The sequence below is a fragment of the Trematomus bernacchii genome, unplaced genomic scaffold (genome assembly GCF_902827165.1).
Source record: "Trematomus bernacchii unplaced genomic scaffold, fTreBer1.1, whole genome shotgun sequence".
In the NCBI taxonomy this organism is placed as follows: domain Eukaryota; kingdom Metazoa; phylum Chordata; class Actinopteri; order Perciformes; family Nototheniidae; genus Trematomus; species Trematomus bernacchii.
This window is the reverse complement of record NW_022987608.1, coordinates 3,779,609-3,923,787: the sequence shown is the minus strand read 5'-3', so window position 1 is coordinate 3,923,787 and position 144,179 is coordinate 3,779,609. Positions and strand designations below refer to the sequence as shown.

Below are 144,179 nucleotides of genomic sequence, written 5' to 3'. Positions count from 1 at the left end.
ACTTTTTTTTTTTCAAAATACCAAACAGATCATGCATTTTAGCCATGCCTAATTTTGCTCAATTTGACATTTTTTAGCTCTGTTTTTGCAAGGGCAGATTATGTGAGAACAGCACCATCTACTGGCCTGGCATATGTACTACAGCGTCTCCAGCGCTTTCGAACGGCAATGGCCGTGGCTGTCTCCTCCTGATTGGTGGAGTTGGCCCAATAGCCGTAGCGCCACTGTCCTGACGTCAGGACAGTGTTCAAATCTGGATCAGTTTTTATCAGATCCGTTGCAGCCCCTTTTTTAGAGATTTGGGTATGGAGGAAAATAGAGAGGGTTGTGTTTTCTGACACTTGGTGAGTTCCCTGGAACACCGGGGACACATATTCATGTATAAAAGACGTACAAAAGTGCATTTTGCATGATAGGTCCCCTTTAAGGACATTTCTAGGATACATTGTTGTATAGTATTATAACCCAGTTTGCGGCGTAGGAAACACCCAATGTTTTTTTTTAAAGAAATACCTAAGCACACTGTCTTTAACAGACTTATAGAGAGGACATATATCCTATTATTAATTTAGGCTTTGTCATCTTCCTGGCATCATCAACCTCTGCACAGGTGTTATTCTAAGACATTCCCATTGGCTGTTTAAAAAACACTTCCTGACAGACAGATGAATCATACTGACAACATAATGTGTTCATTGAGGATTGACCTGTGTAAATCAGTCCAGTTTTGTATGTGTTTCCGTGTAAAAGTAGAAAAGTAGCAAAAACAAGAACAATCTCCTTAACTACAACATATTTACTTTTGACTATCATAGCATTTAACCGCCATTAGTCAGTGCCACCTGTATGTTTCAGAAAATGCCCCAGAGTGTAGTCAATCCTCTTCGTTACTAATCACCATTCTTCCCAGGGGTGTCATACCAAGTCTCATACCAACACCTCACAGTGTGTTTCCCGGAGGTCCCTCCATGTCTCTGGATGCTGTGAATAGCTATCTTGGTGGCCTTGAAACCCCCCGCTGCCCCACCTTGAGGGATTATGATATGTTTTATCCAGAAATGCCCTGTGTTTTTGTTCTGCGTGTCAATTATCTGGACAGTCTTACGGCCTGATCTCTGCCTTTTTGTAAGAACAATCAACATAAGAGGAGGTCAAGGGGTGAGCTGGAGTGGTGGCAGTGTGTGTTGTTAGGATGGAGTTATGACCAGTGTGAGACACTCGAGAACCGAACATGGAACATTTAAAGGGCCATTCTGTCTAATCCGATTAGTGTCTTAGATAACCCTGCAACAGCTAAAAGGGTCAGGGGGAAAATCTCTCCAAAAGACAGCATTTCATCACAATCCTGTCATAAAAAAGATAGAAAATCTAGCTTTGCCAACATGAGAAAGTTGTTCTAACGGTTATTTTTTTGAGCAAACGAGTGATATATTCATTGCCGCTGAACTAAAATAAGATATCTAAGTATGTATTAGGCCAGGCTCCATATTTAGACTGGATAATGACATAGCAACCTGTACATCTGCTAACTGAAGAAACAAGTGAGACTGTTGTCCCTTAATGGATCATTTTCTCAGGTCACACAATTAAAGTCTGAGGCTCCATTTGATTAGCTAATTTAATTCACAGTATGACGTGTGAATAAAGCTTCCAATTGAGAAAGCAGAGAGGGTCAAATCACAGGTTAAGTGCAGTCAGTCTGGAAAAAACGTTTCAAAAACTTTTAATTATAATAAGCAAATCAGTTTAACTTCTCACAATGTCTTGCGGCAATTATTGGAAATGGACTGTAACAATAAAAATAATATTGCTTACGCTTTTTCACTTTGTATGTTAGTGAATTACATTTTTATTCAAGATTTCCAATTTATTATCTAATTCATTTACGAGTTATAAAGTTAAATATACAAATATGAGGGCACTCCAACTGCCAAGGCCAAATGCCATTACTTAGGAACGGAAGTGAAACAGAATTAGTTGAGTTATGACAAATGGAGATGTTTCGTTGTGGCCAATGCTTCACCTTTCCACAAAGTCATTTGAAAATCGAGCCAGTAGTCTTTCTGTAATCCTTCTAAGAAACCAACCAAACTGAAATCAACTCTAACCACCTGTGTATCTGCATCCCTGAGTTAAAGAATGGTAAATATGCCAGAGCCCTAATCATTGCAAAACAAACTATCCTCATGAATTGGAAATCACGACACAAAAGCAATATCACAATTTGGAAAAACCTGCTTATGGAATGCATTTCAATGGAAAAATTATCCATTATTATTATAAATGTAATTCATAATCCTCAATCCGATTTCAGCCACCACCCCTTTCAACTTCTTTAAGGTCATGCTACTATTTACATATTATTTAGGCATATTGTAAATATGCCTAAATGTTAAGTGACATGGACAACACATAAATAATAATAATAATAATACATTACATTTATAAAGCGCTTTTCCTGGTGCTCAAAGCGCTTAAAATAAATAAAGATAAATATAATATATACTATAAAGATGAACTTAACCTCACTGAACTAATTTACTGAATGCAACAAAACTGTTATTTCGTGCTGGTGATAGTCTGTGTATTTTCCACTGACTTATTCAATGTTTCCAGCACATTGCTCCGTCTTCCTGAATCATTACACGGGACTTCTGTCCGTCTCTATCCCAAAACGCACTCATCCGTGCCTGCAGTCCGGCGGGCAGACAGCAGTCCAGATGGGTGGTCCAAACCAATCCCATGCTCTGCTAGTGTCCCTGATTCCGTCTCGTGCATTCCTCTAATTCAGGGGTGTCCAAACTACGGCCCGGGGGCCAATTGGGCCCGCGGTGACGGTGGCTGAGAAGTGCAATCGACAATTACAAAGTGTGAAACACTTTAACAAAGCTTGAGACAAATTTACATTTTCTAAAACAAATGTACATGTTATAAAACAAAATTACATTAGCAAAACACTTTTACCAAAGAAAAAACTATTTAACATTAACAAAAACAAATTAACAAGATGCGAAACACAAATTTACATTTTATAAAAACAAAATTACATTTTATAAAAACAAAATTATATTTTATAAAAACAAAATTACATCAGCGAAACACATTTACCAAAACTGAGACAAATTTACAAGTGTCGAAACACTTTAACATTTCCCGAAACAACTAGAGAATCAAACCGGAAAGGGAATGCCCATCATACCAGAAGTGACGTGCAAGTGATTGACACAAACTTAAGTTTGTTTTGGCTGATAGACCGCCAGTACGAGTGTGTTTATGGTCGTTAAACATGTTTTGTCCGTTCTGTGGAAACCACCTGGGCCAAGTGACATGGTTTTGCTCATCACGAAATACGTTCTCGTGCGCACGAGAAAGTTACAGGTTCGCCAAGTAGGAAGTGGAGCTGTGCCTTTTACACACAGTGTTTACCTTCATTAGACAGCTAAAGAGCACCTGGAGGCTGCTTCATGTTAAGCACACACACCTCTACACACATCGAACTGCCCGATTATTCCCCCTATTACTCGTTTTATGAAAGAGATGTCCGGTCCACAAGGCGCATGACGTGTGTGTTTCTGCTCTGCTCAGCTCTGTGTGTGTGTTCGGTGTGTTTGTGAATGTCCGACACCGGCATTTGTTTTCAAATGACCATGAACAGTCATTTACACACATCTGGCCAACTCCATAGGTATATGTGTGTGTTCCCAAATGAAATAAATGTGTTAAATCTTAATCTCGATGTAGTGCTCAGTTCTGTCGGAGTGCAGGGGAACACTGGGGTCAACTCAGCCGTCTCTCGCGTTTGCTTGGTCATCAGAAATCAGCAGCTCTTCATTTTTGAGTGCACGATTAATCGCGTCTTTACGGTAATCGGCCGAGAAGCGGCACTGACGCTATTACAAGAGTACAATAATGCATGTGTTTGTGCTATATTTGCGATAAAAATATGTTTTACGCTAAGTTCTTCATAAAACTGACACTGTTGGACTCAGTACTTGTTTGACTGCTACCAACAATCAAATTAAGTACTTTTACTGTGTACTTTTTCAGTTATTCTCTGTCAAACTCCCCTCCTGAGAATAAATTCAAGCCACTGCTGCTATATTTGATGAGGGATAAAATGAATTTTAGCCATAAGTTCTTAATAAAATTGGTACTCTTGGACTCAGCAGGCCTACTACTTGGACTACTAGCACAAGTACAATCAAGTATTTTTACTCTGTACTTTTTGAGTAATACTCCTGAGTACAATAATTCATAGTTCATATACAATACAGGAATTATTGTACTCAGGACGGGAGTTTGACCGAGTGTGCGTGCGTGCTTGTGGTTAAAACGAAGCAGCCTGCAGTCGCTCTTTAGCTGTCTAATGAAGGTAAACACAGTGTGTAAAAGGTACAGCTCCACTTCCTACTTGGCGAACCTGTACTCGTGCGCACGAGAAAGTATATCGTGATGAGCAAAACCATGTCACTTGGCCCAGGTGGTTTCCACAGAACGGACAAAACATGTTTAACGACCATGAACACACTCGTACCGTCCATAGGTACCGGCGGTCTATCAGCCTAAACAAACTGTGTCAATCACTTGCACGTCACTTCTGGTATGATGGGCATTCCCTTTCCGGTTTGATTCTCTAGTTTGTTAAAGTGTTTCGGCAAATGTTAAAGTGTTTCGGAAGTGTTTCGGGAAATGTTAAAGTGTTTCGACACTTGTAAATTTGTTTTATAAAATTTAATTTTGTTTTTATAAAATGTAAATTTCTCTCAAGCTTTGCTAAGGTGTTTCACACTTTGTAATTGTCGATTGCCCTTCTCAGCCACCGTACACGGACCATTTTGAATTTGAAAAGTATAATGAAATATGGCCCACAAATTAAACATCTGCTTTTGTACTTCTTAAATATATATGTTCAAATATATAACACAGTTTTCATGTGTTAATAAGCCCAATTTTCAAATAAATTCAGTCAATTAAAGTTGAAAACATTTTCTAACCAATCTTAGTTGATAAGAAAAAAGCTCAATATCACATCAACAGAACAACCTTGAAATATATCCTTCATATTTCCTCTTATTATAAGCAATAAGCCTCCTGTTTTTAAGGAATGAGCTGCCAACACAATAAATGAAACCCTACGGAGAGCTGTGTGTTCTTTTCATCAATATCAACCATCATTTACCTACATTTGATTGATGAGTGAATTACCTACCCCACCTTTAAGTACCTCAAAATGAGTACAGTACTTGAGTAAATCTACTTAGTTACTACCACCAATGCAGGTATGTTATGTGTGCAGCCCATAATCCACACTATACATAAAATAAATCAATGTTAATTCTGTTTCCAATTTGTTTCGTTTTCCCTTAAAAAATAACAACAAGAACCTACTGTATAAAAATACTGTTAAAGTACCGGAACGATAAACAGTACTTGTAATTGTTTCAATTAGGCCTCATTATTTCACAGTGGCACAGGATCATCTGCCAATACAAGCACTTTTGTTCATGTTCAATCCATAATAAAATATAAAATTATAGTTAGATCTTTTTGTCTTGTTATTATTAGCAGAGAAAATGTAATGTTTGTACAACTATTAATTCTATCAATCTCGGTGGGAACCGGACTAGTAGTACAGCGGATAAGCTCTCATATTATAACAATTGTGCATTTTATGAGAAAAGCATGACATTTCTAACATAGTTAGAGCATACCATAAGGTTTATTTTCAGATGTGGAGGGAAGTCAGATTTGACCCGTGAGGACCGTGAGAGGTCAAATCCAAGATGGCCACCAGTCTCTCGGGTCAAATGTTCAAACACGCTTAATTTTGGAACCAAACATTGTAGAAAAACATTTAAGGTGTCATATCCAACTAAATTAGGGATGCCCAATCATTTGGTGATACTTTTGAGATCGCCAGAATTCAAGAAAATGAATTTAGTTGAAGATAAAGGTAGAAATTGACCAAAAATAAGGTGTGTGTGTGTGTGTGTGTGTGTGTGTGTGTGTGTGTGTGTGTGTGTGTGTGTGTGTGTGTGTGTGTGTGTGTGTGTGTGTAGGTGGATCCAACTAAATTAGGGATGCCCAATCATTTGATGATACTTTCGAGATCGCCAGACTTCAAGAAAATGCATTTAGGTGAAGATAAAGGTAGAAATTTACCAAAAATAAGCTGTCAATCAGTTGAAATTTGCAAAATGTGTGTGTGTGGTATATTCCAGTGGATTTATGGTCACCCAGCGCTAGCATTACTACAGAGACTGGAGGAATATGGCTTTACTTGGCACAGTCTGCATGCTGATGAAAACATTTGTTTTTGTCTTCAAATACATACTAACATGATTGTGACGAGCATCATATTTGTTCCCCGCCCAACTCTCTAAGTCTAAGTGCTTGAACTCCGTGACAGGAGGATGAAGTATGTATAAATGGATGGAACTATCAACAAAACAGCGTTTTATTCCCCAATGTCATATTTAATAGAAAAATAATAATAATGTAAACCAAAGAGGGAGATGGAAAACAGTTCCATGTAGAGCACAAACAGCTCTCTTAACCTTCGCTGTTAACAAAGGGCTGCACTCAACTATAAGGTTCACCGCTGTCCCTTTCCACTTATAGAGGGTTGGGGTTCAATTCCCTGCCTGTCCACCTATAAAGCCAAGGTAGCGCAGCTTTTTTTCTGTTCTTTAGTGGCTCACATGGACACTTAGAGGTCATGCAAAGAAAGGGTTATGTATGTTGTGTGTGTGACAGAGAGAACATTGGCAAAGGGGATTTGTTTGAAAATTGAAAGATTGATGGATTTTTGCCCACATGCGGTAAACATCTTAATTGAATTTTCTATGTGCAACATGAGGACAATAACCACAAGTGTACTCGCAGTACCTTTTTTCTCTGGCACTGAAGTTGCAAGGTTTCAGCATGTTGTCCCTCTCTAAACCTTTCTGTTCCCCATTCTTCTTTCTCCAATAAGTGGTGCATCATTATTTTTCTATTAAATATGACATTGGGGAATAAAACGCTGTTGTTTTGTTGATAGTTCCATCCATTTATACATACTTCATCCTCCTGTCACGGAGTTCAAGCACTTAGAGAGTTGGGCGGGGAGCAAATATTATGCTCGTCACAATCATGTAAGTATGTATTTGAAGACAAAAACAAATGTTTGCTTCAGCATGCAGACTGTGCCAAGTAAAGCCATATTCCTCCAGTCTCTGTATTAATGCTAGCGCTGGGTGACCACACACACACACACACACACACACACACACACCAAATTTCAACTGATTGACAGCTTATTTTTGGTCAATTTCTACCTTTATCTTCACCTAAATGCATTTTCTTGAATTCTGGCGATCTCAAAAGTATCACCAAATGATTGGGCATCCCTAATTTAGTTGGATATGACACCTTAAATGTTTTTCTACAATGTTTGGTTCCAAAATTAAACGTGTTTGAACATTTGACCCGAGAGACTGGCGGCCATCTTGGATTTGACCTCTCACGGTCCTCACAGGTCAAATCTGACTTCCCTCCACATCTGAAAATAAACCTTATGGTATGCACTAACTATGTTAGAAATGTCATGCTTTTCTCATAAAATGCACAATTGTTGTGCTTATCCGCTGTACTATAGGGGGGGCTCTAACATATTTCCAATCACCCAAGGGGGGCCTGACTGAAAAAGGTTGGGAACCGCCGGTATAGACCAAGTAGTGCCATCAGGCCTCTTTGGAAATTGCATCATGTTATAAAAATAGTATAGTTTTTCACACAGGACAAACGGTGTTCCATGATAGGACATACTGTTAGTAGTTTAATTTATATTGCTTGGGAGATTGTGGTATTTCAATTTTTTCAGTCTAAATGTGAAAATAATTTCCCCCTCAATCACTTTTTGGTGATTTAAGGCACTACTTTTCCTTCACAGCAACATGTAAGTAGGCCTCTTTAAGCATCATGGAGCCAATTCTGTTACTTTTATTTGGAGAATAAATATTCTACCTGCATCTACCTGACCTTTCCTCTCAGCTTTCGAAGGGGGGGCAGCACGTACCTTGGGTCCGGTATGGACTCACAAACACACACATCACACACCAGAGCAACTTTAGCACATGAAAGGCCTCCTACGGCAGGGAGAAAACATACTGCAACAATGCTTTGAAGTGTATCACTCATCCATCTAATGTAGGGATGTTTTCTATTCCTCCTCCTCTGATAGTCTGATTCATATCTCCCTTCCAGGAATTCCCTCCCTAAAGCCTTGGAGACGACTCCAGTCGATCTGGGAGTCATTTGGCTGCTTTTCACAATAGCTCAAGCGCATCCCAAGCATCCAAAATTCAGTGTTACTTTTGCATCAAAGCAGGAAAATAGATAACGTCCCAAACGGGGTCTGCAATCTTCTTGCGATCTAGAAGAAATGCCCACATATGCAAGAGTGGATGATGAATACACAGAGAATGCATGCATTGAATGGCATACAGTAATTGCTGGAGCTAGTTATGGCTCAGTGATCTGTCAGCCCATTGTGTGGAGTTTTTTTCCTGGACAATGGTGCGTCAATCCCCAGAGAAATTCCAAAGAAATGCCCCCTAAAACACACATTCATTCAAATATTCCCATGTGGACAACAGCAATATAGTCACAATCAGGTTGGTGTGTATCAGCGGCAAATTTAAATTTAAAAAACCTACTTGTTCTCCCGTGCTTTTGCAGACCACGTACTGTATAAGACGTACAGTACCAGTCTGTGTTTTCTGAATTGGGGTTCTCTATTTTGTTGTGTTTTAAAATGTTTTTACATCGTGTATGAGGGTTTTCAGTCTGTGGCGATAAGTATGGTTTTATTGTCTCGTGCTTTTACATTAGTTTCTTTTTGTCCTATCGGTTTTGTCTAAATGTATTTATGCTGCTTTTTTATATATGAATTGATGTACAGCACTTTGGTCAACTCTGTTGTTTTTTAATGTGCTATATAAATCAAGTTGGATTGGATTGGAAATGGCTACACTGAAAAAACTGAAACATTGAACATAATACACAGTCAACGTTTCAGTCTTTTCAGTCTACACACACACTGTTAACACACAATAGCAGCAATGGAGGCAACTAATACCAATAAAATAAAATAGGTAGCCTTTCTGAAGCTGTGATCTTTACTGTAATAGCCCTGTTCCATTAACCTTTATATGCTAAAGCCTCTAAACGGCTGCGATGAGTAGACAACAATGTGTCATTGATGTTGTTTCCATGCAGCAGGCAGGAGGAGGTTCACCAGAGGAGGCCCGCTGTGTTTACAACCTGGCTGGGTTTCATGTTTATGACAGCTCATGCATCTGATGAAGCTCCGCAATTAAACATGTGACGTTTTTTTCACCTGTCGGTTCACTAATGATATACCTGTGGTTATATATGGGTCATTAAGGCTGGCGTGGATGAGAACAACTCACATTGATGGCGGATCTTTTAAACTCAATTAGTTGTTTACATTGTGATCACAGTTCTTTGTCTGGACACCATATAAAGCAACGTGATGTCAAGAGATTGGGACGAGCAAAGGAAGAGTAATGCACATTATAGAAGATACATTACTGATTACTGGAGACTGATGGTTATAATGGTGGAATAGGATAACTAACTTTTACAAAGCTTGTATTTTAACACATTAAAGGTGGGCTAGGTAAGTTTGAGAAACCGGCTCGAGATACACTTTTTGTTATATTCCATGGAATGCTCTTAACATCCCGATAGCAATGAATATCTTAAGTGCTTTGACTAAAAATCCATAATTTTTTTTTGGAGAAACCAGCTCGAGTGCGCTAGAATTTGAAAATACACAGCCGGAAAAAATCTGCCACTTCCTTACAGAGCCCCTCCTCCAACACACACGAACACGCACATGACCAATGAGGGCACGAGATAAGTTTGTGCACAGATGGAAGGCTGACAGGCAGGTAGGCCATCCAGTTATTTTAGCCGGGCCGGCTAAAATGATTGGTCGTGCTTTTTACAGTACTACGGCTTCCACAGATGACATTTTTTTATGGATTTTTTTAAGATATTCATTGCTATCGGGATGTTAAGAGCATTCCATGGAATATAACAAAAAGTGTATCTCGAGCCGGTTTCTCAAACTTACCTACCCCACCTTTAATGTAAATATTAGGGCTGTCAAGTTAACGCGTTAATAACGCGTTAACGCAAAAAAAAATTAACGCCACTAATTATTTTAACGCGATTAACGCATGTGTATTTTTTGTCCTCGGCCGCCGTAGTTTCAGAGCGCATCGAGTTTAAAATACCATCTACAAGCTGATGCTGACAGCCCCGCTCCTGCTGCCCGCTTGTAGCAGACCACACTTCCACGCTCACCGGCAGGCCCGGACTGGCCATCGGGAGGACCGGGAGGGTGTGTGTATGTGTGGCGCGAGCGAAGCACACCTTACGTGTTGTTGTTAGCATCTGGTGCTAGCTAGCTGAGCTAACGGATATAAGGAGCTGTTTCAATGAAAACAGAGGAGCGACATTTCGCCGACAACTGCGCCGAGCACTTGACTTTATGCAGGTAGCCAGACAGCACACTCAGCACGGATAGTGCCGCAACACAGCTCATACACACAGGCATATATGCCTTGAGCTGCACATAGCTCCAACGATCCTCCACATTCACACACACACACACACACACACACACACACACACACACAAACACACACACACACACACACACACACACACACACACACACACACACACACACACACACACACACACACACACAGTATTGTATTATTGTATGAGAGAGGTCCTAGGTTGAATTGAGGCGAATATTTGTAATGTTCAGAGGTTGTTGTGTTTAATATTCATGAGAATATTTGTCATTGTTCAAATGATAATAAACAAACATATAAAGCATAGTTGTCCACTCATATGTTGATAAGAGTATTAAAAACTTGAAAAATATCCCTCTAAGGTACATTTAGAACAGATAAAAAATGTGCGATTAATTTGCGATTAATCGCGATTAACTATGGACAATCATGCGATTAATCGCGATTAAATATTTTAATCGACTGACAGCCCTAGTAAATATATAATAATATGTTAAATAAATACAAATGTGTTTTGTATATTATATCTTCAAATATACTTATATTAATTAGTAAGTCTCTGAAAAGGAAAAAGTCTCTGCGTTTTTTAACTTTGTCTTTTTAACAAAATGTGTGCTCTGCTCGTTTGAATATGAAATAATCATGATCTATGGATAGTAATTGTGTCCAGCACTGTGATCCACACTGAAATGCTGTATCTTGGACATCCTTTTGATTGATGACCCTGCAATTTGCATGTCTCTCTCAATTTATCCTGATATTTTCTAAGCTTTTCCTCCTAACTTTTCCTAAGTTTTTGGTGTTATCTTCGGTTTGGTTGGTTTGTGACCAAGTATGACTACCTTGTCAGTAAATGAAAAATGATGTAATGAAATTGTTTTATTATCCTTATTAAATCTAGATTTAGTCTTCTGTGAATATCGTGTTAAGGAATAAGAGAGAAGGCACAAAACTGTTTAGTGCCTATAAGAAAACTGGAAGGTAAAAACTTTTATTTAGCTAATAAGAAAAGTGGTACGCTGATTCAGAGATGTCTTTTTCGCAACATTGGTCAATGGGAAAAATATTTTGGGCAAAATGATGCACAGACTGACACAGAAGCCACTACAAACATTTTCTTCAACCTTAAGAACTCTTCCTGGGGGTTCGGGACAACCGCACTAAGTGTAGTTGATACATAACTGAAGTGCTTTTATTCTCATTTATACAGTGTTAGCATAACGTTGAGTTGTGGCTACCTACCTTCCATGTGTCTTGGTACCAAGGGATGTGAGATCTGCTGTAGGCTCCACCGTAGGGTAGCTGAGAGTGGGAATATTGAGCGGTGCTGCTGGGCTGAGGCGGGCAGATCTGAGGCCAGCTATGTGGATGTGGTTCAGACTCATAAAAACCATGCAGGTCATCTCTCTGACTCGGCACCCACTGGTTGTCTGAGCCCGATTGGAACATTTCTGATATCCGGAAACTGTATCTAAGCAACAAAAAAAAGGAAATAACATGACATTTAGTCAGTAAATGAACGATTATGTAATGAAATTGTTTTATTACCCTTATTAAATCTAGATGTTTGTCTTCTGTGAATATCGTGTTAAGGAATAGGAAACGATAGGGATACAAGAGACGCGTTCATTAGCGCTGATTACAATCCATCCCATGGTTTGTAAAAACTACACATTTCCTTTCAAAGAATACTGATATATACAAGTGGAGCCATTTATAGAAGATTCACCTTAAACTGAACATCCAATGTTGGTGGAAAAACGCCACAGAAATATGTTCGTTTTGACAGTAACAAATATAACGTATTGTTTATAGGATTTCAGTACAATTTTGACACGCTTTGCAGCCTGAAATCAAGTGTTTGATGTATTATAATGTGCATTAATCCACACCGTCCAACTTCCGCCAGTGAACCGAAATACGATGGCTAACATTTCATGACGTGCTGCCGTGGAGCCATGTCTTCTATTAGATTTGAGAACTTTATTTTGATATCTTAATTTCCCTTTCAGCTATTTCAGTGTTCTAGAAATTATCCACTTAACCTTTCTCTTGAATCTGTTTAGTCCACTGACGATAGTATTATACTGGCTTTTAATTCGAAAATGAATTAATGACCCATCAATTGATTTCATTCTCTAAAATGTTAGTATTTCCATTATGGAGTGAATAGATGGAAAAAGCTGATTGTTCGTAACAACAAGCAGCATGTCCCTGATCAAAGCATCATGGAGGCTGTGACGTACCCGGAATCAGTTGATATAATATATAATCAAAAGCAAATTAGATTGAAAAAGCATTGCTGCCAACCGTATTTGTATATGAATTTTTGATAAAGTAACCCATTCAGCTAAATATGGGTATTAGGTATGTTCTTTTCCAACACAATCATGGGCAATGGAGGCTGAAGTCTGAGAAATGGAGGAATAAAAATGGAAAATGTATTGTGCAAATATAACATTTTTATTGCGTGCATCACATGCAGTCTTTTCTTGGTACTTTTAAATAACTGGAGAAATTCAGACTTCCTTAACCATATTTTACCAGCCCAGGGAAAATGCCTTAAAATGTCCAGCATTGAGCATCACCGGTGCCATTATACAAATTAAAACATACCACTTAATTTATTTTTTGACAGCAGAAACAAAGGTAATGGGCCACAGCTGGGATCCACGAGAGAAACTTGGCCAGAAGTGGGGAGTCGTCATCAGCCGATGGTCCCGGGGGGGGAGTCAAGGGCGGAAGTAAGAAAGTAAGTCAGTACTTCATATCTAAATTACAATATTTGAGTGCAAATGAGCTGTCACTGGCACTGGAGTACTAATGGAGAATACATAATAAAAGAGAGTCGAACATTTGCTACAATGCGGAACTGATTGAACACAAAGAAAATGTGTGTGATTATAATCTCAGAGTCTACATTCTCTTCTCTCTCCTTATGTGGGAGGTTAATTGGCAAGCCACGCGGCTGCCTGGCTGTCCAAGCACGGCACAAACTGTTTTTAATTGCCTTTATTCTGTCGCTAACATTGCAGAAAACGTTTGCCACTACTTGCCAGGCAGTGTTATCGTGTGGATTTCTTGGGAGAACAGGTTTTTGTCCACCTAGCTGCATTCCTCCAAGAATGGTCATTTGGAACAAGTTGTTTGTTTGTGTGAGTCTTTGTCTGTGGTTTGTGAGCTTCTCTGTTAGCCCGTGAGCAAGGCATCTTTCTCACATAACAATTGACTGGCCACTCAACTATGCTTTTGTCACCCAGTTACTGCTGCTCCATTGCTAAGCCCATACAGCATTGTTTTATTAAATGGGTCAATTTAGGAGAATATCGTCTGATAGCCTAAAGTAAAATGACATTAATGCTGGATACATTTTTCTTGTAATTTTAATGCCAGTTTCCCAAATTCTGTGATATTTTCTCATTTTCCAGAGAGCATCTTTTAGTACTTTAATAGGAGTAAAACCTACTCACTGAAATATGGTTTATCACTTTACTAATACACTGTAAAAAAAAGTTTCCCAAACTAAGTTTAAGAATAAGTTTAAACAGTCATCAATCGTCATTTCCAGTGAAGAACCTACATAAGTATTTAGCTTAATCCAGCAGTCTGGTATGAACAGTTGAGTATCCACATAAGTATTTAGCTTAATCCAGCAGTCTGGTATGAACAGTTGAGTATCCACATAAGTATTTAGCTTAATCCAGCAGTCTGCTATGAACAGTTGAGTATCCACATAAGTATTTAGCTTAATCCAGCAGTCTGGTATGAACAGTTTAATGCAGATCTCACATTCAACCATCTTAATTATCTCACATCATACACGTGGTTTGTGTGTGAAAGTGTTACAATAGAGGAATGCTAATCCACTGTTGGCAGCCCTGGTAGAGGCAGCTGCTTTACAATTGTCCTTTGGCAACCATTCTTTGGGACTTTGGAAAAGTTGTCTTGTCGTAGGTTATATTATTTAAGCTTAAAATGCTCTTTTTAGGACACAATTAACTATTTTAGATTAGGATAACCAGGAAGCAGAGTAACAGGCATCACATTAGCTTAACTCAGCTAATGTGGCTAACTTGATAGTCTGTTCAACGCTATAAACACTGTGACTGTGGTGCTGTTTACACGAGAACGCAAACGGTTGTATCCTCTACTTTTCTCTTTCTTATAGCCCGTTCGTTCACACGAGGCCGTAACGGAAAGCAGAAACGTGGACCCCGCAAACGTCCCAAGGTGGATAGATCTGCAAACGGAACACGCTGGGGGGCCAAACGGCTCACTGTGTACGCCCTATACGATCATTTCCTGATAACGATGAAGCCATAGCCCCACCTCTCCCCACCTCTGCTGCTCACTGCTGTAGCATGGTCAGTAGCTACTGTCAGTAGCTACTGCTACTGCTACTGACCATGCTACAGATGTTAGTGCAAAATCTATAGCTCCTCTACCACAACCATCAGCAACAAGTGGACATGGAGAATTACATGAACTACATGTTGCTAAATCCACCACGGAGAATAAACAGAAGGGCAACCGTATTATCTTATTAATACTATCTTATTAATCCATTCATCATCAACACATTTTCTTACAAAAAACGATAACCTACCAATTACATCAGTCTAATCCAAAACAGTCTCACGGCATTTCGTGTTATAGTCACAAAATGAATCTATCTATTCGTGTTCACCAACACGATTTCCCCATTTTTTTCGTGTCACACAGAACGATTTTAAAAGCAATGTAAATAATAACAAATTAGAAGGAAAAAGATATTTAAAAAAATACAGATTTCAGTATTCTGACACAGAACGATTTTAGAAGCAATGTATTTCTATTGGTAGTATGTTTCGTGCCTGCACCAAATAATAACAAATTAGAAGGAAAAAAAGATTTTAAAAAATACAGATTTCAGTATTCTGAGGCTCTGAGCCATTTATTTTCCTCGCGGACGGCAAAAAAACTCCGACATTATACTATTTAAAATAAAAGGGTTAGGCTTAGGGTAAGATATTGAGTAAGAACATTTTTTTATGAACCACACAGCTTCCGGTCTTCCAAGACCCGACTGGACAAAAAGACGTGGTGCAGGCACGAAACATACTACCAATAGAAATACATTGCTTCGTGACTATAACACGAAATGCCGTGAGACTGGGTTGTCTAATCATATAGGTAGCAAAAGCTTTATTAGCTTTAATATATGTAATATGTTTCGAACTTGTCTGGCAATATGCTCATTAGCGACACGTTGTAGTTCACATGAATATTTTATTTGCGTTGGATTTTTGCAGGAATCATGGTGGTGCTATTAGGGAAAAACGTCCACTTTGGGTTGAGTGTTTTATTTTAACATTTCACCTGGTATTGCTTTCTAACAAGTCCAACACTATTTGAAGGAAGTTCCTTGAAGTATGTCTGTTGCACACAAATCCTCACCCACCCACATGGAGGCAGGAAGTTTGGAGTATCATTGCTGAGGATTTTCTGAGTGTCTGTGTCACAGATGAGAAAACACACACACCCACACACACATGGACGTCTGCCTCATTAAAACCTCTCCCATAGATATACTACTTTGTACAGCTCTCCACTCATCATCACCTCCAATCCGCTCAAGCCTTTGCCTCTTTGAGCTCCACTATTTATTTTCATCAAGGCCTCTCTCCCCTCTCTCTCTTCCCTCTCTCTCTCTCTCTCTCTCTCTCTCTCTCTCTCTCTGTCTCGCTCTTCCTCTCATCCACAGTGGGCTTTGTTGCTGGGCTGTCATGTATTGAAGCACCTATTTATTTGCTTTTTTCACTGCTAATTCTCTCTTATTGTCCCTCCCGGCTCCCCATTGCGCCGGGAACAAGGCCGCCGCGAGAGTTTGGTTCTCTTTGCTCAAGACATGAGTCAGCGAGCCAAGATAATGATGAAGAGCTCAGACACACAGGAGATCCAGCCTCTATCAATGATCACACTGGTAAAGTCTTTTTAACATGCACCCCTCACGAAAGGTTTATACAGAGTGTATTCGATTTGATTTCATGATTCAAATCCCTGAAATACTTGTGAGATAAGCTATGCAAACTATGTCTGTGAAAAAAGTTATTTAATATTCTATTATGTCTCTAGTTTTGCAAATTGTTTAAGTATGATAAAACCGTTTTCCAGGAATCACAGATCGCAGGTATGTTGAACTTTCATCACCATATGGGATAACATTGACTAGTGTATTCAGACACTTCACATTCAAGTTTACTTCTATACTGTCACCTCTGTGCAACTGTAACCGCATTACACTTGCTATTTTGAGAATTAACGGAATTAAAACCGATGCTAACATTGCCTCTCTTTCCATCTAGGCGTGTTGTAATGATATTACGGCATCTAATCTCATATTGGATTATGTTTGAGGCCAAAACTGAATTTTGATCAGGACGGCCAACTGCTTGTGAGACACTGGAAATAAGACGGACACGCAAAGTGTGGGAAGAAGCACAACACGAGCATGTGACTAGAGGGAATTTAAAACACAGAATAACAATAAACAGATGAATGAATAGCTTTAACATGACAATATTGACAGATATTCTCTGAGCTATCAATACAAATTTCCATTTTCAATCATTTTATTGCAATACAAATACGGAGATGTCCCACCTCTACTGTAAAATACAAGTCTGCATGATCTCGCCTTCAAAAATCGCTAGCATGACCAAAAGCATACTCTCAGTCCCATTGCATTATGGGCAACCAGTCTGTGGAAGAAACAAAGGCAGCATGTGCACGTGCATTGCCAAATACTATTCCATATATGTGCCTACTTCACAGGTCAATCAGATCTATTTTGTGACTTCAAAGAGTGGTCTCAGGAAGGGGCTGTAGACCGTGGATGAACATTCACTTTCGCTTTTCATCCATCAGGGGTGTGCGCCACCGCTGAGAGGAGGTTACCGCTGTCTCACTTTGAAGTCAGGCTCAGAGCAGACATGTTTACGTTCTTCCAGCACATTACTCCCTGCAGCCCACCTCCACTTGTTCTTCTTGTTCTTCTACACATCTCTCCATCACACTGAATGTCAAGTTAAGCTCACCTAAAATACTACTACGACTAATAATAGCTGTCGTGGGTGACACTGATTTTTTTTTTTTTTTTTTTTTGTTACTTACATTTTTTTAATTTATACATTTTTAATTAATTTTTTTATTTTTTATTTATTTAATTTTTGCATGATTATTGTATTGTTTTACAGAAAAGCAAAAAAATTACAGACAAGGCCTGAATAAATGCAATGCACATCCAAGCTGTAATTTCCACACTGACCACATGATGGTGCTGTAGGCATCCTTTCAACATCTTTTTTTTAAATAAGAATAATAACATTGTTCATACTTGTATTTCCCTCTTGAAACTGCAACTAACGCCCTTTCAAACCATGAAAAAAATCCTCAAACATTTGAGTAGGCTTGTGTCGTAAACAGTGCGATGTGACATTACTGTCAACAATGACTCAGACTAGAGTCACTTCTTGCAAAACTCCTGGAGTGTCCTGTGCATAAATGTCAAAGTATGAGTAAACACTTCCATTCTGTTGCACACTACTCTGAGTTTGCACCCCATCCTCTGAACAAACACCACATCTCTGCACACATCTGTAATCTGTGCACACCACACTGACACAAGTTCTTTCAATTGGGCTCGTCTTTGATATACAAAAAAGGCACAGAAGTCTTTGCTAAACCTTTAAACACCGTAATCCTTAAATGTATCTGATCTACTTTATCTAATACTTCCAGGATTAATTGTGACAGATGTTCTTTTAGAAGAAATTCTACTAAATTATCTCGGTTGTGACTCATCGTGCCTTTACACACGTCCACCGTGTTTGTCTCGTGGCTTATTCCCTCCACACGTTTTCTCTCGGTGCCTACCCACAACTCTGAAGACAACATTCCCGTGATGCAAGATTAGAGAAGTTCACAGGGTTTTTTCTTTACATTTTGTAAATAATATCAGGTGACGAGGGGAAACAAAGAGGAAGTAACCCCATGAGGAACTTTAAAGATTTTTCCCGCTGTGTCATTCTGACGACACAAAGGATGCAGAGACTTTAACAAAGGCATTTTATGAAATAATATAAGTAAAGGCAGGAACAAATGTGAGAATTAGCTTTTGATGGTAGAAAGTTATAAAGAACATCGACTGAAATACTGAATTTAAGTATAATTTCTGCATTATTTAAACTTTATTTGAATTGTTCTATTTTCTGCTTCTTTATTATTCCACTGTAATACATTTCAAAGACATATATTAAACTGTTTCTCCATTAACCCTTAGATGCATAAGTGGGTCTTTTTTGACCCGGTGAGGTGGTATCTTTGTAATTACATTTTTTTATCATTTCATATTCCAGCTATTCCTCAAAAAACATGTTTTGGATATCATGCCATTCAAATTTTAAATTTACATTTTAAGAAATTGTAGTTTTTGTATTTCTACCCCAAGCTTCCATAAGTGGGTCTTTGTTGACCCGCATGCATTTTCTATGGGATCCTATGGGAACCTTTGATTCTTATCACCTGTGGCTGTCAGGAATACATTCACTGTGGAACACACAGACGACATCACAAGTGACACCTCTCAGGAAGATTATTTTACACAGCAAGATCTGAAACCTGTCAGTATAATAATAATAATAATAATAATACATTATATTTTAATAGGGCTTTTCAAGGACTCAGCATCGCTTTACAATATAAGGGAAGGTTAGGGTGGGGGGTATAGGACTATCAAACTTGATCAACCAGCATGGATTGATGGGGGGTGGGCTATGAGTAGACAAGAGGAGAAGAGATGAGTTTTGAAAAGGGACTGGAATACTGTGAGGGTCTCAGAATAGCGGAGATCTTTGCATCAATATGTTCAAAACGTTTTTTTTTTCAAATGTAAACATTTTTTCTAAAATTATAAATAGTGAAAAATTAAATATAAAATAATTCTAGTGTGAACCAAAATATAATACTAAATATTACACAAGTGATTTTTCTTAACCAAAATGACAAAAATGGCATAAAAACACATATTATTCTAATACGGGTCCTTTTTGACCCACTTATGGAAGAGTGTAGGGTCCAGTCACTCGGGCATCTAAGGGTTATATGATTTGATACCTTAAGTTACTACTGTATACAGATTGAGATTAATAATACAAAATATAAACAACAAATAAATAATTTATACTGGATAAAGATAAGACTTTAGGGGTAATATAAAAGCTATATAATAACAAACGTATACATGCAAAATTATATATTGTTTATGAATATATGCATAGCATGCACTACATTATGCATTATAAACTACTTTTTGTTTATTTTGAATGTTTGTAAGTGTTTCTTTATTTTTTTCACATTTGATTATATCACATGGCATTGATTTTTAAAACTACTTGATGTTTGAAAAGAATTAAAAACGTATAAAAGACAGATCTTCATTTTGTTATAACTTTAGTCAGGGGACAGGTTTGAATAATAAACATTTACTGTTAACTCCAATAACACATCTGCTAGTTTGTGTCCCATAATATGGGTTTGCATAAGTACATAGATTTAAAGATAACTGTTAAAACCACTCTGTCTTACTATAACACCTATAATTTAATTATTATATATATTTTGTATTTGCCACAAATGACTCACTATTCATTATAAGATATATCAGATTGTATACATTCTTTAATTTGATGTAACAGTAAATATATAAGGATTTAAGAGAAATTCATTTATTTTTCAGATAACATTCCTGCCTGACAGAAACTAACTTCCTGTTAAACAGTAATGTTGCTCGTGGAAAAATAATGTCAACACGTTTTTCCCCTATCACTTACACATCAAGTCATGTTACATTACATTTAAAATTGCAGGATAATATGATTTGCATGTCATAAAGAATGTAATTGAAAATGAATTACCTTTTGATTTGAAGAGCGATCTCTCTGAGTGTCTGCTTGTCTAAATCAGTCCAACTTGAAATGAGCTAAAACAACTTGCTTGTGTTTCTACTACCTCCTGATGTTTAATCATTCCTGGAAGCATGGACCAGTGAAAGGCCCCAGATTTTAACCAAATTGTGTTTCCTCTTTTCTTGCACCCTGGAGCGGGGTGCAAAGGGAAGCTTTACAGTGGGCTAACATATGAGACATAAATAATCACAGAATGTGGCAAGTCATCGTGTTACATAACCACAGTTGCTCATATATGAGTAAAAGAAAACTAAAAATAAGCTACAAGAAAAGGCTTACGATGCTATATCACTCTGTTCTGAAAACTCATCTCTTTCGACTCCACTTCGAGCGATAGAATTTCTAACAAAGCACTTATATACTAACAAAGGACTGGCTTATCTAAAGCCAGTTGAGTAGCACTTGAAATGTTTTGGTTCTATGAAACCTGATGTACTTATATGATTCTGTTTTCTTCAAGTTTGTATCTTCATGGTCGAATGCACTTATTGTAAGTCGCTTTGGATAAAAGCGTCAGCTAAATGCAATGTAATGTAATGTTCTTGTGACTGCTGGAAATTCTCAACTAAATGATGGTACTTACCTGGTAAAAAAGAAAAAATCTTAAGCGTGCACACTGATATTGTTGTCAAGGTCGAAACTAAAGATAAAGCCTTGACTTTGAAGTGACGACTGAATGCTGTTAATTTGATATTCTTGAGACAGTTTGTCCATAACTGATCAGCGCTGCTCGACTCGTAAGAACCAAACACACAAGTGTTTTTGGTCAGCTTTATGAAACGGTGACATTTCAAAAGGGAAAGGGCTCCGATATTGCTTCACGGTCACACTGTAATCTGCATAATGACGGCGGTGAACAACCCATCAGGGACCATTTGAGAGAAAAAGCCTCCAAATTCCCCTTCAGATGCATGTTGATTGTGTTTATTCATGGCAGTTAGGTTGATGAGGGAGCAATATGGAGGAGGTTGGATGGACACTTGTTACGCGTTACCGTTAAAATAGCAGACATCTCTTGACGGAGAACAAACAGCAGAGGCAGACTGAAATCAAGGCGCCTGTGAAAGCTCTCAGGAATGCAAATTCAAAAGCACTTCATTACTTGCTTTTTCCCTGCAATCTTGTGTCTGAGAGACTGAACTAAGTGGTTAATCAAGACCAAAAACCAGAGCGTGTCTGAGGGGCCAGAGAGGACACACCTCTGCTCACTGACAAGGCCACGGCTGCCTGTCCACAGTATGTCTAGAAGGGCATGTGAAAATACACTGTGTGAGGATCCATACCAGACCAGAAGATAGTATTCTGAAATCATTTCTGGACAATACAAAGTTTTATAATAGTATGGATTAACAAGAACAGGAATTAAAAGATGCTTGTGAGCGTGTTTGCGTTCAAAAAAGGCAAAAGAAGAAGGCTTTGTGCTAAATGAAACAAGTTTAATGTCCATAATAACAACTCAAAAATTCAACGAAATTGAATTGCGTAGCCCTTATAAATCAAGGAAAGATATGTGGCTTTTTTGTCTACCTGTCTTTCTGTCTTTGTCTTACAAAGTTACCTAAGTTACTTTCAGTTTACCCTGTTTGTAGTTTAGAAAAAATACTTTATGAGAGTTTCTGATATGTAAATTCATTCTTATTTGCCATGAGCAAGATACAAGTGTCTAACCATGCTAACAGCTAAATGCTAACATATTTTTTTTCCATTTTAGTTAACATTTTCTCACTACAAGGGCACTCTTCCAGGACATTTAAGACATTGGAAAAAGTGTGTGTCTCGGCCATGTGATTGAATTCACTACACTTTTTCCGACTAGTTACTAATTAGGTTAATTCTGTGTGTCGCATACTTGAGACAAACTAAAACCAGACACTTAGGCCTAGGCTCCACGGGAACGAAAACGGGTTGAATCCGCATATTTCTCATGCGTATAGCCCTTTAAGCTCGACGACGCCGTAACGGAAACTTAGAAACAGACCCTGCAAACGACAACGGGTCCAAAGGTGGATAGATCTGGGAACGGAGCGCTCTGGGGCGTCCAACGGGGCCGTGTGGTCGCCTATACGGTCATCCGTTTCTGATAATGACGACGCAATAGCCCCGCCTCTCCCCGCCTCTGCTGCTCACCCCCGCAAAAGTACACTGCACACTGAATTCAGATTATTTATCTTTATCTCGATATGGACATAAACGCGAGTGAAGTCTAATCTGACAGGACGGAGACACGCAGCTCCTGCCGCTGTGATGCAGCGGGAGCAAAACACACACTTCAAGTCAGATCATCACCCTTAGCTATTTTAATTACCTCTCAAACTACCTAAACTAGTTATAAATATGTTTATTTTTACTGTCGGGTCACTCATTACAGGATCAGCTGCTGCATGAGACAGACACTGACGCTGTCAGAAGAGAGGAAAAAGAGACAGGCTCCGTGTATTTGATGATTATATATCATTATGTCGTCGTTATTCATTTGTTTTAAAGCTCAATAAATAACAATGAAGACCTTTGACCGGCACTTTTATAATTTTGTCCGGAAGATTTAAACTTTAACACACGCTGACCGGCGAAAAACTCTGCCCGGTTCCGTCGGCCCCCACCAAGGAGAATAAACAGAAGTGCAGCCATGACAACCATTCTTCTTCGCTGCTTTTGTGGAGGAAGTTGCTGCTTTTGTGGAGGAAGTTACAGCGCCACGTACAGGTTCGGCATATGTACTGCAGCTTTTCCAGCGGTTGGATGTAAACTGAGCTGTCTCGTGTAGCTTGACACAATCCGGTGTATATTGCGTGTGGGCGGAAGGTTTTTTGCGGTTGCGTTTGCGTTACTCCGATGCGTTTTGCCGTATGCGTTCCCGTGGAGCCGGGGCCTTAGAATATAACATTAAGCATAATTGTATGCAGCTGTCATTTCTATATGCAGGGTTTATATTGTAGTGCAAAAAGTACAGTTGGGAAAAAGTAATCCAAAGTGTTGAAAGCATTAAGGGAATCAGCAGAAACTCACAACATGCTGGAGATAGTATAGAGGCTCTTTCACACATACATTCCTTAACATTAGCAGAATAAATTGCCTGCACTATTCCTGTAGAGGCAGCAGCTTCTTTGGGTAACATAACCAAGGCCTCTAACACGATTTTAGCGCTATGTGACCGTTCACACACCAACACCAACCGCACTAAAGTCCTCTGCTGTTGGACAGTGTTTTATGTTGCACAGTGCTGGTGCTGTGCATGCTGTAAGGCCAGTAGGAACGTTAGCAGTGACCTTACATTGTTCAAATTGACTTAACTGATTTTCACACATATTTATGCAAAATAGCATAAAATTACCAGAATGACACCAATTGTCTTTCTCATGAGTGTTTTCTTCCATTGTAATTGCAATTTGTAACACATATGCAACTATGTATATGGTAATACAACACTGTGATGTCACAAAAAACAGGAACACTTTGGCCATAGAAACAGTACTCATATGCTACTTATACCAATTTCACACAGAAATCTAATAGGATGAAATGATAAATAATGACATTTTGAACAGACATGGATGTGAACTGCAGCTTCCCTGTTTGGTGGAGACGCACAGCTTTTAGGCGCTAATTCTAGTTTGGTATTTAAAATGATACAAAATAGAGAGAGACATATTCTCAGAACCCAAAGTCACATATTCAAATTGCTTTTTTAGTTTGTCCAACAGACCAATATCCCGAAAATATCTCCTAGAAGACAGAGACAAGCAGAAAATATCCAAATGTTTTGGTCATAATTATGCAAAAGATATATCTAAACAATGTATTGATTATCAAAAGGGCAGCTGACTGATTAATCACATTAACTCAGCTCTATATTAATTATATCCGTATACCTAATACAGTGGAATAATGGTGCTTTTTAAATAATTATTTTCTTCTTCTAATTCTCTGCATGTCTCAGATCAGGCTCAATCACCTCCAGTGTATCCGAGAACATTTAACGCACTTGACAAATGACCGTGATTTACCGATGACGTAGGGATTTCTCTCCCTGATCCTGTTATTGTTCGATAGACGGAATGTGCGGTATGCGAGTGTGTGAGTGAACTCAGCAGGAGCTGACACTCGACATTAGATTCACGGGAGGAGATTATGACCCTGGGCACTCTGGCAGAAACAGAGAAGAAAAAGCAAAGCCAAGGCCAATGGGAGACAGCAGAGGTGGAGAGAATGGAGCAAAGGCCATGAAATGAAATGAGGTGTTTGATCTCCCCGGGACAGGTCAGGTCTCACCGCTGGAGTGTCTGATCTGATGGAGAGCCTATTATAGGACGGACACCAGCAGCTGCACTGAGCATCCAAAATGGGAAAGAAAGACAGATCTATGTATTAAATTGTCACACTTTTCTCTGTCAATTCCATTAGTGTGTGAATGTTCCCTTTCCTCTTGGAAATCTTTGAGCAACACACTCTGAAATGTCACCTAAGTCTACACTCTTTGTCCAAAAGTTTCCTTGAGAGGTCCCTTGGTTTTTTGCTCCGGGCTTCTGTAGTTTCTTCAAATGCCTGTTTTCCTTTATTCTAATCGCAGCACTCAGAACAGTGGAAAGGTATCCGCCTGCAGACGCAAAATAAGAGCCTCTGAAATGAAAACTTTCCCCCCTCTTTCACTGTATGTAGCTGTGTCTTCGTCTGGTTTACCTGTGCTCCTTTGATCATGACAGCATGCGACTGTGTTTGATTCCTGGGGTACTTTGACGGTTTGCAGGCTGGCAAAAGGCCCTCCAGTGTCTGAAGTCAGATCAGAGGAGACGGGGCCCCTGAAAAGCAGGCGTCCAGCTGGGAGAAGATCAGAAGAGACACAAACTTTAGCGAGAGCCATTGTGAGGTACACAGCGGCTGCTGGCTCCATAACTTTTCCCTTTGTGTGTTTTTTATATCCGCTCCTGCTCTTATCTTCTGCTCAGAGTGTTGAATGGCTCAGTTAAAGGTCTGTGAGGTTTTATCTGATTCTGAACAAAAAAGACACCTTGTATTTGTTCCCTCTTTCAGCTGCCTCATGGGGTTTAAAGGCTGGCTGTGTGTGTGTGTGTGTGTGTGTGTGTGTGTGTGTGTGTGTGTGTGTGTGTGTGTGTGTGTGTGTGTGTGTGTGTGTGTGTGTGTGTGTGTGTGTGTGTGTGTGTGTGTGTGTGTGTGTGTGTGTGTGTGTGTGTGTGTGTGTGTGTGTGTGTGTTGACAATGGTGCACATCTCCTTTACTCTGTAAGCATGAGGACGTTGTTGTCAATATAATGAAGACTATTAATAAAGAGTATTATTTTCTACATTTCATGATTTCTAGATATTAAACATGTCTAAGGCTTATTCCAAGAGCATTTCCCCTTTAGTTAAATCAAGTATTAGATGTGTGCATGAGGTTTTTGAGATGCTTACGTGAAATGACCAGTATTGATCAACGATTTCACTCACTGTAATTACTGGCCATATTAGCTAATGTATGAAAGGATGTGATTATTTTTACTGAGGAGCCTCGGTAAGGTGATTTGAGGAGACAGTCTCACGTGTTTGGTAATGGTGCCCTCTAGTGGTGTAATCAGAGCACTAACAAACACTCTTTTCTTTTTGTCTTTGTTTGTTTTGGGGAAGGTGTTATTTGGCCACGAGGTGTGGTTAAGTGTGGTTAGTCTGGGAACTTTTATGGGTCCACAATACAATAAATGCCCCTTCCAAGACCTATAGAACGGTTTCCATAAATAATAATAAAAGTGAAATCATGCGTTTTGTGGGTGTGTATAAACATTATTTGATGATCATGTACTATATTATATGTGATTGTTACACATTATAGAGATACCTAGCCATACTGGAAACATATATACATGCCCTATATTGCTGTGGAAAGGGCTTTTACATTTTCTTATTGTGTGATCCATGGCAATCATCCTCCTTAATACCAGTGTTACGTGGAAAGTAATTATGTTTACCCAAGTATTACACGTAAGTACCATGTGTGTGGTAATTATAGACCTACTTTGTTTAAATATCTCCATTTAATTCTACCTTATAGCCTGCACTATGTTTATGTATTTATCTGACCGATCTATGTAGAAAGTAGGAATTAAGTGGGACTAAGATTTTACACACAGACAAAGAAATCAAATTAACAGACATAACTGTAAATAAGGTCATTACAATTATTTCATCCTTGATTAGTCATTTCGCTGAATTACATTTTTGAATGTGGGACTTGTAGCTGAATATTTTTAAATTATTAAGTAAAATATATATATATATTACTTTTTAGTTTTGTTTTATTTTCTACTTTTAGATGTTTCTATTTTCTACTCTTTTTTATTTTTGAAATGGTAATGCCTTTGTTTTAACATGCTCCTGTAACAAAAACAATATCCAATTTGGGATGATTAAAGTATATCTTATCTTTTTAAAGTCTAGTAGTTTTACTTATTACCTATCTTTTACCACTGTTGATACCCAAAGTATGATTATGTTTAGGATTGGAGCTGGCTAATAAAACAGATTAGCAGGAGTTCGGTTGGTTGTTTCACACTGTGGCCTCGCGCATGTGGATTGAAAGGCATTACTAATCAATCGACGACGCCACCGTTCTGCTGCTCTTGTCTGAACCGTCTTCATTAGCTTTTCTCTACTTGACCGTTACAGCTGCATTCAGGCCCAGCTCGTCCTTTTGGAGAAATGGCAACAACCGTAAAACTGAACACCGGTGCCCAAATGCCCATTATGGGACTTGGAACATGGAAGGTGAGTTTATTTTTAAAAACTACATTGTCCTATCCAGCGTTAGGTAATAGTTTACCTGTTACGTAAGCTAGGTGCCAACAGAAAGCATGAATGAACACACTGTACATGTTGCTTAATGGTTCGGTAAAACTCACTTTTCTTTGCATCCTTACCAATTGAAGGTCGACAGTAATTGTATTGCATTTTAAGACTGTGGCTGCTCTTTTTATGCACTTTGTAGAATATTAGTGATACAAACCGTGGCTAATGGGCTAATGTACTACAGCTGCAGGTTTCTAGAAATATCACCATGTGCATATCATGTTGGTCAAATAACATATCCTGTTTCAAAAAATAAATCAGAGCAGTTTTTCACTTTGAAACTACACATGTAGTTTGTACACTAGCTAATGGGCTGATGTACTACAACTGCAGGTTTCTAGAAATTATGTGCAATTCCTGTTTGGTTAAGTTACTCCAGACTGAACTGTTTGCATTGCAAGCATGCTTTACTTTTTAAGTGTTACCAACATAAATGTCAATACAAGTGCTGTTGCAGACACTGATATTCATGTAACTAAATCCTTAAAGTGCTTGGTTTACTTTTAAAACAACCAATTTCCTTTTGATTTAATGACTGTTAGGCGACGTTTTGTTAAAAATTACCTTCAGATATTTGAGATGGTTTCTGCTTCACAGCATTTGGGATTTTCATCCGTGAAATATGAAACAATAGGTGCAGTTATCATTCAAAAATAAAAAAATAAAATATGACATGGGTTTTCTCCTACTACATGTTGTGTATTATGAATGTTCCAAAAATATGAATTGGATTTGGTCCCAGTCAGCTGTCACTGTCAATGCAGAGTTCATGTTACCGTGAGGTCACTATTATAGTCTTTCTCATGTAATCTTATCCAAATCATAATAACGAAAAGGGAGGCAAGACAAGGAGCTTAAACTCCATTTTAGATGAGAAACAATGTCACCTTAAACATTAGTATGTACCCTGGATCTTTTATAGCACCGTATGTGTTAATGGGCAGTAGTTACACTTTTTATACCACAAACAAACCATCTCTGTGTTGTCCAGTCTCCCCCCGGCAAGGTGTCCGAGGCGGTGAAAGCAGCCATCTCGGCAGGCTACAGGCACATTGACGGGGCGTTCGTGTACCAGAACGAGTCGGAAGTGGGAGAGGGTGTCAACACCTCGATCAAAGATGGCGTTGTCAAGCGAGAGGACCTTTTCATTGTTAGCAAGGTGAGGTGTGGCGGAATAATGTACAAACAAATGTCCTTTTTATTATTTCCTGCACAAATAGGCATTGGAATTGACTTTTCTTTATTATTGACTGTTTGTGATTTTAATGGATTTCCTTGACTTTCACAGCTGTGGTGCACTTTCCACGAGAAGTCCATGGTCAGAAAAGGCTGCGAGAAGACTCTGAGTGATCTGAAACTGGACTACCTTGATCTCTATCTGATACACTGGCCCATGGGTTTCAAGGTATTGTCAGATGTGTTCGTAAATATAAGTGTGCTCGAGATTCAGGTGTAATCTTTCAATATAGCTATGATAAAGCCACCATATTCTCGATGTAATGCTTATGTTGTGTGATGTTACAGGCTGGCGAGGATCTTTTTCCATTGGACAGCGCCGGAGAGACAATCAATGACGACACTAACTTCCTGGAGACATGGGAGGTACGGTAAACCAAATAAATAAAATCACTCCCTTGTTTCGGTCTAAACTAACTGATAAAAAAACCTGTTTGGGATAAGCATAACAAAGCTATCTGATTCATGATGTGGAACCACGGTCATTGCATTTGTTTAAAGACCAATTTGTTAATGTCAAGATGTTATTGTTCATGTGGGAGTCATAAAGAAAGGGGAGTGTTAGAATATATTAAAGTCGGGTTTTGACAAGTTAAGACTAGTGCAGGTCTACAATGAGACAAAAGAACTGAGATATACAGTATGAGGGAGTGGAGACGAAGTATAGCTATGGCTTATACTTATGGCTATCAGTCTCTAGACCAAAAGTCATCAAAGGGCGTCTCTTTTGTTTAATTCTCTCAGGCGATGGAGAAGCTGGTGGATGCCGGTTTGGTGAAAGCTATCGGCGTGTCCAACTTCAACAAGGAGCAGATTCAAGCCATTCTCAACAAGCCGGGCCTCAAATACAAGCCGGCCAACAGCCAGGTACACTAAGACAGCTGTTCAACCAATCATATTCAGGAGAAAAACTCTCAAATTCACCCAAAGCTCTGTCCCCTTTCTTAACCCTTTTGAAGTGACATAAAAAGAGAAAAAACTCAAACAAATCAATTAAGCCAACTAGTATAATGCGGGATTTTTCTGATGATACAGTATAAACATATAATAGAAAAGAAAAATATGTGAGACTTCTATTTCAAATTGCCATGTCGTGTCTATAACTGCATACAGTACAAGTATTGTAGGATTATTGACACCAGACATATATTTAATAAATATATATACATATACCTATTGGACATGCTGTTAATATAGAGTATGTACAGAGTAAAGAGTAAACCTCAATTAATTTTTATGGGGATTATGATGTGTTTACCTTCAAAAAGAAGCTATAAAACAAACATCCTAATCACTTCAGTGTCTCTTAAATAGCCAGCGAGATGGTAAAAGAAAAAAGGATCCAATCCGTGACTCAAAACAGTAATAGGATCTGAACCGTGCATTTTGTGATCTGCTGCACCCCTGCTGAAAGGGCAAGGGGCCCTAATGGCATCATCCGTCTCCTCCAATCGGATTTGAGGAATAAATGTCCTGTTAACTCCTAACGGGCCACAGCAGCTTCCCTCAGGCTGGAACATTAGCTGAGCTGACCTTAGAGTTCTTCTGCTTATCACAGCTACCATCACTGTCTTGTTTTATACTCGATTACAGCCCCATTCTCCTTCTGCCCTCCAGAAAAAGGACTCTCATATACTGATTAAGAAAGTGATGCCTTATGGGTACAGTAGGCAGTTTGACGCCACTGTAAACCATATGTATGTAGAGAGGCAGAGAGTGATGCCTTATGGGTACAGTAGGCAGTTTGACGCCACTGTAAACCATATGTATGTAGAGAGGCAGAGAGTGATGCCTTATGGGTACAGTAGGCAGTTTGACGCCACTGTAAACCATATGTATGTAGAGAGGCAGAGAGTGATGCCTTATGGGTACAGTAGGCAGTTTGACGCCACTGCAAACCATATGGATGTAGAGAGGCAGAGAGTGTCCAAACTTTTAAAAGTGCATTGAAGACCTACATTTTTAACAAAGCCTTCGGTTAGAGCTCACATTTTATGGTATTCATTTGATTTGATTTTGATGGTACTTAATTTGAATGTTTTATGTATTTTTATTGTCTTTTGTTGTTATCTTAATTTATTTTGTATTTCTATTTGTATTACTTACACTATCTTGTATTTTCATGTTGCTGTAACTCCATCTTTTACAATGTTGTTATTTGGTTTAATCTGTAAAGCCCACGTACAAATGTGTTGTGTTTGTATTGGGCTATACAAATAAAGTTTGATTTGATTTGATGTATGAAACCTTTACACAGCAGTGCATGCTAAGAGTTGTGTGTTTGTCCCACTAGGTGGAGTGCCACCCGTACCTAACCCAGGACCAGCTGATCGCCTTCTGCCACTCTCAGGGCATCTCAGTGACCGCCTACAGTCCCCTGGGCTCCCCCGACAGACCCTGGTCAGTTGAGTATCAAAATAACACAAACCCCCTCCTCAGCTGAATCAGTATTATGTCATGTCCCTTGGGTTAGCTTCAACTTGTGACTGACTGCAGTTCCTCTTTGTTGGGGCACATTATGTCCAGATTTATGAAATCCCCTTTTTTTCTGCCTGGTTTAGACATTTTTATTTGTAATAGATGATTTGGTGTCTTAAAAACTCTATTATTCCTCTGGTTTTGTTTTGAAAAAACACCCATAAAGGTGTTGAAGGGGCCCTATTATGCTGTTTGGAGTTGTCCATTTCCTTTGATATGTTATATAGGGTTTTGTGGATGTAAATGGTCGGAATCGCCTCCATTGGAGTCCTTTGTTTACTTCAGTAACAAATGACACAATTCTGCAGCACAGGCCGTATGAGTAAAATAAAACAATTGTTTTAACATTAAAGCATGTAAACATATCACACTAGGGACACAAAATAGTAATATGAAACCTGAAAACAATCACAATAGGGCCCCTTTTAATGGTTTGACCTTTTCCACAATTACCACACCTTTTGTAGTAGTGTTAGAGGAAATGCCACTCTTATTTAAGATTCCATTATGTTATTACAACAACCTAGAAAACTTCAATCAATAATTGTGAACATTAGATCTTTTCTAGTCAGACGTGTGATGTTGGGTTGTAAAGTTGAGTTTGAGCACTCTAGTTTTTGGATGTGGTAAAGAGTTGTCTATGTTTACATATATCTTTGGAGCATCATTAACCATAGAAATTACATGTTGGAATTGTTTTTTTTTTAATGGGGGTTGTTTCTCTTCAAAGTTTGCCAAAGTGTTTCCATTATTCTACCTTTTTAAATTACAGAAAAATAATGCAAAATGTGCCGGTCCTGTGAATTAAACGGTTGTTATATTTCAGGGCTAAACCTGAGGACCCCTCTCTGCTGGAAGACCCCAACATTAAAGCCATCGCTGCGAAGCACAACAAGACTCCTGCTCAGGTACAGCACTGCCTCCAATAAATAAGACATTAAATCACACACGCTAAGGCTTTGAAAAGTGATTTTCCTTGTTCCTCTTTTCCTCGTGATGCACGTGGCCCTCTCTGTTCTGACTCTTGCGGTTCTGACCCCTGATCTGTTCACATGTTTGCGGCAGGTGCTGATCCGCTACCACATCCAGAGGAACGTGATCACAATCCCCAAATCCATCACACCCAGCCGCATTCAGGAGAACTTCCAGGTACTGAGCCGAGAAATAATTCAGATGCTTTCCAGGATTAGCCCTCTTTGTGCCTCACTCTCTTTCCGGCTCGTGTGTGAAGACGCTGTTTTAATCTTTTTGCAGGTGTTTGACTTTGTTCTCACTGAGGAGGAAATGAAGACTATAGTAGGGTTCAACAGGAACTGGAGAGTCTGTTCAATGCAAGGGTGAGATCTTTTATTTATATTGTGGTTTTTACCGTCAAACTGTTGAGGAGATGTCAAATAAAACTCCCATTTCTTTATGTTTTTCCCCAATAGGAGCTTGACGCACAAGGACTATCCATTCCACGCTTAAATCTGGAATGGATGAATTCCACCAGAGCGTCTCCACCCTCTGCGCTGCTTTATTTTTTTGAGCGTTTTGGATATTTAGTACAGCCTTACCTAAACTTTCAAATGTGTTGCTCTTAGGAGAAACTTTCAATTCTTTAGTGATCACTTTTGTCTAACTGAAACACACTCCTAAAACCTCTTAATACAAAATGAGGGCCCTGGTATTTCTCTTAAATGGGCTTTTTCCTAGTTTGCTTTAAAATGATTTTTTATTTGTGTGTCATTTTATGTTACTGAAGAACTGTGTACAAACTACATTTGTATTTTCAAACTGAATAACTGCTCTCATTTATTTTTGAAACAGGAATAACAATTTATAAAATCATGCCCTTTGTATATTTGTAGATTTACCTGATGTAGCACATGTATGAGTAAATGTTCAAAAAAGATAAATTCCTGTTTAAAGTCTAAACACTACTCATGTCACTACGCTAATTTAAAAGCACTGTTATCTGTTTAAAATTCAGAACTTAATACACTCATTTTGGGATGACAAAGTATTTTTTTTGCTTTTACTTGTGAGTCATACATGACACTATTTTTCCTGTTACGAAATCAATGCTTTCACTTCCCACTTGTAAGACGCTGAAATAAAGTCCTGTGGGAGACAATAAAACAAGTTGCTGCAATGTTTTTCTGCACAGCTGAGAAGAAAACACTCAGGGGAAGTGTGTTCCTCTCTGTGACCACTAGAGGTCAGAACCTCACAGTGAGCCAGGTAATAAACACATCCATGCGCACATGCATACATAGCAACGCATGAATTATCATATATATAATGCTACATATTTTTATTTGTCGTAATGGAAATGTCATTAAGCTATTCCCTACTAGTTTTTGTTTAAAGGGGACAGAGTAACATTAGGTCTGTTAACACAAAGAGAGTCTTATCCTTCTGGAATGCAGGAAAGCTGCCAACGAGGAGAAAAGTTCAGCGTTCTCTGGAGAAATGAGCCGAACTCGTGTGTTTGATTCATAGAGGGAAGTTGAGCATTAACTCATAGAAGCGTTGAACCCAAATGTCAATATTGTATCAGGTTTATTAAGGATCCCCATTAGCTTTTGCTCTTGACAAAAGCTACTCTTCCTGGGGTCCGACACTTAAAACAATACAACAATAATACAAAAACATTCAAGACATAACTCCTGACATCATTAACAACATCACCAATATCATCAACAATCTTATCCACTTACAACATCAATCTCAGCCAAGGATGAGTGCACAAGACACCCACCAGTACAAAGCATGAGATCAGATTAAATTAGGGATCACAGCTCACAAGGGTACATGGTCATTAGTAGATGGCCCTTCAATCTCTTCTTGAAAGAGGCTCTATTTCAGCAAGGTAGTTCGGCAATGAGTTCCATTCCTTTATAGCTCTATAAGTCACAGAAGATTTCAGAAGATTGGTCCTGGGTTTAGGTGCCAGTAGATGGCCTGATGTAGCTTGTCTAGTCCTATGGTCATGCTCGTCTCTTGTGTAAACTATTTGATCATAAAAATACAGTGGTTTTTTGCTAAATTGGACATTTTTTTAGAAAAGTGATAACACGAGATTGCAGACGTTTCTCAACCGGAAGCCATGATAGGTTTCTATGCGTAACTCCAATATGAGTGCTCTTCGAACAGTGGAGAGCTAGTCTGGTAGCCTTGTTTTGAGCTATTTGTCATTTCTGTATATGTGTTTTTGCTGCTGATGACCATATGACCGGACAGTACTAAAGATGTGACAAAACCAGAGACTGAATGACTTGTTTCAAAGTGGTTGGTGTTACATACTTTGTACATTTTCTCGTCACAGCTATGCTCCTTCCCATTTTAGTTACGATACTGTCTATTTGCTTTGTCCACTGTAAACCAGAATCAAGAACAATGCCAAGCAACTTAGTCTCGTTTACCTGTTCCACTGGCTGACCAGCCAGTGTCAGGCTTAATTGAGGATTGCTGCTTAACATATGTCTGGATCCGAACACCATTGCCTTTGTTTTTGCAATGTTGAGTACCAGTTTGTTATTGTTGACCCAGTCTGCTATGGCTTTAATCTCTATTTTAAGTAGATTGTTTAACTCACTGCATGTTGATGCTGTACTGTACATTGTGGAATCATCAGCATACATTATTACACTGGACTTATTTAATACGTAAGGAAGGTCATTTGTGAATATAGAATACAACAAAGGCCCAAGCGAACTCCCCTGTGGGACCCCACACTGCAACACCTTACTTTCAGAAAAGCTCCCATTGAAAAAGACTCGCTGCCTTCTCCTAGTCAGGTAGCTCTCCATCCAACACATAGCAACATAACCGAACAGAAGATTACATATCTACTAGTTTCTGTTGTGTGCCATATTCCAAAAGTAGTACTGAATAGAATCTTAATTAGTCCTATTTGATTGCCTACTGATTATGCATGAACTTCTGTGCGCTGGACCTTCAGATGGACATTTTGAACTTCCTACAAAGTGATTTTTTTCAGCTTTATTTATTAAAAGATTCAGATTCAAAATATAATCAACAAACAATCACATTAATTTATTTTTGAGATAATGCTTTATTGATTAGCGAGTTAAACTCACAAGCTACACAGCAATATATATTTATATTTATGAAAATTAGTTTATTTACAAGCTGCAACATTATAGTTGAGTATAATTATACTCCAATAAAACATTATTCTGAGATGGGCCATTGTGCAGAAAATAATACAATGTTGTACTTGAGGAACATTTTAAATGCAGGACTTAAACTGAGTATTTATACACAGGTATATGGCGACCTTTACTCCGAGTACTTATTTCACCTCTGCACAGCATTGATAGTGATCCAGGTATTTAACCCAAAGGTAATGGCATACTTAGTAAAGGGTAGGCCCCACCCATTCATCATATGTCATATTAATCATCAAATCCTAGCAATACAGGATGTGGATGAGTCAGCGTGTAGATTTTAAATCAACAGAAAGCTCAGCACGTTGTCTAGTATTCTGTATTCAGAGGGAAGTCTTTGTGATGTGTGGCCCTGTGGAGAAGAGAGGAGGAACACACGTTACATAAGAAAGAGATAATGGGTCCAGTTACATCATAGTTCAACTCATCTGTTAACATCATACCCTCAGTGGAGGAAGAAGTACTCAGACTTTTTACTAAAGTAGCAATACCAAATGTAAAAAGAAATGTTATACTGTAAGTATTGGCATAAAAATGTAACTGAAAGTAAAAGTACTTATTGTGCGTAAAAAGCCCTTAATATGTTATGCATTAATATGTTCATCACAGCTGAAACACCTGGTGCTATTTCTTTTAAATTAAACTGCTACTGGATGCATTAACCTAGCATAATATATCATAGTGTATTAATATGTGTAATTATATTCTGTATTAACTAATAATATGAATCTGAAGTAACTAGTACAAAAAGAACAATACTGGCTTCCAAAATATAGTGGCGTATAAAGTAGCATTGAAGGAAATACTTAAAGTACAAGTAGCTTAAAATCAATCAGTGTTTGGGTAAACCTCGTTAGATTCTTCTCTGCATATTGTTCTGTTTGATCCCTGTCTACTCACCATTCCAGTTTGAATGCTCTCCTCTCTTTGAAGCTCATCATGGTCTTCATGTCTTCATCACTCAACTTGAAGTCAAACAGCTGGAAGACAAAGAAGAGGATTTATAACGGAAACTCCTCTTACAAAATACATTGCATTGAAAGGGTTTTTCTCTGTGTTGACTCCCCCTTTTAGTCCCAGAGATGAAAACAAACAGCGGATGTAGTGTACCTGGAAGTTCTCCTTGATCCGATGGGGCGTCGCTGACTTGGGGACAACAAGCATGTTCCTGTCGATGCTGAACCGGATGAGAACCTGGGGTAAAAACAGCATTATATAACAATTATTCAGGCATTTTTGCATGGCTCCCAATACTGAATTTCCTATTGATGGAGTAACAAACCTCTTCATGCGACAGCCTTCTCCTGACCGACTTATCTTATAACATCATATTTTACAAAGTATCTGTCTATTTTTTTTATTTTCTGTGTTGACCTGCCAACGGAAACCTACACATATTACTACAATATAAGTTGTACTGTGAACTTCCTTAGCTATAACAGTGTAGAATTTCTGCAACCAATTTCTTATTTCCTCTTGACAGAAATCTGAAAAGCTTGGCTGCAAAAAGTGAGTTTTACTTCTCTATAAATGTTTTGGGTACATAGAAGTACTGTATTCCTTATATTTCATTATATTTTAGCAAATAACAGTAGTCCCACGTGCCTAAGACTGACTATGTTATGGTATGTGTGGCTGTACCTCAGAAAATACGAGCAGAACAATTAAATTAAACAAACAAATTAAAGTCCTGGATATGCACACATAATTGAATTCCACAATTAACAGACCACAAAAATGTTTAATAAGGCCTTGTTTTCTCCAAGGGTAAGATGAACTTTTCCCACCTGTGCTGGAGTCTTGTTGTGCCTTTTCGCGATGTCCTTGATCCGAGGCTCGTCCAGCAGAGAGGGATCATCGGACGAAACCCTTTTGTAAGTAAAAACAGAATGAAGCTTGACATTCTTTCTCTGAGCTCTCTGAGTGTATGTCAGGTGACCCTGCCTCTCACCAGGGTCTGTCGGGGGAGCCCAGGGGACTGTAGGCGGTCACTGGGACGCCCTTTGACTGGCAGTAGTTGATCAGCTTCTCCTGAGGCAGGTACGGGTGACTCTCAATCTGCAGAAACACCAGAATACTTTAGGTTGACTCTCTTCTTCCTTCTACATTATGTTGTGCTGTCACACTCTTGTTGTGTACCTGGTGGTTGGCAGGCTTGTATTTGAGGCCTGGTTTGTTGAGGAGTGCTTCGATCTGGTCTTTGTTGAAGTTGGAGATGCCGATAGCTTTGACCAGCCCAGCGTCCACCAGCTTCTCCATGGCCTTTGAGACACATTACATACTGTTGTTAGTATACTTCCAGTTTTGCATCCTATTTTTGTTTGATTTCAGCTGCCAGAAAGTCAGCTGGACTGTCAGCTTGCCACTTAAGATTCAAGATTCAAGGCTTTTATTGTCATTCGTACACAGTGTAGTTATGTCGATGAAAGTCTTAGGTCACAGGCTCCTCCAACAGCGCAACACAATAAACAGATAACATTGTGCAATTAAATACAATACAATAGAATAGAAGTAGTGTCATAAGAGTCTATATACAAGTGATAAATAAATTACCTCCCAGGTGTCCAAGAACTCGCTGCCATCAGGAATGAGCTGGTTATTGGCATCAACGGGAAAAATATTATCCCCAGGCTGCATTAGAAAGAAAGTCAGAACTTAATGTTGGGTAATATGTGTTTTTTTTTGTTTTTTTTAAGGTATCCTGTTAAAGGTGGAGTCAGTGATTCTTATCCAAAAGACTTTTGGGAATATTCTCCTAAGAGTCCACCGTCCATTTGGCCCTCTACAGAAGCTTCAGATTCAAGGTAATTCATTTGTGTGTGCAAAGTTGTCCAACACCTGAGTTTATCTTCTACTAGTAACTTTTTTAGCCTGAACTGAATTATTTAAAGTCTTGCCTTCATTTCTCAAAAGCCAACTAATTCTTCCTTTCTTCTCTTAAGATTCGGTCTAACTACGCTCTTTTGAAATCCTCTTAATTTCTCTAGTATCAAGCTATCTTAGACATGAGAAATATGCTATGAGGTTGAGCTGGACCAGAACCCCTATCCTGCTCTTGTTTTCTGTATAGCCAGGACAGGACTATAGGCAGCACCATACCTTGGCTCCCATAGGGAAATGCATGAGGTAAAGGTCCAGGTAGTCCAGCTTCAGGTCCGAGAGCGTCTTCTCACAGGCTGTCCTCACCAGAGATGGGAGGTGGGAGGTGCACCACAACTAGGAATACAACATATTGGAGGGGAGTGTAAAACGGGGGGAAACTGGGCCTAATAACACATTGTACATGTTGTCATGGGTTTTCCCAAATTAGGCATGGTGTATTATTATAACTTTGTCATCCTTGTGACCAGCTGAAGAAGAACGGATCCTAATTGTCAAAAGAGTAAAGCTGCCCTAAAGCAAATGGGCCAATTCTCAGTATTACAAAGCCTCTGGTTTTAGCTGTAAGTGCAATATCAATCCTGTATGTTTGTGATACGCTTGTTTTTCCTTGGCTTCTATGGAGGCAGCTATATGATAAGACAATATGACATGTTTCTCTACCAGGACAAATACTGTATTTTGTATTAATACCCTACCTTACTGACGATGAACAGATCCTCCCTCTTTACCACTCCTTTGTCGATCATGGCACAAACTCCATCCCCAACTTCTCCTTCATTCTGGTAGACATAAGCACCATCAATGTGCCTGTATCCCACATCTATTGCCGCCTTTACAGCCTCACAGACCTTCCCTGGGTCTGACTGGAGACAAGAGGGTGATACAGATAATCATTCATATGTGTGGCAGTGGTTTTCCTGTATCAGTTCATGAGTAGAAATGATGAGGAATTCATTTAGGGCATTAGGGCTGGTATCACTATTATGCAGTACAATCTTTATAACCCGTAATAAACCAAGGTTGATCGTTTTGCAATTTCACATCTTGGCATTTTCAGTATAGCACATGTTGATGATGCCATTTGTGGATTTCAAAATAAGAGCATGCAGTCGTATTTGCTTAAATAATCAGATTAAGGTCACATGCATTCAATTATAATGATATATTTACATTTTATTGGGGTCTTTATTTGTTATGTTATGTCACTTTAACACTTCCTTCCATGCGTTGGGATGTATCAAGTGAGCACTGGGACTGCTTACATCTATTACAAAAATAGTTCATATCTTATTAGCAACTAGTTTAGCACAGCATTCTGTAATTACATTTAGCTCTTGAACCTAGTTTGCAGTAGATTCCAGCGACAAGGCAGTAACATGAACAACATGGACAATACAGATCATACAACCCATGAAATGCATTTGTTCAAGTACTGATAAAAACACCAGAGACAAAGTCCAACACCTCTATCTGTCTAAGTATTATATACGTATAAAACAATCAGCCTTACCCTCCATGTTCCCAGACCCACTATAGGCATCTTTGCTCCATTGTTGAGAGTAACGGAGGGGATCATGTTGGCTCTTCTGTTGCAGCTCTGGCAGGATCAGACTGTTCTTGCTACACTGAGGAGGGGGTCTTATGTGTGTACAAGCCAGGGAGAGGGGGGTGGAGTTAATGAGCAGGAAGGAGGTGGTCCTATGTGGTGGATAGGTCTTGTTTTGTGTGTGTGTGTGTGTGTGTGTGTGTGTGTGTGTGTGTGTGTGTGTGTGTGTGTGTGTGTGTGTGTGTGTGTGTGTGTGTGTGTGTGTGTGTGTGTGTGTGTGTGTGTGTGTGTGTGTGTGTGTGTGTGTGTGTGTGTGTGTGTGTGTGTGTGTGTGTGTGTGTGTGTGTGTGTGTGTGTGTGTGTGTGCTGGTGTGATCCCCTCGCCGTTTTCAGTGTAGGAGGATTGCCCAATCACATTTGAGCGGGTGTTGGTTGCATGCAGGTGAACAGTCAGCATGGAGATTAAGCTTTGGCCATAACGTTTTGTAACTTTGACCAAAATATCGCCCCTGTATTCTGGCTCAGATTCAGCAAACGCAGATGATACGATGACTGAGGATATGTCCACTGTTGGGAGTAATGGATTATTCTGTTAGTAGAACAAAAGTTGAGTGCACATATCTTGTTTTGTCTTTCATCGTAATCAAGGAATATCCCGTGGAAATAAATATGCGTCAGAGAGGAGAATGAATCAGCAGAAATGTTGCTATTGCAAGTCATTGATAGTAGTTGATAAGCCAAGAGGACGCAGTCTGTGTTAAAGTGATAAGTGCTTTCATTGCTTTTACAGTAGGACCCTAGAAACCGGTTGATTAAGATATGATCAGGAGAGGACCAAAGTGTTTTTAATGTGTGGTCAGTTCTGCGTTTTACATAATTTTGTAAGCGATTTAATTATTGAAGAAGAAATAACCCATTCTTTCTCTTATGAATGAGTGGACTATGCAATAAAACACACCTTAGGGTAATTTCAGTACACTCATTCATATTTGTTGATACAAGGACTGGGTTGGTAGATTATAGCAAACTTTAAATATTGTTTTTCATTTGACAATATTACACTTGCTCTGTTACATTGCATATTAGAAAGTTATAGATACAGCTAGTGTTTTATTTAATAAAAAATAATGAAATGAACACAACATTTCCACTAAAGGCTAAATCTTACTTAAAACCTCTGATATTGTGGTTTCTATTATTTCTTTACTATTATTAATATAATTTACAAATTCTTTGCATTTCTTTTTATTTAGTATTTAATTGTAATATTTCTCATTAAGAAACAAAGTTGAAGCTCTGGAATAAAACATAGTTATAATCTATTAAGAGTTTGTGCATGAGCAGGTTAACGTCCATGGTGTGTGTGTGTGTGTGTGTGTGCGTGCGTGCGTGCGTGCGTGCGTGCGTGCGTCTGCGTCTGCGTCTGCGTCTGCGTCTGCGTCTGCGTCTGCGTCTGTGTCTGTCTGTGTGTGTCAAAATCAACTTTATTGTCAATCTTTCAGTTTGTGTGTACAGACAGAGAGATCGAAATACCTTTTCCCACAATCCCGAATACAAAAATACAAATATATATTAAAATATGTATATCCTATATATACACAATCAATTGGGCCGCTGGTGTGATCCCCTCACCGTTTTCAGTGTAGGAGGATTGCCCAATCACATTTGAGCGGGTGTTGGTTGCATGCAGGTGAACAGTCAGCATGGAGAGATTAAAATAAAACCTCAGCACCCATCAGGTTTTAGCGACAGTTAAGCTTTTTAGTTAACGTTTTGTAACTTTGACCAAAATATCGCCCCTGTATTCTGGCTCAGATTCAGCAAACGCAGATGATACGATGACTGAGGATATGTCCACTGTTGGGAGTAATGGATTATTCTGTTTTAAAGTAGAACAAAAGTTGAGTGCACATATTGTTGTGATAAGCAGTTTTTACACTGAAGCACAAAAAGTACCATCTTTGGGCAAAGCACATCTTAGCTGACATTACCTCAAATGCTAACAGGCAGGACTATTACTTATGAAACAATCAGGTCTCAACTACCTCATTCTCACAAAGTTGCTAATTGTTATTTAACCCTTGTATGATGTTCATATTTTTGTTACTCAGCCAGTGTTCGTGGGTCCGGCTTCAATTCAACACAATCAAACTATTTTATGTTAAAATACTCAACAGATGTTTACTTCATCTCAATTACAGCATATATGGTTAATATTTGTCCTTTTACATTTGTTAGATCACATTAATGAATTAAAGTGCTACTCTTTTTTTGTGGGTTTTAGCTAAATAATGAAAATGGGTCCCACAGACCTGAATACCATACAAGGGTTAAACAAGGACTGGTGAACCAAAGAAGGAATGTTTGCCCTGATATCGGACAGTTATTACAAATATTTGACCTTTCAAAATATCTTTGAAAAGTGAAAGGTTACAAGCTCAGCAGATACTGTCAGTAAGATCATGAGTTCAAGAGATACAATCATGATTAATATCAGTGACTCGTGAGACGAATCTCCATAAATCAAGTGTTGAAGGGCTTCCTGATGATGCACAACACATTTGCAAAGTGTGGATAGCTAATATCTAAAATAAATGTGGTTATGCTCGACAAAGCCTAACAATACAGTACCCGGTGAGTAGTTATTTTATGTATGAGCATAGTCAAAGTGCACTTCTGACCAGAATACGGCTGAACCTCACATCTGTTGGATAAATGTCACTGCAATGAGGCTTGGAAACGTTGTTAGTAACAGTTTACTTTCATTGGTCATGCTACAGTTGTGGTGATCAGGCTTGAAAGGTTGAAAAGGATTGGCACGCAATTTCTCCAGATTGTCTTTGATTTGTCCGATACCGGATCTCATGAACAAGCTGCTGGAGGCAAAAAGATTCCTCCACTTTATCATGTGCTGGTCCCATTAAAAAAACAAAAAAAACTCCCATGACTGGTGGAACTCGTAAGAAATGAATGGTTAGCATATCAGTGTAAATGTTGTATTTAGCCTTTGAGTTTTTAAACTTCTTTCTATTGTAGATGTCAATATGCTCTTCATCCTGTAATATAACTCTTTTTCAGCTGCCATTCCCCCTCACAGTTGCCTTCCTGTTGTCACAGTACGCTCTCTACTGGAGTCAATCTGAAACAGCAAGTTGGCAAAAAGGACTGAATGGTAACTCACTTTCTGCATGCACAATATTTTACATAGTGTCGTTCCAAAAGCTTGATCAAATGTAATACAAATAGCATCTGCGCAAAAGAAAAATGGAAGGAATGTCATGTAAAATTACCCCAAATGAAAATCTACATATAATTCTACATGAATTACAGGAATGGATTGTAGGGACAAACTATATGAGTCTGACGCCAACTCTTCAGATAAATGTTTATAATGCTTTCCTCAGAGTGACTCCCACATACATTTGCCTTTTGGCACTTTTCTAGATTTAAAAAGACTTGGGGTGGGGATATTAAAAGCTGGATTCCAAGAACTTGCAATTGTAATATATTGCATTGTTCTCCAACAATCTGCCTCTTTCAAAATATTGTGAATTTAGCAAAACTGGAATAACAAAGTGTGTTTGTTGCAAGTATGAGTAGGGGATGCAATATTATGAGATTACAACTGTTTTAATTAATTATTCTTTACATTTTGTGTATGTATTTTTTTTAATGTTATTTGTATTTTTTTGTTTATTTTTTTGTTTGGAAGTAATGACATTTTGAAACATGTTGAAATGCTTAATGTTAGGTATTTAAAACCCTCAGTCAAGCAGTGAAAATAAAATTATACAAAATTGCATTACACAAATGTAAGGCAACAGTATTCAAATGAAAAGGTAAAATTATATTTTTATAGAGATTAATATTTCTGTAGTACAACAGAACTCTGTCTTCCGGGCCATTTTTGTTCCTACGGTCATGAAGGATGGGTCATGACCGAAAAAGAACGAGATTGCGGATACAAGCGGCCGAGATGGGTTTTCTCCGCAGGGTGGCTGGCGTCTCCTTTAGGGATAAGGTGAGAAGTTCAGTCATCCGGGAGGGACTCGGAGTTGAACCGCTCCTCCTTCGCGTCGAAAAGGAGCCAGTTGAGGTGGTTCGGGAACCTAGTAAGGATGCCACCTGGACGCCTCTCTAGGGAGGTGTTCCAGGCACGTCCAGCTGGGAAGAGACCAAGGGGTAGACCTAGGACCAGGTGGAGGGATTATATCTCCTCGCTGGCCTGGGAGCGCCTTGGGATCCCCCAGTCAGAGCTGGTTGATGTGGCCAGGGAAAGGAACGCTTGGGGCTCTCTGCTGGAACTGCTACCTCCGCGACCCGACCACGGATAAGCGGGAGAAGATGGATGGATGGTAATATAACAGAAATAGTTAATCTTTTGTGATTATTCAGACCAATTGTTTACTTCCAACACAGTTCTCCAATTTTTCCCCTCCGATTATAAAACACACATTTTCTTTTTAAACTTTTTTATTCATTCTTCAAACATTATGCAACCAATCAACACTCAGGCCACTCTCGGTGGGCAAACACACACACACACACAAACTCACACATACACTCACGTATACAAAGTGCGGACATAAGACAATGACATGTCTATGACAGATAGGCAACATGAAGAGCAAAGGTGCTAAATATTGCACGTTATGATCAGTTTAGGAAACTTTTCAGACCGTTCAGCTTCACCGGTAAATGAGCCCAGGCGTGTGGAACCATCCCAGCAACACAGCCGAGAGAGGACACACACTTCCTGTTGCTAAGTTACCAGCATTAGTCATGTGACTGATGTTCATTCTCCTACTGAAGGGAAGGTAGATGCATCTCTGTAGGAAGAACCTAAAACGAGGTAACAGTTGATAATGGCACACCACTCAGGATGTGAAGCTCCAGTTTCACAGAAATATTTGATGCAAGTGCCATACATCAAAAATATTATGTTGTTTAAGATAATAAATGGAAACTAAGAGAAAATGTAGTTGAGAGTACACTATGCTGAGTTTACAGCAGTAATAGTATGGCCTGAATAGCTGCAGAATTAATGTTTCTGTGGCGCTTAAATATAACTTATTGCTCATAAAGAGAAAAGCAATAGATTAACATTAGGCCATACCTGAGTCTAATAGATTGTACCACCATAAGTAAACATAATGAACCTGGAAAACTAAATAATGGATTGTGCGAGGAGCAATAATGAGTGAGTTATTGCTTAGAAGCAGCCCTTCATCAGGTCAGCTTGTAATTTGTTCTGAGAGGATATTACATACAAAGCCACACAAACCCATTCTCTATTCAACCAAGTGATAAATTAGCATTCAATTTCAAAACCACAAAGAGAGGCTGTCCTCTGTCGGGGTGGTGGTCTCAGGAGCAGTCGGTGAAGGTGGTCACCATGTTGCCCCGGCGCTGAGTCACTGTCCTGCAGTGCTGCTTCCCCTGGAACCTGCTGTCAGTCCTGGAAGTGTGCGTGTTAAAGGAGAACATCTTCTCCAAGTCCTCAAACATGTCATCAAAGAGTCCCCCCCCGAAGCCCCCCTGTCTCTTCTGTCTGCTGGCAGCCTCCCGGTGGGCCTGGAAGTGGCTGTCAAAGTGTCTCTTTTGGTGGGCTTGGTTTTGGGAGTGGAAGTGGTGTTGGTGTCGCTGACCAAAAGTGTCAAAGTCTTTGAAGATGTCGTCAAAGTTGAAGGATTGGTAGTGCTGGTTGAAGTTGTAGGCGCCTCCTCCTTCTTGATGCCCCCCCCCTGTTGACGGGCCGTGGCCAAACTGGTCGTACTCTCTCCTCTTCTTGTCGTCGGATAGCGTCTCGTATGCTGCGAGAGACAAACACGCATTACTTCACGCATTAATTCGGTTTCAGACCGTTTTAACCCTTTAAGTTCAATTTTGATCAATGTAGAGGTACATTTATTATCTATTTATTAAAAACAAGGACTGCTGCAAAATATAAGTTGATCAAGAGAAAGAAGAAATTACAACTATTTTAATTAATCAATTGTTTTTCATGCATAAAAAGCAACATTTTGAGCCTCTAAATGTACCTTTTTTCATCTGTTTATATATTTAGTTTGTATTATATTTATGTTAAACAGAATACTTGTTGGTTTTGGACTTACAAAACAAGACATTTAAAAGCATGACCTTGAATTCAGGAAACCAGGATGGCCATTTTTTCCTTTTTTCTGATACTATACTATGCCGTTTTTTGCACATTTTCGACATTCTTTTTTTCTGATATTTTAGACATACTAAACGTAATAATGTTATAATATTATTTTATTGAGTTGTTGGTATAGGTATAGGTATATTAATTAGGCTGAACTAATAATTTGGTTCAACTCAATAAAATTGCTGATGTGACATTAATTAACAAATTCTTTATTTATTTATTTTCTCTATATAATGTACTATGTCGTTTTTTTGCATATTTTCGACATGATTTTTTAAAAATATTTGACATACTTTTTGCACATTCTCCTATTCTGACATTTCATCTAAAAAATAATCAGGAGATGAATTCATTATGGAAATAATGAGAGCAATGTTTTCCTTTTGAGGCCACCTAAATAGAATTACTCTAGTTAGCCACCGTTAGTTAGTTAGTTTATTTTCTTTAATAAGGCCCATTAAAGATGAGAGGGTGTGTCATCATGATAGCATATGTCACGTCATGATAATAACAGTAACAGGCTATTATCACTTTTAAGAGTGACTCATGGTTTTCAGAGAAGGTATTCTTTTAGAAAAACCCCTGAAATATGAAAAACGTTGACATTCCTATAATTTTCTCAAAGTTATTGAAGTGACTGTTATTTTGTATATATTGATTGTTGTGCTTTTATTTATGTCTTAATGTGTGCAAATGTAAAAATGTGTCTGTTGATTGTGTATATATATATATATATATATATATATATATATATACATATTTGTATACATATGTTTATATATTTTTTTTTATTGTATTCGGGATTGTGGGAAACGGTATTTTGATCTCTCCGTCTGTACACAAAAACTGAAAGATTGACAATAAAGTTGACTTTGAATTTGACGGTTTTGTAGTTTCCTATAGTCATGTAAGGGCACAGTGGCTTACCCTCTGCTATCTCCCTGAACTTGGCCTCTGCGTTGGGGCCCCTGTTTCTGTCCGGATGGTACTTCAGGGCCAGCTTGTGGAAGGCCTTCTTGATCTGGCGTTCCGTGGCTTCTTTCGGCACCCCCAGTATCTCGTAGTAGTCCCCATTGGCCAGGATGAACTCTGAGATGAGCAGGATGTGCACCGCTAGCAGCAACACACACTGCGCGGTGGCCATACTGCTGCTTCTGGCACCTTTCTGTGAAGAGAGCAGTTTGACAGCTCGGTTAACCACATTTCACACACTGGAAAGACTTTCAGAAACACTTTAAAACGCTAATGTTCGCATACTTGCTTCATATACCAACTTCAATAAAGGTTTTAATAATACTACTAATAATAAGCTTTATTTTGATAGCACTGTTCATACACCAGGTACAGCTCAAAGTGCTTTAACAAGGCACACATCACAATTTAAAACTTTAATTTTACATCAGGCCAGACGTTAAAACCTTTTAGCACACATGCAGCATAACCTACAAAACCATAACCTTTTATGGCGTAATAACATTACTTTGCTAGCTAGTTTCAACAGAAAGGCTAGGGTTCCCAAGAATATTAAACTGTTTTTGTAAAACAACACAGTAATGTCACCCAGTTTTGACATACTTTTAAACACTAATGTTCAGATACTAGCTTCAATTAACAACCTGAATACATGTTTTATGACGTAAAAACATAGCTAGTTTCAACAGAAAGGCGTTGGTTCCCAAGAACATGAAACTGTTTTTGTGGAATAACACAGGAATGTAAACCAGTTTTGACATAAAACCGCTTGTTAATAATACTCCACTGTTATGCTCAGTTGCAGGTAAACTACCCAGGACTAGTAATAGGTCATGTTTACTTGAAAAATAAGGATTACCTGGAGAAGAGGTGACAAACAGCCTGAGGATACTTCGATCAGCCGCGGACAGCTCCAGCTGATGTGCAACAAAAGCTAGCGGTTGTTGACGAGCCGCATTCCAGACCCGTAACACCACGACTCGCAACGCCATTGGTCCATTTCTCAACAAAGTGACTCGGTGCACTGTGATTGGTGGACACAGTGCGCACGTGGAGCATGGGGATAGTCCGAAAGGAAGGAGGAGGGTAATCTGCTCGTACTTCCTGCTTTGCTTTGTGGTGATATTCTGTCATTTTTAATTAAGTAATGACACCCAAACATGTTTTCAGCCCTGGAAATATGTTATTTTGTTAATATGTTTACTTTCTAAATGTTTTGTTGTATGAAATATGTAATGAATGTACCTACACATTCTTGTAACATTTGATTTATTCCACATTTTGTGCAATAAACCTGCGATGTGCAATACAAACACTATCTGCATTTGTACGGCGTAATTATACATGTCCCAACACTTGTTTAAGCTCACAATAATTTAATATGCTATTTATGTCACTACGTTTACTTAAACTGCTGTTACTCGTGTTTTGTGCCATGCTTGTGTACTTTTATTTTTATTTTATTACTAATGTGTGCTTTACTTTTTTATTATGTCATGAATTGTTGTTTTACTTATTCAACTTTTGCTGTAAAACTGTATTTTCCCCGCTGTGGGAGTAATAACGGGTTTCTGATTCTGTTATGCAACCTTTTGTAATCATAGATGGTAACTATCTTGATGAAAGAACGGAATAAACCTCATCTCCGCTGAGTGGTGCTACAACCCGGAAGTGGCTGTTCACGGGCTGGTTTGTGTTTTGAAAAATGTTAGCAACAAACGTGTTTATGTGAATCGTTTTCATGCAGTTTCTCAGCAGATATGCCCCGTTACTGCGCCGTGAAGGTGTGCAGAAACCGCGGGGGAACTACACCCAGACCACACAACAAGAGAATCAGCTTCTACCCGTATGTTGGTTGTTTTCTTTCTATTGTTTCTCTGAGTTTAAATGTTTGTTTGGTTCAGCTGCAAGTGCTTCTTTTCTGCTATCCTTAGCATCTTTGGTCAAAGATAATATGAGTTATTGTCGCAGGGATAAATTACCATGTAATGTCATGTCAATAATATATAATTTGTTTATAACTACCTAGTTCAAAGGTATAAGGGGAGACTGATGTAGTGAATGTGGAGTAATGGATACATTGATAGATGCTTAATTTATCCCAAATTGGGAAATTATGTTGTCACAGCAGCAGTGTTTAGCATTACACGAGTTAAACATATTTAAAATACAAATTAACAATAGCAGCAAGTATAATACAAATTAACATTAGCAGCAAATACAAATTCACAATAGAAAGGACACATATCACTAGAGTATCTCAATAATACAGAATGTGGGGGAAACTTCTGAAGCAATTGGAAACAGGACTGAGAGACACGAGGAGAGCTGGAGCTTTGATGGCAAACACTGGTGGTTTATTTGGAGTTACGGCCTGAGAATTGACAAGACAGGTGGTGTGTCACGAGTTGACACAGCGGTTGCCAAACCAATTCTGAAGAACTCTTCTGCAGCTCGAGGTTTTAACTAGTTCGGAGTGTAATAATCAACATTCTTCATCAGTGAGACTAAACAATTATGGACCCTGAATCTAACTAGAGCTCTCGTCCATAGAAAAGAATGTGCGCCAGGGAACCTTCGTCCCTGAACAGTAAACTACCTCATGGCGGCTTGTGCTCTGTCATAGACTGGCAACAACAATGCGCCCAAGCTGCTCCTCCTGAGAGATAGCAGCAATACCCAAGGCCGTAGACCTATGCCACGGGAAAAGAGACAGTGAAGAGAGAAAACAATGAACTGGGTCGAAGGTTGAATACCTAAGCAAATTATTCCCTAACACAGAATATGATGAAAATATTGAATAAATTAAATACTCTACAATAAACATTCTCACTAAGCTACAGAAATATATAGAAATAAACTACAGACACATATTGAAATTGGATTATATAAACATTACAATTATGCAAAGTTGTGCAAACTGTTGTGGGTTATAGAACAGGAGACACTTTACAAGCTATGTAAGTAATGATAACCTTATAAATGACATTCAAGTGACAACTAATACTGAAACCATGAAAAGTTTCATTTTCAAACAAGCCTTTTAATTGTTTGTTGTTCCTTCCCTCAAAGCTTTCCCTTACAAGACAAGACCAGGCTGCAGAAATGGGTGGACAACATGAAGCGGGAAGAATGGGCCCCGAGTCGCCATCAGTACCTGTGCAGCGAGCATTTTACAGAGGACTGCTTCGATATCCGATGGGGCATCCGCTACCTGAAGAACACAGCCATCCCGACTGAATTTCCCTCCAGTGGGGATGTACGTATCTGTCTTTGTTTCCCTGTCTCAGCATCCTTTACAGTTCACACATGAAGTAATGGCTTGCTGCACATTATAAACCTAGCTTTGAACCAACTTAATGGTATTTATTTCAACATTTTCTGCTCAAATTGGAGCCCAAGTAGAAGTACAAGCGCTTTCACTTTGAGAAATACGTATTTCCCGCAAGTTTCTGGTGGGCAACAAGCCTCTTCTTCATTTTCTATTATTGTGTATTGCCTGTGATTGACCAGACTTATCTTCTTTTATCCCAGGATGCAGACAAAAAGGTTACCACCATTAAAAGAAGCCCTAAGGCCAAACGCAAGACTTTAGATATTGACACTGAAACCAAAGGATTTGACTTTCCTCTCAGCACTAAGCCACTCATTTTGAGTAGAACATGCAAAAAGGTCCAGTCAAATACAACAAACGGCATTGAAGCTGAGCACACTGGGATGATTTTTGAATCGCCTCTGGTGTCGGACACTTTCATCTCCTGTCCTTCAAACGAGACACAAACTGCTGCTGGTGAGTTACCAGGTGACAGTGGCATGCCGAAAGCATCGTGCCTCACACTGTCCCGATGCGATGAGCCTCATCCTGAAGAGCAGGCTCCATCCATTGTGACTGTGTTGTGCTGCGAGTCACTGGGCCCTTTCTCAGAAGGAGAGGAACATGTGGACGCAGCTGCCCTCCAAACCGCTCTGGGCCAGGCTTTTAGCTTCGTCCCTGTGGAAATAGTCATGGACCAAACCAACGCTTGCTTTTCAGAGGAGAGACCCAGCCTTTTCGAGCACATTTCTGTTTACGAGCACTCGTACTGCAGGCCGGACACGGACAAGGATCAGCTGTGGCAAAAGATCTTGAGTTTGCATGCAAAGATCTTGGAATTGGACGAAAGGGAAGTGAGCACCATGGACAAGATCAGTGCTCTGGAGACAGAGGTAGCCCTCCTGAAGAAAGACGGTGGCGTTTTTAAAGAGAAGCAGAACATTTTAGAAGATTATATCTCATCCATGCTGCTCTGATGAGCATGGGTTTCAATTGTTACCATTGAGCGACTTGCTGATATTTAATGTTACACATGCTCCCATACAGGGGTGGATTCAAACTAAGCACACATACTCAAGTTTTGTACTCAAGCACCATTTTTAAGGTACTTGTACTTTGAGTATTTCCATTTTCTGCTACTTTATACTACCATAAAATATAAATAAAAGTAATGCATGATGGGGAATTCTTATAGATTTCCCCATCAACAACTTCAACATTATTCTGCTGACAACAGAATTCATAAATAACTATAATCCATCATTTTACTGTATTGGTAAAATAGATCTATTCCCTAAAACGGACAGTCCTTCATAACGAGTGCTTTTACTTTTGGTACTTTAAGTATACATTGGTGCTAATACTTTTTTACTTAAGTTGGACTTTAAATGCAATACTTGTACTTGCATAAACTATTTATACAGTCATATCACTACTGCTTTTAATACTAATGGTCTCATAACCATATTAGTTATTTTTCACAGCAGACATTTTGGCATGTCACTGTAATTATAAATACTGTAATGTTATTCATAACATCTGTTCTTTTTCCTGCTATGAAAAGTCTAAATGACTGCTGTATAATAGGCTTGTTGTATATTGTATTCAGTTTTTGTCCACATGGTGGCACTGTTTGACCATCTTCACAGGGGGTGTAGATGTAATCTGATTCCGCTGATGCATATCTGAGATCTGTTACATGCTTACAGTTTGTACATGATTGTGTCTCAGTTTTTGATCAATACATAATCCTAATTTATTGACAAACCATGAATCATGTCTGAAACGTTTTTAATACCTTGATACACAAATGGAAAAAATAATTTGCTCTCAAGCTTTGGTATTTACTTATCTGTAAAAGCAACAGTGCTTAAAGTGACTTTTATTTGGGTTCAAAATGAATACAAATATGAAAATGCAAATGTAAACATTGCTTTAAGAATCTTAAAAAAATAGTACCCTAAAAAGATTTATTTGTTACTATATTTTGCAGGACCATTAATAACAATCAATTCAAAAATACATATTCATTTCCAGATTTTAATGCAACAAATAGAAAAATTGCCATGAAAGGGGACTCCTTTCGCAGGAGAGCTTGCTGTCTTAATGGGAACATTTATTTTGACTATGCTTCAAACAACCGAGTCCTTTGTCCTTAAATCACTAACAATCATGTCCCTGAAATCAGACGCTCATTTCATTTCACGGCTGCAAATCATTTCCATTCTCTGCAATCTCCCCAAAAATATACTAAAACGTTCTGATTCAGAAAACAATCTGTTGAAGTGTGCTTGTAAATGTCTTCCTTAAAGCATGTGCGCTGTCCCCTATGCCCCTTGGGATTGTGTTAACCCCCCCCTTGAACCAGTTAGGATTTATCTCCCACCTTCCACCCCCTTGGGTTCTGAAATAGTCATCATAGCATTTTGGCCGAGTGAGATACCTAATCCTATTTGAAGCAGCTTTCCTGAATGAAATGTGCCAAAGGCTGTCTCTGTACTGTAGGCGCTGCTCGCACCATCTGTAAAACACTGTTGAGTGGATAGTGACTATATTTCACCTGTGATGAAAATAGAAAAAATTACTGTGGTCGTGACAAAAGAAAGAAGAAAACACCTATTGTGATTTTAATTGAACAAGCATAACGTCACCGCTCTGCATCATGATTCCGGCTTAAAAGGCTCTCATGATGGAGGCATGGTGATGTTGGCAGGGCTTTATTCTAATACTTACTGTGATGGAGGCAGGTGGGAAGCTTAATTGGTTTGAAACGCCAATGCAAATACACAGGAGAAGGTTAGGAGTCGATGCATTTCCCCGGCCAACAGTGACCCAGGGCCCAGCAAGGATTCCGAATATGGATTCCCATTAATCTGTAATGAAATGAAATTGTTGTAATCATATTGCTCGGAATCCCGGCAGACAAACAACACGTCTTCTTCAATCTTCAATCTTCTTCTATAGAGATAAGTGCAGGTCTTGATCTCAAGTATGGAACTGTAATTATTCACATATTTTTTTGTGGAAATGCACAACATAAACAACTGCCAAACACAGCCAGGGAAATGACAAATATGATCATTGAAAAAGCACTAAGGAATTAAATGTTCATATCATTACAATAGCAAACTGACTGGGCTTTAAAAAAAAAAGACTAGAGCCAGGTCTCATGATAAAAGTCCATTTTAACCCTTAAGAAATTTAAAGGAAAACAATTAAGTGAAGGAAGGATGAAAGGCAAATAACCAAGGTGCGGTTTACACTTTAATTACATTAAAAAACATTTATCGAACATCAAAAGATACATTATTTCTGTCTAATATGTACAGTCATTTTTCTGAAAAGTTTTTTTTACTTTTTATGCAGATTGTTTTTGAAAGTCTTGGCATTGTAGTCTGTTCAAAGTCATTGCTGCTATAAGCACCATGTGTTCCCTTGTTTCACAAAACATTCTACTAACATATAAAACAGGTTATTTTTTCCAACACTGAAACATTCATTGACAAAATGCTGTCAAACAGATATATACGAAACAGCTGAGATCTATAATGCATATACAACAACTACACATATTTAAACCAAGGTGACATATCCTTTGATATCATCCCAATATATTGTTTTCTGTTCTTCATAAGGACATTGACATTTATTTACGAGAGTCATTTAGAGGTGTATGTTGATTTTAAACCTTGATAAATTCACTTTTACATTTTTTGCAGGTGCCAGAGGGACTTGCTTACTAAATGGTATCCTATGTCCCATACTTCAGAAAATAAGCAGTAAAACAGGTTTAAAATGTGTTAAATATTTCTCTCCAATATTGATCAAAAGAGAAAGAATTAAAAAAACGAATATATATTTTTCTTACCAAATTGAATATTGTGATTGACTTCTTGTGGAAGAGGGACTCGTCTTACAACATAAAAAGACACGTAAGTGATCATCTTTGTGATATTCGTCTTACATCCCAATTACGTTTTTGTTTTGTTTTAAACTTCATTGTTTAACCCTTTTTTCCCCCAGATCTCAGTGGGGTATGAACCTCTGTTTCAGTGTGTGTCATGCATTTCTTTATTTTCCCTTTTAGCTGTAGTAAACGTATATCCAGGGGTTGGTGCAGCTGTTGAGGCTGGCCAGCAGCATGATGATGGCAAACACTGGACCTGTGAGAGGAAGAGAGACAGTAAGATGTGTCAAACTGATCTGAGGTGCATTAACCTACATGTATTGCCTTGTTTTTTAAATATAACATGTTGACGTATTACATATAAAGATGCAGACATCTTACATCTTGAAGACTCACCTTGAGTTGGCGCACTGCTGGGGAACCATGCAGACCATAACTGGACAAAAAAGAAAGGGCTCCAACACACTGTGTATGTCATTATAATAACAAAAGTCATTTTCACAGTCTTCAGCATGGCGTTGGACACCCCTCTCGTGCCCGCGCGCCCTGCCTGCAGAGCCTTTCTCTTCATGTTGAAGTAGATGGTGGTGCATATTCTTATTTGGCAATAGAGCACAATGGCTGCAGGCAGGGCGAACACTGCCCCAGTTATCCAGGTGATGTAGATCATGTTCCCCCACGGTTCTATAAATGTAGCCCAGCAGTCGAACTGGTTCTCCTCCACCTCCTGGAGAGAGAAAATGGAGATCTGAGGAGAGCTGAGGGCGAGAGAGATGAGCCACGCTGCGCCTATGGAGAGGTATCTCCTAAACGAGCTCTTAATGAAGGAAACCATGGGCTTACAGACCGCGTGGTACCGGTCTATAGTCATGGCCACTATCATGTATGAGGAGGCAAACATCCCGACCACCTGCAGGTATTTAACAGCCCGGCACAGGAAGTCCGTGCCATGGAACCTGTGCGTAATTTCCATGAGAAACTGAGGTAGGACCTGGAAAAAAGCTACCACCAGATCCGCCAAGCACAGGTGTAAAAGGAACAGCTGGGTCCTTGTGTTTCTCTTCCGCTTCTTCCAAAGTGTGCTCAAGAAGAAAAGGTTTCCATAAGTTGCAAGCACAAACACCAAACCCAATACTCCGGCTCTGATGAGCGCAACACGCGTGTACACCTCTCCACCATCAGCGGGGGGCTTTTCTGAGCTGTTGCTGCCCAAACCCATTTCATTTACTGATTTCCTGATGTTTTCCGGTTGTTTGGAATATAGCGGAGTTGGCGCAGAGGCATCTCGACATGTGTCTTCCTTTGCGCGCGTATTGCAAGTGACAGCTGATTGAAGGACCAAGCCAAGGACTTGTAAGGAGTGGAGCAGTGGGGGGGTCAGTGACGGCTGCTTGTATAGGCGTCAGGTTTATACACAAACGAACATATGAAATGAAAGACTAGAATGTACCAAATCAGAATCAGAAACAGGATTAAGTAGAATTACACATACGAGGAATTTCCCCTGGTGCAGTTTAAGAAGATTCAAAGTAAGAAAAACAACCAAGTAAAACACAAACTATTATAAAAAGCTATTATACGTTAAGATATTGAAAAAACATAATAAATCCAACAGAGTTATTTGTGTTGTTTGTGTTGTGTCAGTTGAGCAGTTTATTTGTTTTTCTCCTTGGCTTTTGTTATACACTGGAGAAAATATTAAACATAATAATAATAATAATAATAATAATAATAATAATAATAATAATAATAATAATAATAATAATACATTTGATTTCTACGCGCTTTTTCAGGTGCTCAAAGACATTTTACAGTGGTGATAAAAAGGAAATAAAATAAAATATAAAAATGAACATCAATAAAATATGAAACTATAAAAACAGTAGGAAAAAGGTTGTATATAAGTGGTTGGGAATCACTCCTCGAAAGCTTTTTTATGTATACTTGTCATATAAAGTGTTCATCACAGTATGTGTTAGCAGTTACCATGGATACTTTCTTAGTCTTGATAATAAGGTGTTCATGTGCATGAATCAGAAAACAATTTTTGTATTTCAGTATCCATTATCCAGCCTCCATCATGTCCTTTATTTTCTGCTGCCTGTGGACCCCAGCTGTTTGTCCTTTACAAGAGCTCTTAATGTATACCTTGAGCTGTATGTATTGTGTAAAAATGCTACTCACGATGCTTTTGAAAAGGCATCTCCACATGATGCTTGTTAACCTTTACCATGGCAGGCATTTTTCTGCTTTCCGGTCAGATTGTATATCATTATCATTATCAGCAGGAACATTGGCTTGAGTCATAAAGCACTACATCAGCTTTTGAATTATTTTGACCTGAAGGCCATTATGAACAAAAGGAGTTGATTCATGTGCATACATGTTATTTGAGAAAGAGCCAGTTAATATACATTAGTTATTAATAAAACGTTGGATTTTTATAACTCAAATACAGGTCTTCAAAGATGCATTTCGAACAAGAGATGTTGCTCTTCTATAAACCACACACCTAAGGGATTGCGGCTGTATGGAGTGAGCCGCCTGATCAGAGAGAGCATCATTAGATACAGACTTACAAGCAGATGAGGGTAATAGGAGGAAGATTAGGAGCTAGGACTTCCATCAGTTCAAAGAGTTTGTGTGCCTGAGTGCATATTAAACCTTGAAGCTATCATTGGTTTCAGCCTCCACATGCTGAACCCAAAAGTTACATCTTAATGCAGTACAGCAAACATGAGCACTTTAATTCTAAGCTTCCTTCTTGTCCATGGCAAATGTATCTATGTTTTGTGGGTTTTTTGTGATGTTTTCCTGCATAAAGAAACAAAACAACAGACAGTAGCAATTTGCCCAATACAAATGTCTCCTTGAGAACAATAAAGTTTACTCCGCAAGTACAACTCTGTCTTAATCTTTAAATTTTAAACGTTGCTGTTGATTCTTTCTATCGTAAAATTGCAATCACTTGTGTTGCAGTGAAATAGTTTTTATTCCATGGAGGCTTTGTCGACACCGAGTGGCATAAACAAGGCATTGCACTGAAAACGTCTAGGGAACTGCGTCACTTCCTCTCTTCTTCCTGTTTATCTTTTCCATTTAACGTAAACACAACTACATACCAGCATCTAACTGAAAGAAATACGTTGGCCATATATTTAACGGCATCTGTTTCTTATGGTAAGACAAACTCTGTTTAATTGTGTGACATTGCCTTACAATTCGACACAATAACAATATATTCTCTATTAAAAGGCTAACGTTAGGCTAACGTTAGGCTAACGGTTTCATGTGTGTGCTAGGCAAGCTAACACTAGCTTTGAAGTTTAAACATGACGTGTTTTTCCTTTGAAAATGTCGGGCTTGCTGTCAAACACAAACAGTTTCGTTCTTTGCTTTAACGTTATCTAAAGCTAGCGTTATCTTACCGGTAGCTAACGTTACAGTCACAGTTGAAGTCCAACAAAACGTGCACGTAAGAGATAAATTAGAGGAAAAACTGGTAGGTAACTAGGCTAGTTAGCTAACAGTTGGTGTGTATTGTCTCTCCTTACTTTCATTCAGTTTTTAGATAAGAGGATTAGAAAGAGTATTGAAGTGTTTTCAATGAATTCACATCAATTGTTTTCAATGAATTCACATCAATTGTATAATGTATACATATCTTTGTATAAGGTGCATATTTAGAAGCATATAAGGTGCATTGTTTGGGCATATATAGGTAAATACAGATGTAATAAACAGTAAATAAAGACATCGTAAATGATAATAATATCGAAGTGGGTTTATAACGTTTCTCATTTCGGGCGAATAAGAGTTCAAAGCAATATCTTGCAAGTGAAATGCTAGCAGTTAGCCCGTTGGATATACCGTTCGCTTTGGGAATGACCCACACATTGTCAATTTCTCGGCTGTTCGGCTGTTGGTTCAAAGGTTGACCGCTTTTCGGAGCAGGGTCTTGCTATCAATGACATCCACCAGCCACCCCTCTCTGAACCTGGTCCTCCCGGGGGTGTGCATCAGCCGGTTTGACTCCACCGCAAAGTGCACCTCCACGGGCAGAGTTTGGGGTCTAACTTTAGGGATGTACACCACGAAATACACGCTAGCTGTCCCCTGAATGGGCTTCCTCCAGGTCGTGGTACTGAAGCGGGCCCGGTAGTGGTAGAAGGTGTTATGTTCCTTCTCGGTGGAGCAGAGGAAGTCCAGGCTGTGGAGCCAGCAGGGCAGCAGCTCCCAGGTCTGAATGTACTCTTCAATCTGCCTTTTCCCCTCTTCCACTGTAAAGTCTCTGATAGCAACCCAGGTTATAGTCTTCATCTCACTGGGAGGAGAGTCAGGAGAGACTGGGTGGCGCTGTTTGTCCAGCAAAGTCTTCACAAGTTGAGCTGACTCTGTTGTTAAATTCATCTTCAGTGTTGGATGTTGTCCCGCTTCCATTTTCTCTTTGCTACAGTGAAAACCTATCTGGGATCTAGAGGATTTGAGTTGTTAGTTTGTTTAGCTGTTTACAGTATCTGTTTTGGTTGCTGTAACAACAGTTTCCTTGGTTACCAGGTTGGGTAGGGTGGCAAATGGGTTAGTGCTAGATCCTGGGTTTCAGGCGGAAGTGACGTAACCTGCCACCCAGGACAAGAGATGAACATGACTACATAGTTTTTCCACAAAAATATCATAAATATAATATTTTGAGAATTCATAACTTTGGAAGACAGCAGGCTATTACCAATATTTAAAAAATGACATCTCACAAGAAGAAAAGCACAGATGGGATTTTGGATTACAGTGACACACACAGTACGAGGTTTATTATTTATTTATTTTTAAAGAAAAAGGGGGAGATTTTTTAGGAGTGTGCTCCCTCTCACTCCTGTTCGCTGTCCTCCGGATTCCTGCAGGACTCCAGAGTCACGAAGAGCCCATGCAAAATTACATTAAATGTGTCTACTTTTACTACCAGATGTGCAGTCAGTTGCTGCAAAAGTGGCCGACTTCTCATCCACGATTACGTCACTTCCGCCGCCTAAAACCCAGGAGGTATACGATCTAGCACTAACCATGGCAAATGGAGCCCTCTGTTGGCCTACTTTCCAGTTGTCGTCTAGTTAAGTTTGCTCCTATAAAAACGTGTTTAAAATTGTCCTTTTTTTTTTCTCAGGAGACGGAACAAGCTGTGAAATTACCTATTTCCCTCTACAATGGAATTTCTACTAAACCACTGTAGCTGATGGCAGGAAGTGTGCCAGAATGCAGCATCATTTTAAAACAGAATCATCCAGTTGCCTGATAAAGTCTTAGTTCTCCACTGCTGTTCCCAGTGAGCAAACGCATGTCGCGAATCAGGACCACATTGGACAGTGTCACCAAGGCAGTAGGCAGCACTGACCTCATCTCCAAGTTCTCCCGCTTCAAGCCTGGCAGTGCCTCAGTGGACAGCAGCACCCATGTGGAAAAAGTTCTGACCAAAGCCGAGACCTCGTCCTCTAACAACACAGCAGCGCCACCTGAAACCACCATGAAAGAAGCAGCAGAAGGCGAGAGTAAAACAGCTGAGGAAGAGCCAGACAAGCAGCAGCAGCAAGTTACAGAAAATCCTTTTGTTGCCACAAAGAAGTCCACATCAGGATTAAGCTCTTCCTCTTCTGTGGCAAAACACACATCACAGCTGTTTCACCCAGCAGCTCTGTCTAGTAACATGGATGAGACGTACACAACTCTGGCTCTGCACATCAATAGTTACTTTGGCACCAGTGCACCAGTGGAAGAAGTAGACAACAGGCCACTGCAGCAGAGCAGAGAAGGGGGTGATCCTGTTTCAGAGCCCACTCTCAGCGCTCTTACAACTAAGGACCACATTCCTATTTTGTCTCCAGTGGCTAAAAGTATTGAAGCACCCACTACCTCTCCATCTCCCTCAGACAAGCTCATTCCTCCAGCAGGGACGTCCTCCCCTGCCATCCCTGCGACTGAAAGTGAAGCTCAGTCCATCCCTGTGCCCGCTGCCTCCACTAAAAAAGGCTTCACCCACTATCTCTCCTACCCTCGACCCAGCGTTCAGGCGTTCGTCGGCAGCTACATCACACCCCTGGTCCCAAAGTTCAGAGGTGATTCGAAAAGCATTGCCGCTCCAAAAGACAAGCCTTCAGCAGTCGCTGTTGAAGAGCCAACTGTGGACAAAGCAGCAAAGAAAGCAGACAGTGAAGAGGAGAAAGATAAGCAAAAGCGGTTAATTCAAAGAGAGAAGGTAAGGGGATACGTGCCACTAATGAGCAGTGAATTCTTAATCACAATTATTTCTATGGTTTTCATTGATGTGATATGAATCGCTAGGTTAAAAATGCACAATATAAACAAGTAAGTAAGCATGGTGTGTATTTGTCTTGCAGATAATAGCCAGGGTGAGTGTAGACAGCCAGACCCGGTCTCTGGTGAAAGGCCTGCAGAGAGTGAATGATGTCAAGCTCCTCACCAGCCGAGTGGAGGAGCTCAGCTTTCACATCCTGGAGTTCCCCGAGACAAGAGGTGTTGCCATCAAGGTGAGTGTGTATCACCGTCACAACCATGCAGCTCTGTTACATGTCTGATGTGTTTGCACAGTCATCAAGTGTTGAGAAATGGTGACCTTCTTAGGAGAGCGTGCTGCCCTGCCTGCTGAGACTGAGGCAGGCTAGAGACCTCCCCCTTCAGGCTGCCGTGAGAGAAGCTCTGGCTCTGATTGGCTACGCCGAACCAGTCAAAGGCAGAGGAATACGGGTCCTGACCATAGACGGAGGCGGAACAAGGTAGGGCCATTTAGGAATGAAGCATGCGTGGCATTAAAAAGCCTGACAACCGTGTTTTACTGAAGGGGTTTAGGTATGATGTTTTTATCTCCTAATATCGAAAATCCTATTGCATTATCAGTCGAAATAATTGAAATTAGTTATTTTTTCGAAACCGTGCAGCCCTACAGAAAAGAACTATGGGCAATGTAAAGATATAGTGGATAGATATAAATGTTATTCATCTCGGGTCAAAAGCATGTGTCTCTTGCTACTTTTTTTAGATATTGTTACATACTTGTGTTGTTATAAATGCAGACAGAAGTCACAAATCATGGGAACCAATGTCGCTTCTTTCCACTACAGAGAACCACAAAATGAGCTTGTATTGCATGCCAACGGAACAAGACTACCTCCATATATTACTGTGTAGTAGATCAAATGTTAAAGCTGCATTTTGTTACTCCAGGTGTGTAAATTGTGTGCCTTTTCTTACAGGGGACTGCTGGCCCTGCAGACTCTCTATAAACTGCAGAACATGACCGGCAAGCGCATCCACCAGCTGTTCGACTACATCTGTGGAGTCAGCACCGGTACGCTGTCATGACTGTTTATCGTCTGTATTGTTTTCATATCACTAAAATCTTAAGTCCCTTGCTCACCGGCACATCACACTTGTCTCTCTCTCTCTACTCTAGGTTCTATTCTGGCTTTCATGCTGGGTATCTTTCAGATCCCACTAGAGGAATGCGAGGAGATGTACAGGAAGCTGGGCTCGGATGTCTTCAAACAGAACGTCATCGTTGGAACCGTAAAGATGGGCTGGAGCCACGCTTTCTACGACAGTGAAATATGGGAAAACATCCTCAAGTCAGTCTGCAGGACTCTTTCATCCCTCCTTTTGCTCTCAGTCTTTACATGATTGTACTGCTCACATCTTCATTTCATTTCAATCTTTATTTCGAACAGATTAAAAAATAACAAATAAAAAATAACAAATGTGAAAAAACAGAATACCGTATTGTTAAAATACAGTATTTATCCACATTCACGATAATATTTATATATTCAACAACAAAAAAATCTTCATATTATTAATAATAATAATAATAAAAAAAATAAAAAAATCATATGTGTCCGAAAGGGAGTAGGATGAAGCAAATTCTTATTAATTCCCACCCCTTACTTGATCAATGATTGTCCTTTAAGTCATTGTGCAAGTTATTCCTACTTACATTTACATTAATCCATACATCCATCCTTGATTCCAAATTATTCTATATATAGTACATAGAGATGTGTTTAATTTTAATCCGTTTGCATTTCCTCTAGGGAACGGATGGGTGAGGGGCGTATGATTGAGAGTGCCAGGGACCCTCACTGCCCTAAAGTAAGTCACATGTTTTTTTTCAGCTCTTCACCATATGGACTCAATTTGTACTGTACTCAAGTACAATTTTGAAGTACTTGTACTTTACCTAAGTGCTTTCAATTTATGCTACTTTATTGTTTTTACTCTACTAGATTTTTAAAGACAATATTGTACTTTTTCTTTTAGTTTTGATTTGGCAGCTTTAGTTACTTAACATATTTGGATTATAAGCTATTACAAAATATAGCATAATTACAAATTAAACATTGATATATTATTAGAGGTTAGGATATCCAGCAGCAGTTACATTTTTTCATTTCATATTATATATAGATACTGTTTGCACGACTTTTTACTTGTAGCAGATCATTTTTAACATCTGATATTGCTACTTTTACTTGTGTAAAATATCAGAGTACTGATATTGAAAAAAGGGAATAAAACACTTATTTACCTATTATTTAGTTGTCAATTGAACAGCACAGACCTGAGTGAAACACCAGCTCTTAAAAATATGAATTAAGTCACCAAGAAGTCATACACATTACTTGGTGTTCCCTTCTCAATGTGCCCTTGTTTGTCCACCAGGTGTCAGCAGTGAGCACCATTGTGAACAGGGGTTTACCTCTGAAGGCCTTCACGTTCAGGAACTACAGACTCATGCCAGGAGTGAGATCCCACTACCTTGGAGACTGCAACCACAAAATGTGGCAGGCTATCAGGGCCTCGTCTGCCGCGCCGGGATACTTCCAGGAATTCGTCCTGGGAAAAGACCTCCATCAGGTATGGCACACAACAGAGAGATACTGTTGGTAACACAGGCTGCGAGATAGAAGAAAGTGTAGCACGAAAATACACAGCATCACTAAGGCTCTGTCCTTGGAGAGATGAATACATGTGGTTCACATCTATAGTAGTCACATTTCTCTGAGAGCCCTAGTCCAGTGTGAGAGAGTAATTTCCTTGAAATGTTTCCAATCAATACACTTCCGTTAAGGTGCCAAGGACAAAAGCGATGAGCATTGCACTCTCTCTGTGAATGTACACATCAAGGGGTATGTGTACATTTGTTTCACTCTTGATACCCATAACCTTGAAGGCAGTCATTTCCCTGCTTTTAAGAGTCTGAGAGGAAGTGGAGAGAATGAGATGGAGATGGAGATGGAGATTGAGGTAAAGAAAGAGTCCTTGGACCCTGCATGTTCCCCCTAAACATCAAAGTCCTCGTCCTCTTAGCCTGCTTCTTCGCAGGGAAATGGAGAGCTCTGATTCCCCATGAAAGAAAGTAAATATCAGAGCTGCTGTCTGTCATTCGCACACAGTGAGAAAGCGTGTGCATTAGGTGATGGATGCATCCTTGATCCTTTTTAAGGTTCAAGAGCGGTAGATTAGCTTAAAGTAGGAGGTAATTGAATATAAACCCAGCTGTTCATGCATCTGATAAATTACTTTCTGCTACTGTGATCTTTTCTTGGGCCCATATTACAGAGCGCCTTTTATTTCATAACGTTTGATTATTAGGCCAGATATCTTTAGATGGTCTGTGTGGGCAGCAATTATGCTCAAGGCTTCAGCTTCATTTAACAACCTACTTAGGCAGATTTAGCCTTGTCCCGGCTCCAACAAGCACTTCTCTCCCCTGCTGTTTCCTAATGCCAGGGTCCTGGTAGACGGCCCTTTGCAATGTTTTAGTCAATAAGAGATCCTAATCTCTAACCCCACTCTGCATGTTTACAGACCCAAGCCTTAATAGTTCTAAGCATGTAGAATTAAAACAAATGGCCTACTAGTAATTGGCCCGAGCCCAGGCCTTTAACTCATCTGATGTTTGCTAGTATTCCTACTAATGTATTACCAAGACAGACATTTGATTATATTTGTTATTGGCATGCTATATAACCTGATCTTGTCTGAGATTAATCGATCTCTGGTCATTTTATTATTTTTATTTTATTCTATAGGAGCAAGGAAACGGCATAAGATGTAGTTGCTAGTTTTAAAATGAGCTGTTAGCAAGAATTGCCATTTGCATATATATAATGCTGTTTTTTTGCATTGCTATTCACATTCACAATCTGTGTGTGTGTGTGTGTGTGTGTGTGTGTGTGTGTGTGTGTGTGTGTGTGTGTGTGTGTGTGTGTGTGTGTGTGTGTGTGTGTGTGTGTGTGTGTGTGTGTGTGTGTGTGTGGTGTGTGTGTGTGTGTGTGTGTGTGGTGTGTGTGTGTGTGGTGTGTGTGTGTGTGTGTGTGTGTGTGTGTGTGTGTGTGTGTGTGTGTGTGTGTGTGTGTGGTGTGTGTGTGTGTGTGTTGTGTGTGTGTGTGTGTGTGTGTGGTGTGTGTGGTGTGTGTGTGTGTGTGTGTGTGTGTGTGTGGTGTGTGTGGTGGTGTGTGTGTGTGTGTGTGTGTGTGTGTGTGTGTGTGTGTGTGTGTGTGTGTGTGTGTGTGTGTGTGTGTGTGTGTGTGTGTGTGTGTGTGTGTGTGTGTGTGTGGCCGACAGTTTGAGCTACCGTTGCCACCCACCGGTCTCACTCCTACTCTAGTTTTCAGCACTAGCAGCGGTATTTCTCAGGAGACTTCAGCCAGTGCAGGCAGGGTATCATAAATACATTTACACACACAAACACAGTGGGGAGAAGACACCATCACACACTCAATGTAGAGGTCAAATATCCTTTTATCGTAGCAAACGAGTATCATTAGGCCAGTCATTTGGGATGCAGCGTTTAGTTTGCGTGTTGGTTGGATGTCATTCAGAGGTTGAGGGTCAGAGCTGAGGAGCAGCTGTGTAATTAACCTCTGTTTCAGTAGCTTACACCTGAGGGTACACAGCTGTATAATTAGTTCAATAATAACATGTTTCAGACAATAATACCAGGACAGCACAGTGGACCAAAGACAGACATATGAATTTGAAATAAGTTTCCTGGAACTAATATTTAACCTATTTTATGTAAATGTTTGTACTTTTCAGGGTGAATAAAAAAAGTTTAATTCACAGAAAAGCAATTATATAAATAACTTTCTCTTGTGAGTTCTCTTGTGATTCTTCCGGTATTCACAGTATCAGCACACATATTTATTCGGTCCGTCTGTGTGTTTTTAGATTAGGTTGGATAAAATCGACTTTATTAATTGTTGTGTCCTTGGGCAAGACACTTCACCTGAATTTGCTCCTGTGGGTATTGTCATCAGTACATGAGCGTTACATGTGTGTAATGTGTATTTGTAAAGCGCTTTGAGCATCTGGAAAAGCGCTATAATAAATGTAAGGAATTATTTTTGTAGGCGTGTGGTGCAGTGGTTTGTGCGTTGGTGTTCGGATCAGGGGGTCACAGGTTCAAACCCCACTGCAGTCAGCATGTCGTTGTGTCCCTGGGCAAGACACTTCACCCCAAATTGAGTGCCTAAAGAAGACACAATTTTAAATAAATCAGAACAGATACATCTACTACCAACGCCAGAGCAGTATTTGTGTTTTCTCAGAGAAGAAAAAGGGCATTCAAGCTTTTTGGATATTTCTCTATTGCCCTCCCCATGTAGAGGCGTTAAAGACCTTTACCCCCGCTCCACTGGGGAGGGTCTCAGCTCTTGTGCGCCACACTCTCCATCTCTATAAATCCGATCCAAAAGCCCTTCGGTGTCTGGATGTGGTCCAGAGCTGGACTCGGGGAAAGACTGAGAAAGAGTGTTTAGCACTAAATGGGTCCAGGCATCCATTTAGCTCCATTGTCCTCTTCCTGGCATTGTTGGCACCACTTAGATCAGCTCCAATCCTGTTACATTATTTAGAGCAAATGGCAAGTCATTTGTGATTAGGTCAATTAAATCAGTCTGGATTAGAATACTCAAATGCAACATGCTGTATCAACAATGTTCAATTCAGAGCAGCAACTAGATCTTCTTATTCAATTTAGTTTTGGATCAAATTATTCAAAGAAAGGGTTTATTATAGCCTCGGAAAGCTGCTCTAAAAGACAGACATTCCTACTTGTTTATTTGTGAATAAACAGGGCTGTTTGCACACACAGCACATCTCAGCCCAGCGAGCTTTGTAGCTCTGGGACAGCGTGTCCACTTCACCTCATGTGTCCCCTGCAGGCTGTCACAACACATATATTAAAACCTGAGGCTCCTTCTATGCATGCAAAGTGTCCTTTCGGTGTATTAACCTTGCCTAGTAAGCATATTTGACTGATGAAAAGCTGAAGGTGACTTTGCAGATTTTGAACCCATCAACAACATTGGCTGTTGGTTCGAAAAGCAAATTGTCTACAGTGGAAATAAGACGTAAAACATTCTACAGTGATTGCTTTGGGGCCCTTCTTTTACTTCATGGTGATTCTCCTTCCCCTTTTCATTACCTTTCTTATCCTTCCTCTCCTTTTAGGATGGAGGCCTCCTCATCAACAACCCCACAGCGTTGGCCATCCATGAGTGCAAGTGTCTGTGGCCTAACACCCCGCTGCAGTGTGTGTTGTCTCTGGGCACGGGACGGTACGAGACGGTGGACAAAAACAGCACGACCTACACCAGCCTGAAGACCAAGCTCTCACACGTCATCAGCAGTGCCACGGATACTGAGGGTAAGACCAATGTTTGACGTCACACACATTTATTTATAAACCACAGCTCAGAGGCGCGCAGTCACAGGCAGTGTGACGAGTTACGATTTCCCCGCTCCAGTGCTTCTTGAAATATAAACCAACTTTAAAGGTCACCTATTATGCAAAATCCAATGTTTCATTTCCCCTCTGGGTAAAGAGACTCTGAAAGTTTCAGGGGAAAAAAAGATTCTCTCACTTTTCGTCCTGATCCATTTATATAAAAACCTGTCTGAAAATGAGCTGATCAGATTTTGCCCACTTTATGATGTCATAACGATTTTTTGTCTTGTGTAACCATTAGCCAATCACCAACCAAGGTAACCCCCTCCCACCTTATCACCTGAATCTCCTCCTAGAGCACCATTGAGTTCTTTTTAACCAAATATCTCTCAGAGGGGCGTGGGGAGGGGCTCCTTATTTTCATCTAAAGTAACAGACAGAGAATCAGCACTTTGGAAACAGGGCTGAAACAGAGGGGATTATGGGATGCTGCAATGATCTGTTTGGTGTTTGGAGCCAAACACTTCAGAGACATGTTTTGTATATATCTGAGACCTATAATATATTGATGAAAAACAGTATAATAGATGACCTTTTAAAAGCAATACTCTTCTATCCTTATTCCAGAGGTGCACACCATGCTGGACGCCCTCCTCCCCCCTGGCACTTACTTCCGCTTCAACCCCTACATGAGCGAGGACATCCCGCTGAACGAGAGCCGCCCCGAGAAGCTCAACTTCCTGAAGGGCGAGGCCGAGCGCTACCTGGAGCGCAACGAGGCCAAGCTGAAGAAGGCTGCCAGCGTGCTCTGCCAGGAGAAGAGCACCATCCAGAGGGTGGCCGAGTGGGCCAAGCTCAAGGCCGACATGTACGAGGGGCTGCCCTTCAGCTCCAAGCTCTAGTTATCTGCCTGGCAACAGTGTGGGTTTTTAAGGTAAGAAGAACTCCCAAGACCTGATCGATTCAGGCCAAACTGGACCTTTTATTTTTAAGCATTTTTTTTTGGCCTTTTTTTTTAAATCATCATTTACACTGTATAAGGACTGTTTCATTATGATGATTCATTAAAAAAGACAATACTATACTGTAAATAATAGTGTGAAATTACATATGTGGTGTGTTTTTAGTTGGACGCAATGTGTCTTTGATGGAGACGGAGTATTAACTTTGATAAGAATCAAGCAGGTTTGGACGCTTAATGAAATAATTTACTTGAATAATTACAGAAAGGAATTTTTTCTGTACATAAATGTATGAATTTTAACTGGCTTAAAGTGTTGGTGGACTAAACGCACAAGCACGGTAATGTGGCACAGACTCATGACCACAATATGAAGAATTAATGATCACTGTAGTTATTTAGAAATGATATGGACTGACTTGAATACATTAAGATGTAATTAACACATGGTTGCCCAGTGAAACCATTAAAACGACTGCCTACACTACAGGAGAAAGACCTCATGCACTTTGTAAACTTTTTACTAAGAAAATGTAAATAATATTTGAAGTAATTATGAAATACTTAAATGGGGTTGCTAGAATTTAGGAATACAGCAACAAAAAAAAAAATAGTGCTGATTTTGACTTTACTTGATTGACGCAGACACTGGAATCTGTTTCTGATACTAATGACAATATATCAGAATGCGATTTAATGTTTTCCTCATGGCATGTTCTCCTTTGTGGCCCATTATTTAGTACGAAGCTTTTGCCTTTAATTCCTCTTTGTCCCACATTTCAAGAAAGTGACACAATATTTACATTTGGAGAATTCTAACCCCCCTGATACCTCCCTAATTTATAGCTTGGTTGAATGCGATAAGAAATGTCATGAAAAAATAAAACTTCATAACATTGATATATGATCTTCTGACCTCTGTATGATTTGTTTTAATTGTACTTCTACATTAGTGGATTGGGAATATATGCCAGAGGAATGTTTGCCATCTTATTTTCAGGTTCATATTAGTATGTAGTGTCTCTCCTGGGACATGTCTCCATGCTTTAATGTTCAAAAAGCTCTTTATTTTTCTCATACTACCTGTGCTGCAGCACCTCTTTTCACCCTCTGTCTGAAACCAGAGCCCAGTCTGATTGGTCAACAGATTAGAGATGTCCCGCCCCTTAGTTTATCACATACAATGTGTTATAGCGCTAGCCAATAGAAGCGCAAGTGTTACATAGTGATGTCACAGACCATTTACATGCACACAAATCTATATAACACACTACAGCACAGGGGAAACCCCACAAAGCACAATAGGCCCCCTTTTTAAAGTGTTGATTTTCCTGACACTCGTAACACAAACACATCACCATAGAGTTGTCCCAAAGGAATGCTGAGTGTCTTGCTATGACGAATTGCCTTTGTTTCCCAATCGCACACATTGATTTTCAGCTTTATTGTTTAGATTCCATTGAAGGATCCCCTGAAATTCCACAGCGTCATTCCTCCAGTCAAACTGTTGTTACCCCAATCAACGGGAACAATGCATCGCAGAGAGGCAAACCTACACACCTCCACAACAAAGACACATGTCAGAAAGGTATAACATAATGTGTCAAGCCTTTCACTTGACTGATGCATCAATCCCGGTTTAAAACCATCAAAGTTGTAGCTGTCTTGACTGATTGATTGATGGCCCTTTCTTCCAACGCCAGCTTGAGTTGCACCTAAACGTCAAGCTCTGATTTATGGCTGTGTTGCCTACACTTGGCCTGGCTTTAGAGCTGTTCGGTAGGTATCGGCTTATACTCGGGGGACAGATCCTACAAGAGTAAGCAGAGTGAAAGCGGGCAACATGGCAGAAAATGTGTTTCTGAGCAGATGGCAGTTACATTTTCATTTAGCTGACACTTTTAATACATAATGGCTTACAATAAATTCTATAAACCATGAAGATAGAAACTCAGAACAGCAAGAAACATGCAGGTACTATTGGCTAACATGAGCTAAACCATTGCATGTGCTGGTGTGTTTATTTCGAATGAGCTCAACCATTTTAGTATTATTTTTTGTTTGTGTGTGTGTCACGTTTAATAGGCAGTCAAAACAGGTGAGTTTTTGTGTGAAAATATTTGTAGACTTTCTGCTGTCCTGATATCAATGATACCATTTTGGTGCTATGATAGCTAGCAGGCCTTTTTTTGTTGAGGGGTAACATTCACAGTGAGGGAGTGGCGAGATGATTAGCCGATGCAGAGGGAAGTGCACAAACTTGAGTGTGTGATTTAGTATCCTTGATGTATGAAAGGTTTACAGCATGGTAGGCCAGTAACAGTGTCTGTGGATTTGGGCAGCCAGCGAAGCGAGCGGAGGAGCGGGAACACTTGGGTAGGATGAAGACCAGTGGAGCTGCTGCTGCATTCTGGATGAGCTGCAGAGGTCGGATGTCATTTGCAGGTAAAACCACCAGAAGGGAGTTGCAGTGGTTCAGACGTGAGATGACAAAAGCCTGGACCCGAACTACTTTGCCTTCTGGGTAAATATTGGACCGCCTGATGTAAGTAAATAAGGACTTATTGTGGGTTGATGAGATTTTGTATAGATACAGTATATATTTTAAGTTAAAGTGGACCTATCATGCTATATTTGAATAATATAGTGTAGGACCATACCTATATAAGGCATATTTATACTTGTTTTTTTTCAAAATACCAAACAGATCATGCATTTTAGCCATGCCTCATTTTGCTCAATTTGACAATTTTTAGCTCTGTTTTTGCAAGGGCAGATTCAGTGAGAACAGCACCCTCTACAGGCCTGGCATATGTACTACAGCGTCTCCAGCGCTTTCGAACGGCAATGGCCGTGCCTGTCTCCTCCTGATTGGTGGAGTTGGCCCAATAGCCGTAGCGCCACTGTCCTGACGTCAGGACAGTGTTCAAATCTGGATCAGTTTTTATCAGATCCGTTGCAGCCCCTTTTTTAGAGATTTGGGTATGGAGGAAAATAGAGAGGGTTGTGTTTTCTGACACTTGGTGAGTTCCCTGGAACACCGGGGACACATACTCATGTATAAAAGACGTACAAAAGTGCATTTTGCATGATAGGTCCCCTTTTAAGGTGTATGGAGGCACTTCATGGAACCACTATCTATCTCAAAATCACAAAGCTTCCCTCATCCACCTGATGGCAAATAATTACATTTGTAGAAATGACATAAATAAGGTTTCTTTCACTGGCTTTAAACAAATTGCACTGCTCTTATATTGTTTTGGGACGGCTTCAAAGTAAATGTCGCTGTAGAAATACTCTGTTAAAATTCCTGCATTAAAAGTCTTATTTTTCTAAAAATAATGTATGTATTGGCATCAAAGTAATTTAATGTAAATCCTCATTTTGTCCAATGGCCTATATCCGATTATTAAATTATTACAACATTAAATTGTTTATCATTTTATGTTGCAACTGGTTTACAAGGAGCTTTTTTAATATATATACTGCCGTGTAGCTATGATGTCAAGAAGGGATCAATAAAGTTGTATCAAAACCTTTAATAATACATGATTTGTTCATTGTATTTCTAGTTTTTAAGTTCTAAGATAAATGCATTGGAGTTTAAGCGCTGCATTTGCCTCTGAATTGTAGTGGAGGAAAAGTATAACGTTGCAGGAAATGCAGCACTCAAGTAAAGTACCACAAAATGATACTTAGGTCCAGAACCTGAGTACAATTACCTAGTAACTCTTCACCATTGGTGCTAAGACACCACCTGAAGTGATTTGAGTGAACAGGCCCTGTATACAATATATTTGTTAGTACAGGTTGCTGTTAAATTCCAGTGTCAAACAGCAGGAAATAAATATCCTTTAAGTCCATCTGTGTGGAGACTGAGTGTCTCTGACATGCACAGTCAAGACAGACAAATGAGGTGAACATGAGATTAACACTGTGGTGATGTTCATGCTGTTGGCATCTCCAGCGTGAAAGGCCAAAGTGCCAAGTCCAAGTGAAGTCTGCCAGGCCATGTTTACATGAAGGAGTGGGAAACATATCCATTTCATATATATAGTTCATAGCACTGCACTACTAGTTGCTCTTCGTGGCAGAAGCTATCCGTCTCTCCTCCTCCACAGGCAGAATTGGATTGTCTGGTCTTATGGTGTTCCCTAGCAACCGTTATAGTTCCCTTCTCATTTACAATCTTCTCAATGTATGTGTGCCCACGGTTTCCTAAAATTGTCCCTGATCCGATGGAAATGTGTTACACAATCAACCTCTTTTATTTTGCCGCCGTGTGTTGTTGTTGACAAAAGAGAGTGATCACATTAAAGTTTGCCATCAATATTTTTCCTCCAGCTTTTCCAAGGCTTAGCGTCTTCCAGGAAGTGCCAGTGGAAGCTGTCTTACCTTGTTTCGTCTTGGCTCTGCTTTCACTTTTTGATGCCCTGCAGTAAAACCTCAACCAGTTGGCTGTAGATGCAACAGTATAAAGTTACAAGAGCCTCCTTAAATAGGGGATCTTAACTGATGTGGATAACGTAGCTCGAATGATGCTTAATAAGTCACTTCTCAGCATGTCCTTCCTCTGATATGTCTTATGGCGTCATGTCTTTATGTAAAGTTCAGCTGCTTCACTTGTCAATGATGTAGCTCTCTGACCAAGTTAGGAAGGCTGTTGTGTAGGCGATTAATTTGTAGAAGTTGGTGTCTCGTGGCTGTCAAAGAAACATTTTTGTAATATTATATATCCCTGGCCTGTATAAACTGTTTTAGAGTACACAGTGCCATTAGAGTAGGCCTGGCAAGGATCCTGAAACATCTTCATACAGTATAACGGATCTATTGACACACATAGTTTTAGAAATGGTAATAAAAATATAAAAGCTTCTTTTGAGTATTTCACACTCCACAGCGGTATGTCTGTAATGTCACACCGTAAAACAAAAGCAATCTGTCCGTCGTCACGTCTCCCCATTGACAAGAAACGGCAGAACAGTTTACACAGTGGTGTGGCCCTCAACAGATCTCTGCCAGTCGGTTATGTGGACACACACACACATACACACAGAGACACACAGAGAGACACACACACACAGACTATTTGTATAACAGGCCTGCATGAATGTCAAACAGCACTGTCTGTGCCCACTGTTGCAACTTCTGTACAGTGTAAACTTAAATCTTCTAGCATTTTCTAAGTTTTCAAAGTTACACCCATGAAAAACAATTAAGCATCCAAAGATGTAACTGGTAACAAAACACCTTAAAATGTCTTAATGTCTATATATATATATTTTATTGAGCTGTGTACTGATTTTATTGAGCTGTGCACTGATTATTCTAAAAGTTTCAAACAATTTTCAGACCCAGAGCAAGCCATAATTCATTTAAGGTAACTGTCCATTTCAGATGTTCAACTATAAGTTGCAGTAACTGCATTGTAATTGACTTTTTATCAAGTTTAAATTGTAGTCGTTGGACATCTAAATCAGTTATAAGGGAAAAAGCTGAGAAAATCAGTGAAGCAGAAACCCTGATTTTTAAAACGACACAGTTTACATTGGGTAGATTACTAGTAGTAGATTTGTATTGCAGTACTGCATCACATCATATCATTGTTATGTTTAAAGTCACTAAGGAATAGACTTAATGTGTCAAGTGAATGTTGCAGATCATTTGAATGCCTGCATAAACATCCTGAACAAGTAGTACAAACTGAGCAAACGTTAGCATGTAGCCCCTCCATCCTATGTCAATCCAAACGGAGTAAATAATATTTAACAATAAACTGATTTTTGTGTGTGTTTACAGCAGTTTAACTGAACATGTCTGTTTGTTTTGGAGAGGAAGAGGCCTGTGTGGATAATTTGGCTTACAGTAATAAACGTCTGTATCTTCAATAACCAGAGAAACACGCTGGGCAAACAGTAGCAGCTTGTCTATTATTCTGATTCACTTTTAGTGGCATCAAATTGCATGTTATGCTTTTAAATCAGTGAGCCGGTGCACACCTTTCAGAGGTTAGTGGGATTCATATACAAAAACACATTCACATGTTATTCTCATCCTCTTTGTGTTTGTCCCGGCCTACCCTCAGGACTTGTCACCATTAGTAGCAGCAACAGTATGTGAATGCTAATGCCCCTCGGCCTGGATGAGTGTAACATGCATTTATCATGTGAGGAAACTCTACATGTATACCCTTCTTTTCCCACTTTGTGCTGGTGACCTGAACATGCCTTAAGGTGATCTACACGTGAACACTCCTTGGCAGTAAAAGCCCAGCTCATAGGTTTGATTAACACTTTTCATAAAAAAATGAGGGTGTAAATATGCCTTTTAAACAGATGTCAAGTATAATCCTTTCAGCGTTCATTTGACTGCTAGACAAAGAGAGTGAGACTCTGGTATGATGGCCGTTAATGACAGGGGTCCTAATGTGTTTGAGACATGCTTGGTCTGTCCCGCGGTGGAGCTGAGTGATGTGGGAGGGGTGAGGGGTGTTCACACACACAGCTGCCATGTGAGTTGTGCAGTAAAAAATGTGATGTGAGTAGGTGGGCCAGTAATGATAATGTAATGTGCAGTGGGGCGTTTGACACCATGTCAGTTTCTGAAATGGGCAACCTGTCCCGTGTTGATGGCGCAGGAACACCTGTTTTTCATATTTGACATCCTGGATCAGAACCTTATATTGATTTTTTTTTTTGATTTGCATTTTCATGTCCGTCTTTTAGTCTGCCCTGTTCAAATGGCATTTTAAGACTTTATTTATTGTAGTCTCTTTAGTGCAAGTCTCTCAGTCATGAATAGATGCACACTTCCTTTGGCAGGGTGACACAGTTTGAAGGTATAATATGGTAGAAAGAAAATAGTTCCTACATTATAACAGACAACTGGATTATCTTGAGTTACCAGGTCATCATTTCTACAAGGAAACATTGTTGTTACTTTTCTAAATGTATTTCTTTCATGGCTTTTTGAGTACCACAAGCTGCCATCTACTGCCATCTTTATTCAAGAGAAGCCAGGCATCTCTACGGCTAATAACTCCAACAATCGGCAACTCACAGAAAAACAATCCACATCATTGAATATTGTAGCACTACAGGTAAAAGAAAAGACAAACATTTTGGATTTGGGATGAACTGTCCCTTTTCCCCCCCAATACAGTAAGATACAAATAAAAATAAGATAAAGAAATAAGATACCAGCAATAACATCAATTGATATTAAAAGGAAAAGTATGAAATGAACCTGGCAAATTAGAACAAACAAATCAGGAGAAAAAACAACTTTTAATACATTCCTACTAGAAAACCCAATTTGCTGATTACCACTGATGTAAGAGGCTACGTGTGACTTCATTTCAGGAATATTGAGGCTTTTGTATTTAATACAATAATAGAACTCGGCAGGGTTATTGTTTGTTTCTCCCATATCAGTCTGCAGGTTCCACTCCTGCCACTCAGTACCGCGGGGTCGCTGTAGCTGCCATTTTTCCTCTTTCTTTCTGCACCGAATTGGCACCGACTGACAGATAGTAGAAGATAATGAGAAGGTCTCACTCTGACATATTCTCCCTCTACCATAAGTAACATGTAAAGATTGAAGTTTCACAATTCAACCATGCATGTTAGACAGATATACATTTACATCTGGAGCGAGATTGGCTTTAACTATAAAAAGTAGTATGCGTTTTCAAATGTAATTATTAAGTCACCGCGCCGCTTTATGCCGTATCGGTCTGGAAAGTGGGTTCGATGTTTTGCTCACGAGTGCGTCGTCTTTGCTAAATCAAAGACGATCTTTGTTACTGGTTTCTGAGCTGGTGAGGAGGAGAGCGAGGATCCGTGTGGACCACAGCTTGCTGCTGCAGCGGCTCGGACACACACACACAAACACACACACTGGCCGGGCACACACATACACACGCTCACACATCATCATTTTCTACAGCATTATCACACACTCACTGCCGGGGGAGGAAACGGGAGCCGGTTTGCAGCCGACGGTGAGTTGGAACATCCTTTTTTCTTTCTTTGAAGATGGAGATTTTTGCTCCCCCGTTGTCTGCAATATCAACATATGTCGCTGGAGAATTATGGTGCAGTGGATGTGTCAAAGTCGGTTTTTTGGTGATGCTGCTTCACTGGGATGACCAGGTGCAAATATAATGGATGCCGATTGTCGTGTTTGATTTTTTTTTTTGGGTGCTGGGCATCAAAGCAGCACTGCACTGCATGCATGTTGGAGAGGGAATGTGTTGATCTACTGCTGCTGCATGGATGATGTGTTCAGGGTTGCAGCAGCAGGGCTGGTTAGAGCTCATTGTTGCTGCCGGCCGGTGCAGGCCTGCAGGCTGAGAGGATTATTTGATGTCTGCCAGTGATGCTGCCAGATGTAGCTCAGCTCCTCAAGCTGTCAATCCAACTGTTGTGACTTTAAGACACACAGGCCCTGTTGGCACATATTACATTCAGACATATATGAATAGTCAGCAGGTGTATATTGGTCAGTATGGCGGGTGGGGGCCTCTTTTATTATTATTGATCAACCTTTTTCATTGATTCTGCCATAAAATAAACAAGAGGGCTCCATGAAGGAATATTATTTGTGATGTAGAATTGTCTTAAGCATGATAAAAGACAGAGAGGAGAGGATACCATTAAAGATGTGCTCTGCAGTTGGGAGTTGACATTGGATTGGTCATCAAAGGAGATTCATCTTTTGGATTGGATATCCCCACATGTTAAGGAATTCTTTGGATTCAGTATTGGTACAAAACATGATTATTCAATTAATATTTCAATACATTTCAAGCAAAACTGGACACACTCTGGTTTTAGATTCTTAAATGTGATAATTTGCTGCTTTTCCTTGTCATATTTGACAGTGTGATTAGTTTTAGACTTTGTATGGATAGAATGTGATTTATTTGACCCTCAACCATAGTGTACATTGGTTACAGGCAGTATTGAAATAAATACTCTTACACTTAAGTAAAAAAAGGAATACCTGAGTAGTAAGTCAAGTACAATTTCAAAATGGCACTTAATTAAAAGCACTGAAGAAGTATCATCAAAATGTACTCAAAGGAAGCCAAGTACACATTTTCAATGTGATATTATTCAGTTGAAATCACTTCCCAATGAATGCAAGAGCATACGTTGGGATTAGTGGTAGTAGATGTGTAGTGCAGTACTGCATCATATCACTTTTTTCAGTGTCAAGTCAATGTTGTAAAAAGTACTACATTTTCCTCTAAAAATGTAGAGAAATATATGTATAAAGTAGCATACAATGGAAATATTCAACTAAAATGAATAGTATATCAAAATCGTACTTTAGTACTGCACTTGAGTAAATGCAGTTACATTCCAATAGTGTGAATTGGTGCCTATAATAAGGCTTTAATATAGGCACCAATTTGCATCTCTTGTGTTTACATGCTCAGTTGCAGTGAATGGGAATCCCTCTGTTGCAGCTGCATTAGCCCGCTAACCTACATTCTCAAAGTTCCTGTCAGCAACTCATACTGTATTCTTATATTCAGCAATATAGGAAGATGAGGCTCTCTGCAGTTGTTTTCTAACCTTTTGTTTGTGAAGCATAAAGATACATTAACAGCTTGATTTGAGGTTATTCACCGCAGACAGGGAAATGTCACAGAAGGAAAAAGCACAGGTGTAAACAATCACATTTAACGAGTGGGTGAATTCCATTAAGACACTTGAATAGAGCGCAGCCCTCGTTAATGTTATGAGTAACACCTGTGCTTTTCACACTGTAACCCATCACTTTATATCAATTAAAAAATACCACACATAACATATTTCACATTTTAAGGCGAGATACTTCATGTACTGGTAATTTTGTGAGTTTGGCTTCTTTTTTGCTCCACATAACATGACTTTAACATTAGATGAAAGACCCAGAATTCACATACAGGTAGGGCTGCTCGATTATGGCAAAAATCATAATCTCGATTATTTGGGTCAATAATTGATAATTAAAAACGATTATCCATTTACTTTGAAAACATCAATTTATTGGAGAAAAAAAATGTGAACAGTATGTTTTTAACAGTTGATTACCCTGAACTTAATAATAATACAAAAATAATCGTTTTATTTCGATTACGTTGTTTTCGTAATCGTTGCAAGCCATAATCGTAATTGCGATTAAAATACGATTAATTGAGCAGCCCTACATACAGGTGTATTTGACCAACTTTGTCAATTTGCATCTGTATATTTCTCCTTAATTTAACTATATTTAGCATCAGATTTAAACAAAACATTTCCAAAAACACAGTGGTATCTGTGTAATTTTATGTTTTATTTAAAAAAACTCTAAGAAATTACTTTTTTCATTGATGTTTCTTTTTTAAATAATATTTATTATTTCTAATCATTCTGAAAACTCCACTTAGCACTGACATACGACAAACTCCAGTTTCATTATTTTTGTTACTTTTGACCAAAGCTTTGTTCATACATCATTAATAACCTTATTTTTAGGACATTTTATTTAAAAAAATGTGGCTTTTTGGATCTACGTAGTCATAAAAAGAGATATCCAAAATCCCATATGTGACTCTTTTTGTTTCAAATGTTAAGACCTCTTTTTTAGAAATCCATATCGACACGTGTAAGTGTTAAACCAAAGTCTTGGTTACTAGACTCTGGCCGTTTCTCAATCGCAAGGATATTGGCTTCCAAGCCAATATTTCAAGGATGCTACGTCATCAAGTGGCGCAGCAGGACCGTTCCAATGTCCAGCATACTTGGAATTCCACCGAGGCCGCGTCCTTGGTTTGGGGGAAATTTCGAGGCTGCACATGGGTAGACTTCGTGTCCTTAAAATCCCCACAATGCTTTGCGCACGGACCAATTTCCCCAAATCTGTGGCGGAAAATGTAAGGCGGGGCCTCTCATATGACGCACACCTGCACACTTGCTAGCCTGTTCCACTCTTCGTTTTCCGAATGCCAGGAAGGATTCTTGCCTAGCTTCTGAAGGAAGTGACTCGGAAGACATGTGCTACCAAGCAAGCGTACTCGCGATTGAGAAACACCCACAGTGTCTCCCTTTAGATACTGAACAGCTCCATTTATCTTAATGTATCTGGGCCATCAATCAATTAGTACCAGTGGGAGTACACCTCCATTTGAGAATGAAACTCACGGGATGATGTGGCATGTCATGGCAGGTATCGAGCGTTGGCTGCACCATCACCATTCCTGAGCCCCCCCCCCCCCCCCCCCCCCATCACAAGACATCACCTCAGTCTCCCTTGACAACTCCCCAGCACTGAGCCATTACTCAGGGCAGACGCAGAGTCCTCCTCACTCTCCCTCTCACTCTCCTCCTCACTCTCCTCCTCACTCTCCTCACTCTCCCAGCTCTCCCATTTATCCACGGCCCATTAGACACAAAGTCAGGTGACGGAGCTTATGGTGGGTTTTCATTCTCATTCTGTCTCCTTAAGTGATGACACCATTTTCAGACACGGAGCGATGCGCAAGTTTGCTTGGCAGGCTGTTTGGGGATTATAAGGTCCAGGTTAACTTCTTTAATTTCCCTCAGGTGACATTGAAACTGGAGATTTGACTTGCAGGAAGATTGGACACCAAAGAAAACACTCTGAAACACTTCAATCACAGGGCCAAAGTAGTTTTACTCTCTTAAACCTCTTGTGTACATATTGCAATTCTGATACACTGGCATACTTTTATTAAATATTCTTCATATTCTTGATTCTTTACCATTAAAGTTTGGTCTGTAAAATGAAATAAAAAAGCAAAAACTGCTTGTCACAGTTTCCTAATGCCCATGATATGATATATTTAAAAGGCTTATTTTGTACAAACAGTTGAAAATCCCAAATATGAATTAGAGAATTATATAAAGCAAAGAAAAATAGCTCACACAGCTCTGTCCACAATTATGTTTTACAATAATCATCATCAAGACTTATTATACAAAGTAATGAAAAAGGCCCATAGCATGTTCTAAAATTCACTTAAATTAAAAAATGTTCTAACCCAAAAGTCCAAAACTGAAAGATATTGAATTTTAAGGGATAATAATTAGAGAATAAAACTAAATAAATCTTTATATTTAAAACTTTAACCAGCAAGTTGTGCTGTTCTTCTTGGCTAATTGAATCCTTGATTACCTTATTGACAGAAAGGTCAAAACTCTTTATCAAGCTGCATATTAGCATCATTATCAGCTCACAGGTCAGATTTATTTTTGTTTTTTAGGAGCCCAAACCATCCCTGATATACTGACGCTGACATGATGCTGTGTGAAAATCAGGTTTCACATCTGCATTTTCCAGCTGTAGTATGCTGCTAATGTTGTGTGCGTTTGCAGCACTGCCCTACTTCAGGTACTGCTGCAACTAGGAAACATTTGTTTATAATTAATCCCTAAGGATCGTTAAACTATATTAGCAACCTCCACTGAGGATGTAGATGATGTCATCCTGTCTCAGTGTAGTTTTATGAACCCCTGTGACGTCTACGTGACCACTGTGCAAGGAGGCTGCAGCCAAATGGATATAATGAGCATCATAGAGTCTTCAGTATGCTTTAGGTTAATGGCCTGAGCCCCCTGCAGCGATGATGGTGCATGGGGGGAGGGAGGTAAATAAACTCCCCCGCACCCTTGCTTCTCAGCTGGACATGTTTGGGTTGCTGTTTTCATTAAGTGACCAGGACTAGGGCTGCTTGATTATGGCAAAAATCATAATCTCGATTATTTGGGTCAATAATTGATATCACGATTATTAAAAACGATTATCCATTTACTTTGAAAACATCCATTTATTGAAAAAATAAATATGAACAGTATGTTTGTAACAGTTGATTACCCTGAACTTTAAGTATAATTTAACTGAAAAACCAATAAAAAAATTAATTAAATAAAAAATTATAAAATATAAATAAAAATAAAATAATCGTTTTATTTCGATTATGTTGTTTTCATAATCGTTGCAAGCCAAAATCGTAATTGCGATTAAAATACGATTAATTGAGCAGCCCTAACCAGGACACATTACATTAGCATGACTGGCTGCAGATTGATGAATTGGTAAACTGGGGACAGTTAAAGGGTCTCTGCTGCTGCTGCCGGTGTTTCTGAACGAGCAGATGCTGTTCTCTCTGCCTTCCATCAAAGACAGATGGGTTTTTGTTTGTTGGTTGTTTTTTTGGGAGATGATGTTATTGCTTGGAGATGGGGAAGACCCAGTTTCTGCACAATAAGGCCAATGAGGAGTGTGTTAGTCAGGCTTTGACATGAGGGAGATACTGGTGTTGTTTCACAAATGTGATTTTTTTTGATGATTTTTATTGGCATTTTGAGAATAACCATGTGGTTTGTGAACACTAATCTAAGATGGCACAGTTAATTGATCAATCAATTAGTCAATCAGAAAGAGGGGTTAGGACAGAGGAGGAGAGAAAAGGAAAGGAGATGGGATCAAGAGGAATGGAAAGTTCAAGAAGAGAAGCAATGGAGTGGAGAGAAAAGTAAAGGAGAGAATTAAAAAATAGAAAAGGAATGAGATAGGAGAAGGGAGAAAAAAAAGGAGAGGAGAAAGGGAGAGGAATGGAGAAGGCAAGGTCAGGAAAGGAAATAGGAGAAGGAACAGAATGGATGAGAGGAGAGGAGACAAAACACAAGGAGAGTAGGGAAAGAGGACAAAGAAGAGGTAAGGAATGAAAAGAAAAAGGGTAGGGGATAAAGAAAAAATGAAAGACAAAAGGAGAAAAACAAAAGCCTAGTATACACACACACACACACACACACACACACACACACACACACACACACACACACACACACACACACACACACACACACACACACACACACACACACTTGAAGTCCCACACGTTAGACGTCTTCAAAGGTCAATCATTAATACATGACTTGTCCTATAAATCTCTTTTGAATAGATATTGTTGTCTCTTGTTATAATATGTATCAGGAGGTTTGGGTCTGATGGGAGTGTCGTGGATCAGGTGGACAACAGATGGGACAGTGGGTGAGAGCAGAGGAGCTGCCAGACTGGTAGTAGTCGAGTGTGAAAACATATATCCGTCTGATTTAATTTTATATACTGAGCCATATGCAGGCAAATATTACTTGGCAGACGATTCAAATCCTGTTGCACTCATAAGAAAATAAAATATTTGACAGGAAGTATATAGAAAATCCCAATATGTATAGCTATATCAAAGGCACATGATAGATGATACCAGCTTTAAGGGGAACAAAGGAGGAATGTTTCAATCTCAGTGGTGGGAGCTTAAATCTTTGTACAGTAGGCTTAAAAATAATTTTACCCCCTCATCCACCAGAATCTTTGTCACAGCTCTAAAATGATTAGTGCGGATTTGGGTCAAAGAAGCCATTGAAGAGCCCTTCTTATCACATCACACACACCCAGTTGGTTCAAGGCGTGTGTGTGTGTGTGTGTGTGTGTGTGTGTGTGTGTGTGTGTGTGTGTGTGTGTGTGTGTGGTGTGTGTGTGTGTGTGTGTGTGTGTGTGTGTGTGTGGTGTGTGTGTGTGTGTGTGTGTGTGTGTGTGTGTGTGTGTGTGTGTGTGTGTGTGTGTGTGTGGTGTGTGTGTGTGTGTGTGTGTGTGTGTGTGTGTGTGTGTGTGTGTGTGTGTGTGTGTGTGTGTGTGTGTGTGTGTGTGTGTGTGTGTGTGTGTGTGTGTGTGTGTGTGTGTGTGTGTGTGTGTGTGTGTGTGTGTGTGTGTGTGTGTGTGTGTGTGTGTGTGTGTGTGTGTGTGTGTGTGTGTGTGTGTGTGCGTGCGTCTTCTGTCATGTGCTTCTTTCACATAGGTAGAGATATTTTTACCTCCAGTCATCAGGAGAGTCCTTTCACATGATTTGTAGAGTGTGTATTTATATATTGCTTTTTGAGGTGTTTCATTGGCCCGAAAACTTTTAATTTTCCACATCTTAAAGTGGCTTTATGCTCATTTTCAGTTATATATTTGTAGGGGTGCTCTGATTTGGGGCCGTAATCAGTATCGGCCGATACCGATCGCCGATCCGATCGAGTGGGCGGGGCCTAAATGGAAGATTTAAACATCACTTTAAATCTTCCATTTAAAGTGATGTTTAAAACTCAGTTAATGGGGCTCATTCACTGGAGCTTCCACAAACAACAATCAACTTAATTATTACATTCAAATTATGTATATTATTCAAGTTTACATTCACTTTGGATAATAACACGGGAGAAATTAGCAGAAGCCTCTCTTTTCCTCTCCCTCTCTCTCTCTCCTGATAGCCTGTCAGTATCTCATGCAGCTCACTGATCCAGTAATGAGTGACCCGACAGTGAAGAATAAATATATCTATAACTAGTTTAGCTTGTTCCAGAGGTAGATAAAATAGCTAAGTGTGTTAGGTCTAACTCTTGTGTGTTCTGCTCCGCTCACCGGTCCGTCACAGCGGGTGGAGCTGCAGGATTTCTGCTTCACACACACGTTGCATACCGCTATTTTATTGTCATTTTCGGACACTTAAAATACTGCCAGACCGGTGAAGCCATTTTGGCGAGCTTGTTTTGCCGCGCACAGAGAAAAGGGTCATGTATTTTACGTCATGCGATCGGCTCTCGCGATCGGCATGTTTAGAGAGCACCGATCGATCGGTAGAGAGTGAGTATCGGCCGATCTTGATCGGTGACCGATCGATCGGAGCATCCCTATATATTTGTTCCCATGCTTTAATGTTCAAAAAGGTTCTGAATGTTGGTCTTTGTGGTGGCATTCCTAGTAGTTAAAAATAAAACTCAAATGTTCAGCATCTGTTAATCGTCAATGTGTGTGTGGTGGGAAAAAGCAGGTCCATTTGAATGGATGTGTCCTCGATCCTACTTGTCTGACCCCAGAGAGAAGGCGTTTATGAGGCCAGCCCCCCTTCAGTAAGTGCCCCTCTAGTCTCACTGAAAGAATGTCTTTGTAGAAAAAGATACACTTTCCAGAGAGCAGAAGAAGAGGATGAAGAAGAGAGGCAGTGGAAAAGTCATCCATCAGCTTAAGTTGTGTCTGTTAACGGGTAAGCCAATTAAAGACAGACATATCCTTGTCTTTATGGGCCTTGAAGAGAGACAGAGGGAGTCTTCATCTTACATCTGTCTTGTTAAACACGATTTGTTTATTCCAACTTTGTATAATCCTCATGCTCACCCTGTGTGGTGCAGGGTCAATGGAAACCCCCATATGACACACACACTTGCATCGCATATACATGAGGTATATACAGGGCTTAACCAATGAATTATAATTAAATATTAAATTGGTTGTGATTTTGTATAACACACAACTGCCACGGTGGATTAGAAGCTCATAGAAAATATATAAACTAATGCAATATTCTGTAAAGCACCTTTCAATACAAGAAATGGACTTCAATGTGCTTTACAATAATGAAAATAGACATAAAAAATGGGACAGAGTTTCATAATTAATTGATACAAAGGCAAGGTAACACTTGATGATTTAAAAAAGACATTTAATATAAAACATGAGATCCACTTTATAACAGTGAAATAATATAGTTAAAAATAATACAATTTGACCTAGATTTGTTGTTGAAATGTAGAGTGTTCAAACCCCCACTCACTCAGTAAAAATAGATTTAGTACCTACATGCAGCATGCACATCAATAAATCAAAACCAACTCACTCCCTGTCTTGATTATATTCATCATATATTTAAACAGGAAAGAGCAAATATTAATCTTATCATCAATATCAATATTGTATTTCTTCTGCATCTGCTGTATAAATTATCTAATTATCTAAGAGGATCTATCCTGATGTTATTTTGGGAAAGCGAACACTTGAAACATCCTGTTTGAAAGCCAAAATGTCTGTATAATATCTGAAGAATGACAGGGAATAAGAGGTTTTGGTTTATTGATTTAAAAGCCAGAGCAGGTACACAGTACATAAACCCATATTAATAAACAGTGAGTGCTTGTTTCCTGTCAACAGAGCCGATGCATTGCAGGCTGTGGGTACTATGACTTACCGTTAGAGTAAGTCATTCTCTGTTTGTTCTTACTCAGCATCATTTGATGCCTCTGGATGTTGGCCCATAAAAGTCAATGACGTTTCACATCAGTGATAATGCCCCACCCTGCCACTCTGTCCTCTCCCTCTCTTTCACACTTGAATCTGCTGCGTTGGCGTTTCTTTTGGGCCTGCCCAGATACTCTGCATTGTCCTCTAATGGCGCTTTTCCACTGCAGGACCTAGCACGGCTTAGCACAGCTTAGTTTGGCCTTGGTAGGCCAGGCTCACTTTAAGCTGCGTTTCCATTACAGTTTAGTAACTGGGATAGTTACTATAGTAACGCAGTGTAGGCGGGGCGATCGGCTGTTCGGCGGGCGGAGCGACGCTGCGTAAAACTGCCGTGACGTCATCTTCAATGCGAACCACAAAACATCAGCCGTTAGCTGTTAGCACTCAGAGCTCACAGCTCCTCATATCTGTTCAGAAACTAGACAAAAGTTAAACAAGTACAAACCACAGACTGTCTGTGTCATGGAGAATACAGTCGCTGGTTTATTTATGTCTGTAGCCCGTTGTTGTGAGTGTGGACGGAGCCTATACAACGTTAGCTTAGCCTGCTAACGTCGATCCGATCTCCATTCAGAAAACACGCATTTTAAAAGGTTTTTCGCTTGCCGTCTTGTCTGCAGACCGGTATCAGTATGTTGTTACTTCGGCATCATTTTGAAACGTGTATTACAATTAAATCACGGTGAAATATGTTCATTTTGTTGTAGTTGTAGCCCCCTTGCCAGCGATTCTTTCTGACCATTCAGCAGTCGAGAGTGTTTACGTCACTAGTTTAGCATATTCAGCCCGGTTGTTGGCCCGGTAAGAACCTCGATTTTGGAGTGCCAGAAAAAAGGTGAAAAAGTAGCCCTGAGCCGGAACTACCCCTAGTGGAAAAGCAAGAAAAAGCGGGCCGAGCGTGCTGCAGTGGAAAAGCGCCATTAGAGCCAGGCTGCTTTACTCACCTTCCCTTTTTGCACCCTAATGCACCCACGGCTGCTGTTGTAGCACTTTAGCTTATTGGACGTGAGATAAGAGGCATTTCATTTTTAGATATCGTTTTAGCATTAAACAATCTGTGTGTGATCTTTTCTCTGAAACCCTGTGTGTAGTTGTGATAAAAAAATCAGATTGTAATCAGTGCATTTTCTCGTGAATTAGCTTCTACTTACGGTCTCCTGATGTCTGATCTGTGGGGAAGAGATAACCTTGACCAGACTGCAGATACACAGCGATGATACTCAGATTGAAATCAGACACACTGCAGTAAGGGATTATATACACAGGGATGAAGGGCCTTAAGAGATTTATTTCCAACTTTCACTCGATATGTCACCATCAGGATGTAACAACATGAGTTATTATCTTGTCAACTTTACAATAATGACTATATTTGGGTCAAAGATTAACCAGCATGAACGTCATTTTTCAATTTGTAAAGCCAAATTAACTCTCTCCCCTCTAAAATACAATTCTGCTTAACCTTTCTTTTAAATAATATAACTGTTTCCTCGCAGCTTCTAGGCTACACAGATTATTAACTGATTTAATGACTTGGCTAGAAGCCAGTAGCCATAGTTTTAGCACGATTGCCAAATTACTAATGAACATCTGTGATGTGGCAGGGCATGAAGTGGAGGGTGAAATTGTCTGATGTGGAATTGTCTTTTAACACAGGTCATAAAGAATGGGCTACTGAGTTTATACGTAAAAAAGCAAAGATTTTTAATTGATTGTCCTGGAAACTTGAACAACACGTTGTAAACACAACACTGACATATTGGCACCACATACTGTAGCCTAGCTATAGCCTAGCACACAAGTTAGCCAACATTCAATGCAACATTAGCATTTATGTGGTGTCGTGCTCCTTGAAACGTGACACATTTAAGACTCTTCCCTTTAAGCTCTGTTTTGGTTTTTATTCCACCAACTCCTAAGGAAAATTGTTAGCAATATAGCTGCTAAATGCTCCATGCTATGTGTCTGTTTGCTGTCTGGTACTGGGCAGGTAGCCTAGCATACAGGTCTGTTAAACAGGAAGTTATTGCCTAAAACAAAAGACACAGAAGAGACCTGCATGGGGCATCAAAGCAGTAAAGTTGCTTGGCATTGAAACCAAAAAATTAGATAAAATATTGTAGGAACATTTTTGTTAGCATATTTCCGTACAAAATTTGAGTGTTAGCATACAGTACATGAGTGAGAAAATGATTCACTGTTGGTTTGTCACTCATGTTATGAACTACATTGTACACATATATTTTATTCATTACCATTATAGAAGCATTTATAAGAGCAGCTGATGTTGATGGTTTGCAAGCTATAGACTTTTTCTTACTTAAGCCGATAGCAATATGAGTAGGCAATCTCTATAAAATGGCATAAAACCAATTCTTCAAGTATATTGTTCTCTAATGGAAATGCAATGGACTAGAGACAACCTTGTTGTGCCTTTTAAAATGACCTTATCTAATATGACATTTAAACATATCCAAAGTCTTTAAGTCGTAATGCACTTTCATGCATGGAAGCGCCGCATGGCTCAGCACTACTCATGTTTGCCCAGCTTTTTCCACCCCAGTGTCCTCCCAGAATTTTCCCACCATATGCTACACACTGTCAGTATTGACTCTCAACCCACTCTCTCTCTCCTCCACTCTCTGCTCTGGTCCATGACTCACAAAGCCCATTTAACCTTTACCCAGCGCTCCGTTGCTACCCCAGTTGCCGCAAGCAGCAAATTTAGATTTTTGTAGTGGTTAGTTTTTATGGAATTGTTAGGGAATATAGCTGTCTGTGTGACTGCTGACATTTTGTTCTTTTTCAAATAGAGGCAGCCCATGTTTGTGTCTATGACATACTCAACATAATTTGACCAACGAATATTGACCTGGAGAATATCAACAAAGAGTCTCAAATACTGCATTGTATCAGTGTGTCTTTTCTAAAGCACCTTCACTTTGTCATATATTCATTCAAGCTAGTCATCCATTACAGCTATGTGATATATTACCTGCAAGATATTTACTTGACAAAAGACCCATTAATAAGTGGGAGAGCAGCTATGTTTCTAAAATGGGTATCACATACTTTTCCCACACTGATTTATTCCCTGTAAACACTCACATAACCAGGTAACACACACCAGGGAGTGTCCCATAACTCCTGGATCACATGACATGTCCCTTGTTATGTCAGTGATGATATAGCTGTATGTGTGACTTACTTTAAAGTGGACCTATCATGCTATATTTGAATAATATAGTGTAGGACCATACCTATATAAGGCATATTTATACTTTTTTTTTTTTTAAATACCAAACAGATCATGTATTTTAGCCATGCCTCATTTCGCTCAATTTGAAAAATGTTAGCTCTGTTTTTGCAAGGGTTGATTCTGTGAGCAACAGCACCATCTAGAGGCCTGGCATATGTACTACAGTGTCTCCAGCGCTTTCGAACGGCAATGGCCGTGGCTGTCTCCTCCTGATTGGTGGAGTTGGCCCAATAGCCGTAGCGCCACTGTCCTGACGTCAGGACAGTGTTCAAATCTGGATCAGTTTTTATCAGATCCGTTGCAGCCCCTTTTTTAGAGATTTGGGTATGGAGGAAAATAGAGAGGGTTGTGTTTTCTGACACTTGGTGAGTTCCCTGGAACACCGGGGACACATATTCATGTATAAAAGACGTACAAAAGTGCATTTTGCATAGGTCCCCTTTAAATTGCCCTATTGTTGATTGATTGATTGATTGATTGTTTTGCCACATGACATAATTTTACAGTATTTAAAAAAAGTAAATCGCCTAAAAAACAACTACTATTCATAGTGAATTATATCACAAGGTGTTTTTGATTCACTGCTTCACTGTGAATGTGCTGCTAGCTTCCCAGGAAGACTGGCTAGGGGTTGGCTGTAGGTGAATAATTGATAACCTCTTAAATATGCAAAACTATGCCTCTTATCTTCTTGCTTAGAAGCACTGCCACAGCTTTGGTGTATCAAAGCCAGGCCACAAAATACTATAGTGATGAAATATTGAGTGCTTTGCTGCTTATGTCACTCGCACTCACTGTGGCGGGGTTGAATTTGGGATGATCAGAGATGTAGTGTCCTTGTTCTGTCAGAGAAAAAGGAGAGAGAGAAACAGTCTCAACATCAGGTTTAGTATTTATTTGGGGCTGATATCTTATATCGTCACTTTTGCCTTTTTTATGTTTTGGAATTCAAATTCCCACACGAGAGCAATCACATTACCCACATTGATTAATAGTATATCAGGTATCACAGATCCATAAGTGTCAGCACATGGGGTTGTATTGACAACAAAATAATTTATCCACGGATTAGGAACAGGAACCCGGAGGGCATCAGTAGCTGAGAGGGAAGGCCACTGTTTTCAGAGTGAGGCTGTGTGATCTTTTACAAGCTCATTAACACGGGCTGTAGTGGGTTAACTCGCTTATCTTGGTTAGCCAAATGCTAGAAGTCCTCAGAGAATCAGGTTCATGGTCAGTGCCATTTTAGTGTGCATTGGACAAAGAACTGCTATCCTGCCTAAACGAGTGTTGCTGGAATTACAAACCCAAACATTTGTTGGCATTTTTGTACTTCGGGTACTCTTGTCTCGAAGTCAATGTCTTTTTTTTAAAGGGTTTTGTTTGGATTAAGATATATTCTATTATACATACAGTATGACCATTTTCACAAAGCAAAGCAACAAAATATACCAATTAAGACAATACAAATACACAACGAACGGCTGTGTATTCATTTAGCTAAATCCCAGATCAAATGCACGCTAAAGGGTCATTGAAAATGTTTTCTCTCAGTGATTGTGCTGTTATGTTAAATGTTTGTTGTTTGTTTGTCATGTAATGTGTCTTGATATTTGTCTATGTTGATGTTACACATGGAGCTGCTGTGATGCAAGTCAAATTTCAGACTTGATCTGACCAATAAAGTATTATCGTATCGTATCGTATTTGCACAGATTCAGTTGTGGACCGTCCCGATGTAAACCCTGTGACTCTGCTGCGAGGTGCGCTCATCAGCTCAGACATCATCTGTTTTTAGAGTCCCATAGTGCTGACTGGGGTCTTTGTATAGAGATCGCTACATCCTCTCTTTCACAGCTGGGTGTGTGCTGTCTGGCCCGCCATGAGCTCAGCACCACTAGCCAACAAAGCTGAAGAGCCCTGTGGGCAGCAGTGAATATCCTGTTTGAATGTGTACAACCGGAGATAGTAAGCTGCTAAGGTCTGCTACTTTGTTAGGTTCTTCACAGTCAATAGCTGTAGTCATTTAGATGCTTTTCAGTAAAAAAGTGTAACAGGAATAATCTAACATCGACATTCTATAGTCTACATACAGATATCTTTTTACCAATGTAGGTACGGGGCTGCATTAAAAGGTAAAGGCGCCTCAGATCATCCATGTTGGCTATAAACCTTGTGATATATGTTAGGATAGCTATAGGCATGCGAACCAATTTCATGGTCTCAACATTGAAAGCTGTAGAGGTTGTATTCATTTTAACTTGCTTTAAATCCAACATGTTTAAGATGATCTGGATTATAATTTGAAACATTGTGATTAAGCTCATCTAAGAGACCTGGTGTTCTTGAGTCTACTCTCCAGAGAGGATAAAGAAGCAGTGTTGATTATAGTCATGTAGAAAGTTCAGAGTTTTGCAGGTGTGAATTAAATCCTCTCCTCTGCTCTCAAAGCCATCAGACAGTTATCTCAATTCCAAGGTTTGTGCTAAAAATAATGAGGTTTTTGGGATACATTCAGAGCCTTTTTACCAAAGAGTTGTTAGACATGTTTATCCAAAGGGTTTTCATATAGTGTGGTATAAGCATGTTGCATGAGCCTCAGACCAGACGGGTGTGGTTGAGTCAATACTTTGTTTATTACATTCAATTTGACTGCAGCTCATTGTTTTGTCATTGTACATTTGTTTAAAGAAAAGCAGGACGAATGTGGAAAGCAAATAAAGTAGGTGTGTCCTTGGGTTCATGTGTATGAACTGCAACACCTAGATGCATGTGTGTCCTGATCCTGCTTACCACAGCTAGGAAGCAACGACATTACTGCTTTACTGGACCATGACGGCAACCAAATAAGTCCGACCAAGCCTTTCAATTTGCTGCTCAGGTTGGGGTCATGAATCATGGCTGTCACATGATTTAGGATGAGCCCCAGGAACATTTGCATGTGGCTTCTTTTGCTTTTTAAGTAATCTATTGTTGTTAGTCCACAAAATGTAGGCTCCACAGCTCTCAATTAACAAAAGTCGAGACTACAGTGGAGGAAGCCATGCAATGTAAGTGTTTTTTTTACCTCAAGGGGCATAAACAAATACAGTACTTACATGCAAAAATGCAATACACATTTGCACGTTCCTTCAGCAAACATGAGAGCCCTTGCTAGTGCTTAATGCTGCTGTTGAGTTAGCGCTCTGCTTGCCTGTGAAAGTCCTGTTTCAGAAGTGGACTGTTAATGTCAAGTCTAGCTGGTCTAGTGAAGTGTGTTTTAGAGTTTTCACATTAATCTAGTGGAACTGCTGAGTTGAGTGTAATTTGTCACTTTGGGTTAGTCACACAGAGTGGGCCACCCTTATAGCATTTCACTATTCTCACTAAAATCTCATTGTGCCCAAATGCTGTGCAGTGTGTATAAACTATGATGCTATCGTTGCAATGGATCCAATCTTTCCCTCATAATACTTTCATGTTTTACCATTTCATTTAATTTGTAATGGAAATGAAATTGTTAAACCTAGATTATATTTAACCCCTTTACTAACCCTCTAACAATGTAAATGTTACTGCAGCTCTTAACAAATAATCATCATTAATGGTAGGATGAAGGGCAATAAGGGGCATCAGTTTTCTTAGAATTTAAAGATAAAACAGATATTAGTCTTCGTACATTTTTTGATAAGAGTACTTGCACTTGAGCTCATCCATGTTAAAAGAGTCTGGGACAGAAGGCAGACCCAGTGGTCAATGTCATTGACCGAAAAATCATCCAAAACATGTCCTTTGTCTTTTTCCTCAGCAGTTTTATTGATAACAGATAGAATATGAGTATGGGAAAACACTCAATGCTTTAAAAAGTAAGGGTTCAAGGCTTCAAGTAAGGGTTTCTCGTCCAAAACAAAATTCCTTTAGTAAGGATCGTCCAGTGTACCATGCTAAAGGAGATAAATTGAAACACCTTTGCTTAGCATTGAGAGGAATCGACCAGATATATCCGGGCTGCCATTTAGGTTCGTCCGGGTCATTTCACTCAGTCCTAAGCAATAACTATTCAAGCGCAGCCTATGTGGATGGATTTTCCTTCCACTTGTACATATATGATGTGGGGGTTAGTCCTGATATTTGTCTTGCCCCTCCTCCAATGTTTAGGGATGGCTGCGTAAAATTGACAGGAACAAGCTAAAGTTGGACATTCTTTAACTCTTTGTGACAAGAAAAGTCATCGGGCTGCTTCTCAAAGGTTCAGGAACTTAAAGGTGGGGTAGGTAATTTTGGAGAAACCAGCTCGCGTGCGCTAGAATTTGAAAATACAGAGCCCCTCCTCCAACACACACGAACGCGCACATGACCAATGAGGGCACGAGATAAGTTTGTGCACAGATGGAAGGCTGACAGGCAGGTAGGCCATCCAGTTATTTTAGCCGGCCCGGCTCAAATGATTGGTCGTGCTTTTTACAGTACTACGGCTTCCACAGATGACATTTATTTTATGGATTTTTTGTCAAAGCACTTAAGATATTCATTGCTATCGGGATGTTAAGAGCATTCCATGGAATATAACAAAAAGTGTATCTCGAGCTGGTTTCTCAAACTTACCTACCCCACCTTTAAGTGTCTTAATTCCTCAAACAGAAGAACTCAAGTATTGATATAAAGGCAAGGGGCAGACATTTCTCGAGATAAAGGCTAGTGTCATCATGCTAGTACGCTCACAATGATGGTAACCAGCTAATAGGGAGGTATAATATTAAACATGTTCACCATTTTAGTTTGGTGTGCTTGCAAGCTAACATCAAGATATTCATTGACTTCAAATGGAGGCTCTGGCTTAGAGACCCTCTGAACCCTTAGCCCCTGGGCCTATGTCCAGTATGTCAGTTTGATAAATCATCCTGCTAATCCCAAAATGGCTGGGCTTCACCTTGGGGTAATCTGCATGAAGGTGCTATCGGACCGATGGTCAGAGCATCCCTCTATGCTGCATTCAAATCCAGAGTTAGGACTGACATGAAATATCACGGTTGACGTACTGTCAGCAGTCTGATCCATACCCTGATTTACATATACACAGAAAACCTGGGGGGAGGCATACTTCAAATGTAAACGCAAGATAAAATACCAGTCCCTCCAGCCCCTTGATTTTTTCTAAAATAGCAAATTCAGTAATGTCATCGCCTGCAATCGCTCATCTCTAGTTTTGATCTTTCTTCAAAGAGTATTGCATCGCATGATCGCTGCAAGACCTTCCAATTACACGGCTGTGTGGTGCTTTGTTTGTGTGGTGTGAGACTAGCAGAAGAAGCATTCATAGTCTCAGTATGATATGATAAGCCTACAATCTGGCGTCACTCTCCATGCTTTGGCTTTGTCGAACCATTCAAATAAAAGTGATATCCCATTTACAGCTCATCTCACTTGGTTACGGCTGCACTACCAGACAGAATGTAGCAAGTGTAATATCTACTCTTCACTCATTACAGCTTTAAGCCTGAGAACAAGGTTTTTGTGAGGAATCCTGCATTAATGAGATCACATAGACGGGAGAAATCCCACTCCACTGGTGTTACTAATATTAGGAGGCCTCAACCCTCTGTTTCTTCTTTTCTGTCTGCCTCACTCTGTGTTAGGTGGGATATATGCAGTCAATATTAGACGTCTCCCAGGCATCCTATAGGTCTATACCCTCCGATGTTTGCCCTCCCTTGTCAACTGCCCCTTTGTTCCCTCGCATTCTCATTTCAACGTTCTCATTTCCCATTGCCCTCCACTCATTTTCACTCTACATCTGTCTCCATCTTTGTCTTTCCCTTGCCTCCCCTTTGTGTTAATACTTTAGATAAGATGGTCTCTAGGGTTCTGGCTGCATGGGCATTTTTCAAACGTGTTTTCTGACATGTCAATGAAGGCCGAGATCTGCTCAGTTAAGCACTCTGGGTGTTATTCTGCTTGACTCTCTCCATGGTGATGCTAGTAACATCCTCTCAAATGTCTCATTAACCCTTTATACTCTTGGAATCTTTTGTCAAGCTGTAAATCATGACACAGTGGCTGAATTGCTATTTCTGCTCAAGTATGCTTAGGCAATGTTCCATATTTCTTTAAAGTCTATCTTGTAGCAAACAATCTATGTACAGATGTCCATTTTTACTTTTCACTTGTCACTTTAACTCATTCCGTACTTCATAACTTAGATGACCAAATTTGTATATATGCTGACAGTTATTTTACTCTTATTTTTACTCATCTCCTATTTCATAGTCTTTTATTATTATTATTATTATCATTATTATTTTAATTTTTTTCTTGATTTGATTTTTGATTTTATTAATCTGTGTGAATCTTTGCTGTCCTGTTTTTTCACACTTACCCTGTTGCTGCTTTATACAACTGAATTTCTCCACGGGGATTAATAAAGGTCCATCTTATCTTATCTTCTTTTCCATGCTATATCGTGAAATTGAAATTGAAGATTCACCCATCATGATATACACCTGTGCTTTTATTGGGACGAATCAAAATGTCTGATGATTTATTTGGAAAGCAATACGTGTAACATAAAGTATTTCCATAAGTAAAGCAAAGCCTTGAAAAGCCTCCCTCCTGCACATCCTGCAGAAACACTGCAGAAACATACAAATCAAACTCCATGCCAAGCCACTCTCTTACTTTGACTGATTTAAAGGGGCCGAGGTATTTCATCTGCATCGATGGTGGCCACTTTGCCCGTTTTTTTACAGTCTGCTTACAAATCATGTTTTTTCTACGGCCTGTTGCTCCGTACTTCCCACTCTTCTGTTTGTCATTCTCATGTTTCCTCTCCGCCTCGTTTTCATACACTCCCTCTTGTTGGGGCTGTAAAAGTACTCTGATGATTGGATCCAATCCCCAGAGAGCTACCACACCTGGACACTTTTAAAATATGTTCCCCTTCAGTTGCAGAAAGCATAGCAAAGGATCAGCAGCAGAGGAATGCTACTTCCTGCTGTTCCTTAATCTTGATTTATCTTTCTTGCTCTTACCATCCCTGTGTGTATGTGTGACATTCTTGATGACTACATTGGTGCATTGTGTGGTGTCGAGTGGTAACAGTGGGGATGGGAGAATTGTCCCTTTGACCTCGAGGAGGAAAGAAAAAGACTTTCAGGAGGCCATAAATCTCTTTGATTAAACTCAGCTCTCTCTGACTGCTCTTTTTGTGTAGGACTGGACTGTGTGTGTTGTCTGTCATCTGGAGGATGCTCACAGACTGTTCAAATTAAAAAACCTTCAAATAGCCATGGTAACCAACCCCCCTCTCTCAGACTCTGTGTCCAAAACGCACACATCTACAAACATTACAAACGAATGTGTGGGGGAATGAACTCTTTGGTGGAGAAAGTAGATCCTGGCCATCCTGACACAGGCTTGTGACATTTTTCATTCTAACCTAAAAAATAGCATTTTTCATGCTATTAAGAACCGTTAAACATTTATAAATGTTATACTGCTTTACCTCTTTGCCACTCTAAACTGTGAACAGTGCTCCTCTCCTGTGTGGCGTCCCACAAAGGTCTCTTCTGGGTCCCCTCTTATTTAATATACATGTTTTCCCTGCGGCCAATCATGCATAAACATGACATTGGTTTTCATTACAACTATATGTCTCAATAAAACCTGGAACACATCACACTTTACCAATTTTAATATCCGCGTGCCAGGGGATATTACAAATGGAACATTGTCTCACTGACACGGTGCGCTGAACGCAACCTGAAAACTACCTTAATTAGGTCATTTGTCATTTTTGGTGACGATTAGGTACATGTAGACAGATATATGGGAACAGAACACACACACACACACACACACACACACACACACACACACACACACACACACACACACACACACACACACACACACACACACACACACACACACACACACACACACACACACACATATGCCCAAGGCCTAAACCAAAATCTCATCACAAACAGATGGTATGTCTGATACCTAATGAACACACAACATTTGGTCACCAGACAAACATTCCCTACTTCTGCTTCCATAGCTGACTACAAGGCATAATATACTGTATTTTACATTGCGTGGCTTGGCAATTTCACAAACCTTTGAATGGGAAATTGCAAATGCCTTCAGCTTCTTCCCTTTGTTGCTGTGCTGCTGATACCCTTTATTTGTTTAAAGAAGCAATTGTGTTGCTTTTGTGTTTTCTGCCATTTGCACTGGCCAGCTCCAGGGCAACTGGTGTCTGGAACATGTTCTCAGACTGAGAAAGTCAGACTTCATTCACGGCAGCCTGGGCATTGGGCTTCAAGCAATATAGATTATTTTACGCTTTGTTCCTCCTTTTGTTATATGTGAGGATGGGCAGAGAAATGAGGACCGATCCATTTGGGGTGGCAGCTTAGACTTGCTTTCTTTGGGTAATAACATGGCTCTAACGAGTAAAAGATAAACATGACTGTTTCAGTACACAACAGTTGATCAAATCCTACTTCACAAAAGCTAACCTTGTCTTTTGTACTTCTAGAGAAAATTGAGGCATTCATATTTTAGGGTGACTTTCAAGCACATTTCTCTCTTAATGTGGACACTTGGAATTACATTTTTCATTGACTATAGTGATATCAACCTACATTTAAAGTAATGTCTGCAACTGTATGGGTTTATAAGGATGTGTATTATTAACCCCTTAATGGTGGATCAGATGAAAGTGGAAGAGGGTGCAGAGGCGAAGCAGTCAGGGTGTGTTAAGTGTTTTTCTTTGGGCAGCTGCTACTGTTGTCGCTGATTGCTGAGGCCCCTCAGTCTAGGGGATTACGGCGCACACACACGACATGATTTCTATTCATGCCTCGGGTCAGTTATTTATCACAGTCTGCAAAAAATCCCCCTTCATGTACCCCACACACACACACACACACACACACACACACACACACACACACACACACACACACACACACACACACACACACACACACACACACACACACATTAAACATTCAGACTGTTTCCCATTGGATCCATAAACTCGGACAGCTAATTGAAACAGGGCAGAGATAGTTAATTAGAGTGGATACCATAGTGGTATTGGGACATATGCCTCAAACAAGCAGTCATACAGTGATCTCACTGTAGTTGGCATAAGGACAGTCAGAGAAACACTGGCATTTCTTGTTTAAGTATTCACAGAGCTTACATTTCACATTCACACTTTTATCATAGAGATATTTTAGTTCTGCTCTAAAAATGAGGTGAAGGAACCAGATCTATTTTTGCTTCTTCTGAAGGCTTTTTCACACAGATTTAGAACATTTACTCACTTTGCAATATCATGTGGATTATGTGTCTTGTCAATTCGCTCGTCTCCTGTTCTCGTTGGCAAATAATACCAATAAAGTTGGTTCAAAATAGAATCAGTGTGCTAGATTAACCACCTTTCCTACAGCGTTTGAAATCTAGGCTACGATAGGGAAGATTGATCCCACTCTCATGATTGTCTGTTAAATGTGATGGTACCACCAGCAACCAGTTAGCTTAGCTCTGTTTTGAGAAAACAAAATCCACCGAGTGGCACATTTAAGGCTTGCTAAGTCATCAGGTTTTACGTATATCTTCCTTGACTCTTGTTGTCAACACTAGTTTGCGAGGCAACCGGCGAACAGTCTTTGAAGCTGCTGCTTCCCTCTAGCTTGTAGAGAGGTATCAATCTTAGCATTTAGCCTTTAGCTGCCTATAAGAAAGTGTTAACGCACACTTCTCGAAAAATCCAACTTATCCTTTATAATGAAATAGCATTCTGTGTTGTCATATGGTCTGTCTGTCTGTCTTTTCGTCTCCTTGGCAATGTGCCAGAGCTTATAGTGTCAGGCCTGCTAGCATTTCTTATCTTTCACCGCACATCTCAACCCCGCCTCCATTGCACTCTGATGATGTAGCGCTTTTAGATTTGTCTTTTAATAATTGATGTTTCTGATTCTCTCTCTCTCTCTCTCTCTCTCTCTCTCTCTCTCTCTCTCTCTCTCTCTCTCTCTCTCTCTCTCTCTCTCTCATTCTCTGTCTTTCTCTATCTCACTTTCCCCATTATCCTTGCTTTGCCTCTGCTGCCGGGGTTTTCTGATGTCACGGTGCGTCCCTGTCTCTGTTCATTAACATCCCCCCCCCTCATCTGTCTCTGCCCTTTTTGCTCTCAGTTTTGGCTCATTTACCATTTGTTTCACTTCAGTCCAGGTTGCTAAATTCATTCAATCTAACTTGGTACATCAACACTTTAGCGCTCTATTTAATCAGGTTCAGTTTGAGTCCAATGTCCTAAAATAACTCCTTTTCCTGTTCGCCTCTCTCTTTGTACATCCTTCTGTTTCCATGGTGACAGGTCTTGGTTTGGGGTTGGGTTGGGTCGCTGGCGTCGCTCCAATCCTTTTTTCTCAGTGACAGAAGCTACTCACCCCTGTCATCGCGTGGGAGTTCAAAGACGACTTCCTTATCTCTTATATTACCCGATGAGTTCAAACAGATCGACCCCGGCTTAATAACTACTCACATAATCCACCTGTCTTTCTCCACTGAACTAACCCCCGTTTTAATGGCCTCGCGTCTAAATTGGCCACTGGTCTACGTCTGTCACATTTGTTTTGCTAATGTGAGATGAATGGAAAGTCTCTCTGGAGATTATGATAATGCATTCATGCTCACGAAGGGGAAGCATGTTGGAGGGAGGTGGGGGGCACCGTGTAATTTGTGTGTGTCCCCTGCTGGAGGTAAAAGTAATAAAAAATGACTCGAGACATTTTGGTTATTGATTGCTGGTCCTTGTGTTCAGCAAGACACGGCCATTTACTGGGTATTCCCTGGAGAGCTTGGAGGATGTGCCCGTGTATTCATGAAGCGCTGTGTGTGCATTGATGAATGGATTCAAGTCTGTTAGCTTTGAGATATATGTTCCTTTGGCTCAATTCTGTTTTGTCTTCTACATTTTTCGGGAACCAATAGTGTTCTCTATAGGCTCTATTATGCTGTTTGGGGTTGTCCCTTTCCTGTAGTGTGTTATACAGGTTTTTGTGCATGTAAATGACATCACTATGTAACCCTCGCGCTTCTGTTGGTTAGCGCTCCAAAACATTGTACGTGATAGGCTAAGGGGCGGGACATCTCTAAGCGGTTGACCAATCACAACAGAGCCGGCCAGCTAACCAATCAGAGCAGACTGGGCTCTGGTTTCAGACAGAGGGTGAAAAGAGGTTCTGCAGCACAGACAGTATGAGAAAAATAAAGAGCTTTTTGAACATTAAAGCATGGAGACAATACATACAGTACTAATATGAACCTGGAAATGAGCCCTTTGAGGTTTGAGTACATTTATTTTCTTTTAAGTGCTGTTTTATGTCCTGGTGCTGATTAGGTAATGAGAGGAACCATTACCATATTATTATTTGCACGAATGTAAGCTGCGCAGGACTTCGAAATAAATGTTGTGGCACAGTTTTTATGCATATGATATTGTGCATGGTGGTATTCATGTATACAGTTATAAAACGGATTGGTCCATAAAGAAGGGTGTCTAATGTTCTCCTTCTCATTGTTGCAGGTTTGAACCACCCACTGAAGACAGACTGCGGCTGAGATTAAATCCTCACTGGTAAGTAAAATATAGCTAATTACAACACCCTCCCTGCTTTACTATTATATCCATTATTCGATTCTTGGTAACCCTGGTCTTGTGATGTTGTTTTTCTCTGCTCCTACATGCTGTGTACACACTGATGCTACTGTGTACACACTGATGCTACTATGTGATGTTTTTATGTGTGAATCAGCGTCTCTTAAACACCCAAAAACAACTTTTGCTGATGGCATGTCTGGCCTTGTGAACTAGTGATAAGTGGCTGTGTTCAGTATAAGCCTGAGAGGATCACTGCACTTTTGCTTGGATTCATATTTCTGTATTTCATCTAAATGTAATCAGACAGTCTCATTCAGATTAAAATCTCTTACCCATGAAAGACTTGAGAAAAACAAACATTCAATATGAGTACCCAGCATGCATTGGACGAGGACTGGAAAAATAGAAGCCACATGTCCCTGTGTAACCTGCTGCTCACCTGCTGACACCTGACACACTCACATGCAAATACCGGCCACACCACACACAAAAAGAGACATCGCAGGTGCTTTTCAACACAATTAGGTATTATACTTGAAATAAATTGGCACATTTTTTCAGATTTATCATCAGTTTGTTAAAAAGGAACACCCGTTTTCCAAATATATATTGCCTTTGTGAATGTTGTATAAGGAAAGAACAACACAAATCTCAATACACAATTCATTTTGATGCGTTACAATGAAAAACTCCTCACATAACAGGCGAGTAGTACAAAGCACACTGCATCTGCCTCACGCACAACCCATAAAACATATGCATCAGTAGGGAGCTATCGCAGTATTATATAACACACCACTACAATGTTTCCACCTCCCTTTACTATCAGTACCTGAATAGCCACGTGAGAGCACTCCAGCGTATTGCACTGATCCATAATTTGAACAGTGAGTCATTATCACAGCAGTTTATCTGACTGAAAAGATGTCATGGAAAAGTGGTTTGAGTTCAGTTATTGCAGGTTGTGTTGATGGATCTCCCTCTCTTCTCCCAATCTTTGCCCTCCCACCGCCCGCCCCCCCCCCTCCTCCTCTATATGAGTAATCCTGATGAACAGATGGGCGGAGGAGAAAATAAAAGGGGCATGCCAGCTTGTTGCGCTGCCATACCGTGTCAATCAGGCCCCTCCCCCCTCTCACCTCCCGCCTTGTTCCTATCCCATCATCCACTTCTATCTCCTATCAACATTGCAGCCTGATCCACTTCAATCTAACACCCCCACCCCCTTTTATCATTACATCCTTATATTTGCTCCACTACCCCTGATTACCAGACGATTGATCAGTCTCACCATCTGTTTTACCTTCCACCAGATTGCTATTTACTTCACTTTCTTGCACCCAAGGCAACAATATTTTTATCCCAACAACAGGCCCTAGAACATTATCAGTCTGCATAGTGTCCTGTACATGCTTTCGAAGGACGTGATGAAGCCACTACACATGTTTCTTTAAAGCTTCATCAGTCCTCATAAAATGGAAAAGATGTATATGACGCTCTGCCATAAACAGTCGTCCTCTGAAGGACACATAAACAGTCATACTAATGTAGAGACACACACACACTGTAACTCATGGCCACCCGGAGTCACGTACCAAGGCCACGTGCGTCTATCTGCTCATCAATACCTTTTACCTAGCAATAGCACCCAGGAATACCAATGAGACGTGGCTGGTTTACAAGCCCGGCTGGATTTATGTGGCCACGGTCATACTGACACACTGTGTTAGAATGAGACCTACTATTGATTTCAGGTTCTTTCATCAACTTAATTTCCAATATTTCAGCTATAAGATTTGTATTATTTTATACGTCACTGCTGAATATCAATTACCTTTTCATACGCAGTTTTTTGATTGATTTCTTTGTTATTACAGCCTATGTTTTCTCTTCAACATACTAGGGTTTAGCAATCAAAACCTGTCATTAATACACTCTCACTCACAAGTGATTTTGCAGATGTGTTTTTGCCCTAATTTAGGATCGGGATTTACATTTATTTGAAAGGGAAGTAATGATTATACATGATTGGATAAAATATGTATGGACATAAATGACCAATAGGGAGCAACAAAACATATTTGTTGTTTTGTGTCAGGGGCTGCATTTTAGAACAACTGAAAAATATCTAAGGATTGGGTAAGGAATGTTAGGAAGGTGGTTTATTGCTCATGTTATCGTTATTCATTTACATATACAGTATTTGTATACAAAAACAACACAAAAACAACCCTAACCCTACACACGCACGCACGCACGCACACACACACACACACACACACACACGCACAAACACACAAAACCAAGCCCACACACACAGCCAGCATGACCCTCTGCTCCGGCTGAGCCCTCAGCTTTTGATGTGATGACCTTAGACAGGCGTGACATGCACTCACAAACACGGGCATGAACACACCCACACACAGAGACACACACACGTGGGCACACATACACATTAGGGCACACACCCAACACCCAGCCAACCCCCCCCGGCAAATATCAAACATGTCCATACGCCCGGCAAAATGCCATTTCGCTGTGTGAAAAATGCAATGTGCTATCCTCAAAATATCCCAGTGTTATGATTGGACGTCAGATGAAGTACATTTTAATGGCAGCTGTCAGTAATGGCTTCAGATGGGTTAGGCATGGTTCAGTCCAGTGCTTAGTTTTCGAACAATTATCACCTTTCAAAACCATTCCAGTCCCAGTGTACAGTCATTTGAATGGTTTATTTTTGGTCATCATACTTTAGAGTGAGCTTTTTAATCATTTTGACAGAGCAAAGGGTGGACACAGGTGTGAGATGATTTTTTGAGTATTATACTGTTAAAAGCAAAGCTGTAGGCTGCTATTACTTATTATTATTTGTCTATCAAAAACACCTTACTTGACCTCATTTGATATTTTTGATCTTCCTTTTATGGTTGACCTTCTTTATATTATGACCTTGTTTTATATTGTTGTCATTATTTCATAGGGTTTTTAGTATCAGGGAGGAGCATAGCACTAATGCTGTATTGGTGTTTGCATTGCAATAAAACAACCATTAAGATGTCCTATCGTATCTCCTTGGTATGTTCTTTAAGTTATCTTTGAGATACATATATATTATAGTAGTATGCAGTCAAAAGTGTCCTTGAAAAAAGGCATAAGAACTATATTTTAATCAGGATAAATCAGGTAAGATTCAGACGACACTACCCCTTTCCCTTGAATTCATCTTGTTTTTTGGACACTGGATGGTAGAAGTATATTTCAAAACAATATTGCATGAGTGTTATACCCTATTTTCCCACCAGATATGAGTGCATTTTCCTTACTATCATTCCTATGTGCTCTGTGATACGGTAAAGAAGTATATCCTCTTGAAATATAGCAGCCTTTTTTGATCGCTAAAGGCATCATGTTGTGCCCTAGAACACCCCTGCCGTTTCAGCGTTATCACAGTGGTCAACAACATGAAGGACAAAAGCCCCCGTGGGGTGGTTGTAGAGGTGCGGCTGGAGGGATGGGGGGGGGGGGGCGGCGTGCTGACCATCAGCACTTCACAAAGCCTCAGAGAATAGCAGGCGCTGCTGGGGGATTCTGCGGATGGTGCTAGAAAAACTGATCCTTGAAAAGGGAAAGCCCTCTGTGTATCTATGTGTGTGTGTGTGTTGGTAGTTTGTTTTGATTTTGGTGGCTGTGTGTGATCCGGTTTGGGGGCTTATGGAGACAAAGAGGCTGCCTTTCACCCCAAGGAAGTGGTGTTAGTGTAATGAAGGCTCTTCTTACAATAACTTCCAATGTAGCTTCCTGAAATCAGCAGTCATATCATGACGCTCTCTTAAAGACAGGGTTCTTACGGTCATTAAAAACCAGGAAAAGTCATGGAAATTCAAAATGCTAATTCCAGGCCCTGGAAAAGTTATGGAAAACAATATTTTTCCCCAAGTTTTGGAAAAGTCATGGAAATGTAACTAAAGTTGCATAAAATATAATTTATATTTTATCTAATCGCCGAAATAGTAATACTATAATGATAATAAATACTGTATCGTATAGTAATGAAACGTAAAATGGCATTTAACTGACGAGGTATTTTGCCGGTGAGAGATTGTAGTTGCTTTAGCCTGTAGAAGCTAGTAAGCCTATTTGATTTGTTTTAGATAGGCACAACATGTTTCATATGCAGACCTTATTTTCCTGTTCCATGTTAAAATAAACCATTTTCAGTGGTACCGCTGAGAAAGAGTCATTTTTTTGGTCATGGAAAATTAGGTAAAGGTCATGGAAAAGTCATTGAAAATCATTGGTGAAAAAGTGTATGAACCCTGTAAAGACATTAAGACAACCTATTATGCTCGTTTTCAGGTTCATATTTCTGTTTTGTGTCTCTACTAGGACATGTCTCCATGCTTTAATGTTCAAAAAGCTCTTTATTTTCCTCATACTGCCTGTGCTGCAGCACCTCTTTTCACCCTCTGTCTGAAACCAGAGCCCAGTCTGCTCTGATTGGTGAGCTGGCCGGCTCTGTTGTGATTGGTCAACCGCTTAGAAATGTCCCGCCCCTTAGAACATGTCCATGGAAATAAACCAGTAAGGCAAGTATAACCTGAGCCTCACTGGAAGTTATTGTCTTTTATTACTCCACACCTCACCTCTGGGTTTGTTGAGTGTCAAGTGTTTTTTAAGTGAAAATATACCTTTCATAACACAGTGCAAAGCCTCACTTTAGCTTTAGTGTGAGCGCTTTATTCCCATCCCTCATATAATGTCTCTCCTTACTTTCAAAGAGAAGAAAACGTGTAACATTATCCACCTATTGTCTGTAGCACAAATGAGATTTTGTTCGGTTGCTTGATGGGGGTTTGTCAAGGAAGAAGACAGTAAGAAGTATAAGGGGAAGAAGAGACAGTGTAATCAGCTAATAAAGTTATCAAATTGACAGAAATGGTAACAAGGACTGAGAGCTGTTTTTTGTTTTCTCCTCTCTATGTGTATTCTCTTAAAAAGGAACCATTATGCTATCTACACTAGAAAAAAGAAAATGAAATATTCCCTGCCGGACATCCACAAGGACATATTTTTAACACATGAAAGCAGGATTGGTTTGGAAAAAAGTGTGGTTAGTTGTCACCTCAGGCGTTAGCTGCACAGAGGCGTTGTTCGGTGTAAAAAGCAATGGTCTGTATTGTTTGTGTTTTTTTAGAATAGGACGTCTCTGTCTGCTTTTCCTTACCCACCATCTGTTTAGTTTAAGGGGGTTTAGTTCCCTTTGAATCAACTACGAGTAAAATTACAAGGGTGTTATTTTTGAAAGTGTAGACGTCAGCACTCTCAAATGTCAGTAGTGAAGTGGCAGTTACAGTGGCTTCACATTCAGGCTTTCCCTCCTTCTGTTTGTGGGGACTTATTTAGTTACCTGGATCCTGGTGACACTCACACTTGATGAAATCCATTTAGTTAAGTGTAGTGTGGTTAGTGTGTTATGCTGCATGTGTTCATTTATCTACCCAAAGGAGTGAAATCGCAGCCTGGAAACTAAATAGAGTCTTTTGACTTCATCTGATGTGACTGCAGATGACTGTGTTTTATAATTTGCTCCCTGCCTCCCTTTGCCTCCCCCCTCATCTGTTCAGTCAGGCTGCCATGCCTCAGTGTCTCTCCGTATGACTGAAGGCTGCGTAGTGACCAACTTAGCTCCTAGCTTCAGGGTTTGCAAACTGAGAGGCAGGAAGAATGTTGCATTTGTGTCAGCAGGCTTCACGCCATACTATGTTGTTGAGGATTGTTGCCTCTGGTTATACTTTGAGCATGCAATATATTCAAAGTCCTATCCCATCTCTATTCAAGATATAAGGGCCACTTTTATTTATTAGAAATTTCCTTAAAAGCAAATAAATGTGGAATATCTTATTTTAAGACACTGAACACAACATGGCTTATGAGATATGCTGGTTTAATGTGTTATAAAAGGTTACTCTAAGAAACAATCTGACATTCTGGAATAAATGCATAACCATATTGTTGCCGAAAGATTTAGTTTCAATAGTTTAATACCACTCTCATACCTTTATGCTAACTATGTAGCTACCGCCAGCAGCATGTTAGCTTAGGTTAGCGTAAAGACTTGAAACACTTAGCTTGTTATGGCTACTGTTGACACGACGCACTTTTTTGAACGTTTAAATGTATAAAACAGCTGTGCACATGAGATAGAAACCAACATTGTGGATAAGTCCATTATGTCTGGTAGTTACAGTGAGCTGCTGCCAGATAATGTTTAACAAGATATAGTCCCTAAATACAGCCATTTAGTTTCAATAGTCCATTAAAATCTTCAGTACACATGCACAAAGCAAATGAGGTTATAGATTGAGGTTAGAACGTATATGTCAATATGTGGTGAAATGCGTGGATTAATTCAGAGGTATGGCTGCTGAATGACCTTAACACTGAATTACATTTTCATAAGCACTTATATAATGGCCGTGTGGTGCAGTTTAATAGCTTTCTGTATGGTAGTGGGTAATATTGACTCATCCTTTAATGAAGACTCCAAGGGTATCATTGCAAACTCTCAATGTTAATGTTGATTTGGGAGATTGTGTAAGGATAAGAGTTTGACTGTTTGTGGCCAGATAGTGGTGACTGCCATTATCACCCATTAAAATGTCAGTTTTAAACATCCAATCCAACCAACACCTTCCTAAAAAATAAATAATCCCTTCCAAAATAGGGTCTGTCATAATAATTAAAGGGGACCTATCATGCAAAATGCACTTTGTGATGTCTTTTATACATAAATATGTGTCCCCGGAGCGTCGGAGAACTCACGCAGCGTCAGAAAATAACACCCTTTCTCTTTTCCTCCGTACCCAAATCTTTTAAAAACGGGGGTACAACGAGCGGATACAGATTTGCTGCCGATCTGACGTCAAATCGGCGGCGGACCCACAGAAAATTGCTATCAGAAACAATGCCTGACGTGTTTTGGACGTAATCTCGTCTTTGTTTACATTAGCAAGCCTCGCTAACACTCAGAGCTAACCTGTACTGGAGAGCACATGTGTTTAAAAAGCAGGAAATAAAAAAAGGAACTCACCTTGTGATAAACCTGCAAGAGAAAAAGCATTTGAGCTCCATACTGTTTCAGAAATAATCCTTGATGTGGTTTAGAACAGGATGGCGTTTTATCACAGCAGAATTTAACTTTATCTCCGGTAGAATTCTGATCAGGCATTAGCTCCGCCTCCTCTTTTTTTTTTTTCAAGCTAAGGACCCAAAATCCGCGTTTCTCTAACAGGGCTTCAAAAGAGGGGTATGAGCAGTATGAGGCATGGCTACAATGGGTGATCTGTTTGGTATTTTAAGCAAAAAACTTCATAGACATGTTTTGTATAGGTATGGCCCTACAATATATCTTTCCAATATAGCATAATAGGTCCCCTTTAAAGTAAGTTTTGTTTTTTTCCAAGTTGTCCAGCTGTTCCACGGGGTAAAATGTCCCTGGTTAAGTTGAGGCTTGATTTACGGCACAAAATGAGTGCGTCACCAATTGGAGAGAATAGCACCTTTTTTCCCGCGATAACGGTCAGTAACTATTCCTAACTACCAAAGATTATCATTGTAGGGTCGTTGCAGCAACTATCCCCAGAAGCAAATGATGGTGGGGCGATTGATTAAAATAAGAAAATGTGGAATACATTAATTTTTGACAAAATACAGTGTGTTCTTTGTTGCAAGGCTTGGAACACGGAAACACTAGGGAGGAGTTGTCTGTTTTCACTTTAAGGAGCGATGGGTGATGTAGAGGAAGGAAGACAGGAAGTGAAAAAAACTAAGAGACAACGATAAAGTGATGAAGAGGCAAAGATAAAGCTGGAGGGCGACTCTTTGACCTCTATGTCAGAGAAGAGAGGAAAGGAGGAGGATAAGAAATGACCTGCCCACAAGCCATCACACACACAATAATTATTAACTACTTAAAGATTAACTTAATATGTGTGTTTCTGCCCGTGATCAATATAGCCTCTCTAGAGCAATGTCTTCCACGTTAAGTACGTTCAAACAGGTTCATGTTTATCCTCTTCCTATAAAAAGGTCAAAAGTTCAGTTGTATACTGCATGATCATGCAAATCAAAGACTGAGGAATTCCCAAAGTAAATGTCTAAGCAATTTATGCCAGCTGACACTCTGGCCGTTGAAATATGGAGATGTTGACATTTGCACACTGAGGCTAATTTTATAAATATATGTGTGTTTTCTGTTTGTGGGAGTGTAATCTCTGTTGTCTGATTTTTTTTTCCTAACCCCCGGGCAGTTCATCTCTGTCTCTGGAGATGTGACCGAGGTCAGACATAAAAACAGACGCACGGGGAGAGTTGGTATATTTCATCGTGGAGGATTTTTTTCTCCAGAAATAATTACCTTATATAGCTTAGCTTATTGTGAGGAAGGCTTTCTTGAAGACTGTTTGAAGAGAAGCTATTAGCTGAGTGGGATACAAAGGCTAAACATAATCATAAATCGGCCTACTACAACCAAATTGAACAAATTAATGGTATATTTATTGTTAAATATATACAAAAACCTAAGAGAAATGGTCGCTGCTCTCTGCTACAATGGGAATAGGCGTATTCCTCAAAATATCTTGTTTCTAGGTTGTTGTTTTTGTATTTACTAATCAATGATTTTAACCACACTGCTTAGCCGTCTATAAATAGCGATTGACCCAAAACATATGACTACAATTCTTTTCTCAGATAATTGTAGTTATTGGTCGGACACTCCTTCAAAAGGAGACCAGGAAAGCAACTAATGCAGTCATTCATTTTGTACATGCCTCCTATCAAACTCTTCCCTAAGGCTACAGCATTGTCTTAAATGTCCTCTTCATTTTTACCCTTATGTTCATTCCATTCCTCAATTTCCATCGGCCATCACCCCTTCTCTTTTTGTCACCCATTACCTTTTAGACAAAAAGTCCTATGAATGTGAATGGGCTATCAGGGAGAACATGGCCAGAGGTCCAGCATAGCTTAATGCGCCGCTGTGGGGGAGGTCATTTCGGCTGCAGCAGCATGGAGCATTAGTGTAATTAATCTGAAGATGGGCTATTACATTTGCATGCTATCAAATTGCCTTTTTTCCCACAATGAGATTAGTAGATTTAGCATGCCTGGCCTGCATTTAATGCATTCAGCACACAACATTGTGTTGCTCTCTCTCTCTGTGTGGACTTCCCTCTCGATTAACTAGTGAGAGCGATATCCAATAGGACGTGTCCGCGTAATTAGCCGTGTCCCGGGGATGTATTAGCTCACACTCTGCCTACCTCAGCTAGATAAAGTCTGACACACTACTTCCTGTGTGTGTGTTCATTATAATCTCCCTATGTCATCAGACACGCTACATACCTCTCCAGCAGAGTGGAGACGTCACAGTGACTCCTATAGTTTTACCTTTAAATGAAGACTCCAAGCCCACCGTGTCCTGACTGTGTAACCACACGTGTTTGTGGGTTTATAATAAACGTGCATGGATGCATCTGCTCGTCATGAATAATGGAGACTTCAGGATAGACTGAGCATTTACCTGACAGCAGCACACTGCTCCACCTCCAAATCCAGGAGTTACTGTCTCCCTCCGGCTACTGTGATTCAGCCAGGCCTGCACTCAGTGATCTATCTCTGCATTCAAAGCTTCTGTTGAGTTTTTTTTTAATGAAGCCTAAATGTCTGCTGTCTTATTTTTGCAATGTCATCAACCTCCAAAGATTGGCGATTTTCTTTCTTTTGTTATAGTTATATGCATTTAATTGATGTTGCTGTTGGACATCCACGTTGAAATATGTGCCAACATACTGTATATGGATTGAAATAGAACATTTCGGCAGATTAAAACATATGTAAAAATATTTTTTTGTTTTGTTTATAAAGGCAGTGGCTCAGTCAGTAGAGGCTTGGACTGTGAGCCGTAGGTTTGCCGGTTCAAGTCCCCGACCAGACCTAAATATGGAGTGTGGACTTCTACTTGGAGAGGTCCCATCAGTTCACCTCCTGCCCTGCCGTGGTGCCCTTGAGCAAGGCACCGGACATCCCTCTTCCCCCCTCACTCCCATTGCTCCCCGGGCGCTGTACAATAGCTGCCCACTGCTCCTAGTACTAGACTCCTGGTACTAGGATGGGTTAAAAGCAGAGAACACATTACACTGTGTGTGCTGTGTGCTCTGCATGTGTGACCATTAAAGAGGGTTTTATCCCTCCCAATTCTATTCTTTAGGATTATTTTCTCTTTGAAATGTATCTGACTTTTTTACCGTAGCTACTGTAAGTGTTCTCATATGTTGTGTTGGAGTTACAGGAAAATGGCCTCTGCTTTTTTCACATCATAACCTAACAACCTTCCCTATAACGTCAGCAACCTTTGTTGTTTGCTTCAGGCAATACGAAAAAAAAAAAGCTTTTCAATCCAGTGCCTAGACTTATAATTGCATAATAAGGCTTATTTATTTACTGTAGAAATACTAGGCTTGAACAGAAATAATTGACATGCAAAAATGTTGATTTCGAATTTGAATGTCGTCGTTACGAACATAGCTTTCGAAGCCTCAAACTACTTGGTAGAGTCCAACCAGCTCATGCAATGGTAATAAACGACCTTCAACCATTTATTAATGTACCCTATTGTCTAGAAGACCGAGACATTGATCAAACATAATAAATGCATAGCAGTATCTTGATGCCATTGGTGCAGTGATATATCACCAATTTGCTAATAAATGAATGCCGGCTAATGCACATGTGACAGAGGCTCACTTACTGCAAGACAGAGCACATACAAGGGGAAAACACACACACACACACACACACACACACACACACACACACACACACACACACACACACACACACACACACACACACACACACACACATTCTCCACTCCCTATAGTAACGCTCACAGAATCCCATTAACGCCAACATGGTTCTTTGTGTTTGTGACGGTAGTACGTAGCAATCTGTGTCTCTTTTTAACGAACCACGCAACAGAAGCTCGCGCTGGCGGGCCTGCACTCATGTGTAACTCCATCTGTATGACGCACTGACAAAAGTAGCTTTCACTAATGTGGTGTTTGTGCATGCATGTGCCAAGCTGTGTTCAGCTGTATCTCCGCGGCAGAGTTGTGATTGTTCCGGCCGAGCGCACTCGCATGCCATATGTTTACAGGCAAACACGTGGCCTCTCAGTGATGCTCATGGGATGTTCTAGTAAGAAGTGCAATGCAATGTGGGTGCAGCAATTACTAAAAAACTCCATACAACTGACAAATTGTACGAGTTAGGGTCTTATTTGTAGAATAGAGACTGAAAAGTGCAAGATGGTTTAGACCAGGGGTGTCAAACTCAAGGCCCGGGGGCCAAATCCGGCCCGTGACTTCATTTTCTGTGGCCCCACAAGAGCTTGCAAAGAATATAATATGTTTATTATACAGTCACATGATGATTTACAGAAGCACGTTGCCCATAAACAACATGTCCCGTAATGCATCTCAAATTAGACTTTTTTTCTCAGAATTTGACTCTTTTTTTTAAATGTTACTTTATTTTTAAATGTCACTTCTGTTTTTTTAAATGTCACTTCTGTTATTTGATTTTGACTTTTTTTCCAGCTTTTCTTTTTAAATCATTTTGTGACATTCTCACTGAAGAGACTTGCAATTATTTGCCCCAGACTTCTGCTTTCATACGTAGTTAATCATAAAGTTATTACCCTATCAGATAATAATCCAATGCAGAGACAATAATGTAATATAATACATTATTTTATATATATATTTATATATAAGTTACAACCGGCCCTTTGAGTGCAGCCATAATGCTGATGTGGCCCGTGATTAAATTGAGTTTGACACCCCTGGTTTAGACCTTCCACTTTGGCAGGATGACTTTTGATCCATGACTTACACACCCTGGTTGGTTGTTTAGCTTTAAGAATGTCAATAAGCTTGCAGAAAAGTAACCTTTCCATTATGATTTGGTGATATTCATCGTGCCCTACTCATTTTCAGGTATGTAGTGTCTCTACTGTGACATGTTTCCATTCTTTAATGTTCAACAGTATTTTTCTCATACTGCCTGTGCTGCAGCACCTCTTTTCACCCTCTGTCTGAAACCAAAGCCCAGTCTGCTCTGATTGGTTTGCTGGCCGACTCTGTTGTGATTGGTCAACCGCTTGTGTGTCCGAAATGTCCTGCCCCTTAGCTTACCACGTACAACGAGCTGGAGTGCTAGCCAATAGCAGCGCTAGTATTACATGGTGATGTTATATGTCACAGAAGTGAACAAAGGAAAGGGAAAACATAAAACATAATAGGAGTCTTGTCTACACTTTAATTTATCAATTTAAGTGATCACGTTGCCTAAACTAAATTCAACACTAACATTAAACTGTCCCAGGTGGTAATTGTTATATATATTTGTTCCTCTCTGTAGTGTGGATCCAGACTCTCCGTTGACGGCCTTGATTGAGTCGTTGAATCTGGACAAAAGGTTTTCATCCTGACAGCCAACCATGGACAGGAACAGGAAGTGGGTGCCGGGTTTCGGAGCAGTGCTATTGACACTCTTGAGTCACATGACCTCGGCGCTGGAAGTGCCTCTTGATCGTAAGCATTGTTCTTATGGATATACATTTGACTATGATTACCATAATAGTACATTTTGGAGAAAACGTTTTGAATCAACTATTGCATTATCATTAAAGCTTCGAGCTCTTGAAAACTGTTATTTCAATTCCATCTAACTCTTTGTATTGGGTAACAATGTCATAATGCAGCAGTTTTTTATTGTGTTTCAGCTTTGCATGTTTCGGCATGGACTCAAATTTCCAGCTTTAAATTATGAAATTACATTTTGAAGAATTCTGTTTCCCTATGTCTTCAACTACTTTTCTTGCATTGCTTGTACCTGCCCGATGAAGCCGTAAAAGTATTCACGACAAAAGAGGGAAATCTCTCCCAAGCTTCAGGCAGGCTCAACAAAATGCTTAAAAATACTTGAACGTGCGACTTTGTCACCTGAACCTGTGCTTTACTCCTTTCCAAAACTAACACCTTTCCTCAATATTCTATCACTGTGGTACGGCCTGTCATGGTGGACAAAAAGCTAAAGTACTGGAAGGATGTAAGTTGCCTCGAACACTGCTGTGACTTCCTAGAGTTTTTTTTTTGCACTAAAAACTTGCTTTGGTGTGTTCTAGCAATGTTAGATGTGCATGCAGTTATCTCAACAGTGTTTCAGTGTGAAGTGACTTGCTTGTTTTTGGAGTGATGCTTGTTTTATGTCAGTTCATGGACTGGTAAGTTGCTATCAGAACAGATAGCTGTTTGCAGACGGTGTTAAAATATGATTGTGTGATGCTTGCTGCATGCATTTTTTGGATTCTATAACCCCACCCCCAGTGTCATGCATTTCCATGTATGTGTATGAAGTTTGCTTCCTTTCATGTTCCTCCAGTGCCCCAACCCCCCACTATAACGCTACAGTCCCCGAAGGATTACATCTTTGATCCGCGGGAGAACATTGTCATCCACTGTGAGGCCAAAGGGAAGCCTCATCCCAGGTGAGACAAACCTCTTCACTTCTCAATGTAACAGAGTACATGTATAGACAAATCCAAGTCAATAACATGTATTTCTTTTTGAAATAACGGCATAATTCAGGGACAAAAGCTTGTGAAATGATGTCATGCCAAAGAATCAACCTGAGAGTTTCAGCAATTAAGAGCCATCTGTTTCCATTCAGTTTTATGTGTGAAATTAAAGATTTTTTTGAGCATTGGGGAAATACTGTATGAATCGCCATAGCGACTGTTGTCATGGACACCACTTCAAAAACACCTGGCGGGGTGATTTAGACAATTTCGATTGGCTATCAGCTTTTCAATCCCCCCCAAACTCCCTGCTTCGTAATTTCCTCTCTTTTGTGTTTCCCCGTGGCTTCTAGCCTAGAAAATCAAGTGCTAATTTTCTTCCTTGTTGATCCTAGCTTCTCGTGGACAAGAAATGGGACCCACTTTGATGAAGAGAAAGACCCCAAAGTCCTGATGAAGCCCAGCTCAGGAACTCTGGTCATCGACATCAGCGGGGAGAAGGCCGAGGCCTACGAGGGAACGTACCAGTGCACGGCACACAACGAGCACGGCACCGCGGTGTCCAACAGCATCGTCATCAGGCAGTCCAGTAAGAACTCTGGTTATGTTCAGTTTGTCGGTTTGGTTTGCTTCAGATTTTCGTGAAACTTGGTGAAAGGATTAGGGTTATGGTTGGGTTGTACAACTGTTGAATCGACCAACGAATAACCAATTATCCTGACAGTTTTTGGGTAGTAAGGCTGCTCAATATATTCAGTGTTTATCATCATCGCAATGTCAGCTTTTGCAATAAACATGTTGTTAAAGACAGCAGAATTGCACATTAAGGGATTATTGGTTAGTAGAAAAAGAGTATAACATTTCCTTTATTGGTAGCTTGTGTTTTCACTACAATGTTTTCATTTGTGTGATGAAAGAATGTTGTAAAAAATATCCAATTACATTTTGGAACGGAATAAAAACACGGAGTTAACAAACATACAAGTTCTAGTGCTGGTTTCTGTAAAAAGAAAAATACTCTAAAGGCTTGCGCTCCAACATCATCAATATAATACATTTTTAGAGCTGTTAATCACAAGTTGCTTTTTCCATTTTTCCGAAATGTGTGGAATTAAACTTTGTTCCTTATATATCTAGCTTCCGAGCAAATCGCGCCACTTTTACATTTATGAATTCATGTGATCCACACTGTTTGAGAACCTATGGGAAGCCTCCAGTGCCTTTTGTTTGATGTTTGTGTGACTCGCAGGGTCCCCCTTGTGGTCGAAGGAGAGGAATGAGGCCATCGTGGTGCAGATCGGGGTCTCCCTGGTGCTGCAGTGCCGACCCCCTGCTGGGCTGCCCCCTCCGGTCATCTTCTGGATGGATAACAGTGAGTCATTTGCATTTATACATATATGAACACATGCTACATGGAGGGAGAATTCCCACACCCTATAGAAAACACAAAGGATTGCATTTAGTCACTATAGCATATGGCAAATAAAGCTTTTACTGACCCTATGACATAGCAAATATGTTTTGGTTGTAAAACAACATTTAAAAAAGGTACTTACATATTGTTCTTTATTCCGTGTTTAACCTTTGTCTCCCCGTCCTTCAGACTTCCAGAGGCTCCAGCTGGATAAGCGTGTGTCCCAGGCTCTGAATGGAGACTTGTACTTCTCCAACGTTCTCCCAGAAGACACCAGGAGCGACTACATCTGCTACGCACGCTTCCCTCACACACAAACCATCCAGCAGAAGCAGCCCATCTCCGTCACCGTGCTGGACAGTAAGTCAAGACACTGATTTCACTGCAAAATTAATACACAAATGTAATATTTGCACATTTAAGCTTTCTGACTGTGTATTTTCATTCTTATTTTCTAATTATTGCAATAAATGTCCCCTTGATGGCACATTTATATGCATTTTTTCACATTTTCTGATCAACAGAATTTATAATGACTATTGTTTTAAATCCATGTGTCCCTGCAAAACTGCATTAGCTTCAGTTTTGCTGTTTTCCCCTTTATTCTACCTTTCGTAAGCTTTATAAAGTGCCTCTAGTGGTATAACAATGTTGTTATTGTAGTGCTATACCTGTAATTTGTCAACAATTTCTCATCACTCTTCCCACAATGCACTTTGCACAAGCTAATGCATTAGCTAATGCATTGGTGAATTGTAAAATAACCCATTTCCTGTTTTCTTTCCTAGCTTTGCATGCTTATGCTTTTCTGTTATATTACAGTGGAAACAATGAATGAGACTGTGGCTGCTTTGTACAATGTCACTGATTTCTATAGTGGTGAGTGCTGCTGGTTTATTCCCATTCAGCCCCCTCACGTGACCCCAGCCCTGCTTTTACCTCACCGTACCCAACACACACACGCTCACCTTCAACTCTATTAACAAACTCTTCCTCTCATCTCTCTCATCTCTCTCCTGACAGTTTTTGTGTAGTAAGGCTGCTCAATATATTGAGTGTTTATCATCATCGCAATATCAGCTTTTGCAATAAACACGTTGTTAAAGACAGCAGAATTGCCGATTACGGTATTTCTTAGTTAGTTGAAAGAGAGTATGACGTTTTTTGTATTGGTAGCTTGTGTGTTCACTTCAATGTTTAATTTGTGTGATGAAAGAATGTTGTAAAAAATATCCTTTACTGTATTTTAGCAGTACTAAAAGCAGCAGAGAGGGAGAACTCAGTACACTGTACGAAGACATCCATATAACTAATAGTTACCTGTTCCTTATAAGGGTAAAAAAAGGCTGAGATGTAGTAAGAAAAATACATGATTTAATTTCCTTAGTTCTTGCTGATTACAATTATTAACTCAAATAAAAGCTCTGAAACTGTGGATTTTTACAAATAAAACCAATTTGGCTCTAGCTTATTTGCCGATAATTCTCTTATAATTTCATTATGATAAAAATATAAATGTCCATGGATTTGAATATTTATTGACATATATATATTGCATCCTAACTCAAATCTGTTTATATTTACATGGTACATGGTCATAAACGTGATCACATAATGTCCTCATATAGTGCAGCCTTATTGTGATTATTGCGGGTCTGATGATGAAGATGTTGGTGAATATAAAAAAAACTTGCCTGTAGGGTTAGTATCCGCAATCTCAAAAGCCCAGGATGTTGTAAGCCACATTCAAAGCATGCATAACATTACATATCAACTAACTGCATCTCCCCAGGAATCATAAACACACTCTAGACTGATCTGCATCAAGAAAGCCCTCGATTGTTATCCAAGATGGCGACATGTGAAGCATGATATTTTTATTTTAACATGGCATTGCTCTTTGTCCACATCCTGAAGTGGAAGGGGATCATTATCTGTATTATCTGACCTTTCCAGCTGAGGAAATGTAGATCGTTCCATTAGGAATGTATGTGAGGCTTGGAAGTGGGTTGCTTTTAGCCAAGATAAGGCCCCCATGTTGCCATAGCAACAAACCGACGGCTACCCCTCTCAGGGAGATGCCCCCATGCTTTCTGATTCTGAGGATGCTGCTTATATAGAATATGATAAGGCTTTACTGAAAAAAATGTTGGGTCATCTCATTTATTATCCTATTCACTTTGACATCCACTTTTCCTTATAGAGTATTACAAATGGCCCTCTGAGCCTGTGGTTTCATCCATGGTTACCATTTTTTGTTGTGTATCAGAGTGGTTCTGATGTGGTTGTGTGTCCTCGTGTCTTCAGACAGCCCAGAGGGGGAGCGCCGCCCCGGGTTCATGACGCCTTTTGGTGCCACCAGCACCAAGATGGTTCTGCGAGGAGAGACTCTGGAGCTGGAGTGCATTGCTGACGGCCTGTAAGTAGGAATCTATAAATAACATGGAGACAGAAACAGTTTTACAACAATGACAAAACTAAATGTATTTGACAGCACAGAATGTAGAAATAGCAGAGCAACAAACATCCTGTATGTCCTCTGTGACAGGCCCACTCCAGAGATGTCCTGGCAGAAGGACGGAGGAGAGCTGCCCAGCACCAGGACGTCCTTCTATAACTTTAAGAGAACACTCAAGGTTTCTGAGGTGAATGAAGCTGACGGGGGGGATTACCGCTGCACCGCCACAAACAACCTGGGCACTGCTTACCACATCATTAAAGTCACCGTCAAAGGTAAGCAGCTTCACCTGGTTATTCATTTGTTTCAATCGGTGCATCAAGTAGATATTTTTGTTATCGCTACATAAGAATTTAAAGTAAATTGACAAGCAGTTTGACAAGACAGATATGTATAAACACTTTTGGTATCTTGGATTCTTAGACTTTTACAGTTTTCTTTGACTAAGATAAGATTTAAAAGGCTTAGACTTTGTGTCAAATGAACAAAACAAAAAATAAAGCTGACCTAATATGAAAAATAACTGACAGGACATTTGACACATAACAAACATTTTAATATAATTTTAATAAAAACTGACAAAATGAACGCTAGTTTGTAATCTACCAAGCTTGCAAAACAAAATGCTCAACATTCATCATCAGATTCTATTTTAATAAAAATATCTTATTAGTCAGATTCAAGTTAATGTTACATTATCATACCTAGATGCTAATATCATGCACCCCTAAAGGGTGTATATCATGTGGCTTCATCATGTAGCTTAATCATAAACACAAGGCTCCGAATTAGTTTTTGCCACTCTCAAAAATCTTGCTCCTCGTCCTCCACAGCGGCTCCTTTCTGGGTCAGCGCCCCCAGGAACCTGATCCTCGCCCCGAACGAGACCGGCATCCTGACCTGTCGAGTCAACGGAGAACCCAAACCCAAGATCAGCTGGTTTGTCAACGGAGTCCCCATAGAGAGTGAGTAAAACGACACCATGCTTTCAAAGAGATATTTAAGCAATAGCTCACGACAGGCCGTGGTACAGTATATGGCCATTATATCACAGTTAAGGGGCGTGGTTCGCAAGCAGTTTGCTTTTCAGCCCAACTGTATACTGTTTTTCTCAGACACGGAGGGATACTGACTTGTTGTGAAAAGTAACTTACAATTCTACCCGTGGTATACGCTCAGTATATCACGGCTAAGAACCAATCAGATTGCTTGATTTGACTTGTCCGTTTTATAATCTACATTAACACACAGATATATCCACAGTGCCTGACATGTACCTAAACACACATTACATGTCACTTGTTAGACGCTTTTATCCAAAGCGACTTACATACGTTCAATACTGTGGACAATCCCCACAGGAGCAAATTGGGGTGAAGTGTCTTGCCCAGGGACACGACGACATGCTGACTGCAGTGGGACTCGAACTTACTATCCCCTGATTCAAAGTTCAGCGCACTAAGTTCAGCGCACTACACTACTGAGCCAGAGCTGTAGTGGGACTCCCAATCCCTGCAGTGTTTTTTTCATCCATTTACAGCTTCTTAAAACCTTCCTTTATTTTGTCTTACAATAGACGCACCTGAGGACCACAGTAGGAAGGTGGATGATGACACTGTGATTCTTAGCAACGTGCAATCAGGGTCCAGCGCCGTTTACCAGTGCAACGCATCCAATGACTTTGGTTACCTGATGGCAAACGCTTTTGTCAACGTTCTTGGTGAGTAAAGCCAATACAAGTTGAATGTACATGTTAGATATACAGTCCAGTAGAGATGCTGATTCACTTTATGCTGTGCTTCTTCTCATAGCCGAGCCACCAAGGGTGCTCACTCCACCCAACCGAGTGTACCAGGTCATCACCAACAACCCTGCGTTACTTCACTGCGCCTCCTTTGGCTCGCCAATACCAACCATCACATGGTAAGATTGGTTTGGGATAACTTTCAATTGTCACTAGTATCATTGTCCATGTTTTACTGTATTTATTTTCAGTTTTGCTTTTATTTTACCTTTTAAATTGTCTTTTTAAAATTGTTTTATTTGAACATATTATAATGTAGATGTTTTATCTTGTTCTGTATTCATTATAATATTATTGTAATAGTGTTGTTGTGTTTTCTGTAAAGCACTTTGGGCTGCTTTGTGCATGAAAGGTGCTATACAAATAAAGTTTATTCAGATTCAGATCAGGTTTTCACTTCAAACTGCAAGTTAAATTCAAATTCTTGTTGATTTTGCCCTTTCTTCCCACCAGTTTTCCATTAAATGCTCCCTCCTTCCCTTCCAGGTTTAAAGACAGTCAGACCAGCGTTAAGAATGGCGACCCTTATGTGATCCATGAGAACGGTACGTTGGATATCCATGTGGCCCAGCCATTAAACAGCGGGAAGTACACCTGCATAGCCACCAACATCCTGGGGATCAAAGAGAACCACGTCTTCCTGGAGGTTAAAGGTCAGATATGAAGGGAAACATTATATTTAAGGCCTCTATAACCACATCAAACAATGTTATTTATTAATATTAACTCCTATTTTCTCCGTCTCCTAGAGCCCACCCGTATCCTAATGCAGCCGGAGTACAAGGTAGTGCAGAGAGGAATGAGCGCTGTGTTCGAGTGTAAAGTCAAACACGACCCCTCCCTCATCCCCACCATGACCTGGCTCAAGGACAATACAGAAGTGTCTAAAGATGAGAGGTACAAAGACATTAAAGGTCACCTATTATGCAAAATCCACTTTTTCCATGTCTCTTCTACATCAGCATGTGTCCCCTCTGTGTAAACAGACTCTGAAAGTTTCAGGAAAAAAGATTCGCTCACTTTTTGTCCTGATCCATTTATATAAAAGCCTGTCTGAAAATGAGCTGATCAGATTTCGGCCACATTATGATGTCATAACGATTTTTTGTCTTGTGTAACCATTAGCCAACCAAGGTAACCCCCCCCCCCCCACCTTATCACCTGAATCTCCTCCTAGAGCACCAATAGCCGCGTTCACACCAAGTACTTTGCCGTATTTAGTGCCGGCACTCAGAGCCCCGGCACTTATGACCCCAGGGCACTTAGTACAGATCGCGTTCACACCGGAGTTCTTTTCCCTGAGGGAAGATTACGCAAATGAGCCGCTGACGTCACTTCGTCTTCTTCTGCTTTGGGTTTACTGGCAGGCAGCAAACAACTTCACGGCGTATACTGCCACCCGAAGTCCCCGGCCGGAAGTCCCCGGAGTTGGGGACTGGCTTCAATAGAAGCTGCTGGGACTCCCAGCTTCTACTGAAGCCTTCTGAGTAAATCGCCAGAACGCCGACACCTCCTCATCTCCACCGCTCCCATGTTTTGTTTTGTGTTGCCATAAGTTAGTCTCTCTGCGTTTGTGCGCTGGGCGAATGCTAATGCTAATAATGCTAATGCGAGGATAATAAAATGGCGGCTCTACAAAACATTTCAGAGTTGTACGGGGCGTGGTTTGCAATTCGCCCAGCCAACCAGAACTGGGGCACTTTTTTTCCCAGGAAAGTACGATCTCTCAGCAGGCACTAAAAATGGGGGTAAAAGTTCCCGAGATTAAGTGCTCTTTTTGGTGTGAACGCGACATAAGGGGTACTAACGGAACTAAACGCGAAAAGTACGGTGAAAAGTACTCCGGTGTGAACGCGGCTATTGTGTTCTTTTAACCAAATCTCTCTCAGAGGGGTGTGGGGAGTGGCTCCTTATTTTCATCTAAAGTAACAGACAGAGAATCAGCACTTTTGAACCAGGGCTGAAACAGAGGGGATTATGGGATGCTGCAATAATCTGTTTGGTGTTTGGAGCCAAACACTTCAGAGACATGTTTGTATATATCTGAGACCTATAATATATTGATGAAAAACAGTATAATAGGGGACCTTTAAGACACTTAAATAATCCCATTAAACACAGGATTATAACTCTCCATTCCTGCCATCAGGTTTCAGGTGGACGTGGACAGTCTGACTATCACAGACGTTGAAGATGAAGATGAGGGCACCTACACCTGCATCATGAACACCACTCTGGACCAGGACTCAGCCAGTGCCATGCTGACGGTCGTAGGTACGTTCACGATGCATTCAGGGGTCCTTTACAGGTTACCAGATGTTAATATCAATAATATCAAGTTTAAATAAAACTTTGATTCAACGTAATATTATTGATTTCGCTTTACCTAATACAGTTATGTGAAATTTGTTGACAAAATACATTTAATTAAAGTCAAGGTTTGAGTATTTTCAGTGTACAAGGCTAACAAATTAGCTAGCTGGCAAACAACACAACTCAAGAAATGCAAACACATAAAATGCTCAAATTACAATACATGAACTTATCACAGAGTGAAACATGAACTCTCATGGCCTCCGCATTTCTGACATTAGCAAACACATAACTTTCAGAACATCTCCACTTACAAGGTTGCAAATACCACATGTATCTCATATGGACTCTTCCTACAGGACTTTAAAATGATCCCATTTGATTACAGAGAGTGAAACCACACAATGTAAATCCTGCATATATTTTTTTGAAGGAATTGCAATGTAGTAACCGTGATAAATGATCTCTTTACACAAATATTGTTAGTGGCTTGGACTCAACACAAGAGTAAAGGCACACACTATTCCCTTTCTCTTCTGCCCTGCTCATTTTTTACAATTACTGTACTTCCAAAAATCTTTATTGAAATGCACTCAAACCGCTTTTCACCCCTTCAACTTTACAGCAGCAGCGTCAGTTATGATCTAATTGTCTTCAGTATTTTCCCTGCTTGTCTGCTGTTCTCTAATATCTCTCACTAACATCTTCTTCTTGTACTTTACTCTTGCTTCTCGCTCTCTCAGAGGCTACTCCTACTCCAGCTATTGTCTACGGTAAACAATGTCCTCAAATTTAGGATATATAGCTTTCATTATTCCCACCCAACCATCAAGTTCTGTTTGTAAAAACTCATTGGTTATTTCAGTTACGTTGTATTTATTCCTTTCTTTAATCCATATTGTAGCATTTGATTTTCATTTAGGGAATGCATTTTTCAATTTCACAATCTCATTTTCTCTTATTGTTGTTTTTCTAGTTATTGTAAAAGGGCTCGCCCACTCAGGTGTTTTCACTTAAAGGGGACCTATCATGCAAAATGCACGTCTTTTATACATGAATATGTGTCCCCGGTGTTCCAGGGAACTCACCAAGTGTCAGAAAACACAACCCTCTCTATTTTCCTCCGTACCCAAATCTCTAAAAAAGGGGCTGCAACGGATCTGATAAAAACTGATCCAGATTTGAACACTGTCCTGACGTCAGGACGGTGGCGCTACGGCTATTGGGCCAACTCCACCAATCAGGAGGAGACAGCCACGGCCATTGCCGTTCGAAAGTGCTGGAGACGCTGTAGTACATATGCCAGGCCTGTAGATGGTGCTGTTGCTCACAGAATCAACCCTTGCAAAAACAGAGCTAACATTTTTCAAATTGAGCGAAATGAGGCATGGCTAAAATGCATGATCTGTTTGGTATTTTGAAAAAAAAAAAGTATAAATATGCCTTATATAGGTATGGTCCTACACTATATTATTATAATATAGCATGATAGGTCCACTTTAACCTTCCTGATTAGACCCTTCTCAGGTGTTGAGCATGCGCAGAGGTCTAATCAGTGAGAAGTGGAAACACCTGTGTGAGTGAGCGTGAATCTAAAATGTTTAATTGAACAAAATAATACTGCCCTTTGAAATACATCAGAGGAACCAAGGTGTATTGGTAAAATTATTTAAAAAATACCAATTGCCTCCTGGTTATTATTGAATCCAGGGTCATACATTTCATGTTTATCGTTGTCTAGATTTATTTGATGGCTATTTTTATCTGAATAAATGTGTTTGATTATAGACATTTTTGACCAAAACAAGCTTCAGTGTGCATCAAAGTACATTTCCCTGCATTTTTTAAATTATTTTTATGGTCAAATTGTCAATCAAAACAGTAGCAAGGCCAATTCCTCGTCAAAAACCAGGGAGAGACTTTTCATTTTTCTGTTGTGTGTTGCAGAGAGTCCCGACCCCCCCACCGACCTGGAGCTGACGGACCAGACAGCGAGGAGTGTTCAGCTCACCTGGACGCCCGGAGACGAACACAACAGTCCCACAGAGAGTAAGACTACACTTGTACACTGTTACCATGCCGATAAGACGCAATAGTCACTGAAATCAAAAAACGATTTCCACATTTAAAAAAGTCCTCTGTTATGCAGGAAAGTTCCAATATAGTTTAGATTTCATAAAGCATGCATGTTTGGTTTTGTTGGAATACACAACAAAGGGACTTGGTCTGATGCAGCCTTTCTCCTAAATAATATCCCTATTGAAAGAAAAAGACATGGTCAGTTACATTTTTAGGGTGAAATATTTTCTCCTGGATCGGTTAAAAAATAAGTAAGTGTTGACCAGAGGTGGAAGAAGTAGCCAGAGCTTTTACTTATGTAAAAGTAGTGATGCCACAGTGTAGAAATACTCGAACTGTCCACTGCTCTTTATGTAAAAATATTTGCACATTTGTACTATATCAGGGTGTCCGCGGGGTCTTAAAAAGTATTAAACGGCATTTTCCAAGGTATTACATTTTGTAGCTTGTTTTCAATAAGTATATAAATTGTCCAAAGAGGTTGTATTCTACAGTCTGCCTGAATGTAATCATTGCGTAGGTGTGTAGTGTGATTCTGTGTAGTTTATTTATGGCATCCCGTTGGATTTGACGTCATCTGAACAGGACATCGCACGCTCACTGCTTGATAGCGCGCGAAGGCCCGTTTACGCCGGTTGTTAAACAACATCGTTATGGGGAAATGCAAGTTTGTGTCCAAATAGTTGGAAGATAAGGAGGAAGGACAATCAATACTGTATATAGTAAATGTGAGGTAAAGTGTGTCGCCAATGTAACCGGTTAGAACTCAAAGTGGCGATGAGGTCTTAAAATGTATGGAAAGGGTCTTAAAAAAGGTCTTAAAAGGTATTACATTTGACTTCAGGATTCCTGCATATACCCTGTATATTTATGCTTTTCCGGATATAAACCCAACAGAAAATACTTTTGGTCCATTGATTTTACATAAGTAAAAGCAGTGATGCCACAGTGTAGAAATACTCTACCTGCTCTACTGCTCTTTACGTATTCATTAACTCAATTATTTGAAGTCAGTGTCTTTAATTCAATATTTACTCCACCCACAGAGTTTCTGATCCAGTACGAGGATCTGCTCCACCAGCCGGGGGTGTGGATCAACCTGACGGATGCTTCTGGGACGAGCACCACGGCGCAGTTGAAGCTCTCTCCGTACGTCTACTACTCGTTCAGAGTGCTGGGTATGAACCGCGTGGGCTACAGCCAGCCCAGCCAGCCCTCCAGCCAGTACAGGACCACCCCTGCAGGTGATTAACACAACAAAATGATCTGCTATATTTAAATATTCAAAAATATCCATTAATCAATCTATATTTGTTTTTGTTTTTCTAGCTCCTGATGACAATCCATCAGATGTGAGTGGAGTAGGGACACAGCCTGGGAATTTAGTCATATCCTGGACGGTAAGATTGCTTTTATGACAAAAAACAAACGGTAGAACATGTCACGATTTTTTTTAGGCAAATGACAACATATTTCTCTCCACAGCCGCTGACCGGATTCCAGGCTAACGGGCCCAACTTAGAGTACAGAGTTCAGTGGAGAGCGAAGGACGTGGACGAGGATTGGAGCTCGAAGAACGTGGCCAACGTTTCCCAGTTTGTCGTGACTAGAACTCCCATCTACGTGCCGTACGAGGTCAAGGTTCAAGCGTTGAACGATTATGGCACCGCCTCCGAGCCTGAGGCAGTGTTTGGATACTCTGGAGAAGACTGTGAGTGAACACATACCTATGGAGAGTTTTGTATTGTTCAAATGCCCTTGATTTCTGTGTAAGGCAACACAAAGGTGTTTAACAGTGGGATCTGTAGTACTAATAACTTAACACAGCGAGTCATTGGAGTCAATGGTGATAGGGTTAAATATTTTCCTGAGTCAACATCCTTTATGTTTCTCAGGGTTGTTTTTAAAAGATTACTTTTGAACCAATGAGTTTTGCTTGGACTTTGAGCCTTTTTTTTCAAAACAATGCAATACAGGTTATGGCGTAGATCAAGATGAGATCTAAACATCTTTGTACATTTGTACTATATATATGCTTCTCCGGATATTCTTTTTATTTTTTTTTATTTAAAGGAGAGGTGTCATGGCCATTTCCACTGATCATAATTCCATTGTTGAGGTCTACTAAAATAGATTTATACTGTGCATTTTTCCAAACTCACATTGGTTTCTCATACAGCATCTCTGTAAACTACGTGTATTCACTGAATTTCACTCTCTGCCTTTAACGGCTCGTTGTAGCTCCAAAAGCTCCAGCCCCCACCCTCCCTGTGAGCACAGTGTGCTCTGATTGGTCGGGACGTTGTGAATCGCGCTGAGCTCCGTGGAGGTGTTGTTTCCTTGTTTAGGATACATAGCGAAACACAGCCAAATTCATCCTGAGCACACACAAACTCACATCCGAAGTAAAAACAATAAGTGTGGCTTGATATTGAGTAAGAAAAAGGTTGATAAACGCTGTGAGAATGGGTCTGCAGAGAGAATTTTGCCGCGATCCCAACTGTCTGTTATCAGCCTGCAGCCAGGGAGGAGAAATCAGCTGAGCTGCCTGCTCCCTGCACACAGATGTGTGTGTGAGGAAGTCCGTGGATCGGTCAATTTGGACCAATCAGCGGGGGCTTAACGTAACGGCTCCGCGGACGTAACGTAACGGCTCTTCGGGATTGGTCCATTTCGTTCCGGGTACCGCTTGACATCATGCCGTACCCGGAACGAAATGGAAGACTCAAATGGACAATGACGTATCTCCAACGAGGCGTTTTGGGGAGGTATTTTCTGTGTTAGAGTTTTACTCGCTACAGGGTGTACTTTGAGGGTTTTGACTCTGCACACCGTTTACATGCATAAAAACCTTCATAACACATAAGGGGACGGGTAATAACCGGAAAAGCATGACACCTCTCCTTTAACCTTTATTTAACCAGATAAAAGCATTGAGATAAAATCTCATTTTCATTGCTGACCTGGCCAAGAAGGCAGCAACGTTACACATAACACATAACACAAACATATAAAATACAGAGAACATAACTAAGAAAACAAAAGACGAAAAAGCAGTCACTACATTGTGCACATTAGGACAGTAAGAAAGGTACACTACTTATTACTGCAAGAGCAGCTGGTGGTGAGGACCTCAGACAACTTCAATTTAAAACAGGCTATAGAGACAAATGCCCTCAGTTTAAGGCTTGATTGAAGGTCATTCCAAGACCAAGGACCATAATGAAAAAGACTCCTTTTTCCAGCCTCAGTCCGCACAGCAGGAACCTGGACCCGTATCCAGGCACTGGATCTGAGGTTGTAAGAGTCGCATATACATGTAAACCCAGCCGAAAAGACATTGTGTCCAGTAAAGTCTGCTTGAAATGATCTTCTTTGTTGTACCTCTCACATCTTAATCTCATATTTACTCCTTGAACATTGACTCTGATCCTTTAGCTCAGGGGTCTCAAATTCAAGGCCCGGGGGCCAAATCCGGCCCGCGACTTCATTTTATGTGGCCCTGCAAGAGCTTGCAAAGAATATAATACGTTTATTATACGGTTACAGGCCACTTTACAGAAGCAGGTTGCCCATAAACTACATGTCCCACAATGCATCTCGTTTTGTGACATGTGCACTGAAGAGACTTGCAATGATTTGCCCTAGACTTCTGCTTTCAGACGTAGTTAATTACTAAGTTATTATCCTATCCGATAATAATCCAATTCAGAGGCAATAATGTAATATAATACATTATTTTATATATATATATTTATATAGTTACAACCGGCCCTTTGAGTGCAACCTTTATGCGAATGTGGCCCGCGATGAAATTGAGTTTGACACCCCTGCCTCCATGTTCCATAAACGTCATGCTAATAGTTGATTGACTTTAAACTGCATCTTCGTCCTCTCTGCAGTGCCTCTGTCTGCTCCTGACAGTGTGCAGGTCATGGTACACAACAGCACTCTGGCAGAAGTGCACTGGGAGCCGGTCTCCTCCCCCTCTGTCAGAGGTAAACTGCAGGGATACAAGGTACTGTTTTTACCTTTCATAAATGATTCATTGCCTGTACATTCACTTCACAAAATAGATGACAATTTAAAGATGACCAAAGGAGGCATAAACGCATATTGGTTAGCCTCATAGGATGTTGCACCACAGGAATGGTAACCGTTAATTAGATTCCCATAAAAGAACATATTCATTTATTTTAAAGGGAACCAAATACATTGAAGTGATCTGTGCTTTATTTGTTCCGTGTTTTCAAATTATGAGCATGAAGTAGGGCTGCTCAATTAATCGTATTTTAATCGCAATTACGATTATGGCTTGCAACGATTACGAAAACAACGTAATCGAAATAAAACGATTATTTTTTTATTATTATTATTACTTTTTTTTTTTTTTTCAAATTACTTTTTTATTGGTTTTTCAGTTGAATTAAACTTAAAGTTCAGGGTAATCAACTGTTAAAAACATACTGTTCAATTTTTTTTTCTCCAATAAATTGATGTTTTCAAAGTAAATGGATAATCGTTTTTAATAATCGTGATATCAATTATTGACCCAAATAATCGAGATTATGATTTTTGCCATAATCGAGCAGCCCTAGCATGAAGCCCTTTAGCCAAACTTGAATTAGCAGATAACAGGTCTTGGAAGTTCATAGAGGAGGTTTTAAGACTCTATCAAGACAGTTGTTTTCATTCTAAGACGAATGAACTCCTCATGTGTTTCCTGCAGGTTTACTACCGGCGGGAGCGTGGCTTTCACGACACAGAGGAGGCTGCAGAGCAGAGGGAGCAGGTCCTGACGTTCAGTGGGAATCGAAGCGAGGGACGTCTGCCGGGCCTGCAGCCCTACAGCCTCTACAACCTCACCATCAGGGTCCTCAACAGCAAAGGAGAAGGGCCTCCGAGCCCCAGCAAGAAGTTTGAGACCCCTGAAGGAGGTGTGTAAAACCTCACATAACAACCTAGTAATTGAAAAATCAATCCTGTGTTCAGAAATCAGAATCAGAATCAGAAACGGGTTTATTACCAGGTAGGTTGACACGTACGAGGAATTTGACTTGGTGTCTATTTTAAGAACACTATAATAACATTACAGAAAAATAAGTACAAATATATTAAAATAGAAAATAAAATAAAGCAGTCATTTACATTGAAATAGAATGCAATAAAATATGTGCAGTAAGCAAACCAGATATGATATATATTATATAATAACCAGATAATGCTACACAACCACCATCTTGCCTTCTTGTGTTGAATATAAATGCTACAGAATGGTCAGCATCCAGACCCTGACTGTTGTTTTGTTCATGTTTTCAGTCCCGGGGCCTCCATCTTTTCTGAATGTCGTTAACCCCAGTTTGGACTCTCTCACTCTGGAATGGGGCCCACCGATGAACAACAATGGACGCCTCGCTGGATACACACTGAAATACCAACCAGGTAGGCTCTCCAGCTACCAGACAAAAAAAAAATGATGTGTTTGCCTTGTTTATTCTTTCCATTTATTCCTAACAATATGGCTCCTGTGGCTCTGTGTCTGCAGTCAACACCACGAAGGAGCTGGGGCCGGTGAAGAGCATGTCTTTCCCAGCCAACGAGACCAGTATCACCCTGGGCTACCTGAACTCCAGCATGCTCTACAAGTTCTACCTAAGCGCAAAGACAATCAAAGGCTCTGGCCCCATCATCACAGAGGAGGCCTTCACTGTCATGGACACAAGTGAGTTATTTATAGCTTCATCTGTAGCAGATAACAGGAAGAGGTCAATGTCCTGAATCAGTGGTGTTTAACCCTAGTGCTGTTTTCCTATCAACTTTTGTCCTACATAGTATACAGTGTAAAATATCATTTTAAGCAAACGTTATTCTGCCCTATTACAAGTATTGCTCTTATTTTGGGAAATGTATGGTTAATAGACCTCATTTACACTTGAAAAAGGCACAAATATTGAATTATTTAATAATTTGACCCCAGAAGATCGCATTTTTCATGCATTTGAATGAAACCCAAACCTAATGGAAGTGATCATAATTCTCTTCTCACGAAAAACATAGTCTACAGGCACACAAGTTATTTTTCTGGCACTACAAACCTATAAAAACATTTGGAAACGGGTCAAACTTTACTCGAGGACAACAGGAAGGTTAAGGAAACAAAATATGGAGTGCATGGGTAAACGTCACAGTGCTCTGACTGATATCAAGGCTACCTGTGAGCTTAAACGCACACGCATCCTACTGCTTTTCACACCCTTCTTTCTCTTTTTCTCTCTGAAGCTCGTACTCAGCCCACTGTAGAGACAGGCAAAGGTAACCCGAGTTTACCACTGGAAGCACCTGCATGTTATTCACACCACCGAAAAACAGCATAGCATAGTCTTTAGTTAAATTACCCATGCATGGTACTTATAATAGCATGAATAAATAGGACTAGTGTGACAGACTTCCATGGCATCTGTAAGCAAACCATGCTTGTGTCCGGTTCTGAGATATCATAGGTTAAAATCATAGAATGTATATATAAAATACCCATTTTTTTTAAAGCTAGTTCTAGTTATGCTTGCAGTTGTTACCTCTTCAATCGAACATGTTTTCATCGGAAGCCTCACGCATGACGCTTGTGAATGCCTCAACACAGTACTAACACATTATGTACCTGTTAATGCTACAAACGGAGCATTTTTTTATATAAAATACAAGCATTTGATTAAGAGTATATGCATGCTGCAGTGCGTAACACCCCTCGAAATCTCAAATGTAAGGAGGTTTTGCACCAGGTTTTAACTCGGCATGTCAGTAGCAACTTCTCCCTGAAATCAGTGCCTCTACAGTTCACTCTATGCTGCTTCCTGTTGTTGTCTCACTCTTTTCAATGTTCTTTCAGGCCCTACAGAGCCCCCTCACCCAACCTCCCCCATCACTCAGTCTCCGCCTCCCCTGTTTCACAAGGGTATAAAAGCATATATATATAAGCACTCCCTGTATCCCCTTCTACCTCCCTGAATACCTTCACGTTATTCTGCGAAAAATGGTCGATCTCAGCAAAAGAAAGTCTTTAAAATATTAGTTTGATTAAGAAAATGAAGTGGATCTAAGTGATTTCTGTTGGATCTTTCTCTAACTGATTCTTAATTGACTTGTTTTAGGAGGATTAAAATAAGTCCTCTGTGAGACGGCCATTTTGTGCAGCTATAACACTGAACTGTTTCGATGTAAAACTGCAATCTGTTATTTTATCAATTCACAGACATAGGGTTTGGGCTATATGTGAAAACCCTATGAGATCTGACTCAAAGTGAGCGACAATTTCACTTTCTTTTGATCAGATCTCAAGAAATATTTCACATGTGTCACTAATCCTAGTCCACAGTGTTGTCGTGTATTGTATATTGCAATTTTTTTCTACCACATGACTGTAAATTGTGTCTCTGGTCAGTCATACAGTTTAAAAAACCCTAAACCTAAGAGTATAGATGGAGTTTCTTTGTATTTCTTGATTTGAATTATACTGCTGGTAGGCCTCAGGTTACAGTAGCAGCTTTATGCTAAATACTGGCATATTGGATTTCAATGTTATTTCTACTTGCTCCTTTCTTCAAAAGCAGTTTAATTTCATAGTAAAGGCTTTGTAAAATGGGTACATTTATAATTTAAATTACAACTCTCTCTCTCTCTTGTGTGCTCAGCGCCGCCTGTCGGCCCTGCGTTCGGCAATGTTAACACGTCTATGTCGGAGGACGGTGCGGTGATCAGTTGGGATTACTTTGGACACCATAAGAATGTTTATGTGGAATATATTGTAGAAAACAGTAAGGCTTTCGCTTTGTCTCTCAAAACACGAGTGAATGCGTTAAACGGCTGTATTATAACATAATCAGTCGTTTAAATGCCACCATTAAAATAATTCTTCTTCTTCCTCTTGAATCCGATTCCTCTCCATCCGCTTCACCGACCTCAGGTAAAGACGACTGGAAAAAGGAGTTGGTAAACGGCTCCCACTGGCATATGATAAAGGGGTTAAAGCCGGGGACGTCCTATAAGGTGCGAGTGGTCGCTAGAGACCCCTCCGACCCGACGGTCCACAGCACAGACGAGGTGCTGGTGGCGGTGCCAGGTGAGGCGGCATGCCTCCGATCCACCATCGTTGTGTTTTCATTTCAATTAAATGTTTCCATCCATCTCTCCGTTCTCACCATCCGACATTCCACTCCATCCGTTAGTTTGTTAGTGTACAAGCACGTCCGAAGTCGTACTGATCCATTAAAATCACCACTAAACAACAATTATTTAACTTTTTTTGTCGTTATTAAAGGCCTAATCATTTATATTAACCCATTTTTAATTTTGATTTCTTCCTTCACAGCTTTAAGTGTTGCTCCGCATGAACAAAAACAGGTTCCACCATTTTTAGCAGCCATGATTACAATTTGGACTGACAGCCCTGCTTCCTGTTTGCCTCCATCCCCCCCCCCGTGTGTGTGTGTGTGTGTGTGTGTGTGTGTGTGTGTGTGTGTGTGTGTGTGTGTGTGTGTGTGTGTGTGTGTGTGTGTGTGTGTGTGTGTGTGTGTGTGTGTGTGTGTGTGTGTGTGTGTGTGTGTGTGTGTGTGTGTGTGTGTGTGTGTGTGTGTGTGTGTGTGGTGTGGTGTGTGTGTGTGTGTGGTGTGTGTGTGGTGTGTGTGTGTGTGTGTGTTGTGTGTGTGTGTGTGTGTGTGTGTGTGTGTGTGTGTGCGTGTGCGCGCGCGTGCGTGTGCGTGTGTGTAGCTGTACCCAGTCGGCAGGTAGACATTGCCACCCAGGGCTGGTTTATTGGCCTGATGTGTGCCATCGCCCTCCTCATCTTGGTCCTGCTCATCGTGTGCTTCATCAAGAGGAACAAGGGTGGCAAATATCCAGGTAATGCTCACATTATAAGTATGTACTGTAACGTCAAGCGTATTGATATTGATGATGCAAATTAGGGCCATTTTTGGTTTAAAAAAAGCCCTATCTCGTACAATTACCTATATAAGAAATGGATGTATGCACTTTTGAGATAAAGTCATCAAACGTGCGTGTGATCTGCAGTGAAAGAGAAAGAAGACGCTCACCAAGACCCAGAGATCCAGCCTATGAAGGAGGATGATGGGACATTTGGAGAGTACAGGTGAGGAGTGGAAAAAAAACACTAAAATACAGCGAAGATGTTCATTCATTGAGACCTGACTGTTTGCAGGACATTCACTGACTGTTTGCAGGACATTTCTGAGCACTATTGTGTTCTTTTTTGACCAAAAGAATGTCTGGAAATCATCAACAAAGGCTTTGTACAATGGAAAATATGTCCAATAATTCAACTGCTTAATACAAATTCCATTATTGTGTTCACAGTTTCAGGTTTTTCATCACTTGTTCAAGTTTTTCTAGGAATTCTATGAGTTTTGTGACACAACCCTTGAGCTTTACAGGGACAATTTTGACTTTATTACAACCTCAACTGCTTAAAGTCTATAATAAACTGTGTAGCCAAAACACAACACACTCAGACCATGAGACTCTTTAAAACCAGTATTTTAATCGCATGGTAATTGCAGCCAAAAATCATTCAATGTTATTGAGCCCTAGACTTCTCCAGGATTGTAAAAGCCTAAAATATGACACAAAGTAGTTTCTATGAGTGAAATGTATTTTTCTTTTAAAGGGGCCGTATTCTGCTTTTTGGGCTTTTGTCTTTCCTGTAGTGTGTGATATAGGTTTTAATGCATTTAAATGGTCTACAAAGCCAAAATCCCAAAGTTCGCTTCAGAGGGAGCTTCTCTCCCACTGTCCCCCCCTTCCTGAAACACCTCCAGCAATTGACCAATCAGAGCAGACTGGGCTCTCAGACAGAGGGTGAAAATAGGGACTGCAGCACAGGCAGTATGAGAAAAATAAAGAGCTTTTTGAACATTAAAGCATGGAGACATGTCCCAGTAGAGACACTACATACAAATACGAACCTGAGAATCAGCAGAATATGTCCTCTTGAACTTGTCGTGGTGTCATTGTGCTTTAAATGTTCCCATACGCAAGCTTATGTCCTGTCTGTTCATAAAACAGACGCTCATTGTGGTTTATGAATTGCTTTTCATGTGTCCTTCCATTCTTATCTCTGTTTTGTTGCCGGGTTTAGGTCTATGGAGAGGTAAGGCGAGATGTGGTAAAAACAAGCATGCATAAAACCTCAAGCAATGTGACTAAAAGCAACCGATCAGTTTTACTATGTCATCATACTGACTTATAGTCAACATCATAACCACAGTTATAACATTAACACTCAACATGAACAAATACTGCTTCTACTTCCCTAGTTCCTTCCATTGAATACAAATGCATTGAGCTTTAAAATGAAGTTGATATATATAATAGATTTTAGATTGTAGAGCTTGCCTAGTATTAACTAAAAAGGGATGTTTTTAGATCAAATGAAACCAGGTTTTATCTTTTGGGGGGGGGACTGAAAAATAAGTGCATTTTGGATGATTGCATGTCAACTGAAAGCATATTGGTTGATTTGAAGGTAAAGTATTGCAAGAGACTGAACGGCACGCTTTTGGAAAATTCTCTCTAGCAGTGGTCACCAACTCTAACCCAGACTGAAAGCAGCACTAACACTAGAGTTTAGACAATACCATACTATAGATGTAGCTGAGCTGCTCCACTGTACAAGCTCCATGCAGAGTGATGCTCCAGGACATTGTTACTGTACAATATAGTAAGCCTTTAGTTAGAGTTTAATTTAAAGGGAACATATTCCACCTTTTATATTGAATCAGTAGTGATATTAATTGTAGTCAATTAAAGCTATTAATTCCTTATTTCATTGATGTTGCACATTTGTAGCAAACTGTGCACACAACAGCAATATATATATTCCTAATTTCATACAGTAAATGGGGTAGTCGTGCAGTGGAGAAGCCAGATTACTCTTTGTGGCATCAGGGTTTCTGACCACTGCAGAAAGATCAGCAATCTTCCACAAATGATCTTCTCAATAACCTTCCTTCCATCTCTTTCGCAGCGACACGGAGGACCACAAGCCGCTGAAGGGCAGCCGGACGCCGTCCAACGGGACGGTGCGCCGCGACGAGAGCGACGACAGCCTGGTGGACTACGGGGAGGGCGGGGACGGACAGTTCAACGAGGACGGATCCTTCATCGGCCAGTACAGCGGCAAGAAAGAGAAAGACACACACGAAGGGAACGAGAGTTCGGAGGCCCCGTCGCCCGTCAACGCCATGAACTCCTTCGTCTAACCGAGGGCCCCCGAGGCTGAGATACACCTCGTCACCTTGGCAAATGTGACCATCCCTGTGGTGACAGTTGCTAAGGTGACAGTCCACGGTGGCGGTCACTCCGGTGACTTCCTGTCACCAACACTGCTGGCACGCCCTCATCATCACCACCCCCCCCCCCCCCCCCCCCTCCACCAGCCCCTGTCTGTCACACTGTGACCTCCTCCGATCTACACACACTCAACAAGGCAAACACATCCCCCATGATAAGCGTCAAAAGAAGGTGTGAAGCGAGGGATGTGAGGACTCAGAGAGGAGGGAAGGAGAGGAGGAAGCAATATAGAAAAGCAGAAGGAATGTACCAGAGACTCGGCAGAAGTGTGTGCGTGTGTTAGTGCCATTTCCTTTGCAAACACGATGTATCCAAATATATATTTTATCAAAGTACACTACATGACCCGCAGGTAGGCAACGAATCAAAACATCTGCATGGAGTAAATCATGATTCTATTAAGCATTCCCCCCCCCCCCCCCCCCCCCCCCCCCTTATGCCGAGGTGATCCGCTTGTTGAGACCGTATATGGTGCACGCCTACTAGCGACTGGGTATTATTGTTTTGTTTCTTCAGTCAAAGTGTTAAATGGCGTTTAATATAAAGAGAAAAAACGGCGGCGTTGTCTGACAGCGCTGCGGAACAGTGTGACACTAAGTAGCTAGTCTTTTTGAGACGGATGAACTGTTTGTAAATATGTAATAGAATAAGAAGAAAACTATATTTCAAAGTCAGGGTTGTCCATTTGTATTCATTGGAAACCTGGCTCCAACACTTCGGTCACCAGCCAGACAACTAGAACTCCCACACTTATTCCCGCTTTCAGCCTCATGATTTTCAAAGTTCGCTTGCTTTTGTTTCCTCTTCCAATCTGTTTCTTTGCACCTATGCTATACTGAGCACTCGTTGAACACAAGCCGAGCTGTGATTGGCCCAGTTTCATGTCAAGTGCTTCCACCCCTCTAATCGTGGTACTGTCAGAGATACCCCAACACTTTCCCCGATAGCATTTCCACTTCTGTAATGGCAGAGAAAAGGACGCAGTTACATATGATAAATGCACCTGAACAGGGTTGAGTGGTACGCACTTTGGGATGTTTAGATTTTGAGAAGCTCTCAGCACGGTTTCTAGTGCCTTCGTAGATCCATAGAGTTACATCACTCTCCATACGCCGCACCGACCTGGGATCAGTAGTGTTCTGAGGAGTCCATGAATACTTTGCATACACAATACTACCCCACTTGAAAGGCAACTTTGAAATAAAATGCTTATTACATCCGCTATTTTGAGCTGTGGTCAACGGTTAAGTAAAGAAGTCCATGTGGGCTGAAATCTACGGTGGCCTACCAGTGCCAACGCGCTACAACGACCCAAAACACTTGCATTAGGAGAAATGTGCTACGGCTTCAAAAACAATGCACATATTAAAACCCAAATATGCCAAAACACATGTAAATGAAGAAACGTCTTCTACAACTTGACAACGTTTAGCAGCATTTAGAACACGTTCACCATCTTGATGAAACATGCGCAGCGTTTATTAAAAGCGCTGCATATACAAAACCCTTCAAGAAGCTCTAGACACAACGGAAACGGGGACTGTCACTATCGCAAAGTTAGTCTGTTTCATAATTGTAAGTGTTTTGTCAGTATATTTGTAATGACTACATTAGCTACGTTAGCTATCTAGCTTACAGTAAATCGGCAATAATATTGGAAAGGAATCATGAGATCGAATTGTTAAAATAAGCCGATAAGACTTAGGTTTCAGGTACGTATCCAACATCTGTGACAGTTTTTGAAACTTCAGTGCGTTTCTCCTAATGGAAGTGTTGTGGGTTACGCGTAACAATGGTGTCGGCCACCGTAGGAACTATTTAAAAAGGGCATAGTGGAGAATATCATTAAATTGATTTTACCAAATAATTCAAATTCGATATTGTGACGATATCATAGGGTTGACTATTGGTGCTTTTACAAAAATATTGACCCAATTGGATTCTACTTTTCTGTAATGCAGCCTTTGAAACCCTTCTGATACCAACACCATATTATCTCTTACATCTCAATATAATATTTAAAAAGTGACGGTCGTACACTGGCATTAGTTGCAAGGAATAATTTTCAGCTACAGATTATTATGATCTTGTTGACAATCAAACACCCTTATCGTACCGCCAAATCACACCATGCAGCTTGGAATTTAAGGAAATGTCAGAAATAATAAAATTAAGCAGAGTCAGATCATGGACACCTCATGAGAAGTCGTCATGTATCCAACATCCTCTTCATGTCGCTCCAACAGCACTGAACTACTGCCAACACACTCACCAGGTAACTGCCAACAGGAAGCAGACTTCTCTTAAGAGCGGGGCGAACTGTCACTGGTAGCACTTAGAAAACGCAGGGGTGGGGAAAATGATGCTGAATGTGGAAACAAGTGTATGTGTTTATATGAATGAAAATATTGCTTGTTTCACTGCAACACACTGGTGACTTTGGTTCATGCATTTAACCTTATATCTGTGTATGTCGTCACGTTCTGAGCGCAGCACTCGGTGAGTTTTTCTATTCCTGTAAATTAATGTGTGAATGCTTGAGTGCACGAATGTGTGTGTGTGTGTGTGTGTGTGTGTGTGTGTGTGTGTGTGTGTGTGTGTGTGTGTGTGTGTGTGTGTGTGTGTGTGTGTGTGTGTGTGTGTGTGTGTGTGTGTGTGTGTGTGTGTGTGTGTGTGTGTGTGTGTGTGTGTGTGTGTGTGTGTGTGTGTGTGTGTGTGTGTGTGTGTGTGTGTGTGTGTGTGTGTGTGTGTGTGTGTGGTGTGTGTGTGTGTGTGTGTGTGTGTGTGTGTGTGTGTGTGTGTGTGTGTGTAGCACATGCATGCTACTTAGTTAGGCGTGCGTGATGTATAATATTGCTTTTCCATGGATGATGGTCTATTATTCTGATGTCTAATCCAAGAGCTTTTTTTTTTTCTCCAGATTTTCACTTCTTAGGTTAATCATAACTTGCATCAAGTTTTTACGATGTGTCAGCTTTCCTCGTGTAGATATTTTTGTTGTATCTTGTAAATAACGGTTTGACTTGAGAGTGGACTAGTTGAGGTCAAAAGTGAGAGCTTGACCTCAATCTGCCCTGTTGCATTATGGGTTAGGAGGGCGTTGTGTGAGACGAGACTATTTACAGTTTTCACCTTTTCTTTTGCTGTGAAATTTCTTTTAGTTTCTTCACTTTTATTTGAACTTGTCAGGTGAATTTGCAAATGTTTAGCCTATCAGGTATCAAAAGGAGATTATTTAACTTGTGACTGAGCTCTTGTGGCACCTGTATTGTTTCTGTCTCAGACAGTTCATGCACCTTTTCTGTATTTTTTATAAAAAGGCACTCGCTTAAACAGGATGTGACATTTCGAACACATCTGAGCATCTAGTTTACGATGCTGGAAAACTGTCGTTCCAAATTACACAACATCCTTTTTAAGAGTGTGCATTTAAAAAAACAAAAAACAAAACTGTGATATGAGGGAGGACGTGTATGCGGACCGGCACATTGGAGTGTGAATCCCCATGGAAACGATGTTCTAGTGACTGGTGGACATACAGTAGGATATACAGTATATGATATGATATAATATGACATTCTGGTTAATGTTGAAGCTACACGAGAAGCATGAAAGGCTGTCGAAATGGTTTACTCAACAGTATAATATTGCAAAAATATTTTGTATTTTAAATGAACTTTAAAAAAAAATGAAATAAATGTTGGTTTCAGGATTTCAAATCTGCTTTTGTTTTAGGGTCATGCATGCAGCACAACATGGAAAAGTGTGTGTGTAGCACCACCTAGTGCACAAAAGTGAGAATGATGTTTGAGTGATTTTATCTGGAAAAAAAACCCAGAGATAAACCAGCGAAAATTAATCCCTGGATTAATCTAGATCTGGCGTGTGGGTGCATGTCTTCCATTGTCAAACAGAATATAGCTTTACAACATACTTATATCGTTTTTCAAGCAAATAATTATTCATTCATGATCTTAATAAATTGGAAATAAGACAGTTAAGGATTGTAAATCAAAGCGAATGATTCAAATAATTATTCAATTGTATTATTAACAGTAATTTGATTCTTCTTCTTCTTCTTCTTACTCTTCTTCTTCACAATGTGGCTGATATGGGGAAAAGGCAGTCACTGATATTACTGGTGTTGAATGTGTCATAAATAATACATTGGTCTGGAGGTCATTTATGAAGCACAGCACGTGGTGGGGAGTGAAATATGGTTTCCATGAAGCATCCTTTTCTCTGGTATTTTCATCCTTTTAAAAAAACAGTAGTCAATTTACAGGTACTCAAATTAGGGGGTTAGATACTTACTTAACCAAAAGAAGAAGAAATAATAGTCATAATAATAATAAAAAATAACATTCTGTTACTGTGACTTAAATTGCCCAGTTTTTAGGAGGAATATCTGGTATTTTTGTTCATTTTAAGGGTTGAAAAAAATAGTGATAATATATTCAAATCTGTACTTTTATATTTTTCCGAAGCATACTCTTAATATGCCTTATTTAGTTATTTTGAGTGTGCAAAGACTAGCACTTCCTGTTGTGGTATTAAAGCAATCCAATAATATTCTATGATGTGCACATTGAACCTAAATGGTTTTCCATGAGAGGATTTATTGCATGTCAGGGATCCGCAGCAGCATGATGCCCGCATCCCTCCCATCCTCCCTCCTCTCCGCAGTGGACCAATCACAGCCTCGCTCTCGCTGCCACACAGAGCAGTCACTCAGCAGCTTTCCTCCAATAGAAAAGTTCGATCTGAACGGGACAGCTCCGGCGGGTGGGCTGCGGTTCGGGATCCAGGTGTGCCATAAGACCGAGAACTGAGATTTCCCATTCTGCCTCAAAGGTAAGGAAACGACACCTCATGCGAGAGTGCGTGCATGACCTAAAACTGGCTCTCGTGTCCGGGCTGAGTGGGGATAAAGTGGGATGTGAGGGGTGACATGGACCGGCTCAGGAGTACCGCAATGCAGAGCAGAGCATCACCGGTGCCGCTCACTCGCCATTAGGCTGAAGTGAATTAAGCAGCTGCGCAGATACTTGTACAGGCCGAATGACTGCGCTGTTTGATCAGAGGTTGCTTTCGCTTCCCAAATGTATGTTTATGCAGAGGCAAGGTGAAAGTGTGCACACTGCATGCGTCAAGGGCGCAGAGAGATGCATGTGTTTTTAGTAAAGGGCAAACTGTCCTTCAAGGGCGAGGGGGCAACTCCCTTAAAAATCTGTTTTAATTTTAATTGTTTCCTGTACTGTGTTTGCATAAAAGCTGCAGCTATTGAGTTATAAAAGATCATTAAGGCAGATATTATTGAAACTGCAAATCATGATGCACATATTGGATGTTTTAGGAATAGCTATACATATAATTTGTCTTCCCCCGGTCCATAACAGAAACAATGCAACATGTATAGGAGTCCAAAAATAATATAGCCACCCCCCTCCTTTTTTTAAATGTCAAAAAGATTCATCAAACTGTCATGGCTGCATCAGAGGAAATGTCTCCCATCACATCTTCAGCAGTGCTTCTATAATGACATATTTAAGCTTTTCACCACTTCAATCAACTAGCCCCAAACCTAGAAAACTCAGATTAAAAATGCATGGGGTATGCTTTTGTTGAATCCAAACGTGACTTTGAATGTGATTTTGAGTGCGGCCATCAAACCCTCATAACGTTGTTGTTCAGGCGGTCAGTGAGACACTGCTTAATACATGAGCTGACCTACATTTCTCCAGTCTGTCCAAAGAGGATCTGTGATGGGATTATCTCTGGGGAAACGCATGAAAACACACTCTGATCAATTGATTAGAGATAGTGGTGGAACAGATTGCTGTGGCGTTAATCTAAGAAGCAAAATCTGTATATAAAAGTGTCATTTGCACGATTGATTTTTAAAATATTTTTGACCTGCAATACTGTCTCACGGCTGGTATGCTGGTATCATATTAGTGTCGAGTCATCACTTTAGGAGTCAGTGCTGCAGTGTGTGTGGATGTGTGTACATTTGGTACTCTCTGGTTGAGGCAGACATGGCAGCTGAGGCTCATGGGAAGTCTGTCTGTGCCTTCTCATTCTGTTTCTCACATCCTCAATGACTCAGCAACTGTGAGGGTGTCTACCAAAGCTAACTAATGTGGGATACACAGGCTACTGTAGATGCTAACAATGGTTAGCTCAACAACTTCCTTTTTCTTGAAATTGATGCTAACATTTAGCTCAAGGAGCCATGGTTAGCTGGAATTCATTCATTCATAAAGTATAATTGAACTGTGTCTGCATGTACAACTGATTGTACTGTAGGAATACATGCAATTATTAGCTGTTTTTTAGTTTTATGTATGTTTGACTGTGTGTGTGCGGACCCCAGAAAGAATAGCCAATGCTAATGAAACACAGCTTTTCACAAGCATGTTTTGTTTCTTTAATATAATAATAATAATGGTCCAAAGTGAAGCTGTTTTTCTCTCTTCAGTGTCTCTGATCAACCTTAACCTCTGACTTTGTTGGAAGATTAGTTTCATATCAAGGCTGAGCTTTAAGCTGACTGTTAAGCGCAGAGGTTTAGTCCCAAATTCAATTAATCAGAATTCTACCAAAGTCAAAACTGAGGAGTTAAATACCCATAGTGTAGGAGGTGTTCTGTTGACACGTGTGAAAAGCAGCTGAAAACTCTTTTATGTAGACTGGCGTTTGTCTCGCCTCGTGGGGTTTGTAATTTTGGTGTTTTTTGTTAAGGTTTGTTGTTACTGATGTTGTGTCTTTCACTGTGTATGGTCTTATTATTTATTCTGTGAGGCACTTTGTGATGTTGTCTGTGGCAGATTCAATGAAATGTGCTTAAATAGAGGCAAAATGCTATTGTAAAGTTACACCAAACATACATGTAGCTTGTGTATCATAGGGAACATTGTTATTGTAAAATACACCAAATGATCTTTTTTGGATCCCTTAAACAGCTGATGTTAGTTTCTTCAATATAGTTGACGTAATTCAACACATTTGACTGGCTTTGAATAATAGCTTTAACAGTAGTTGAATCAGGAAGTGGAGGGAAATTAATTGATTTGTGCTATACTTAAAAAATGACATACGGTATAATATTTAGGATGGGGGAAGGGGTTATTTTTGATAGGTTTGAGTCCAGGTGAAGTTGTTGTCAAATGTGACTCGAGTCCATACCTCTGCCCTTCCTGCTGGATCTGTGCATGCCTAATTAAGACTGCACTGTATTTGATCGGTCTCCTCCCAGCTGGACGGTCCAGGCACGTCCAGCTGGGAGGAGACCGAGGGGTAGACCTAGGACCAGGTGGAGGGATTATACTGTATCTCTTCGCTGGCCTGGGAGCGCCTTGGGATCCCCCAGTCAGAGCTAGTTGATGTGGCCAGGGAAAGGAACGTTTGGGGCTCTCTGCTGGAACTGCTACCTCCGCGACCCGACCACGGATAAGCGGGAGAAGATGGATGGATGGATGGATGTATTTGATTGATGGCACCACGTTTCCCCCCCCTACCTCCTATGTCTCTAAATATCTCTCCCATGTGCTGCTGTCTGACAGAGAGACTGAAACACTGCAGTCGCTCTGCTGTTCCATCCTGCAGAAGTGATGTGTAAGCATGTGTGACGCAGCAGCAGGAGCTGTCTACGTACTGCAGTGTTCCCCTGCGTGTTGTTCGCAGACACACACACACACACGCACACACACACACACACGCACACACACACACACACACACACACACACGCACACGCACACGCACACACACACAGGCCTTTGTGTCTCCGCATGTGCTTGTGCAGTATTCTGCTGAGTCACACATGCTTAATCATTTATATGCAGCAGGGAAGATTCCATCTGCAGTGTTTCTGGTGTGGAAAATCCTGCACAGTCATCAGTGTGGTGTTATATCTCAGAGTGTTTTCATGATAAATTGTTTCTGACGGCTTAAAATATTTTCTTTGTGTCTCCTCAGCCCTCTCCAGTTCATGTCCTGTCCATCTTCTTCTTCTTTGCGTCCCTCTGCTCATCCTCCTAAATCACGCTGCTGCATTAAGTCTGGTTGTTGACCGTCATGGCTGCCGCTGCTGCTGTTCTACTCCTGGCTCTCTCCTCATCAGTCTCCCTCACAGGTAGGAAAATAAACCCCCTTAAGAATCAGAATCAGAATACCTTTATTTGTGCCACAGAGCAAGTGTTGGTTTGCTGACGTGACTTCTTTATCTCTTGCTTTGCAGTGGCGGTACTTTTTAACGAGCCTAGAATTTACGGAGGTGAGTTTCGTGGAGTAATTGCACATACGTTTCAGGGTGAGTTTTAAATCAGAGTGTCAGCTCATTTGTTATGTACACTTTGTCAGATGATGCTACTGGATACGGCCCCATCTTTGAGGAGGAGCCGGTGGATGTGGTGTACACTGAGGACTCTCCAGACGGCAGGATCTCCATGAACTGCAGGGCCCGAGCAAACCCCCCTGCTTCATACAGGTTAAACACAATGAAGAACATTTACTGAACATACAGGATGAACAGTGTTTATACCACAAGTACTGGGTATGACACATGTGGGTCAATGTCTTTTGGACAATTATGTTGGATCAGCCAAAATACATTCAATCAAGTAGAATTTCTATGTACTTTAAGAACTTCCGTTTTCTCCAACGTTATACACTACAATATTTCATATGGAAATATTGTACCTTTTACAGCACTAACTCTAACTGTTGTCACGACCACCATATATGAAGGCAGCCATCGTACATTTAACATGTACAAATGATCTGATCATAAAAATGAAAATCAAGATTTCTCATAAAATACCGTGACAACATTAAAAACCTCCCAACAATATGTAACACTTGTTCATTTTGCATAAAGAATACTTTTACCTAGAACTTTAATATGGAGTTTTTATCTTTCATAGACACTCTGGATATTATGCCTAACAGATCAGAGTCCTTTTGGTTCATATTATTCTTATTGTAAGAATATTATTGCTTCCAGTTTTCCCTTATTATTATTACCAATTTATTTCGAATTATTTTTGTTTTGTGTGCTTAATTTTGTTTCTTACCTGAGGTCGAGGCAGGGTGGGATGTTTAAAATAGAAAACTGAAAGTGAGCATTATGTTTCTGTCCCTTTCTTATTCTGTAATTGTATTAAAAAAAATACTTTTACCTTTGATTCTTGAAGCTAAAAAGCTATGTTGTGCACTTTCACTGAGGCAACTTTTGTGAGAC

The 144,179-nt window shown here is 40.1% G+C and overlaps 9 protein-coding genes across 12 annotated transcripts in view; 5 read left to right on the top strand and 4 right to left on the bottom strand.

The window, feature by feature from the left end:
• Positions 1–27,224: 27,224 nt before the first annotated feature.
• LOC117483318 (aldo-keto reductase family 1 member B1-like) lies at positions 27,225–33,294 on the top strand. The gene is made up of 10 exons (XM_034131611.1): positions 27,225–27,375; positions 28,448–28,615; positions 28,745–28,861; positions 28,981–29,058; positions 29,437–29,559; positions 30,986–31,092; positions 31,997–32,078; positions 32,236–32,319; positions 32,425–32,507; positions 32,601–33,294. The coding sequence occupies exons 1-10, from the start codon at positions 27,310–27,312 to the stop codon at positions 32,635–32,637; spliced, it is 945 nt and encodes a 314-aa protein (XP_033987502.1). The 5' UTR covers positions 27,225–27,309; the 3' UTR covers positions 32,638–33,294.
• Positions 33,295–35,210: 1,916 nt separating this feature from the next.
• LOC117483190 (aldo-keto reductase family 1 member B1-like) lies at positions 35,211–39,866 on the bottom strand. Its single transcript, XM_034131408.1, has 10 exons — positions 39,739–39,866; positions 38,924–39,091; positions 38,445–38,561; positions 37,899–37,976; positions 37,485–37,607; positions 37,297–37,403; positions 37,133–37,214; positions 36,456–36,539; positions 36,246–36,325; positions 35,211–35,697 (listed from the first exon to the last, which is right to left on the bottom strand). The coding sequence occupies exons 1-10, from the start codon at positions 39,802–39,804 to the stop codon at positions 35,655–35,657; spliced, it is 948 nt and encodes a 315-aa protein (XP_033987299.1). The 5' UTR covers positions 39,805–39,866; the 3' UTR covers positions 35,211–35,654.
• Positions 39,867–44,229: 4,363 nt separating this feature from the next.
• On the bottom strand, positions 44,230–47,861 carry LOC117483191 (dnaJ homolog subfamily B member 9-like). Its single transcript, XM_034131409.1, has 3 exons — positions 47,775–47,861; positions 46,871–47,108; positions 44,230–45,587 (listed from the first exon to the last, which is right to left on the bottom strand). The coding sequence occupies exons 2-3, from the start codon at positions 47,085–47,087 to the stop codon at positions 45,142–45,144; spliced, it is 663 nt and encodes a 220-aa protein (XP_033987300.1). The 5' UTR covers positions 47,088–47,108; positions 47,775–47,861; the 3' UTR covers positions 44,230–45,141.
• Positions 47,862–48,571: 710 nt separating this feature from the next.
• On the top strand, positions 48,572–51,995 carry LOC117483219 (THAP domain-containing protein 5-like). Its single transcript, XM_034131453.1, has 3 exons — positions 48,572–48,761; positions 49,988–50,174; positions 50,450–51,995. The coding sequence occupies exons 1-3, from the start codon at positions 48,676–48,678 to the stop codon at positions 51,203–51,205; spliced, it is 1,029 nt and encodes a 342-aa protein (XP_033987344.1). The 5' UTR covers positions 48,572–48,675; the 3' UTR covers positions 51,206–51,995.
• A 2,316-nt stretch (positions 51,996–54,311) lies between these two features.
• Positions 54,312–56,696, bottom strand: avpr2l (arginine vasopressin receptor 2, like). Its single transcript, XM_034131263.1, has 4 exons — positions 56,648–56,696; positions 56,284–56,311; positions 54,532–55,334; positions 54,312–54,391 (listed from the first exon to the last, which is right to left on the bottom strand). Exons 1-4 carry the CDS (start codon positions 56,694–56,696, stop codon positions 54,312–54,314), a joined length of 960 nt encoding a protein of 319 aa, XP_033987154.1.
• A 513-nt stretch (positions 56,697–57,209) lies between these two features.
• pnpla8 (patatin-like phospholipase domain containing 8) lies at positions 57,210–68,739 on the top strand. 2 transcript variants are annotated; one of them, XM_034131485.1, is made up of 11 exons: positions 57,242–57,315; positions 59,096–59,172; positions 59,294–60,379; positions 60,522–60,671; positions 60,766–60,917; positions 61,395–61,489; positions 61,595–61,766; positions 62,229–62,286; positions 62,857–63,051; positions 66,655–66,850; positions 67,499–68,739. In XM_034131485.1, the coding sequence occupies exons 3-11, from the start codon at positions 59,465–59,467 to the stop codon at positions 67,771–67,773; spliced, it is 2,208 nt and encodes a 735-aa protein (XP_033987376.1). In that variant the 5' UTR covers positions 57,242–57,315; positions 59,096–59,172; positions 59,294–59,464; the 3' UTR covers positions 67,774–68,739. The 2 variants fall into 2 exon arrangements, with proteins under 2 accessions (XP_033987375.1, XP_033987376.1); XM_034131484.1 differs by lacking the exon at positions 59,096–59,172 and having other exon boundaries at positions 57,210–57,315.
• On the bottom strand, positions 58,063–58,575 carry akap14 (A-kinase anchoring protein 14). The gene has a single exon (XM_034131262.1). It carries the CDS (start codon positions 58,573–58,575, stop codon positions 58,063–58,065), a length of 513 nt encoding a protein of 170 aa, XP_033987153.1.
• A 6,936-nt stretch (positions 68,740–75,675) lies between the features above and the next one.
• nrcama (neuronal cell adhesion molecule a) lies at positions 75,676–135,343 on the top strand. Of its 2 annotated transcripts, XM_034131545.1 has the most exons (33): positions 75,676–75,834; positions 99,788–99,838; positions 112,346–112,518; positions 113,018–113,035; positions 113,369–113,474; positions 113,900–114,093; positions 114,754–114,876; positions 115,108–115,278; positions 117,226–117,337; positions 117,467–117,651; positions 118,210–118,341; positions 118,953–119,096; positions 119,188–119,299; positions 119,667–119,833; positions 119,930–120,077; positions 121,330–121,454; positions 122,237–122,266; positions 123,441–123,542; positions 124,619–124,816; positions 124,902–124,972; positions 125,058–125,283; positions 127,475–127,590; positions 128,302–128,509; positions 128,892–129,014; positions 129,118–129,294; positions 129,852–129,884; positions 130,459–130,524; positions 131,261–131,383; positions 131,533–131,688; positions 132,336–132,467; positions 132,639–132,717; positions 133,723–133,734; positions 134,611–135,343. In XM_034131545.1, the coding sequence occupies exons 3-33, from the start codon at positions 112,425–112,427 to the stop codon at positions 134,843–134,845; spliced, it is 3,918 nt and encodes a 1,305-aa protein (XP_033987436.1). In that variant the 5' UTR covers positions 75,676–75,834; positions 99,788–99,838; positions 112,346–112,424; the 3' UTR covers positions 134,846–135,343. The 2 variants fall into 2 exon arrangements, with proteins under 2 accessions (XP_033987436.1, XP_033987437.1); XM_034131546.1 differs by lacking the exons at positions 113,018–113,035; positions 122,237–122,266; positions 129,852–129,884; ... (2 more) ...; positions 131,533–131,688; positions 133,723–133,734.
• Positions 135,344–139,692: 4,349 nt separating this feature from the next.
• cntn1b (contactin 1b) overlaps positions 139,693–144,179 on the top strand; it is a 14,319-nt gene continuing 9,832 nt past the window's right edge. Inside the window, exons 1-4 of one of the 2 annotated variants that reach the window (XM_034131244.1) lie at positions 139,693–139,790; positions 142,926–143,072; positions 143,178–143,213; positions 143,300–143,426. In XM_034131244.1, the coding sequence (XP_033987135.1) occupies positions 143,015–143,072; positions 143,178–143,213; positions 143,300–143,426 (221 nt within the window). In that variant the 5' untranslated portion in view covers positions 139,693–139,790; positions 142,926–143,014. The remainder of the gene's footprint in view (positions 139,791–142,925; positions 143,073–143,177; positions 143,214–143,299; positions 143,427–144,179) is intronic. The other variant, XM_034131245.1, reaches the window with a different exon arrangement.

Coding starts and splice junctions, on each gene's coding strand:
- LOC117483318 (XM_034131611.1), top strand. CDS start 27,310: ATGGCAACAACCGTAAAACTGAACACCGGTGCCCAAATGCCCATTATG. Junction 28,862..28,980: donor ACTGGCCCATGGGTTTCAAG/GTATTGTCAGAT, acceptor GTGATGTTACAG/GCTGGCGAGGATCTTTTTCC. Junction 32,508..32,600: donor AGAGTCTGTTCAATGCAAGG/GTGAGATCTTTT, acceptor TTTCCCCAATAG/GAGCTTGACGCACAAGGACT.
- LOC117483190 (XM_034131408.1), bottom strand. CDS start 39,804: ATGATCCCCTCCGTTACTCTCAACAATGGAGCAAAGATGCCTATAGTG. Junction 37,215..37,296: donor GGCTCCCCCGACAGACCCTG/GTGAGAGGCAGG, acceptor TACTTACAAAAG/GGTTTCGTCCGATGATCCCT. Junction 36,540..37,132: donor ACAACAAGACTCCAGCACAG/GTGGGAAAAGTT, acceptor TTTTTACCCCAG/GTTCTCATCCGGTTCAGCAT.
- LOC117483191 (XM_034131409.1), bottom strand. CDS start 47,087: ATGGCCACCGCGCAGTGTGTGTTGCTGCTAGCGGTGCACATCCTGCTC. Junction 45,588..46,870: donor GTTCAGGGAGATAGCAGAGG/GTAAGCCACTGT, acceptor TGTCTCTCGCAG/CATACGAGACGCTATCCGAC.
- LOC117483219 (XM_034131453.1), top strand. CDS start 48,676: ATGCCCCGTTACTGCGCCGTGAAGGTGTGCAGAAACCGCGGGGGAACT. Junction 48,762..49,987: donor AAGAGAATCAGCTTCTACCC/GTATGTTGGTTG, acceptor CTTCCCTCAAAG/CTTTCCCTTACAAGACAAGA. Junction 50,175..50,449: donor AATTTCCCTCCAGTGGGGAT/GTACGTATCTGT, acceptor CTTTTATCCCAG/GATGCAGACAAAAAGGTTAC.
- avpr2l (XM_034131263.1), bottom strand. CDS start 56,696: ATGCTCTCTCTGATCAGGCGGCTCACTCCATACAGCCGCAATCCCTTA. Junction 56,312..56,647: donor ATACAGCCGCAATCCCTTAG/GTGTGTGGTTTA, acceptor CATCGTGAGTAG/CATTTTTACACAATACATAC. Junction 55,335..56,283: donor CACAATACATACAGCTCAAG/GTATACATTAAG, acceptor GGGCAGCAACAG/CTCAGAAAAGCCCCCCGCTG.
- akap14 (XM_034131262.1), bottom strand. CDS start 58,575: ATGGAAGCGGGACAACATCCAACACTGAAGATGAATTTAACAACAGAG.
- pnpla8 (XM_034131484.1), top strand. CDS start 59,465: ATGTCGCGAATCAGGACCACATTGGACAGTGTCACCAAGGCAGTAGGC. Junction 60,380..60,521: donor GGTTAATTCAAAGAGAGAAG/GTAAGGGGATAC, acceptor TTTGTCTTGCAG/ATAATAGCCAGGGTGAGTGT. Junction 63,052..66,654: donor TGGGAAAAGACCTCCATCAG/GTATGGCACACA, acceptor CTCTCCTTTTAG/GATGGAGGCCTCCTCATCAA.
- nrcama (XM_034131545.1), top strand. CDS start 112,425: ATGGACAGGAACAGGAAGTGGGTGCCGGGTTTCGGAGCAGTGCTATTG. Junction 114,877..115,107: donor CATCTTCTGGATGGATAACA/GTGAGTCATTTG, acceptor CCCGTCCTTCAG/ACTTCCAGAGGCTCCAGCTG. Junction 119,834..119,929: donor CGTCTTCCTGGAGGTTAAAG/GTCAGATATGAA, acceptor TCCGTCTCCTAG/AGCCCACCCGTATCCTAATG.